Source organism: Mustela nivalis (assembly GCF_964662115.1).
Source record: "Mustela nivalis genome assembly, chromosome: 15".
Taxonomy (NCBI): domain Eukaryota; kingdom Metazoa; phylum Chordata; class Mammalia; order Carnivora; family Mustelidae; genus Mustela; species Mustela nivalis.
The window spans coordinates 61139842-61284020 of record NC_139034.1 but is presented as its reverse complement, the minus strand read 5'-3'; the positions used below and the strand labels follow the sequence as shown (position 1 = coordinate 61284020).

The 144179-nt window shown below is 35.9% G+C and overlaps 1 protein-coding gene, 1 long non-coding RNA gene and 1 pseudogene across 21 annotated transcripts; 2 read left to right on the top strand and 1 right to left on the bottom strand.

Moving 5' to 3' along the window:
• Positions 1-3246: 3246 nt before the first annotated feature.
• On the top strand, positions 3247-3552 carry LOC309849207 (small nuclear ribonucleoprotein G pseudogene; annotated as a pseudogene). Its single transcript has one exon. The product of its transcript is annotated as a small nuclear ribonucleoprotein G pseudogene (transcript).
• A 14514-nt stretch (positions 3553-18066) lies between these two features.
• LOC309848838 lies at positions 18067-26241 on the bottom strand. The gene is made up of 4 exons (XR_014303325.1): positions 26136-26241; positions 23877-23982; positions 23624-23770; positions 18067-18630 (listed from the first exon to the last, which is right to left on the bottom strand). It is a non-coding gene; the product is annotated as an uncharacterized lncRNA (long non-coding RNA).
• Positions 26242-47004: 20763 nt separating this feature from the next.
• RBM26 (RNA binding motif protein 26) lies at positions 47005-133574 on the top strand. 19 transcript variants are annotated; one of them, XM_082700881.1, is made up of 22 exons: positions 47005-47557; positions 77168-77286; positions 77918-78054; positions 81165-81253; positions 81912-82129; positions 83848-84108; positions 84873-85112; positions 85563-85703; positions 86145-86285; positions 92356-92467; positions 93561-93720; positions 95784-95948; positions 96589-96720; positions 97924-97995; positions 104978-105103; positions 105430-105504; positions 106911-107078; positions 108726-108830; positions 112184-112384; positions 115060-115146; positions 123444-123557; positions 130798-133574. In XM_082700881.1, exons 1-22 carry the CDS (start codon positions 47487-47489, stop codon positions 130819-130821), a joined length of 2958 nt encoding a protein of 985 aa, XP_082557007.1. In that variant the 5' UTR covers positions 47005-47486; the 3' UTR covers positions 130822-133574. The 19 variants fall into 19 exon arrangements, with proteins under 19 accessions (XP_082557007.1, XP_082557015.1, XP_082557016.1 ...); XM_082700889.1 differs by lacking the exon at positions 130798-133574 and adding an exon at positions 125197-126438; XM_082700890.1 differs by lacking the exon at positions 130798-133574 and adding an exon at positions 125197-126024 and having other exon boundaries at positions 96598-96720.
• Positions 133575-144179: the final 10605 nt, after the last annotated feature.

Here is a 144179-nt window from a genome sequence, read left to right as displayed (position 1 = left end):
TCAGGGCGCCTGGGTGGCTCAGTGGGTTGAGCCGCTGCCTTCGGCTCAGGTCATGATCTCAGCATCCTGGGATCGAGTCCCACATCGGGCTCTCTGCTCGGCAGGGAGCCTGCTTCCCTTCCTCTCTCTCTACCTGCCTCTCTGTCTGCTTGTGATTTCTCTCTGTCAAATAAATAAATAAAATCTTTAAAAAAAAAACTGAGGCTCAGAGAGGTAAATGCAGCCTTGAAGTGATTATCTGTGAATCTACCACCCCACTTCCAGCTTGGTTTAAATGTGGTAATTCATAAAACAATACAAAATACTCGATTGATGTTCCTACCACATCCAACAGGAAAAAACCCTCTGAAACAGTACTAATAAAACTAAATATAGAACGTAAACATATCATGAACTCAATATGTCAACATTTCTTTTGGAAGAAATATAGTCAAATGTATTGCCACCTAACAGGATAAAAATTCTAAGATCGTTGCTAATTCTCTCAGGGGTTGCTGCTTTTGGAAAAAGTAAAACAACCACTTCTTTTGTTTAATTAATTTTTATTTTATAAACATATATTAGATATTGTTTTCTGTATTATTATTATTATTATTTTTTTTTTTTTTTTAAACCCTAGTGTTGAGGGTTGACTTTCAATAGATCACAGCAAGGGAGCTCCTTTGCTAACTACGAAACCCCGACCCAGAAGCAGGTTGTCTAAAAATTAGTTTAGTAGCAGGTTCCCTATGAATGTCTACTTTTTAAAATGCAGTAAATAAGCCCATCCAAAAGACAATCTTCAAACATACAATAGATACCTAACATTAGTTGTATACATACAAGCTTAAAAGCCAAACAATCCCAACCCCATACATGCATGTCCATTCAGATAAGATGACCTAAACACGTAAAGTGAACAGGATGCTGGCTCTCCGTGCATCCCCAACCCTTCAGCCATGATTCCTGGAAATGATACAGTTGCATATACATACGATAGTTACACATGACCATTTATATTTAAATTAATATTAAAAACTTGGTTGCTGGGTGACACCAGCCAAAAGTGCATAGGGGCTATTGTGTTGAACAGAGCAAATAAAGAATGTTTACATTATCACAGAAAGTTCCATTGGGCATCATTGCTCAAGCAAAGATTCTTACTATTCACCTTAAATTATCCTCCTCTTTTTACTTCCTGAATTATCAACATAATTTTCTTATAGCTTTGGTCCCAGCTCTGCACAACTTAGCAATGCAGCTACTGAGCAAGTCATTTAACCGGCTGAGCTGGTTTGCTCATCTTAAATATCAGAATACAAATTCCTTCCCTAGCTGTCTCACTGGTTGGGAAGCTCAAATGAAATTCAACCAAACAAATATAAAATAATATTAATCCTGGAGGTTCTTTTCCTTTCTAGTGACTGCAGAAAAAAAGCGATGTTTAACACCTTTTACAGTTAAAATGTGTAATAAATACAATTTAGAGATGACAGAGATTATGTCAAAGAACACAGAAGCTGGTTAGGCCTCCTAAGTTAGGCCACATCATATTTTTTCTAGGCTAAGTGTCTTGGCTTATGCTCTGTATGAGTCATCGTAAAATAAATAAAAGACTCCAATGTGTGTAACCATAGAAAACACACCAGTTGTTTATCTAGAAGTAAAACTACTCCACCGTATATCTGTCAATCATTATAATTAAGGTAATGCTAGCTAACATTTATTAAATGCTGGGAGCCATTTTGACAAGTGCATCATATATATTATCTCCCTGTATTTCACAATAATAGGAATAAGTACTATTGTTACTACCATTTTATGTATTAGGAAATTGACACTTAGAGTCTTAAGAAATTTACCAAAGGTCACAAACAATTGAAGGAAAAGGAATTTTTCTTGTTTTTTTTTTTTCCCCACTTTAACAACTTTTTATTGAAATACACATACTTTAGTTAAATATGCAATTCGTAAGTGTACGGGTCAATGATTTTTTATAAACCGAACAAACCCATGCAACCAGGACCCATATTAAGAAATAGAATATTTCCGGGACACCTCAGTGGCTTAGTCAGTTAAGCATCTGCCTTTGGCTCAAATCATGATCCTGGAGTTCTGGGATCCAGGCCAGTGTAGGGTTCCTTGCTCGTCAGGGAGCTTTCTTCTCCCTCTGCCTGCCTCTCCCTCTGTTTGGGCTCCCTCTCTCTTGCAAACAAACAAATAAATAAAAACCTTTAAAATAAAAAATTTTTAAAAAATAGAATATTTCCAGAACCTCAGAAGAAACTTTGGCCCTGGGGCACCTGGGTGACTCAGTGGGTTAAGCCTATGCCTTTGGCTCAGGTCATGATCCCAGGGTCCTGGGATCGAGTCCCACATCGGGCTCTCTGCTCTACAGGGAGCCTGCTTCCTCCTCTCTCTCTGCCTGCCTCTCTGCCTACTTGTGATCTCTGTCAGATAAATAAAGAAAATGTCTTTAAAAAAAAAAAAAAAAAGAAACTTTGGCCCTATTCCTGTCTCTTCTCCCGTACAAAAGTAACTGAAATCCTGACTCAGAACACCACAAATTCTTTTGGGCTAATTTATCATTTTGACTTATATACATGGAGTCATACTATACGTATGCTTTCAAGTCTGATTTTTTTACTTAACTTTATATTCCTAAGATTTATCCATATAGTTGAGTGTAGTTGTAGCTATTTCATTTTTGTTGCTGTATAGTACTCCAATGCAGGAATATACCCTACTTTATTTACCTGTTTTACTGTGACGTTTGGCTTGTTTCTAATTTGGGGCTTGTATTAGTTTCCTAGAGTTGCCCTAACAGAGTATCTCAAATTGAGTGTCATGAGCAACAGAAATTTATTATATCATGTTCTGGAGGATCAAAGTCTGAGACCAAGTGTCAGCAGGGTTGGTTGCTTTGGAGGGATATAAGGGAAAATCTGTCCCATGCCTTTCCCCTAGCTACTGGTGGTTGTCTGGCAGACTTTGGTATTCCTGGTCTTGTAAAAGCATTACCCCACCCTCTGCCTTCATCTTTACATGGCAGTCTCCTTGCTTGTGTGTATGTGTGTCCAAAGTTTCCCCTTCCCCTAAAGGTCACGGGTCAGATCAGGGCTTCACCCTACTATGACCTTACTTTAATAACATCTGCAATGACCTTATTTCCAAATAAGGCCATAGTCTGAGATACTGGGGGTTAGGACTTCAAGACATAAATTGGGGGGAGGGGAAAGGCATCTTTGAGCTTGCCAAATAGACACCATGAGCAAAGCTCACCCTCCTGAGTTGAAAAAAATTATGGACAAGAAATTATAACTGAAATTAAATGGTGGCAGACATGTTCAAGGAATATTGCGGGGATTCGCTCCATTTATGAATCCTGTGATAGATGAATGTGTGGAGATGGCAACTAGTGGGCAACAGAACAATACTGGAATGGTAGTAATATGAGGAAATAGTATCATCATGTTAGAAGCCTTAGAAGGAGTATATACAATGGATGTGTTCATCCGAACAATCAACTGCTTCCACATGTCCCCTCTCCATAGTACCTGTTTTACCACATAATAAACGTCAGGTCGTGTGCATTTTCATATTGAACTTTTTTGTTAAATAAACTTTTATAATAGCCAATAAATAAATAAATAAATTGGGGGGAGGGGTAGGCACAATTTAACCCATAACAAGGCTACTATGACCAGCAGTGCTAAGAATATTCTTATATATGTTTGGGTGAATATATGTAATTATTTCTGATGGGTATATTCTTACAAGTGGATATGCTAGATTTTAGAGTGAATATATATATTTATGTATGTATATTCAACTTGAACAGAAAACTGCCAAACAGTTTTCCAAAATGGTTATGCTAATTTTCCCTTCTCTCATCCTCTCATCAGCATATGAGAACTCCATACGCGTATGAGAATTCCATGGCTCAAACATTCCAAATGTTCAAACATTTGAGAGTGTCTTTTTAAAATTTCAACCATTTGGGGCGCCTGGGTGGCTCAGTGGGTTAAAGCCTCTGCCTTTGGCTCAGGTCATGAACCCAGTGTCCTGGGATCGAGCCCCGCATCGGGCTCTCTGCTCAGCACGGACCCTGCTTCCCTCCCTCTCTCTGCCTGTCTCTCTGCCTACTTGTGATCTCTGTCTGTCAAATAAATAAATAAAATCTTTAAAAAAAAAATTTCAACCATTTTATTTAAACCATTATGATGAAAATATAGTTGTATCTCATTGTGATTTTAATTTGGCTTTCTCTGAGGAGTAATAAATTAATAAATTAATAAAATTAATAAAAAAACTTCTTTTTGATATATCTATTGACCATCTGGAGATCATTTTGCTGATCTGGTCATTTGCTAATTTTTCAATTGAATTAACTGCATTTGTCTTGGATTTGCAATAATTCAATGTTTTTCCAGAAATAATGGGTACTTTGTACCTATACATATATCCCTTTTCACTCCAAATTAGGAACTTGGCTTCAGGCAAGTGGACAGATGGAGGTGATTTGCTTCACTTTCTGCACGCTTCTCTTATGCATGTGTTTAAAATGCTAAAGGTAGAAGGTGGAAACATCATACCCTAAAATAGGGACAGGAGGAAAAAAAATTGATGCCAAAACTATCCATCAGCATCTGGTCTTCTAGAATTTTTTTTCATTTTTTTAAAATTTTATTTATTTATTTGACAGACAGCAATCACAAGTAGGCAGAGAGGCAGGCAGAGAGAGAGGAAGGGAAGCAGGTTCCCTGCTGAGCAGAGACACCCCCTGCCCCATGCGGGGCTCAATCTCAGGACCCTGGGATCATGACCTGAGCCGAAGGCAGAGGCTTTAACCCACTAAGCCACCCAGGTGCCCCTGGTCTTCTAGAATTTTTTTAAAAATCTGACTTTTAGTTTCAGAGTGAGAGTGTGCATGCTCATCTGCGTATCAGACTACCTCTGTGTCCCTTTGTAACATTCCTTTCAAAAGACTTTAGCCACTTGGCTGACTCACCTCTTTTTTACAGCTTTTTCTCTAGGCTTACTTTCCCTGGTGTCAGGCACAGGCTGCAGAGAAAAGATGTATGTGTCAGCTTTCAGGGCTTAATATGGAACCCTGCATACAGTAAGTCCTCATTATTGATTTGATGACTACAAATCAACAGAAGCCTCCACATGATTGCTACACAATAGAGGCATAGTGGTATCCTTTCATAGAATGTTGTCTTGTTTTTTAAGAATTTTTAATATCAACAAAAAACATTCCAAGAGATAACCAAAAATGTCATATTCCACAAATAAGTTTAGTAAATTTCTAATGTTTCTCCCTGACAATTTCCCTGTTTTATTGTAAATATAAGTAGAGCAAGGTCTGATCACTTAAATGACATTTCACTAATGATCACCTTCCCAATTTCATTTATTATTACAAATAGAGTCTCGTGATTTTCAACCTTGTATTGGTCCTATAATGGCCTATAGGTCTACTGAAGAGTTTCCGTAAGTTACTTTTTGTTATGGTAAATATGCCTAACATAGAATTTACTATTTTAACTATTTTTTAAGGTTTTTATTTGTTTATTTGACAGAGACAGATATCACAAGGAGGCAGAGAGGCAGACAGAGAGAGGGAGAAGCAGGCTCCCCGCTGAGCAGAGCCCAATGCAGGGCTCCATCCCAGGACCCTGAGATCATGACCGGAGCTGAAGGCAGAGACTTAACTCACTGAGCCACCCAGGTCTCCTATTTTAACTGTTTCTAAGGGTACAGTTTAGTGGCACTAATACTTTTGCATTGTTGTGCAACCATCACTACTGTTCATCTCCAGAACTTTTCCATCATTCCAAACTGAAGCTCTGTGCTCATGAAATTCTAACTCCCCATTCCTCTCACCTCCTAGCTCCTAGCAACCACTATTCTACTTTCTGTCCCTATGAATGGACTATTGTTGAGTACCTCATATAAGTGGAATCATATAATATTCATCCTTTTGTATCTGGCTTATTTCACTTAGCATAATGACCTCAGGTTTATCTATGTTGTAGAATGTATCAGGAGTTCATTGCTTTTCTAAGACTGAATAATATTTTGTTGAATGTGTATATCATATACTATTTATCCATTTACCCATCAGTGGACATTTGGGTTGTTTCCACTTGGTTTATTTTATTTAACCTTCACAATTAGTAGTCTTGGCAGTCCTGAATTGGAAAATTGACTGTCACTTACCTAGCAACTGACTCTGCCCATTTTGAATTTCCTTTTTGCATATTAATCTTCCCCCTTATAAAATGGAAATGAAATTACGCACTTCACTGGAGGGAAGATTTAATGAGATAACAAAATACCTAGGGTACTGCCTGTCATATAACTGGTATTAAATAAAAAGTAGCTAGTAACATAATGATTCATGTTGACTGTAAACAATTCAAGAGTCTGTTCCATACGTCTCAGAAGTCCAGACCCATGTACTTAATGTATCCCCTGTATCCCCTGCTTTATGAAAATGTCATCTTAGGTCATATACATATGGCATACCCAAAAGGTATTTTTGGCTTCTAAAATATTCAAGTCACCAAAGGAAAACAAGAATCATTTGTGAAACACTTTTTTAAAAATTCTACCCACAGTATATTCACCAACCTCTGCGAGGTTAAAATGTCACTTCAAAGACTTCAGTTTTAAGGAGTATCAGTGATTTGTCTCTTTAGGGGAAAAAAAAAAAGGTTCATTTTGTTTTTATTAATTTTATTATTTTATCAATTGTAGTCATTAAATAACACCCCCCCCCCCAAAAAAAAAAGCCAGTTGCCTTTTCGGACTTTAATACCAAATTTCAAGGTTGGTAAGCATACATGATATTGTCACCAATTCAAGGTGACGAATTATTTGGTCAGTTAAGGACTCAAATTAGAAATGTGGTGAGATAAAATATGAATTTACAGTTAATCTGAGGATGAAGTGCATGTGTATTCAGATTCAGAGGTGCGTGTGTGTATCAGAGGCATGGAGGAAACTGAAAGAGAGCTGTAAGAATCCCAGCAGGAGTCACGTCACCTGGACCAGTGCCTGGACAGTAGGCTCTCAGAGGCAGGAGCAAAACCTGAATACCTCAGAGATATTCAGGAGGCAGAGCTGGCTAGCCATTGTGAGGGTCTCTCCTAGGATTTAGAAGGTCTGTGGAAAGATCTTGAAGCCAGTCATTTAATAAAATTTTCCAGGTATGCTTCTGATTAGTCAGGTATAGGACATAGCGTTACACACTGCTTCTCAGAGAGTTTGAGTTTCCAAAAAGAGAGAGAGAGAGAAGATGGCAATTAGAAGACCCTGGAGAGCCTTTGGTGAAAGATCAAAGAGCCATGACTGTTCCCATGGTGAAGAAAGAGAAGCCACAGGGAGGGAGCAGCATCCCCTACAAGATGGATTCCAAAATCTTGGAATCCATCTTGTAGGGGAAAGACTTTGAACAGAAGGAGGGTCTCAGTTTTGAGTTAGGAACTAAAGAAGAAAGGATAGGAACATGGATCCAAATATTTGGGGAGAGAGGATAGGGACAGGATTTAAGGAATTCTACTTTATATTCTCCTCTAATTCCCCAGTGATTTTTCTCAGTGAAGCAGCCAGGACCTTTTCTGAAAAGGCTAAGGTGAATAAGGAGAATGGTGAGAACCATGGAGAGGATGACAGGGGGCTCACTGGAGAAACAGACGTGTGCTGTGGCCTCTTAGAGAGCACTACCAAGGCAAGAAACTGTGTTTGTACTGGTACCAACAAGCACACTGTGATTTTCTTTTCTTAAGATTTTTTTTTTTAAGATTTTCTTTATTTATTTGTCATAGAGAGAGAAGCGAGAACAAGCACAGGCAGACAGAATGGCAGGCAGAGGCAGAGGGAGAAGCAGGCTCCCTGCTGAGCAAGGTGCCCTATGTGGGACTCGATCCCAGGACGCTGGAATCATGCATGACCTGAGCCAAAGGCAGCCGCTTAACCAACTGAGCCACCCAGGCTTCCCCATTTTTTTAAGATTTTTAATTTATTTATTTGACAGACAGAGATCCCAAGTAGACAGAGAGGCAGGCAGAGAGGAAGGGAAGCAGGCTCCCCGCTGAGCAGAGAGCCCGATGCGGGACTTGATCCCAAGACCCTGGGACCATGACCTGAGCCGAAGGCAGAGGCTTTAACCCACTGAGCCACCCAGGCACCCCACACTGTGATTTTCTTCCCACAGAGTTGTCACGTACAGCAAATAAACATATAAGATCCCTGCCTAAATTTGAATTTTAAATAAAAAATGGATAATTTTTGAGGACAAGTAGGTCTATGTAATTTTCAGGACAAACTTAAAATAAAACTTTTTCATTAGTTATTTGAAGTACACATTTAACTTGACAACCTGTATATTATTTGGGAACCCTGTATGAGAACTAAAAAAATCAGGTGTGAGCATTAATGTCTAATACTTAGAGTTAAGGTTGGAGTTTACTATAAAAATCCTCTTCATTCATTAATATTTATTTCATGTGCAAGCATGACTCACTGTCAGTAGCAGACAGATCCACAGACACATGCTCATAACGAGGCAACAACCACAGACTGATAAGCTGTGACTATTGAGCTGCATCCTTCCTACCTGTGGCATTTCCAGAAACATCCACCTTCACCTCTGACTTCAAGAATCAGTGTTTCTTCACAGTGAACCATCTGTTGGGTTTTTTGCTATCCATATCTGATAAAAACGCAATAATTTCTCTCACACAACTCTAAACCAGCTAACCTGATCATTAGCTAAAAGTAGAGTAACCAATGGTCTCAGTTTGCCCAAAACTGAAGATTTCTCAGGACTTGGTATTTTCAGTTTTAACACTGGGAGCGTCCCAGGCAAACCAGGATCGCTGGTCATCTGCCTTGTCCATGGTAGATCCTTTAAACCAGTAATGTCTTTATGTTGACTATTAAGTTTTAGTTCTCAAAAAATAATTATAATTTCTCTCCTCAAAATTGTTCCTCCTTCACAGCCTCATCTTCACTACTTAAATTATCTTTTATATAAAAGGTAAGAATTACCCTAAAAAGAGTAGATTTTTTTACATTTTATGTCATATCACATCTTAGTTCTTAGAATATTCTCACTGGAAAAGTCTGTCAATTATAAGATCATATGTTTTCTAGGCTAATTTTACCGATACCATTTTTAAATGATTGAGTTAGGGAAAGAGTTGATCCTTCTGTATCAGCTGACTTTATCCCTTTACATACCAGTTTGAAGATATCCTATGATGCACGAACAATAAATACAGAATGACAAAATACACATATATATCTGTATATATTTGTATCCTGAAAGCAAAAGATAAACAACTGGCGACAAAACCTTAGTTTTGGACCTTGCAGTGAATTACCCTTCCACAAATTTTAAGAAAACACCCATTCTAGTGGCTCAAGCATGACTTTACCATTGGGCAGAGACAATTAGGGAGTTGTGTTTAGACCAATTAAAACTTTCATAATGATGGCAACATTCAAGTCTTGATTTACAGTTATGAGAGAGGTTAGCTGCCAAACAAATATTGATTATCTTCTTCTTACTTTGATTTTATTCCAGGTAGCTATGTGATTAGATAAAAGACTCCTTTTTACAGCCTCTACTGCAGCTAGACATGAGATTCAGAAAGGCCCCTTAAGAGAGGAGAACCAGCTTACATGAAGCCTTTTTTACTTTTTCTTCTGTCTTGCTTCTTGCCTGGAACTCAAACATGGTGGCTGGAGCTTCAGCAGTCATCTTGGACCATGAGGAAACTTTGCAGATAGAAGCTATGGTTACAAAAGGCACAGGAGGAATATAGGAACAGGCTGAGTCTCTGATGACTTTGGCACTACCCTATAAAATGTAGACCACCCATCCCCAAACTTCTTTTAACTGAGAAACAAACAGAGATCCCGTTTTGTTGCCTGCTACTACCTGCTAATGTAAATCCCAACAGACACAACTGTTAATTGTGAATATAAGTAAAGGTGAGGTGTGCTTGAATTAGTTCATAATAGTAAAACATATTGTTTATTGTATGCCAATTTCTGAAATACTTTCTCAATATTATCTTATTTAATCCTCATAAAGAATTATGAAGTAGGTATTGCATATACTCTATTCTTCATATAAAGAAACTTAGCTCAGAAATGTTAAGGAACTTGCTCAGGGTCACAAACTAGAAAGTGATAATACTGGAACTCAAATTCAGAAAGGTGGCCATAACACCCTGGTTCTAAACTTCTCAAAGGAAAAAAACAAAAACAAAAACAAAACAAAAGAAAACAAAAACCCACACAATTCCAGTGACAGAAAGCAAAGAAAATTTTATAATTTTAATAGATCAATCTTTCATTTGTGAAATTATGAGTGTTTATTATGAACTTTGCTCTTTTAAAGAAGTGAAACCTAGAAATAAGACACATGTCCCATCTTTACAACTCCTGGTTTAGGGGGACAGAATCTACAAAATATTCCTGTGAACCTGCTCAATAATTCCAAGGAAATTATAAAACAGGTAAGGTCCTCCACCGGAATCTTCACATTGCTTCTCAGTCCTCTCCTCATCTTTAGCTGCAGGCGGTGCTTTTGCCTGATGATGAAATGCCGGATTCCAAAGGACTCTCTTCACATCCATAGTCGTCACTGATTTGTGCATGTGTTCCCATGATTTTCTGAGAGATGACAGTAAAATGTCTCGTGAGTGTGTTCTTTCCTAACTTGCACAAGGGTGCTCCTCTATTCTGGGCACCTTAACTTGCGATCTCCCATCCAAAGCACCCCAACAGCACTCCCACAGCTCCAGGCCCTGTCATATCCTAACCTCAACCTAATGGGCTATGTCCCAGACAACTTGCAATGTCCTAGAATTAAACCTCTCATCTCAATTCAAAGTCTTGATATCATTCAGTGGTCAAGATATTGAAGTCCATAAACTAAGTTATGACAAAAATGGAAATTAGTCTTTCTTGTTTTCTTTCTTAAGACATACTTGAGCACTAAAAAGTCTTAATTCATAGGTGTGTGTGTGTGTGTGTGTGTGTGTGTAAAGGAAGGAAAAAGGAAAGTTTAGTAAAGTAATAACCATTTAAAAATACAGTACTGAAAAAATACAGTACTCTTACTATAATCCCTTTGCTCATCTGCATCTCATTGCCCAGGTGAAACTCTTTGAAAGGTAACACACACTTTTTTCTGGTATTTACCTCCACATTTCTAAATAATCTGTTGATACTGGTATGTCTTATTTAATTAATTTCAAATGTATTTATGACTATCCTATTATGATAAACGAGGATTTCCATCTCTTATACCACCAATCCTATTTTCCTTATATCTGACACTCTCCCAGGTGCCTGGGTGACTCACTGGGTTGAGTGAGTGCCTAACTCTGGATTTTGGCTCAGATCATGATCTCACGGCCATGAGATCCAGCCGTGAGTCAGGCTCTGTGCTCAGCGCAGAGTCTGCTTGTCCCTCTCCCTCCGCTCCTCCTCCCACACACTCTCTCTCTCTCTCCAACAAATAAATAAATAAATAAAATCTTAAAAAATAAAAATCTTCTACTCTCCCAAGATAGTTACACCGCAAGTTTTGGTTAAATCAATATCCAGTGTTTACATTGTTATGGCTGTGTCAATGTGAACACTTCAGACTCATATTCTTTCCTGTAAGACGTTGTTTTTCCTAGCATTCACTGCCTCGTCTTGTCATTTCTTAGTGTTAGTAGCTGCTTCATTTCTCAGTTTTTCATGAGACATTTTTATACATCAAATATCATTATTTTTTGAGTACTTGAACATTACAAATAATCTATGAATTCTGTTTGTCCCCAGAGGAAGACTCCCCACCATCCTCCTGCTCTGATCTTGATTGACTTATTATTGGGCTCGTTATCCAGCTGTCAGTTGGGGTGTCCTTTTGCTATTAATAGTCTGGAAGTTTGCTTTGCCTCCTCCCTGTGTTGGATCCCTTTGTTACTGTCATGTCTACGCCCTCATCTGGAGTACATTCTCTAGTAGTTTCTGCAAATGTAGAAACTATGTTTGAATGCCCACGTGTCTACATTTGCTGTTATACTTGACTCTTAATTTGTCTAGGTGAAAATCATTGTCTCACAAATATTTGATGAACAGTTTCGCTGTCCTTTAGGATCCCAAATTACTGCCAATGAGCAGTAACAGCCCTGATGTTCCAAAATTTCCTGACAACATGCCTTGGTGTGGGTCTCTCCCCTTTTACTCTGCTTGATAATCAATGGAGTCGTTTCAGTCTGAAGACTCACGGCCTCAGCTCCAGGAAATTTTCTTGTTCTCTTTTTCTGGAGCTCCTCTTTCTTCAGATGTTCTCCTAGATCAATCGTTAGGATCTATTACATTTTCTTTACTAAAGTCTTTTTCTTTGTCTTTTTGTCGGATTTTTTCTGAGAGATTTTTTACTTCTATCTTTCACGTCATTTATCAGAGATTTTGTCTGTTGTATTGTTTGTTTCTAAGAGTTCTTCTTTGCCATTTTTCACTTCATCTTATTTTTTGTTTGTTTTTTAGGGATGCAGTATCTTCAGGGAGGTTAGGTATGCACCAGGATATTGGTACTCGGCGATCCATTCAGGAAAAGATGGTAGGAAGCCTTTGGAGAAATATGAGGAAATAATGTATTAACCCATTTTCTAAGATTACCAGGAATGATTTAAGATCAGACTTTTTACTTCTCAAAGTGGCTTCAGGACTGTCCTTGGTTCACTCTATGGAACAACAATTTTTGAATTCAGATACAACTCGAACTGTGCAGCTTAGGTTAGTCGACAATCTAATGGAGGGAGAATGATTTCTAACAAAAGAAGTCTATTTTCTTATGACTGCGCTCTCACCAGGACCAAACAAACGATCCATTTAGATTTCGTTTTGTCTTCTAATTTTTTGACTACAGGCTTCCTTAGGTTCAGAAGCAACTCAGACTGCGTCAGAGAAAGGATAGGTATTTGCTCAGTTTCCTGTTTTGATATTATGCACAATAATGACGAGGTTCACAAACTCAATCGGGCAGAATGATTTCCTGCAGTTCCATTCTTGTTTGTGATCTTTCCTCCTAACTGGGCGACACTCACACTTTGTAGTTCTCTCAGGTTTCTTGGGTCTTTTCTAAAAGGCTGACCAAGTAGCTAAAAATCCTTAAACCTTATCTAGCTGTTGAATTGGCCTCAGATTTGTTCTTTTTCTCTTTCTTTTTTCTTCCTCCCCCCAAATGATCGAACAGCATTGATGTCTCTTTATGGAATACTAGAAAGTTTGGGCAGGGACAAATATCACAGCTTCACCCTTCCCTCCACCTGGTTAGCCAACATCTTTATTTGGATGATATCGCATTTCATGTGAAAGTCAAGGGCACTGGAGTATACAGTTTGGGAAGAATAAGGGAGATGCAGTATATTCCCCCCCTTTTTAAAGAATTTTATTTATTTATTTGTCTGAAAGAAGGAGAGAGAGAAAGCAAGAGAAGGGGGAGGGGCAGGGTGAGAAGCAGGTTCCAGGCTGAGCCTATCTGGGGCTCGATCCCAGAACCCTGGGATCATGACCTGAGCCAAAGGCAGCTGCTTAACCGACTGAGCCACCCAGGTAAGCCCATCCCTTTTTTTTTTTTTTTTTGAAGACAGTGGAGGTCCTCATGTACTGACTCTACAGACACGAGCCCACGCCGCCCTCCAACAGTGGCTGAGCCACTTCCTCTCTCAGAAGAGACTCCCTGCCCTGAGTCACCATCCTGCTGTTGTCAGCCGCCTGTTTGTTCAGTGGTAACACACTCCGCCCCCACTTCCCCACACGGGAGTTCTGGGGAATTGCCCCAATTTTCAGCTCTGCTGAGATGGTTTGTGACTAATCTCCTATCTCTTTAGTGTCATTTTGAAGGGACAAGAATAACTCCTATTTTTATTGACTTATTTATGTATTTTTGGTCATTTCTCTTCTAAGTCTCTCCTTATTTATTTGGACGCAGGCTAAATTAAGTCCAAAATCAGTAACTTAGTTTTGTAGATCATTCATTTAGAATCGGATTTCTCTCCTGCTTCCCTGTTAAGATAGTTTTCTTTCCATGGGGGGAAAAACACCATGCAGGAGGAAGAGCTTATTTCCTGTGGTACAGTTTACTGTATTTTCCATTAAATGCTGTCAGGAATTGTCTGGAATAAGGTACAGAACTGCAATCCTAGGCATTCTATTTAGGATCTGTTTGTTCATGGTTTTACATACCACACTTCTCCTGTAACGAAAAGGATTGCCAATGCAACCAGAAGTTGCTACACCTGATCTTTGCACTATTCTGCAATGTCAAGGGATTAAAAAAAAAAAAATTGTGATTCCACTGTATTTGTTTGTTTTGTTTTACTATCATTTAAAACTGTTATAATTAAATATCCTCCACCTCTTAGAATTGGTGTTTTACGTTAGAGATCTTGGCATGCTTATTAGCGACTTAACCTCCCATAAGGCGGAGACACCCACACCGAGGGGCTGTGGAAGATAAGTCTCTGTGTACGTACTTAACTCCCATCACTAGCTTGGAGCCAAAGGGATTAGAGAATTTTAAGCAGCCCAATTTTGTTTGAACATAAGGTGTGAAGGTGGGAATGGCAGGAGATGATGTAGGAGAGACAGTGTTAAAGAGCTTAAATTTTGTAATTTTAGAGTTTGTCATAGGTCTGGAGAGGAGGCTGGGCATAATCTAATTTTAGGAAGTCTAAAATCTAAATTAGATCAATTTTCCTAAATTTAAGAGACTATATTTCAAAAAAAAAAAAAAAAACCAGAAGAACAGATTATAAAGCTCCTATTTAGCTCAAGAGGGTTTAAAACTCCAGAAATCTGTTTCTCTTTATATAATTCAAATGGCATCAGTAATCACATCAATATTGAGTAGACGCTCTATACTATAAGCTATTGGTTTAGTCTATGGGTGAGTGAGGGAATGGGGCAATGTAAAAAAAAAACCATATAATTCCCATAAATTGTTTGGTAATATTACATTTAAATTATAGTTTTAAAAAAAGATATATATTTTTTTATTCGACAAAGAGAGAGAGCACAAACAGGGGGAGCATCAGACTCTCCGCCAAGGAGAGAGTGTGATAAGGGACTTGATCCCAGGACCCCAGGATCATGCTGAGTCAAAGTTTAACCAACTGAGCCACCCAGGTGCCCCTAAATTATAGTTCTGAATGTGATATTACCTATGTGCACACACACACACACACACACACACACACGTATGTATATGTAGTGGCAATAAAAAGCATATAACTATGGGCAATGTCAGAGAGCAGCCATATGCCTGAAGAATAAAGTGAGAAGATTTCTGTAAATACCATATATCACAACTTGTTTCTTTCTTTCCTGTTCACTTCCCTCCCTCTTCCTTCTCTTCCCTTTTTTCCTTCCTTCTCTGTTATTGTTTCACAAAAAAGGAAGGAAGGAAATTGAGAGAAAAAGAGAGGAAAGGAAAGGGAGGGAAGAAAACCCACATGTTGTGGGTCCCAGCCAGGGCTTCCATGCCTCATGCATATTTGCTGACTGGTCATTATATAAGCTCTAGTCATTTCTATATAACCCATGTACCATGTAGAAATATGGTATCTATGACAATAAAAAATTGCACCTAGACCCTGGCTGAGATACATGTAATGTACTTTGCTTAAGACAGTTACAGAAACTATAAAAGGTAATTATCCTGGAGCTTCAGATGAATGTAGTTTGACTAAGAAGAGCAGCAAATACATTCTGCTGTCTAGAATGTATTTGGTTTGGGAGGAGGGCCCTACTTATGAAATAAAAGCTGACAAATTCAACATTTATATGGTTTCTTCCAAAGCCTGGGGATAGGCTTATGCAAGCAAGGGACCCTCAATCTTAAGCTTAAATCTGCCGTTGCTCCATTGGGACTTTCTTTAGTGTAGCAGGACCTTATCCTGGGCAATCACAAAACCATTGGCAACACTTAAACACATGTCCTCTGCAGAACACAGGAAGTCATAGTCTCTGCCCCTCTCAGCCACAGAAGAGGGAAAAATTATTTGAGTGACAATTCTCTCAGTTCTCCCAAGCTGATTATAAAACTAGTACCATTCTAGATGCATAGGAGAGAAATTAATCTCTGGGATGCAGTGGATGCTTGATTGCAATATGGCCTGATTCTCACTTGGAATTGGTTGAGAAAGACCTCCCTAGCTTCATAGCATCTGTTATTCTTTGCTACAAATATATCACTGTAAGTTACACAATAAAATGTATAAGATATGTATATATATGTCAGAGTGCTTATTTTTGCTACTTTTTGAAGCCAATTTCTATAAAGCAAAGTTACTGCTCTACACTTCGTTTCCAGAAATAGGGCTTACTCAGAGGGGACGCGTATAAGCAGATATGATCTGGTAAGTAGAGCAGAGTAATATCAGTCATTAGGACCAAGAGGCAAAGATCAGATCATATACAGGAAGTGAGGAAAAGCATCAGGAACCACCATAGTAAGGAAAGAGATATCGATTTCTAAATTGGTAGATCTCAAGATTCTATTTGTACTATTAAGGAAAATTTCATGTCCTCCTAGTTCCCAGCATGGATAATTTGAGAAGATCAATACACCCTAACCTTATCTCTCCAAATTCCACACCTACTGTTCATTACAAACAATAGAAGAGTGTGCTTGTGAGCTTCAAGGAGGGGAAGAGGAGGAAAGAAGAGGGACATTGGCTATGGGGCTGCAACGGAATTTAGTATAACATAACACTGCACAATAAAGTAGGCAATGAAAAGGCTATGGCAGTGGGAAGTGTCAAGCCCAGGTGATTGAGGAAAGCCAGAGAAAAAGAACAATGCCAATATCCAAAATGTTAGAAAAAGAGTTCAGGAATTGAAGACAGAATATGGTGCCAAGAATATGGACTCCCAGGTAATAACATCAAGTGCGAACAGTTTCGGATTAAATAGAAGGAAGGGAGAGATGGGGGATAATAGAGGAAGTCATTCCTGAATGGTTGCCCCAAACATTGGTTCTTAAAGTGTAGAGCCCAGATGAATAACACATAAGAATTAGTTAGAAATGCAGATTCTCAGGCCCTTTCCCACATCTACTGAATCAGAAACTCTTAGGTGGGATCCAACAACCCTGGTTTTAACAAGCACAGCCAGGGATTGCAGGACAAGCTCAAGTTTGAGAACCACTTCTCAGAATATCAGCATTTGCTGCTTGTTGTACCGGGAGTAGGAAGTTCAGCCTAACTCCAAGTGCCAGTTTCTGTCTTGACTGTCATATGTTAAAGGTTTTTATTTTAAAAAAGAAAAAAACAGGGACACCTGGATGGCTCAGTTGGTTAAGCCACTGCCTTTGGCTCAGGTCATGATCCCAGGGTCCTGGAATGGAGTCCCACATCAGGCTCCTTGCTCAGCGGGGAGCCTGCTTCTCTCTCTACCTCTGCCTACCACTTTGCCTGCTTGTGCTCTCTCTCTCTGACAAATAAATAAATAAGATCTTTTAGGTTAATTAATTAATTATTTTTAAAAAGAAAAACTCACCCAACATGTTTGCACTGTGTATGCACTGTGTTTAGATTTCAGGAATCAGTCACAAATCCTTTTGTTAAAAAGATCTGCTACCAAAAAAAATGCGCTTTTTTCCCCTAACCACTGAGAGTTACAATGAACATTTTATAGTTCTGAAAATAAAAGACTTCAAAAGAGAAAACAGTGAACTTGCTGCTGACTCATTTGCACCAACGGATTAAATTTATGAACCATCATCAATTTTTGCTCTCGCTGTTGTATCATGACTTTAGGCAATTATTTACGACAACCCTTCACAAAACGTTTACACCTACTCAAGTACAAAGGTTCCTATTGTGTCTTTCACAATAGATAAAATCAGGTTCCACAGTACATCATCTTCTTTTTAGGGACAGGGACTTGAAGAACAGAAAGTACACTATAAAACAAAATGCAATCTGACGCAGGACATTAATTCCTAACTTAGTAAACCGATGAGCAAATGGTAATTTACTTGATTTTAAAAAACCAAACCAAACCAAACCAAAACCACCAGTTTATTTGAACAGGAAAAGCTCAATAATAACGAACTGTTAGAATTCTTTTGTTAGATAATTCTTTCATTAGACAATTCTTTTGTTAGACAGTATTGTTGCTAGACAATAAGTAGAGGGTGGTCATCTACCAAAATGAGTAAAGGGAATCCAAAAGTGTCAGGTGTAAAAAAGCAGCTAGTATCTGGAGGCTGTGAAAACACAGATAGTAAAGGAATTAATTACAGGAGCTGGCTGTCCCCTATCCCAGGCTGAAAGTCTGATATCTTCAGAGATGAAGTGGCTACCATAGTGATAACACAGCCTGCTGGTCGCTGAAGAAGTTGCCACTGGAGTATAGGCACTGGTCTGTAGAGAAGGGCGCGCCATTGCTGGAAGTTGTGAGTGGGCTGTAGCTGGTTTCTAGAAGTGATACACCATTGCCAGAAAGTGTAGGCAGAGAAGACCTACTCAGACTTCTGGTAGGGAGATCATCACCTTAGGGTATGGCTGGAGCTCCTCTGAACATCAGCTCTTTCTGCTCTGGATAATATCTGAAGACAGGAATCTGGAAGGGAAGTGTGTTCCCACTGCTATTGGTATTGTCACACCAGTGTTGAGAATCCAGGTATAATATCACAAAGTAAGCCAAATAGAAGTGAATATGTAGTTGATAGATAATAAATTGATAACTGCACAGCCCATGCTCTGGCTAAATGCACTTTTCTCCATACATGGAGACCTCTACTCAACAGCAAAACAACTCGAGTTTTCTACCCAATGAGATGCAGCTGTCCTTCATACACAAGAGAAAGTTCTCACACTTTTCTCAAAATGGAAAGATTCACCCTTCCAAGGGTTATTGTAATTATTGCACTGTAATTCAATCACAGCCCAACTGAATATTATTATCTAAAGGCTATCTAAATGTAACCTCCAAAAACATGTATATAAAATCATAAATGACAGAGAAGAAAATCACTAATATATGCATTTATGCAAAAAAAATTTAAAAAAGCAAAGCTGCTACAATCCTTGATTTTGTAACTGGCCATGAGGTTGTAGTCGATACTATTCTTCTTTCTTCTACTACCCTTTCCATATTTTGCTTGCTCTCAGGAAAGATATCACCTATGTGGGCTCTTTACCTGGTGGAATGATCCCAAACTTAATTCCTGAGGAGTCTGTATTCTCAATAACTTTGTCATTCATTCATTCATTCATTCATTTATTCATTCATTTGTTCATTTATTTTTGGTTGCTGAGTTTTCCATTAATTTCAAAACATGAAAGTACTTGGACAACTAGGAAACCATTTGGAAAAAGATAAGATTAGCTCCATATCTAAATTCCAAATAGATTAGAAATCTAAATGTAAATTTAAAAATCATATAAATACTACAAGAAAACATGGGTGAATTTCTCTTTCACCTTGCTATAATGAAAGGCTTTCTAGTCATGCTTCAAAATCCAGAGACAATAAGAAAACAATAAATTTGATTACATAAAAATTAAAAAATTTTGCAAGACAAAACTCTAAACAAAGTTTGTCATGAACTGACAAACTGTGAGAAATATCAATGACATAAAATGAACAAAGGACTAATAATCTTAATGTATAATGAATCTTAAAACTGAGCGACAATAGCCAAAGCTGTGCTTACTAGGATATTACGGCATTAAATATTTATATCAGAAAGGAAGAAAAGTCTCAAATCAATAATGTAATTTTCTAATTCAGTAGTTAGCAGAAGAAAAGAAAAATAAACCCAAAGCAGGAAGAACTAAGGAAATAACATGGAGGAGAGCAGAAATCAACCAAACTGAAAGAAAAATAGGGAGAGTCAATGACACAAAAAACAGGTTCTTTAAGGTTCTTTAAAAAGGGTAAATAAAATTGATAAACCTAGAGCAACATTGAGCAGGCAGCACAACAATACTAATATCAGGAATGCAAGAGAGGATATCACTACAGATCCCACAGACAATAAAAGAATAATAATATGAGTGATAATAAGATGAAAAAGACTGGGGCACCTGGGTGGCTCAGTGGGTTAAGCCGCTGCCTTCGGCTCAGGTCATGATCTCAGAGTCCTGGGATCAAGTCCCGCATGGGGCTCTCTGCTCAGCAGGGAGCCTGCTTCCCTCTCTGTCTCTCTCTCTCTGCCTGCCTCTCTGTCTGCTTGTGATCTCTCTCTGTCAAATAAATAAATAAAATCTTTAAAAAAAAAAAAAAAGAAAGATGAAAAAGACCAATCATCGAAAACTACAAAGTATCAAACTTATCCAACCTGAATAATCCTATTACTATTTAATAAATTGAATTCAAGTTTAAAATCTTCTGATAAAGAAATATCCAGCCCAGATTGTTTCACTAGAGAATTCTAGTGAATATTTACAGAAGTAAAAAATAATAAAAAATAATTCTATACATTCTCTTCCAGAAAATAGAAGCAAAAATAGAATAAATGGAAGTTAACAGAAAAATAGAATAGAGGACACTTCCCAACTCATTTAATGAGGCCAGAATTACTCTTGTGCCAAATCCAGACAAAGATTTTAGTAGAAAAGAAAACTCAGACTCATACCCTCAAGAACATAGAAACTGGGCACCTGGGTGGCTCACTGGGTTAAACCTCTGCCTTTGGCTCAGGTCATGGTCTCAGGGTTCTTGGATGGAGCCCTGTATCGGAGTCTCTGCTCAGCAGGGAGCCTGCTTCCCCCCGCCACGCCTCTCTGCCTACTTGTGATCTCTCTTCCTCTCTGTCAAATGAATAAATAAAAACTTTAAAAAAAGAACATAGATACTAAAACCCCAGCAAAATATTAGCAAATAAGATCCAACAACATATAAAAAGAATAATGCATCGCAACCAAGTGGGTTTATCCCAGGAATGCAGGGCTAGTTGGTTCACCATGAGAATTCAATCGTCATCATTCACCATAGTAACAGCCTAAAGAAAAACACCACATGATAACTTCCAATTAAGGCAAAAAAAATTTGACAAAATTCAATACCTGTTTATGATAAAAACTCTCAAAAAACTAGAATAGATAGGAGCCTTCTCAACCTGGTAAGTGGCATCTACGAAATATTCTCTAAGTGAACAGCCTCAAACCAATATCAAATATATATATTTGAAACACATATGGTTTTGTCATAGGCAAGATATAAAGTTGACATAAAGGCCTTCTATAATGAGTGACTTGGGTCACTTATTTGCATAAATAACACATAAAGAAGACAATCTTTCCCTTCTTTTCATTTTCATGGGATACTATATCATTATCTTCAGAAGATCCAAATATTGTTTGGTTTAAAAAAAACAAAACAAAACAAAACAGGTGTGCCTGGGTGGCTCAGTGGGTTAAAGCGTCTGCCTTCGGCTCAAGTCATGATCCCAGGGTCCCGGAATGGAGCCTTGCATTGGGCTCTCTGCTCCACTGGGAGCTTCCTTCCTCCTCTCTCTCTCTGCCTGCGGGCCTACTTGTGATCTCTGTCTGTCAAGTAAATAAATAAAATATTTAAAACAACAGGAACAACAACAGAGGCTGGTCCAAGTGAAGTGGTGTTTACAATTCATTGATCACAGCCAGTTACAGAGTTCTCTGTTCCTTCTCCACTCCCACTGCTTCACTTGACTGGCCTTAAATAGAAAATTAATTAATTACACAAGAAAAGCCAGAATTCCAAAGTGTAGTTTGTTCTCTCTTTACCTTTTCAAGACAGAAGTTTCTCATATGAATGAAATGCCTTTCATTATAATTACTACAACTAAAACAGTAGTTCTGTTGTGAATATCCCCAGGTTTTTCCTTCCTTATGTTATGCTTAAAGTAATTTTATAATTTAGGTTGGATGCTGGAGACGTAATATAATTACTTGTTTATGAAACGCAACACATGATTTACTGTAATTACAAATTTCTGCTCTGGACACCTGGGTGGCTTAGTCAGTTGAGCATCTGCCTTCCGCACAGGTCATGATCTCAGGGTTCTGGGATTGAGCCCAGCATCAGGCTCCTTGCTCAGCAGGAAGCCTGTTTCCCCCCTCCTCCCCTGCTGTGCTCTCTCTCTCTCAAATAAACAAGATCTTTAAAAAACCAAAAGAAAAACAAAAACAAATTCCTACTTCTAATACTGTTAAGAATGTCCTTTATAAAAGGGGTATCAATGAAAAGGCCCAGATTTGTCTTAATCAGAGAATTCTGTACAAGGAGATTTTGGGAAATGGAAGTTCAAATTTTTTCCCTTAGGCTCATTAATATTTGCTTCTGCATGGGTGGAATGTTTATAGAGCTTATAACAACTCTTAAACTGTATTGCATATACATAATTTTCCATACAAATGACTAATAAAAAGGTGATTCTGTAATCTATAACTATTATTTAAAAAATCATTCAAGGGGCACCTGGGTTATTCGATTAGGCTCAGCGGGTTAAGCCTCTGCCTTCAGCTCAGGTCATGATCTCAGGGTCCTGGGATCGAGCCCCACATCGGGCTCTCTGCTCAGCAGGGAGCCTGCTTCCTCCTCCTCTCTCTACCTGCCTCTCTGCCTACTTGTGAACTCTGTCTGACAAATAAATAAATAAAATATTTTTTTTTAAAAATCATTCAAGTACTTATTTTTGTTTTCTTTTAGTATACAAACTTAATAAGAGCTAACATGTTTAAGATCAATTTAAAGGAATGTTATGGGCTGAATGGTGTTCCCCAAAATTCATATGTTGAAGTCTTTTTTTTTTTTAAGTGAAGGAGAGGGTGGGGAGGGGCACAGGGCAGGAGAGAGAGAGCATCCCAAGCATGCTTCATGCCCAGTGCAGAGCCAGATGAGGGGCCCGACCTCATGACCCTGAGATCATGGCCCAAGCAAAAATGAAGAGTCAGATGTTTACCCAACTGAGGCATCCAGGGGCCCCTCTATTAACCTTCAGTACTTTAGATTGTGACTGCATTTGAAGAGAGGGCATTTGAACAGGTAATTAAGATACTGTATGGGTGGGCTCTAATCGAATAACACTGGTATCCTTTATGAGAAGAGGAGACCAGGACATAGACATGCACAAGGGAAAACCCATGTGAGGACACGGCAAGAAGATGAACATCTGTAAGCCCAACAGGCCTCAGAAGAAACCGAACTTGATGACACCTTGGTCAGAAAGGTGAGAAGTACATTTCTGTTGTGTAGGTTACCCAGTTTGTATTATTTGCTTATGATAGTTCTAACAAGCAAGCACGAGGAGTTTAAAAAAAAAATTTCAGGGTGAGCTGTGTGCTAGGCGCTGTGGGGAATACAAACCTTTTAAGAAACAGTTGTTCACTCAAGAAATTTAAAACGTTTAACTGGGCTGAAGACCACCGTGGTAGATCCTATATTCTCTAATAGGCAGAATAATATATGTATATATCCCTTTACATTCTTTAATAAAGAGAAGAGAAAACTGAGTGGTCTGTTCATGATCACTAAAATCTTACAGTGTTTTTTTGGACTGTAATACGTAAATCCCCACAATAATATGTAAATACAGTTTAATTATGAAAAAATTATTAATGAGGGGCACCTGGGTGGCTCAGCCGGTTAAACATCTGCCTTCGGCTCAGGTCGTGGTCTCAGGGTCCTGGGATTGAGCCCCACATTGAACTCCATGCTCACCAGGGAGTCTGCTTCTCCCTCTGCCTCTACCTGCTTGTGCTCTCTCTGTGTCTCTCTGTCAAATAAGCAAATAAACAAATAAAATCTTCAAAAAAATTAATGAAAAACACTTCTTTCAGCTTAACCACGTTACTGCAAGAAGGAAAAATGGTAAAACTTACACCACATTTAATGGAGAATATCTCAAGATTTCCAAACAGGTGTTCATTAATGGCTAAACACCCACTGAAAGATCCTAATTTCAGGCCAGGAGACTGATACCTAGAGCTGAGTAGAGAAAAGCGATCATGCACCAGAAGACCTAGAATTCAAATCATGGTATCCAGGACTCTACTATTCTTACAAAACAGGAGCAGCTCTTGTATTTGTGATTGTTCTGAGGAGAAATTACAGAGAATTTCTCTTTAGTAAAAAGTTAAAAAAATTTATACAACTCTTTTTTCTACTTAAAAAAAAATCTCGATTATTAGTTAAAAGAAGTGTTGATAAGTGAGTTTTGTCTGTTCTCTGTGGTTGGGTACAAGCTGTATAATCTGTTCCAACCTACTCATCTACATTACTCATCTCTATCACTGAATAATTGAAAGTTAGTTTCACATTTGGGCACTTACTGTATTGTCTTCTCATACATTCTTAATATTGTATTGCTGATAAGTTGATAATGCACCCCCTTATATTAGAAATAAATAATTAATTAAAGGTGTTGAACTCTGGGAATATGAGCTATCAGCTTTCATTTCCTCCTTAAATATTGAGTTTATTACTTGGATCACTTGGATCAGTGGTTAAGGTTAGCCCATCCTCTTCTGAACACTGAATAAGCATCTTCAGGAGGCTCCTTCTGCAAATGAGCTAATTAATTTGATCAGAAAAGACAGAAAGAAGCAAGTGTACAGTTCATAGTACTTGCTAGAAAATATTTGCAACACAGGGAACTTGCTGAAAACTGTATGAAACATTCTTAGGCTTTGTCTATAAATTTTAAGATGAACATTGAACAAATTAACTCCATTCATTCATTCCTTCATTTACTTCGTCCACAAAGATTTGCTGAATCTTTGATTATATCTTATGTCAAGTCCTAGAAGTAGAGCCCGAGATGAGGATTCTTGTTAAAATAATTAGTTGAGGAAGCGATCTCAAAAGAAGGTGGGTGAGAGAGGCAAGACGGTACAGGGGAAAACGTTGGGAAGGACGTAATCTCTTTAAGACATTAGCTTCTGTCTAGTTCCCGAGGAAATTCTCATCCCATCTTGAGTGAATGGGGCCAAATTTTGTGCTCCTTGTTGGTCGGTTATCACATGGCAGCTATAGCTCTCAGGGTGTGGCTGTTCCAGTCTCCTGTTCTGCTGAAAGGAAGAGAGCCATTCTCCTGAGGTGGGGACAGCTGTGAATGGCTAACAACAGGAACTCATAACAGCTAGGGGACTGGGGATAGACAAACCAGCCAGATAAAGGGAAGGTGGCCACCCACATAGTCTAGGAGATGACTGTTAGAAACCGTCATTTTTAAAGGTAGAATGTACTTTAGAGATTAGATAGAGGGGTACCTGGTGACTCAGTCCGTTAGACTTCCAACTTTTGATTTTAGCTCAGGTCGTGATCTCAGGGTCGTGAGATCAAGCCTGCATTGGGCTCTGCGATGGGCATGGAACCTGTTTAAGGTTCTGTCTCTCCCTCTCCCTCTGCCCCTCCCTACTGCTTTCTCAAAAAAACCAAACCAAACCCAAAAAACAACAATCATTTTCTACATAAGCAACACTGAGGCTCAGAGACATAGTCTTAAGAGTACCTAATTTGGCACAATGTGGATTACAGCACATATATAGCTTCCACCAGGATAATTTTATTATATCCTAATTCCTAATTCCAGAAATTTTTCTTTTGATTAGTATATATGTTGCAGAAATCTTATCTCCAGTAGTTTTCTTTCAGAGAACTAAAGGACCTGATAACATATTTTGAGACTAAATGAGTTTTGTGAGAGGAAAGAATTAATAGCCCAGAAACAAGTAAATGGACTGCTCCTGCCTACAATGAATTTAAGAAGAATTCAATATCTAAATTTAGATGATAATGAAAAATAAAAAAAGGCAGCCCCAAACTGGAGATAAGAATAAGAAATAAGAGATCAATTTTTTCCTATCACAAGCGATGAGGCAGAAAAATCCCAAGCAGCAATAATGCCTAGTAATGAGAGAGAAGAGGTGTCTTGTCATTGGATTTTTTTTATTAAAAGCACTAAGTATTTTGACCACATTTTATGAGAAAGAACCTGAGAGAAACCGAGTTAGGACTCTCTTTTCAAGTCTTTAGACTTGACATAGACAAAACCCAGGAATGTGACTTTTCTCTTAAAACATTCTTGCTCCGGGGCGCCTGGGTGGCTCAGTGGGTTAAACCCTCTGCCTTCGGCTCACCTCACGATCCCAGGGTCCTGCGATGGAGCCCGCATTGGGAATCTCAGCTCAGCAGGGAGCTTGCTTCTTCCTCTCTCTCTCTGCCTGCTTCTCTGCCTACTGTGATCTCTGTCAAAAAAAAAAAAAAAAAAAAAAAAAAATTTGCTTCAAGATGTATTTACATTGTCTTTAGGACGAATAACCAAAATGTGAGGGTTATGAATTCTGTTTATCTGTTTATATCAGGAGTTCTTAACCGGAAGTCCTGGTGTGCCCGAAAGGTCCATAGATAGAATTCAGCGGGTGTTTGAACTTGAGGGGTAAAAAATTTACATCTTTATTTTCAGTAAGGTTTAACTGAAGTTTAGAAAGTCCTTTAAGTATGAATGTTGGCAAAACCTTGGTCTCTGTGACTTGGTCACCGCTAGAATTCATAGATATTTTTAGACCACAGTGAAGTTATAGATATCTTAAACTAACATTTGTGCTAATCATTTCTCAAAAAGTGCTGCGTACAGGCTCTTAGCCTCCCAGTTTGGAACTGGCCAAGTCCAGTCTTCTGACTGGTGAAGACATATAACCTCATAATAGAAATTTAACTACCACAGCTTCCAAGAATTTTGGCATTCTTTGAGGGAACCTATCCATTTCTTGTGAAGCAAGGCAAGGAAACTTTAATTAAATTTATGATAATATATTTTTTGGCGATCCAAATTGTCAACACTTGTAACCAACAAACCCCCAAACTGGACATCAACAGGATACCTTACATGACAGACACATTCCCTTGTCAAAGGTGATCGTTCTTATTCCTATTCAGTAACAATGACCTTCACACAGATAAGTGTTCTAAAAATAAAACTTAACTTTGACTTGAAATTAACAGATTTGAAATCTATTGTAATTTAGTGTATTTTTAAAAGCTCATATGTTGTTACATTACAAAAATAATATATTTTTTTATTTATTATTTTTTTTAAAGATTTTATTTATTTATTTGACAGAGAGAAATTACAAGTACACTGAGAGGCAGGCAGAGAGAGAGAGAAGGAAGCAGGCTCCCTGCTGAGCAGAGAGCCCGATGCGGGACTCGATCCCAGGACCCTGAGATCATGACCTGAGCCGAAGGCAGCGGCTTAACCCACTGAACCACCCAGGCGCCCACAAAAATAATATTTTATAATGTTTTCAGTTGAATTACTTATTTTTGGTAATCCTATATATTTTATGTATTAAAAACCTTATTCTTGGTAGGAATCCATAGGCTTGACCACACTGCCAAAAGGGCCCATGATATAAAAAAAAGTTAAGAGCCCTGGAATTAGGAGGTATTTATTACTTATGTCAATCATGACACTAAATAGTCACTTTCACTGCCCTTTGTTTCTGTATTCTGACTCAAATTAGTTCATTATTTCCTTAACTCATATTATCTCCTATTTTTCTACCTTTAGTAAGATGTATTTTACATATTATAAAATGCACCCACTTCAGGTATACAATTCAGTGATTCAATTAGTAAACTTATTTTTTTAAAGATGTGTTTACTTATTTGAGGGAGAGAGCAAGAGAGTGCGCGCCCACAAGCAGGAGGGGCAGAGGGAGGAGTGAGAATCTCAAGCAGACTCCACGCTGAGGTTGGAGCCCCACATGGGGCTTCATCTTATGACCCTGAGATCGTGACCTGAGCCAAAACCAAAAGTTGGACACTTAACTAATTGCACCACCAAAGCACTCCTCAATTAGTAACATTACTGAGTGCTGCAATCACCACCATAAGTCCGTTTTAGAACACTTGCAACCCCCAATAAAATCAGTCTTTAATCCATTATTGGGCATATTAAAATTGTATCCTACCCTCATCATTGATTATGTTTTTTAGATTTTAGGAATTCATCTATAATAAAAGTCCTATGATTATGCCCACACTTAGCACAGCATGAGTGGTGTGCATTTTAGAAACAAGTTTAATTTAAAAATACTCATTCTAATTGATTCGGGTAGTAGTCATCAATGGATGCTTAAACTAATGTGTATATGTTTGAGAAGTAACAAGATGGTTACACAATCTCAAAGTATCTTTCCCAAAGTCTTCTACTAATTCTAAGCGGTAACATAACAATGTTACAGTGGAGAACCGTGACAGATGCCATCTTCGCCAAATGATCAAGGTTAAGCACAAATAGTGAGACAAGTCAGCAGCATATGCCTCCTAAGGTGGTACAATGAGAACCCAGGATCCTTTCTGTGATATTCCTGTATAACTTGAATCTAACAAAGGGAAAATATCAGACAAAACCCAATTTGAAGGATCATCTACAAAATAATTGTCCCGCACTCTTCAAAGAGGCCACCTTCATGAAATACAAAGTAAGTCTCGGGGCTTCCATATTGAAGGAAAGTAAAGAGTTATGACAACTGAATGTTATGCATGATCCCAAATTTCTTTTTCTGTAATTGCCTTTACTGGTCTATTAGTAAAATCTGAGTAAAGGCTGTGTAATATATAATAGTGTTGTATCCGGTAATTTCCCCATTTTGAAAATTGTGCTCTTGTTACATACGAAAATGTTCCTGATTTTAGAAAATGCACACTGAAATGTATAGCAGGAAAGAACTTATACTTAAATGATTCAGTGTGTGTGTGTGTGCGTGTGTGTGCGCGCACTCACGTGTAGAGAGGGAAAAAATGAAGAAGATTATGAGACAATAAAAGTTAACATTTGTGGAATTTGGGTAGAGGTTATTCTAGAATTCATTGTACTATTTTTGAAACTTCTCTGTAAGGATGACACTATGTTAAAAACAAAATAAAAGACAGCCCTAAGTGTACTCACTGTCCTACCAAATGCTGAAAGTTCTGACACCTCAATTTACATAACTATTGGTTGTATTTAGCTGCTGGCTAATTTTCTCCATAGATTTTTTTGGCTGTGTCCCATTTGCTTCTTTCATTTGAGTATTTGTGCTCTCTTCTCTTGTTTATTATTTCCTTAGGGCATATGTTGCTGAGTTTCAAACATATGGCCATTTTCATTTTCTGCCATTCACCTCCAAAAAAAAAAAAAAAAAGAAGCGTAAAAGGACCAACCATTGTGATAAACTAAAATAAACTATAGAAATGTGGAGCAGAATGAGTCATATATTTTGGGAATCTGCAACTTTGGTCAGCTACTAACTCAATTTATGACCTTGGAAAAAAGCACATCACTGCTTTGAACCCTATTCTCCCCATAATCTTTTTCAAAACAGCACTGAAAGGATTAACTTATGATTGTGCATCACGTTGACTCTTCTTGGTTTAGCTCTTAAAAGAGTTACCACAAATAAATACCACTATAAATAGCAAACTTATGAAAATCTTTTTCTTGGTATTTTGGTAGTTGTTTTAGAACTCTAAAAGCTTTTCATAATGTTCAAAGTATTATCAGCACTGGCTGGAAGTTGATTTTCTCCCTGTGGACATTGTATTATTGAATAATATTGATGCGAATAGGAATCATGCCAGGGATTCATAGATCACGAGTATTTTGCCATTTTTGTCTTTTCATTTCTAGACTGAAAGTATCTAATTATTTTTTCTTCCAAGTTTTTATCCTCTCTACCAGGCCTGTTATTTTGCCTGCCTGGTGTCCATCCACCCTTCTTCTAGATCAAGTTTAATTTGGAGACAAGGGGCGCCCGGGTGGCTCGGTGGGTAAAGCCTTTGCCTTCGAACAGGTCATGATCTCATGGTCCTGGGATTGAGCCCCGCATCGAGAATCTTTGCTCAGCAGAGAGCCTGCTTCCCCCTCTCTCTCTGCCTGCCTCTCTACTTGTGATCTCTCTCTCTCTGTCAAATTAAAAACAAAAACAGAAACAAAATCTTCAATAAAATGATTTGGAGACCATCCTGCACCAACTCAGTTCATATGGTTTAGCTGGTACTGACCCAGGAGGATAAAGTCCATGGCACAGATGGGACAAATCAGAGCAGCACATACCCTGTCTACAACAATTATAGGAATAGGCACATGATACCAAGAACCATGAGTTCTCTTAATGACTCTTCCTAAAATGAAGAAACAGGTGATCTTTTTCCACTGAGATTGCTAAACTGGGAGAATGTAAGTCCATTATTTCTAGTAGCTCTCTTGCCTCCAGGAGGGGAAAATAGGTCTAAGCCTGTTTCCAATACAGGTAAAAGCACAGGTGAGAGATAAAGGAAATAATTTCCTAATGCTTATTTGAGTGCCTAGATTGGTATGCCTGAGTAGAGTTAACCTAAAGTTCGCTATGGGGGTCAATATATTCCCTGGTTTTTGTTGTTGCTGTTGTTTGGCTTAAGTTGTTGGGAGAGCTCCAACAAAATCACTTGGTACCTGTGGCGGAGACAGCTGGTTGCTTATTCAACATCCATTTTCTCCTTTATCCTTAGCAACATAATCTCAATTTTATTTAAGGTTCCAAATGCCCCAGCTTTAAAAAAACAAAAAGTACTTTCCAACCTCCTTTGTAGACAGATATGACTATGTAACTAAGTACTAGTCAAGATATATAGGTGAAAGTAATAGGTTAGGATTTATTAGAAGGCTCTTATTAACAGAAGGCTTGGATGAGTCCTTTCATTCCTTACCCTTCTATTTATTCCTGCCTAAAATGGACATATCATGGTTTCAATTCCTATTGCCATCTTGTGACCTTGAGGATGGAAGCTATGTGTCAAGAAAAGCACTGTCGAACTATAGGAAGGCCTGGATTCCTATTGTCTTTGTGAAACTCCATGCCACTGCGGAGAGTCAACACTCGAACTTCTTTTATGTAAAACAATAAACTCTTAGGTGTTTAAGCCATAGAAGTCAGGTTTCTATTACTAGCAGCTGATAAAATCCCTATGTAATATGATACATCTGCAGTCAAATACTAGTGGTACTTCATGAAATGCTTAAATTTATTTTTTGTGAATGGAAACTGAAGAGAAACAGAACATTTTTGCTTCAAGCTATCATTAATTTACCTCGTTTATGAACTTCAGGTGACAAGCAGTAATTCTGGTTGCTACTACCTCAGTCCTTTTTCTGATCATCTCTACACACTAAAGAAAATTCTAGATGGGTCAAATGTGGCAGTTCAGAGTCACACGAGCTTGCAGATGTTCCTAATTGTTTGCCTTCTCTATTCTTGGGTTCGTTATTCCATTTTAAGTCATTGTCAGCTTGTTACTTGGATTTCTTACATCCAACCTTTGTTACTAAGCCCAATTCTCTGTACTGGCATTACAGTAATCATTCAAATATATATCATGATCTTAAAAAAATTCCTCACAGAACAACTAAATAAACTGGAGAGTAAGCAAAATTAGGCAGAAGCTGGAGGGAGGTCAATACTTGAAGTAAAAGGCAACAGGTGAAAATATTATATGTGATTTCTATCCTGAGGGCAGGCTCCAGTGAAGGAGCTAAAATTTGAAGAGAAACCCGTGGCCATTCTGGTTTCAAGAAATAGGAAAGCATAGAGTTTGGGGTAACCACTATAGTCAGAAATAAAAAGGGGAAATATACAAGAGAGGTTCAGAGAGGAGAGTTCCAAATACTCTGCTCAAATTTTAGTTAAAGACTAAACTCTAACTTGCTCAGGGCAGATTTAAAGCAACCCAGAGAAGTCAAAAGATCTGAACAGAGATTTCGGCTGCTGCTTCCATAGGTAAGACAGTGTGAATCCAGTGATGTTAATCACCTTTAAACAACAAGAACAAACAAAATACCACTCTTAGTCAAGTAGGAATAGAAAGAGAACTTCTTCAATTTGTTAAAGAACATCTACAAAAGCCCTGCAACTAATGTCATACTTAATACTGAGAAAGTTGAGGTTTTTCAGATAAGATTAGGTACTGGGCAAGGATGTCTCCTGCACCACTGCTTTTTAATATCATGCTGTTAAGTCCAGCTAATGCAATAAGACAAGAAAAGGAAATAAAAGTTATAAAGATTGGGAAAGAAGAAATAAAACTGTCTTTGTCATTGATGACATGATCACCTATGTAGAAAAGCCTCCAAAATTGAAACAAACAAGCAAACCAACCCAACAAAAACCATGGGAGAATTCTTTATAACCTGCGAGTGGGGAAAGATTTTCTATAAATCAAAATCTAAAATGTTGTAAACAAGATTGATAAATTTGATTATGTAGATATGAAAATTTCTGCATGCTAAATATATACCATAAATCAAAAGACAACAAAGTGGCAACACATAGCATAAAGGGCTAGTCACCCTAATAAGGAGAGACAGCAATTTAATAAGGACCAACAACCCAACAGAAAAATGAGCAAATGATTATGAACAGTAAGTTCCTGAAAAAGAAATAAAAATGGCTTTGTCACTGCTGTTCAATTAACTCACTCATAGTAAGAGAAATGTACATGTCACCTACCAGACTGGTAAAATTCATAAGTTGATAACATTCAGTTGACAATATTGTGAAGAAACAGCTACACTGTTCCTGAAGGAATGTAAATTGGTAAAACCTTCATATATGGTAATGTGGCAACATCCATTAATATTATAAATTCATATGTCTTTTTACCTAGCATTCCCACTTTTGGGGACTTCATCCTTTAGATACACTCTTTACATAAACAACATGGTCCATGTATATAAAGTTATTATTAAAAAATTATTTGCGGGGTGCCTGGGTGGCTCAGTGGGTTAAAGCCTCTGCCTTCGGCTTAGGTCATGATCCCAGGGTCCTGGGATTGAGCTCTACATTGGGCTCTCTGCTCAGCGGGAGCCTGCTTCCCCCTCTCTCTCCCTGCCTGCCTCTCTGTCTATATGGGATCTCTGTCAAATAAATAAATCTTAAAAAAAAAAATACTGCTTTAAAAAAATAATTTGCAAGAGAAAAAGATCAGAAACAACTCAGAAGTTCAACAAATGGGAACATGAAAATAAATTATGATATGTTCTTAAAATTCACTTGCTATTCACTATACAAATGTTTATTTTTATAAAAAGATTTTATTTATTTATTAGAGAGATGGAGAGAGAGCACAAGCAGGCAGAGCAGCAGGCAGAGTGAGAGGGAGAAGCAGGCTCCCTGCTGAGCAGGGAACCCGATGCAGGGCTCGATCCCAGGACCCCAGGGATCATGACCTGAGCCAAAGGCAGCTGCTTAACTGACTGAGCCACCCAGGCGTCCCTCCACTATACAGATGTTTAAGAAAAATGAGTAAGTTTTCTATAATAGACTTACTGGAAAGATTTCCAAGATATATTAGTGATGAAACTAAAATACAGAATAGGATATATGATATGCTACTTATTGCATAGGAAAAGGTGGATTAGAACGAGACTTTACATTCATGTATGCCTGTGTATTCATAAGTAAATCCTGGAAAGATACTTAAGAAAATAATGAATGGTGTTTATGTATGTAGAGGGGCTGAGAACTGAGTGAATGGGAATGTGTTTATATTTTATTACATATATAAGAATTAAACTTAAAATGTGTAATATTTTACCTATCACATTAAATGTTTACAACCAGCAAGTTTTCATTATAGTTTGGTCCACTTTACCAGAACCAAAAATCTTGGTAAAAAAACAATTTTGGAAGCACAGGCTATGGAAAAAATAAATGGAAAGAATGACATTTCAATTGTCTACCATTTCTAAATAAAATTAGTGATATTGATATCTTATTTGTGAATATATTTTTAACTGAAGGACTTTTTACTAATACATTCTATTATTTAAATAATAACTACATATTTTTCAGAATCCAGCACCTTTTATTTATTTTTTATTGTTACGTTAGTCGTCATACAGTCCGTCTTATTTTTGATGTAGTGGGCCAAGATTCATTGTTTACATATAAACAAACACCCAGTGCTCCAATAAGTGCCCTCCTTAATACCCTCATGTGGTCAACCCATTCCCCCACCCCACTCCCCTCTAAAACCCTCAGTTTGTAGGGCAAATTGGAGGGGGAGAGAAACTATGAGAGACTGTGGACTCTGAGAAACAAACTGAGAACAAAGCACCTTTTCAAAGAAAATAATTTTTGGTAGTGATTTAAAGAACAAAGCAAAAAATGTTTGAGCTCCCTCTGCCGGCTCTGTAGTAGCACATCAGCATGTAGTTTGGTTTTATTTAGAAACTGGCACACAGTTAACGCCATTAGTTCATTTGCCAATATTAAAGAGAATCGTTTTAAACTGTGTGTTTTCCATACTCTTATACATGTTAAAGTCTGCTAATGTACTACTACTATTAGCAAGTAAGAGGAACATTCAATATTAATGTTGAAGTTTTATATAGTATGTGCCTGTTCCATTTAATACATCCCTTAATATTGGGTTAAGCCTCTGTCTTCGGCTCAGGTCATGATCCCAGGTCCTGGAATGGAGCACGCATCGGGCTTTCCGCTCAACAGGGAGCCTGCTACCCCCTCTCTCTCTGCCTGCCTCTCTGCCTACTTGTGATGTCTCTCTCTCTGTCAAATGAATAAATCTTAAAAAAAAAAAAATTCCTAAATATGGTACCACATTAGTGGGCTGTATAGGAAAAAATTTCTACATGCACAATATGTATAGGGATATTTTAATTTATTATGCCTTTCAAATTTCAGTAATCATAAATGTTCCCATTGTGTTAGTATATTCATATTTAATTAGTTAAAAATATATGCATATTTTGAAGCTAGGGAGGAATGTAAAATATTTGTAGAGTTAAGCAATAATTCACATGACAATTTTGAGTATCTATAGTTTTTTGTCAAACAGCACAATCTATGATGTGCTTTGCAAAATTACAAGTTACCTCTTCCTTTTATGTTTTCTATTTTTATTTTCCGAAACATTTATTAGTGTCTCAGTGGTGACCATCTGATCCTTCTCTTTATCCACTAAATTCTTCAATTTTTTCGTGATGAACTTAATTAAACCTCTTAAAGGATGCCTTTTAAAAAAGCAATTCAGGTTTTCACCTCTCTTTTATTTTTTATCAGTTCCATTTTCCTCTTGCTTGTTCTGACTGCTATTCCTCTCTCAAACTACTGGTGCTTCTCGTTTCATGTGTTGCTGAATTCTGGTTGCTGAAATATTGGGAATTCCCCATGTGGTGGAAGGTCAAAGTGCTTCTAGTCAATGGTGTGCTGGAGCCCTCTGTTAGCAGCCTGTAAGAGCTTATTTACAAGAATTCTGCAAGCTGGTTGTTTGGACAACTTTTATTAAAAACGATCTAAACTTAAAATTACCCAATTGTACCTTAAAAGGCAGTAAGTACTAAAAACTTATTACTTCCTAATTATTCTACCCTATATTATTATTATTTGTGCCTCTCGGGTTATTTACATCTATTGAATCTGCATGGTGGAAATAGTGCGCAAAGATATGTTACTGTGACTCTCTTTCCAACTCTGCATTTGGCGATATGTTGATAACCTGAAATAAGCTAGTTTGGGAGCATTTATACCATGGAAATTGGCAACTGCCACAGAGTTGGACTCGATTTATTGTTTTGTTGATTATCTTTCTAGACATAAAAAAGTAATCCAGAAAATGTTACAGATAAAAGCATTTTGTAAAAATCATCTAAAACATTTTATCAGAATCAATTTGTTGTAGGGAATTTGTAATAAAGAGTATTGTATATTTTATTATTTGTTAAGTTGTGTTTTACATATCCTTTGTATCAGTCAAACTTAGTACATACATATGTATCCATACATTTTACTTTCTAGAAAGGCAGTTGCTAAACATTAACCAGCAGAGCCCCAGTCTCTATCCCTGAAGGTAGGATAGAAAGGCAAGCAGTCAATTCTCTGCTGATGCTCCTGGAGGAATCACTGATGTACTACTCATGCAGCCTCAATGTTAGTGCTGTGGTTTTAAAGTAAGTCCACAAATTCTTTGTAAGTCCACAGCACCTACCCCCCACCCCCACCGGAATGTGAGCTATACTGTAACTCTAAAGAACAGAATGTGAAAGAAGTGATGGTATTAGATTTCCCAGTGATGTATGCAAACATGGTGGGGAAGGGGTCTGATACCAAAAGGGGCAGGGTTGGATGAAGCTCCAAGTTCCCTCCTCTTGGCCCCTCTATCTCCTGACTACTTATTCTCCAGACATTTGACTACCTGCTCTGTTTGGGATGTTCTGCAATTCCACAAGCTAAAAGATCTCAGACTCCTTGAGGGTATGGCACAATGGGCTCTGAAATCAGGTAAATTGGCTTGAAATGTTGGCTCTCCCACCTCCCACTGTGCAATGTGCCCAAATCCCCTGAGTCCTTCCTCTCAGCCTCAATCTCCTCATCTCTACACGGGGACATGAATAGTATTTACCTTATGGGATTCATGTGATGAGTAAATGCATGTCAGCTCTCAGAATTCCATGAACAAAATAGGCTATTCAAGACCTTGGATTGATGGAAAACGATGACATATTTTTTCTTTACTTGACAAGGACATATACCATCAAATGCCCCTTATGCTCCACAAAGCAATTGCCTTAAAAATATCTCTAAGCAGCATTTTTTCCCCTAAAGGTCTCTTTGCTTAACACATTCCTGGAATGTTTCTTTTGAAGTTGCCTCCAGCATGAGTATCTTTAGTAGTGACAAATCTCTTTCCTTTGGGGATACATTAGGACCAGAATGGCCAATCGGAGACAAGTGCAGTATTAAGGGGCGTCCTTTCAGTTAAATGTGAGGGGCAATTGTGAAGTTCTAATCTGGTCCCAATACATGTACCCCGCTTTATCAGCTGGCACAACTCCCCATGCAAGGCACTCAGAATTCCTCAAACCTTACTATTTCCTGAACAAGACTTTCCCTGCTCCCAGGCCTCTGGACGACTACTCCCCCTGAATAGAATGGCACAGCTTTATCTCACTGATCCATCCAGAAATATCCTACTTAACTGGGATGCCCCAGCTCACATTCAACTCCTTTGTAAAGCTTCTTCTCTGTCAATGGTCCAGATCAGCACAGTGAGAACCCAAGAATAGGGCTCAAGGGAAGCAGCAGACAAGGTTGTCGACCACGGGGCCAAGTGGCGAAGGTCTGAATCCTGCCTCTACAATGTGGTCACAAGCTCTGTGATCTTAGATGAGTTATTTTACTTCCCCATGAATCAGTCTCCTCCACAGTGAAATAAGATAGAGTGGTAGCTACGTCAAAAGTCTGTTTTGGAGATTAGATAAAGCACCTAGAATAGTATCCAGCAAATATTTGCCTAATAAAGTCCTAGATCTATCATTTCTTAGCAAGCTGACCCTCTGTGGGTTATTTAACCATTTGCATCTCAATTTCTTGACTTTAAAACAAGAAAAATAATATCAATTTCATAGGATTTTTGAGGATTAAATAATGTATGTAATTTGCCTAGTACTTTATCATATGTAGAGCCTCACATATGGCAGAATATCAACAAAATGGTAGTTTAAAAAAAAGTTTGTTGCTTCTTCTGAACTCATAATGCTTTATTTATATCTTATTATATCAAATTATAATAACCTAGATTGGGAACTCCTTGAGAGGACAGGAGCTTTGTCATTATTCTTTGGATAAAGGGACAACTGGTTCACCTGGCAACTAGGATGTGAAAAGGGAACTGAAAGTTGAAACAGAAACTACCACTAGCAAAACCATATCATCACTCACAAAATAGAAAAACTGTACAAAACCATGACACGCAAGACAAATTGTCTCCAGACTCTGCATAGCAACTCATTGGACCCATTGAGTCCAAGACCACACAGACAGACCAACTGAACAATAACTCCACAAAAAGTCATGTGTCCTAAAGATACAACTACCAATGGTTCCTAGTTTACAAATTCAGAGCAATCTCTGCCAAGGCCATCCTATGACTACTTCCGGCTCTACAAACTCTATATAGGTATTCTTTTGTAAGTGCCACCTGTTGACATGTTGAACTCCCCACAGTGTACATTCTCCCTCGTAGCAGCCAGCTGATAAACCTGATTTGAAGGAAGGAAAGAGAAAAGAACTATCTATTATATGTTAGGCACTGGGAATAAAACAGTGAATGGAAAAAAGCTTTTGCTTTCAAGAAATGTGATCTTTTAATGTGGTGGACAACTATTAACAATACAGGGTATATAATTATAGTAGGGATGCACACTGTGAACACTCAACCTAGTCAGAAAAGACTTCCTAGAGGAAGTGGTTTTTTTTAAGATAAATTCTGAAGTGTGATTAAGAGTGAAGTACAGAATAAGGCTGGGCATGGTAAATGTTCTTAACAGCAGGGTTTTTTTGTGCAAAGACGAGAATAAAGGGCAGTGTGTTTTGGAATAGAATAAAGGACAGTTAGGAATAGACTGAGGATTTTATAGGCCTAAGGCATCAAAAATATTATAATGCTTTTTCATTTTAAAGTCAAATTCCAAATAATGTTAATAACAAAATACATGCAGGAAATTCCTTCTGTCTGGTTTTTATCATGTTTGGTTGGATACTTTAAGAGAAATTCCCAAATTCTCTAAAAAATATATTTATGTTCCTGTTTTGATTTTTCTTTTTTAAGATCTTATTTATTTGTCAGAGAGAGTGCATGAGAGCACAAGCAGGAGGAGTGGCAGGCAGAGGGAGAAGCAGGCTCTCTGCTGAGCAAGGAGCCCAACACGGAATTACCTGAGCGGAAGGCACTTAACCAACTAAGCCACCCAAGCATCCCCTATTTTGATGTTTTCTTCAGCATATACCAGATTGCTTATTGCTCAATACAGTACTGTTTATTTGGGGAACTACACAAATACTTCGGTAGGGTGTGAAAGGTGAGGAAGTGAGATGAATTTGGAGAGCCAGACAGACACCAAATAATGAAAGATTAAGTAAAATGTGGTTAAAGAAGCAGTCACTGTTGTTTAGTGATCTGAGTTCAAGTTCTACCATGCTTGAGTACTCCCTGAATGTACTTAGACGACTCAAGGCTTTAATTTTCTCAGCTATAAAATGGGAATGCTAAATTGTGAGGATTAACATAATATCTATAAAGCACTTAGTATAGTACTTAATACCATAAAACACACTACATTTCAATTAGATGTTATTATGAATAAATTTGTACTTCAGTCTGGTAATCAGGGAGTCAATAAAAGATTTTAAATTGTGACATGATTAGCATGGGCTTTTATGGATTTCTTTGGCTGCAGTGTGTAGCCTGGGCTAAATGATAATGAGTAAATGTAGGTGTACTTATGAGGAAGACTCAGTAAGTATTAATGATTAATTGAATGGTGGTTGAAGAGATTAATGCATATATATATATATATACAAACACACACACATATACACACACATTACATATTCATATTCACATATGCACACACAAAGCCCTTTGTATAAACTGCCATAGATGATGACAGATAGGTATAATTCTCAGTATCCAGAGGAAAAAAATCTGTAATAGTGTTAAAACCATCTGTCAGAAACTGTAAGAGACTCCTAATCTCACAAAACAAACTGAGGGTTGTGGCGGGGGTGGAGGTGGAGTAGGGAGAGGGTGGTTGGGTTATGGGCACTGGGGAGGGTGTGTGTTATGGTGAGTGCTGTGAAGTATGTAAACCTGGCGATTCATAGACCTGTACCCCTGGGGCTATTATATGTTAATAAAAAATAAAAATAAAATTAAAAAAACACCCATCTGTCAGGTAAATGATGTGATGTTTTTGTTGTCAAAATAATTTGAAATGGAGTAAGATGAGAGTCTAGAGTATCAATGAAATAAGACTGATCATGAGTCGATAATTGTTGAAACTAGATGATAGGGAAGATTGTACTCTTCTGTGTTTGTGCATGTTTAAATTTTTCCAAAATAAAAAAACATTTAAGAAATTACTAAGGAAGGAAGCTTGCCTGTCTTGTTTACATCTATATTTTCAGGACCTAGAGAAGTTCATAGCACACAGTAGGCTCTCAGTGTATTATTTGTTGAATGAATGAACACTGGGGAACAAGACTTATAACCTGGGTGAGAGTCTCACAGCTTAGGCTCAGAGTAAAGGGTCTTGGGCTTCTCTTCATCTATCATGATACAAGTAACATTCCATCAACTACTGTAAAGATGAGTGCCTCAAAACAAAAACAAAAACATATCAAAGAGAAAGCAAAGAAGACTGACAAACTTCACTTTGGAATTCCATGAGAAGTAGGTATTTACAGGCTTATATGCATATGATCTCTAGAGAGCCTCTGTGGGGACTCTGCCAAATCATTTCACCTCATTGCTTTTTTCCCCAACACATATTTATTATGGAGCAATCTCTGTCCTTCAAGCCAAGAATCAGAAGAAAACGGGGTATATCCTTTTGTTCCTCCCCCTCTCACTGCCTGGTTAATAAGAAGTGAGGGAGGAATGAACCATCTTTTGAAGAAAGTTCAACTCTACATTTCGTTTTTGTTTCCTTAGTAGCCTCAGGGCAAAAATATCTATTATGAAAGTAATGATGTAGAACCTTAATGAGGGTCTTTGAAATTCAAGCCCAATTTTATTGAAGGCCAGTACCTCAGCAGAGGAAAATAACGAATGACACTGAAACCTCAGACATCAGCCACAATTAAATACCCACATGAGACACTCTCTAGTTTTAAGGCTGTGCTGTCCAAGAGCATAGCCATTAGCAATGTGTAGCTACTGGGCACTTGTGATGTGGCATGCTTAAATTGAGATAGCTACAAGGGTAAGATACACACTAGTATCAAAGACTTAGTAACCAGAAAAAAGTAAAATATCTCAGTAAGTCTTATAGTACACACTGAAAAAACAGTATTTTAGTTATTAAAGTAATTTCACCTTTAACTTTGTTAAAATTATGGCCACTAGAAAATGTAAAATTACATATGTGGCTCCTATTATATTTTTATTGGACAGTGCTTTCCCCAAATGGAAGGACTTTACTCTCCTTATGTAGAATAAAAAGCTCAGTATATTAATAACACAACTCCTAGTCCTCTTGCTCTGTACTGTTCTGCTAGGTTTTAGACCCCTTCCATTAAAGTACTGCTATAGGGAGTCATTATAATCAATTATGGGTATAAATGGAGTGCCCACTAAAGAATTGGTGATTGTCCTTCAAATTCTTTTATTGCAACCAGAAGTACTCTGATCTTATTAAGGGGGAAATCATATGTCCTCTGATCCTAGTTTACACTACTAGCAATTGCTGAAGGGTTTTCTCTCGAATTACCTAAGGACATACCTCACCACAGCAAAGCCTTATTTCTCTTTCCAAGTTATTGGCCTCTAGTCTCAGATGAGAAAACTGTATTCCTTTTATTAACATGATCTTGATTCTACTTCTAGGAGAGACAAAAATCCTAGCATTTTTATGTAAAGGTGATTTGCCTTTTTTTTGTTTTTATTTAAAAACTCCCAAATTTAATTAAGTTTTCTAAGAAGTGTATACGTTCATGTTTTTAATTCAACCTGCCACACTGAAAACCTCTCAATTGATGCACATTGTATTTTATTTTTATTATTTTTAAAAGGTTTTATTTATTTGACAGATATTGCGTGTGAGTGCACAAGCAGGGGGAGTGGCAGAGGGAGAGGGAGAAGCTGGCTCAATCCTAGAACCCCAGGATTATGACCTGAGTCCAAGGCAGATACTTAACCAACCAAGTCATGCAGGCGCCCCTGCACATTAGATTTTAAATAAAATCTTGTTTAAAAATCTTAACATGGCCCTTGTTTACCTAATTTGGCCTATAGCTATGTTTCCTCCTGACTTGACACACTCTCAACTCTCTGACCTTTAAGATCCTGGCCCTTCCTTACCTCAGGAACATCCCACAAGCTATTATGTAGGCCAGAAATGTTCTTGTTTCTATTTTGCTTCACATGGCTAACTTGTACTCATTATTCCATTTTCTTAACCATTTAAATATCATATCCTTAGAGAAACCATGCTTCAGCATTCTAAACTGTTAAAATGGTTCATTTCCCCCTCTTTAGAATACTAATATATTTTGTAAGTTTTTTTCCTATATGATTATTTGTTAGAAGTGTGTCTTCTTTATGAGCCTATAAGCTCCTTAGGGCAGATACAGTGTCTTTGTTTTTATCTACCAATGTATTCTCAACAAGCAGTGGAGAAGTGACCTCTAGGAAACATTTGTTGAACACTGCATTGGAAAGGCCTAGTAGAGTACAAGGGTTGAACACAGGAGATAAAGAAGTAACTGAAGGAAAAAAGTACTCAAGGAGGTCACAGGGAATTCAATTCAATAAGAGGTGCTAAATCAAAGACGGCCAGAAAAAGTCACAGGCTTGCCAGAAGGTATGTGTTGGGATGAGATTATATTAAATTGAATTGGATAGGGATGGTTTCAAAGAAGCAATTGGGCCAGAAGGTATGGCTAGATTTTGTTATTGATTGTGACTTTAATTTATAAAAATAGAATGAATCAGATGACTTGTATCATTAGTTGGATTCTCTGGGGAGATGCTGAGTTAGAAATGCAAAAGGTAAGGAAAAAAAAAAAAAGAAATGCAAAAGGTTTACAACAGACTAGCACTTGTGAAAGTGAAAGAGAGGAAGCAGGACTGGGCAGGAGGAGCTGTCAGACTGCCATGGAAGATCTGACAGAGCCTCTATCATCAACGTTGAGTATGTCCTTATACAATGCCTGACACTGTCTTTGGCTGAGGATGGGCTTGGGGAAAAGGGGCTGCCCTGAAAATAGTGTAACTTCAGCTTGAAAGCTCAGGTGAACCTAGAAGGAGTTAACAGCTGTCAGCTGACTATATGCCTTCAGTTGGGCAGCGAGCCCTTTCTTGAAGGAAGATCTGAGAAGCGCACCTGTGATTACCACACAACCAATTAATTTATACATTCAATAAGGGATTTTTATTTTACAAGCTCAACAATCTTGTTCTAGGAAGTATTTGGAAAAACAAAGGTTTACATTAAGTAAAATTTGAAAAAAAAAAAAAAAAAAGCAAAAAAGGGGGGATTTGCCCTTATCGGTATTAAGATAGACTATAAGATGTTGGTCAATAAAAACAACAGGTTTTATTTATGACTGTTGTAGTCATAAATAGAGAGACCAACTGAAGAGTTCAGATCCAGAGCCATATATAAGTGGAAAGAAGATATATAATAAAAGTGCCATGAAAAACCAATGAGAAAGGGATATACTGCTGTGTAGAATTTCAGAGAAAAATTGGCTTGCCATCTGGAGACAAAATAGGCTAGCTCCCCACCTTACACCAAATAAAGGAATGTATTCCAGGGAGAATAAGGATCTAAATGTGATTCTCTGGAGAGTAATGAACTATAAAGGAAATAGAACATATCGAGTATCTTTGTGATGTAAAAATGCAGGCTGAATTTTTAAACCAGAGCCCCAAAACACCACTGAGAGTAATAAGATTACATCCCTCAGCTAGGAGAGAGAACTGGAAGAACCTCTGAAGGAGTTAACTACACTATGGAGAATCTTCCTAGGATCAGGGCAGCTAAATAAACCACGAGGAAATACAAGTCTATTAGGAAGTATCATTATGGCTTGTTTGTCCAAAATATTTTCCCTTGCCTCTTCTTCTTTCCTATTTAAAATTAAGCACATATCCTTCCGTAAACATTTCTGAGTTCCAGACACTGTGCTAAGCGTGGGAAGTACAATGATGAATAAGCTTGAGTCCTAGTCCTTAAAGAGTTCATAATCTAGTTAAGGAGACAGAGGAGAAAACTAAACAAGATGTTGTAACCGATATCCTACAGGTAGCAACCAAGAGGCAACTATCCTTGCCTAGGGCATCAGTGAGAAGCAGGTTTTTGAGCAATGAGGAAAGTCATTCCTGGCTAAAAGAACATCACTAACAAAGTCAATGGGTTTTCAAAGAGCACTGTGTATTGGAAAACGTTAACTAGGTAACCTAATACTGACAAACATTCTGAAATGTTATTGAATGCAGAAAGTATTCAACAGAAGTTGTTTTAGTCATTTCTTAGCAGCAGTGACAATAACACTAGCTGATTATCGCTTAAAAAGAAAAGATTTTATTTATTTATTTGACAGAGAGAGAGATCACAAGCAGGCAGAAAGGCAGGCAGCAAGAGAGGGGGAAGCAGGCTCCCCATTGAGCAGAGAGCCTGATGCAGGGCTCGATCCCAAGATCCTGAAGCCATGACCTGAGCTGAAGGCAGAGGCTTAACTCACTGAGCTACCCAGGTGCCCCTAATTATCACTTTTGAAGGCAAAGCCAAAGATGAAGCTGAAGTGATAAGGGATAGATGTTAATGGTTAAGAAAGAGAAGCACGCTACAAAGCACTGATGACTAAATATGGAATAATAACAAGCACTGTGCAATGGATTCAGAGGAGGAAGAGGTCACTGCCAGCTTCATTGGTCATGGAAAATTTCATGGAAATGGCAGAGCTTCACTGAATCATTCAAAAAACTGAGAACTGATTGAATATATTGGGGCTCTGCTTGGAGCAGGAGCTTCAAAACTATAGTTACTAAGGGACAGATATTCAGATACTTGGAAAAATAAAGCAAGAGTGCTATAACCGACGCAAGCACAGGAGAAAATCTTGAGTGACTCTTGGTTTAGAGCAGGGAGGTTAGGGATGCCTTTCCAAAGGTGAGGCTGTATACACTGAATTATGATGGATGAGTAGGATTTCATCAAGTGAAAGGGAAGAAAAAACATTCGCAATAGCCCCATTTAGTGTGGGAACACACCTCCTTCCAAGGAACATGGAATAGCTCAAGATGGCTGAAGCAAAGCCTGAAAGTGAAAGAACTTTCTAAGGCAAATAGGTAGGGGTTTGATTATGAAAGCCCTTTTATAGAATGTTGGAAAAATTTGATTTTTATCCTAAAGACAATGTGGGAGCTGAAGATTGTAAGCAGGTAAGTTACATCATTACATGCAAATTTTACAATGATTGCTATTAAAGTCAATGATGATAAAGGCAACTAAAGATGAACTGATAATGGGGGCAGCCAGAGAGGCAGAGATTAAAAGGCTGTTGCTATTGTTTAGGAAAAGTCAAAGGAGACTTCAAACATACAGTACCAGTAGTATTAGGAGAGAGTGGGTAAGATTTGAGCAACCAGAGAAAGAAGTGGAGGTGTTCCTTGGGGAAATGATGTAGATAAGTATTTGGAGAAGTGGAGGGTGAGCAATTCCGTTTACCTAGAGTATACAGTATTGGTAGAACGGTGGTTAGCTTTGGAAGGCAGGAGCAGAGGGACATTTAAGGAGCTGGTGATGAAGTTGAATACCCTCCCGGAGTCAGCCTGAGACAAGTCTATTAAATAAACAAGCTAAACAATTAGGATTTTACTTTTCCCACAGCAACATTAAAATAAAAAAATCAGGGGCACCTGGGTGGCTCAGTGGGTTAAAGCCTCTGCTTTCAGCTCAGGTCATGATCCCAGGGTCCTGGGACTGAGCCGGGCATCAGGCTCTCTGCTCAGTGGTGAGCCTGCTCCCCACCATCCCCCCCATTCCACACGGCCTGCCTCTGCTTACTTGTGATCACTGTCAAATAAATAAATAAAATCTTAAAAAAAATAAAATCACTTTTATTGTCATAAAGTATACATAAAATTTACTGTTTTAATCATTTTAAGTGTACAATTCGATCGCATTAACCATGCAACCATCAACCCTGTTCCTCTCCAGAAACTTTTCAGCATCCCAAGTAAAACTCTTTCCCCATCCTCCCCCTACTCTCCCACCACTGACACCCAACCATTCCACTTTCTGTCTCTGAGTTTGGCTACTCTAGGTACCTCATAAGTAGAATCATATATTTGTCCTCTTGCTTCTAACTTATTTCACTTGGCTAAATCACTTTAACCAACATCCGGGTTATTCGGTGACTGAATTCTAATTTCATTCTACTCTACATGCTGTATTTTAAAACAAATGTCTAGCTTTTCTTATTTGATAATCTTTCCCACTTATTGCTTAAGGACACTTCAATCCAGCAAATTACAAACTCAGAGTTCTTAAGGACAATTTCGTCTACCACCGCCTGCCACGAGAGCTTTTTATTGTTCTACTTATTCTAAATGTCTTTATGTTGCTAATTATTTTCATTTCATTTTAGTTTACAGGCACAAGACCTTTCCCACCTCGTACCTTAACCATAGTCAATAATAGCAAATAAATTAACAGACAGGATTCAAACTTCCCCAGAAGGGAAGTTCATTTATTTAGAAGGCTGATATGAAGGGTCTTTTGACACTTTAATTTCCTATCTGTGGCGGAATCGGCTCTAAAGGAAGAGAATTAAGAACACACTGTTCTTATCTTGAGCTGGGGGAAAAGTCCGAAGTTTCAGATGGTTGGAAAACTATTTCGGAACCGTCGAGGTCATCTCACCTTTCCTTTGGGGCAGCCCTAGATCATTACCTCTCTGCGATCAAGGCGAGTAATTTTGGACAAGACACCAATCCTCTAGAAGTCTCCAAGGGTTAGATTACACCAGCCCGTGCTTCCCCGTCCTGGCCACACCACAGCGCACAGTACGGTACTGCAGGACCCTGAGATCAACGGAGGAGGCAGTAGGGCACACCTGGAGACCACGGGCCGCCCTGCGTCCCCAGCACAGCGTGCAGACGCTCTCCGGGAGCGCTCCGGTCCGGAGGTTCGCTCCACTCCTGCGCCACAGCCATCTATTACATAGGACGAACTGGGACTCCCACGGTTTCTGAAGTCAGCGGCCTCTCCCTTCTCGTAAGAAAGGAAATCTTTACTCCGTACCCGGGCCAAGGCGTAAAAAAAACACAAAGGCCGCAAACCACGTAAATAAGCCAAAAAAAAAAAAAAAAAAAAAAAAAAAATCGAAGTACCGCACTCAACCAGCGCGCTCTCCGCCGATCTTACGTCTCTTCCCAGCAGGCTCCGGGAGTCACCGCGAGACTTCATCAATTCTCGCGAGATTTATCGGCAGCCATCTTCTTGGGGGTGCTGGGAGCCGGGAAGACCCCCCGAATCGTTCCCATTGAGCTGCCCTTCGTCTTCGCTTTCTTCACTTTTGCCTGTTCTGCGTTGCCGACACCACCTGATCCCGAGGCTGAGTGAAAGCCCGGATCTAGGCGCGTGTCGCGCTCCCGGTTCAAGATTTGCTCGGGTGGAGGGAAGGGGGAGGGCCCGGGCAAACCGTTGCTGCCTCAGTCGGGGTCCGGGGACGGGGAGCTCCTGGCACCCCGTGGATTCGCGGCCTGCGACGGTACCCGCAGAGCTGTTCGCTGATCGGGGCTCGCGGGAACCTGCCACCGGCGCCTCCCACCGCGGCCCACGCGGGAGGCGCGCGGAGGAGGGGGCGGGGGCAGCGGCGGCTGTAGCGGCCGCGACCTGGGCGGGCAGAGGAGTGTGACGGGCCTCGGGGCCGCTGTGGATGGTTTCTAAAATGATCATTGAAAACTTCGAGGCACTCAAGTCCTGGCTCAGCAAGACTCTCGAGCCCATGTGAGTATCCGGGGGCTCTCTCCTTGCAGGGTTGAAAGTGGGGAGATAGGCGGACACAGAGATCTGTGCAGTTGCCCGAAGTGCCTGTGATGGAGGCCGAGGCGGGGAACATAGATCCCCGGGTTTTGTGTTTTCCCCATTTCCACCCTGGCTTACAGGTTCAGGATTCCCCAGAGAGCCTGAGCTGACCTTTATCATACCGCTGAGTTGGTCCTCCAACTGATACCTCCTTCCCTTGTTTTCCCGTTATATGTAGACCGATCCCAGTCTACACACACATTTGGTGAGGGCCCCCAAATCGGTTTCTTTTCTTTTAGTGAACCCGAGCATAACCTCTTGCCCACAGACTGTTTTACCTTGTTTCTTTAAATGAAGTGACTGGCCCTAGTTAGGGGTTAGGACAGTTCTAATGTAAGCCATTCACGTTTTACCTAAATATAGTCCCCGAAAGAAAGGCCACGTTTCCCATGTGCTATCTGGCTCACCCGCACCTCCCTTAACTGATTGAAGATGTAACAGGTGCTAAGCTGCCCAGTAAGATTCCCTTTTCCCACTAGCAGATTTGTTAGCTTGGAGAGGAGGAAGAAAATGTTATTTATCCATATGGTATATTTGGCACGTTTAAGTGGGATGCTGTAGATGGACTCAGTTGTTTGTGTGTGTGTGGGGGGGGGTGGTTCAGAATGCTGGAATGTTTTATTTTGGAAAAAATAAGAGTGTTTTAAGGATTTAACTTTTAATACATATAAAATACATCATGGGTCAGGTGCTTTATCAAAATTAGTTGATTTACAATAAACAAAATGAAAGAGGGAAAATCCATTCATTTAATAAGTTTATTAAGTGCCTGCTGTATATTGTGGGAAGCTTTGGTGATAGAGCTTTTAAATTACAAAGTTGAGAAGACAGTAGTAAATGAGTATTAAAGAAATAAGGTAATTCCAGATTGAAATAGCAGTGACGGTTGTAATAATAGAGGGTCATATAAAAGACTGATTAGAAGGCCTTTCGCAGGAGGTAGCTTTTGAGCAACCCTGAGGGAGGAGAAGAAACCATCTGTGTCAAAGTCAGGAGAAAGACTGTTCCTTGTAGAAGGAACAGCAAGTGCAAAGGCCCTGTAGCAGATATGATCACGGTGTGTTCCAGAAGAGAAGGAAGGCAACTCTGGCTGCAAGGAACATTGTGATGGGGGAGAGAATGGAGTAACAGGAGGTTGGAGAATTAGTCAGGAGCACATTATTTAGGTTCTGTGAGGTCATGGTCAAGACCTAGGATCTTATTTAAAATACAGTGAGACCTTAGATAATTTAAAGCAAGCAGGGATTGATTTGATTTTAACACCGCTTGCTTTGCGGAGACTAAGGGGGCAAGAATGAGAAGACTATTCTGAAGGGCACTGTAGGCAGAAATGTAGGTCGTTTGTATTAAAATGGTAATGGAGGCAGAACAAAATATGATTTATAAGAGGATCTGATGAACCTTGCTGTTGGAGTGGATGTGGGAGATAAGGGAAAGGGAAATCAAGGATAATGACTAAGAGGTTAGCCTAAACAGCTGGATGGGTGATGATGGAGAAGGCTGGGGGAGAACAGGTTGAGGGGAGGAGGAAAGGTAATTGGTGTTTGTTACATATTCAAGTTAGATATTTAAGAGGTGGTTGGGTTGAGTCTAGAACTCACGTAGGACTAGAGAAAGAAAAGAGTCATGCAGAGAGTATTTGAAACTATGGAATTGTGGGAGATTTCCTAGTCAGAATGTTGATAGGGAAGAAATGAGGGCCCACATTTGAGGTAGATCTCAAGACTGAGATTTATGGTACTTACGAAACAAATATATGATAAGAGAGGTGGGTTGTCAACTTGATGAGATGCTGCAGAGTGGATAAAAAAGGTGAGGCAGATAAGTGGCCCTTAAGTTGGGAAAGGTAGGAGTCATTGGTGACCTTAGCAAAATAGTTTCTTTGAAGTGAGATGGTCCAGATAGAAGCCTTATTTCAGGATGGAGAGAGAGAGAGTGCAACAGTGGTTGTAGTGGTTTAGAGGATGAACTTCAGAGTCAGAATGGCTGACTTTGAATTTTGCCTCTGCCACCTACCAGCTGTGTAATATTGGGTAAATTACTTAACTCAGTGTGTCTCGTTTCCTCATCTGTATGGGGAAATAATACGTATTAATCTTTAGACACTGCCTGGTTTGTAATTAGCACTCGATGGTATTAGATGAACAGAAAGTGTAAAAAAATTTTTTTGAGTTTAAATAGCATTCCTTTTTAAAGAAATTTTTGAGTTACAGTTGACACACAATGTTATATTAGTTTCAGGTAAGCAACATAGTGATTTAACATCTCTATATGTTATACTGTAACCTAAAAGAAGATTATAGTTACATAGTGTATGCTTGTGACTTTTATTCAGTTTTAATAAAGTATGTTTCAGATATCTTATAGCTTACTTAGATGACTGTAGCACTGCAGTCATTACTGTTAGGATAAATAAGGCTGCTAGTACAGCCTAGACAGTGGTAGGAATTGGGATTGGCCCTTTCATAATGTACATTGCTGTGGTAAAATTGAGCCCTTATCCAAGTTCCTGTCCTTTCATTGCATTTTAGGTGAGTTCTCGATAACTTTTAAAGCTGATTCTATTTGCTTAAGACTTGTGGTTTCTAGCCTTGGTTTTGTGAAACTTTAGGATGTATTATCTAAAGGGATTTTTTTGGCGTTACTTTAAAAGTGTAATTGCCAAATAGCACTTATTTTTTTTTTTTTTAAAGATTTTATTTATTTATTTGACAGAGAGAAATCACAAGTAGATGGAGAGACAGGCAGAGAGAGAGAGAGAGAGAGGGAAGCAGGCTCCCTGCCGAGCAGAGAGTCCGATGCGGGACTCGATCCCAGGACGCTGAGATCATGACCTGAGCCGAAGGCAGCGGTTTAACCCACTGAGCCACCCAGGCGCCCCCCAAATAGCACTTATTTGAAGGAGGATATTTGAAGGCCCAGGGTGAAGATGTAATTCAAAACTTGTATGGAACTTTCTAGCTACCTGTGCTAGTAAAATATCTCATGGTTTTGGACTTCCCCTGCATTTTCAATGTTAATTCAGCAAATATTGAGTACTTAATCTGTACTTTGCGGTGTGTTAGATATTGGAGATATTGGGAAACGACCTGAAATAACTATATTCATATTGTTTACTATTTAGCAGGGAAGACAGATGTTGAGTTTTGTGAAGATCTTTGAGTATTGTGAAGTCCCGAATGCTGTGAAATGTATGTTTGGAAGGTCAAGAAGGGCTTTTGCTGGCATAACATTTGATCTTAGCTTAAAAGGATGAGGATTAGTTTGCTAGGGCAAAACAGTGGGAGAGCTGTGAAGGCATTCTAGGTTTTGAAGAACAGATTTATGAAAGCCTTAAAATGAAAGAAAAAAAGTGTCTTGGGGGAAATGAAAGAAATTGAAAAAAAGAGCAAAGGGAAGACTAGCAGAGGATAGTTCCAGAGAGAGAGGAGCTGGATCATTCAGTACTTTGTTGAGTCATGTTAAGGATTTTGGATGTTAATTGAAAGATAGTGGGAAGCTGGGGAGGGCTTTTAGTGCAGGAGTTTTCAGATTGACATGAAAACAAACAAATCCCCAGCCTGTTTGCAGTGTTTTGGCATGAAATAAAAGTCGGTAAATCTGCTTGTTATTTGATTATAAGGTCTGTAGATGTGTCAGGGCTCTGAGTTTTGTGTTTTTCCCCCCATTGAAAATGTAGGTGTTAAAATTGGCATCTTGAAATACTTTAGATTGATATTTTGTTCTCTCAAGCATTTGCTTAGTCATACTTGCTATAATAAAATGAAATTAGATGTTGGTCTTGTCTTTAACATTTATTTCTTTTTGCTAATGGGAAGTCCTGGAAAAAAATTTTAAGCTCTGTGTGTGTGTGTGTGTGTGCGCAATTTTTCTGTTTTTGTTTTTTAAATAAATAAAGAAGGTTTTCTGCTGTATTTTGAAACTTTTTATGAGTTTATACATCACTAAATGGGTAACTTAATAAAATCATAGACTTTTTTAGCCAGAGAGAAACTTCAAAATCAAATCAAATTAAAAAATACTCCTTAATTTTTCAGACGATGGAGAGGCAGATAGACTTAATGATATGCCCAGATTTTGTGAGGTTAGTAGTAAAGAACAGAATGCATAGTTTTGTGTTCCTGCTGCTATGTAGTGCTGGGGAGTTAATGTTGTGTAGTGGAAAGAAGCCAAGTTTTGTAACCATATAAACTAGTGTTCACATCTAAGTTCTGCCACTTACTGAGTAATCTAGCCAAATGAACCTCCCTTTTCCTTATTGGTATAATAGGGGGAATTATACTTATTTCCTTCTGCAGTTGAACGAAATGAGACACATTTTTTTTTTTCAAGATTTCTAAATTAATTAGAGAGCCACGGCCTGAGATGGTCACAGTGAGGAAAGGGAGAGGGAGAAAAGAGAATCTTAAGCGGACTCCCTACTGAGCTTGGAGCCCTGCCAGCTCATCTCACAACCCTGGGATCATGACCTGAGCCACCAAGAGTTATATGCTTCTCCGATGAGCCACCCAACAACCCTTGAGACACATTTTTAGGAGCCTAGCCCTTCTGTCTTTCCTTAAATACTGCTTGATTAATCATAAATAGGTTATTTTATTACGACCACTGCTGCTGCCACTACACCTGCATTTGTATGCATTGTTGATAGTTTTCTATTATTTCTAAGTTCTGAGAGGTAAGGAGACCTCCATTTTGCAAGTGAAGACACTCTGGCACAAAGTTAAGGTACTTGTCACACAGTAATTTAAACTCACGCTTTTTTGCCTCTGGAGCCATGTACTTAATTTACTGCTACACAGTATAGTGTATTCTGCCCTCTTACTGTATGCACTTTTTATCCTATTACATTTTCGTAATACTAGCTGCCGTTATAAAGGAGTAAAGTTCGAAAGCATTATGGTTATCAGTGCTTTACAGTTTAAGAAAGAAACTTCTTCAGAATTTTTGTAGTCTTTTTCCCCCTCACCCACACTTGTTAGCTATACCTTTCTTACCACATTAAAATGATTTTTGTTCCTGTTTTACAGGAAGAATTTGAAAGGTGATCTTTTCACTGCTGAACTTTTATTCCTCTTTCCCTCCTTTAATCTTTCTCTTTTTACAGACTCCTTTTGGCATAGAAAGACAATTTCCTAGTCCTTAAGGAAGAAAAACTCAGCAACAATTGCAGCAAAAACAAAACAAAAAAATAAAATAATACTTTTCTTCCAGTCATTTTCATGTTAGCTTTTCCTTTCACTAGTAAATCTAGAAATAGTAGTCAGTTTTTAATTTTTCCCTCCTTTGTCCCCAACCATTTAGTTTCCTTTTTCATTTAGTTTCTTCTTCCTTGCACACAAAATTGCTTACCTCAGTATTACCAATGAATTTATTAAATGTAGAGATTTTATATAAATTTTATATTCTTTGTCCTATATATATAACACTAAGCAGTGCTGATGCTGCCTTTTTTTTTTTTTAAACTTCTCCTATCTTAAATCCCTAATACTTCTCTTTCTTCTCAAATCAGCTGTCCTTTTCAGTTCTTTTTCTTGCCTTTTAGTTATATTTTTTCCAAGTTCTTTTTTCATGCTTTTTTTCTTCTCAACTATTTCTACTTCTGTCATCTCATTCATGTTCATTCCCATGGATAGTTTCCATTATAATCTGTTCCAGTGGTTCTTAAAAACTGTGTGTGTGTGTGTGTGTGTGTGTGTGTGTGTGTGTGTTGGAGTCTTTGAAAGTTTGATTAAAGACTTCCTTCCTTAGGATATTGCATATGCTGTATATAAATTTGCTTTGAATTTCAGATCTTTTCCAAGAGAACCTCTAATCTCTACATCATTTTTCACATATGTATGTTTAGGCATAACCTCTCTTCAGAGTCTTATTCCAGTTGCTAGCTGTTTATCCACCTGGTTCTCCCATCTGAACTTCAAACTACATTTCTGAAAATAAATGTTCTCTGAATTTACTAATTTCCATTTCATTTGCTCAAATTTTCTAGGCTTGAAATTTTATTTTTTAGTTTTTCCTCCCTTCATCTTTTCCCCCTTCAGTTAATCATTGGGTTCTATCTCTTTTAATAATTGTTACTAATGACATTGCAATAGGGGGCCTCACACTCCTTATCTAAACTTTTGCAGGTTTTTTTTTTTTTCTTCCCCTTAGTTCCTACCTGGATGCTCAGTCTTGGTTATATGCTTTCATTTGATCAAAATCTTTAGCATTCCTAAATAAATTGCATACATTTTGGCTTAGGATTCAAAATGTATAATCTGCTTATCTTTCCAGTTTTGTCTTCCCATTTTTTTTGGTGGGTCTTAATTTCAGCAAAGCTGATCTTTTTTCTATATCACATTGTTTATACTGTCCCCTTTTCCAGACTTTTAGAGGGTAACATTCATTGAGTGCTTATCATATACTAATCATTGTGTATTCATTGAATGTGATCTAGATTCTGTTATTTCAGTTTTAAATAATGAGGAAATTAAGTCTTAGGCAGATTAAGTAATACGGTTCATTCATAGCTGATAAATAATGGAGAAAGGATTCCAAACAAGATATTTTGATTTCAGAGCTTTGTTGCATGTTATGGTATACTGCCTTTCTCCATTTCCTTTATATATGTTGAAATTAAAGGTGAAGGATGATGCCAGTTCTTCCAGAATGTTAGGATCCATCCATTTGGAAGGAGTGACATGACTCTTTTCTCCTAGCACTAGTTTGCATCAATTATGACATTCATCACTTGCTTACTTGTTTAGTAATTAATTCTTACTACTTTAGCTTCATTATTAGAATCTTAGGTCCTTGAAAGTGGACTCCAAATCATAAGATTTAACTGTCTTCCTGTCGTATACAGCACACAGCATAGTGCCTTGTGTGTCATAAATTAAATGCACTGGTTGAAATTTCTAGTTTGGGTAATCATAACCTAAGGAGAGAGAAATGTAAACTCTAAAATCTACCATACTTCAATGAGAATTTTATTTCCGAGCAGCAGATGTGTGAGCAATTTGAAAAGTTACTAATCTCTCTGTCTGTTTCTCTTTAGTTTTACTTCATAGCACTTTCAGATTATGTAAAGCCTAAGTGATTTTTTTTTTTTTTAAGGGGGAAAGGACACTGAAAAATAATAACCATTTACTCAAAGTATATTTGAATTCTGTTATGTGTAAGCTGTGGGCCTCCGTGGAGCTGCCCAGAAAAGAATGCTGTATGATAATTCTAGACTGAATTTTACAGCTGGTAGAAGAATTTTTCTAGGGGCCCCTGGGTGTCTTAAGTCCTTAAGCATCTGTCCTCAGCTCAGGTGAGCCCAGCATCAGGTGCCCTCCTCAGCGGGAAGCCTGCTTCTCCCTCTCCCCCTGCTTGTGTTCCCTCTCTCGCTATGTCTCTCTAAATGAATAAATAAAATCTTTAAAAAAAAGAACTTTTCTATGCTTAATTATTGGTTAAAATATTTTTCATTATCTTCCTTATCCCTTTAACTTTTGTTGAGTTGACTCATTACCACGTTTTGCTGCTCGACCTTTTTTGGCTTTTTCATCTGAGTGCTGAGTAGTTAAAATGGATTTAGCATTTTCTGTATGTTTTAGCACATCCTTGTCTTTTCTTACAATAGTTCTCAAATAAAATTATTTTATATGCATATAAATCAAAAGACAGAGGTACTATTATGAGCAAAATAGGAAGTCAGATATTCCGGTGTTTGGTGTTTACACATCAGGAATGACTAATTTAAGCTTGAGCTAAAAAGCTTCTAGGAATATTTTTTCCTTCCTCCTGCTTCCTTAGTCCCAGAGAAAAGAGAAGGGGAGAAATGAATGGATGGTATAAGCCCTTCCTACCAAACTTAGTCACTTACTTACTCCCGCTGCCTTATTTCTGTGGAACAGTACTTTTTAGTCTACAAATAGTAACTTCTCAAACAGGTGAAAGTTTATTTTTAACTTGGGGTCATATTTAATATTGTGTGTGTGTGTGTGAAATGGAATTCACTTGAGATCTGTTTACTGAGTGATTCTTCCTGAGATATTTTACCAACACGTAAGCAGGTATGTTTATGTATTCTTCTTTCTCCTTTGTACACAATTGGTATCATACTTGGATATCATTCCATATAATACATAAAAGTGTTTCCTTTTTGTTAAGGTTACGTAGTATTTTAATGTAATAGATCTACTATAATTTAATCATCTGTATTGATGAACTGGACAAAAAGTACTGCAGTGTATATATTTACCACATGACACACCCATGTATACCCATCACTTTGATTCTGCTGTTAATATTTTAGTGTACTTGCCCTGTCAAATATATCATTTGATATATTTTATTTATTTATTTATTTATTTATTTTATTTGACAGAGATCACAAGTAGGCGGAGAGGCAGGCAGAGAGAGAGGAGGAAGCAGGCTCCCCGTGGAGCAGAGAGCCCGATGTGGGGCTTGATCCCAGGACCCTGGGAACATGACCTGAGCCAAAGGCAGAGGCTTTAAACCACTGAACCACCCTGCGTCCTCTTTGACGTATTTTAAAGTAAATTGCAGATGTTAGTGAACTTACTGCTAAGTACTTATGCATATCATTAGAGTTCAGTATTTCTAGTTTTATTTATTTATTTAAAAATTTATTTATTTATTTATTTGATAGAGATCACAAGTAGAGAGGCAGGCAGAGAGAAGGGAGCGGAGGAAGCAGGCTCCCTGCTGAGCAGAGAGCCCCATGTGGGGCTCCATTCCAGGACGCTGGGATCATGACCTGAGCCAAAGGCAGAGGCTTAACCCACTGAGTCACCCAGGTGCCCCAAATACACCACTTTTTTTTTTTTTATTTTAAAGATTTTATTTATTTATTTGATAGGTAGAGGTCACAAGTAGGCAGAGAGGCAGGCAGAGAGGAAAGGAGGAAGCAGACTCCCCGCTGAGCAGAGAGCCTGATGCAGGGCTTGATCCCAGGACTTTGGGATCATGACCTGAGCCGAAGGCAGAGGCTTTAACCAGCTGAGCCACCCAGGCGCGCCCCCCCCCTTTTTTAAGATTTTATTTATTTATTTGATAGAGATCATGGGCAGGCAAAGAGAGGGGAAGAAGCAGGCTCCCTGCTGAGCAGAGAGCCTGATGCAGGGCTGGATCCCAGGGGGCTGGATGACCCTGGGATCATGACCTGAGCCAAAGGCAGAGGCTTTAACCCACTGAGCCCCCCAGGCGCCCCTCATTATTTATAGTTTTAAAAGAAGTTTGATACAGTCTTTATATAATAGTGTACACAGATCTTAAACTGTATCCTTTGATGAGTTTTGCAAATGTATACATCTTTGTAACTCAATTCCCTGTCAAAATAAAGAACATTCCCATCATTCTGGAAAGTTTCCTCATTCCCCATCCCATGCTACCATTTACCCATAGAAATAATCACTGTTCTGATTTTTTCCCACTGTATATTAGTTTTGCTTGTTATGGAACTTCATTTAAATGGAATTTTAGATTAGGTGCTCTTTTAAGCAGGACTTCTTTTTACTTCTCAGAATGTTCATGAGATTTATCCATATTGTTGCATGTATCTTAGTTTTTCCTTTTTACTGCTGAGTAGTAGTCCATTGTCAGGTGCATGCTATATAGTTATAATAATACCCATGCTATTTTTTTTAGTACTGATTAGTTAATTTAACAGAATTTTTCTTTTTTCTTTTTAATTAAAAATAATACATACTTGTTTTAATAAAAACTCATAGAGTATAGGAATATAACCCAAAAGTGAGTCTTCCTAACCCCATCTTGATATCGTATGTAAAAAGATCAACATAATTGTATATTTATAAAAATAAACATACATATACTGTGTTTATGTAGGTATATGCAGTTGACCCTGAATATCACTGGTTTAAATTGTATGAGTCCAGGGTGCCTGGGTGGCTCAGTTGGTTAAGCATCTGCCTTTGATCCCAGAACTTTCCCAGAGTTCTGGGATCAAACCCCAAGTCGGGCTCTGCTGAGCAGGCTTCTCCTTCTGCCCCTCACCCTGCTCATGCTCTCTTTCTCTCTCTCCAAAAAGAAAGAAAGAAAGAAAGAAAGAAACCAATTAAATTGCATGGATCCACTTACACATGAATGTTTTACAGTACTGTGAATGTATTTTTCTAATAACTCAATATTTTCTTTCATCTAGCTTATTTTATTGTAAAAATACAGTATATAATTATATATAACATACGAAATTTGTGTTAATTTATATTGGTAAGGTTTCTGGTAGCAGTAGGTTAGTAGAGTTAAAATTTGGGGGAGTCATAAGTTATACAGATGTTTGGCTGTGTGGGAGTTGTCACCCTTAACCTTTGCGTTGTTCCAGGATCAACTGTAATTTTTAAACATGGGCAGGATCATGTTGTTTATATGCTACTGTAAGTGATATGGGTAGCAGACACTCTGCATATCCTCCCATGTGAGTATGTTCTTTAGTTTCCTGTTCTGCCCAGTGGTTCCATAGTATTACATTATGTGAATATACTATCTCATTTACTTTAATAGTGTTTTACCTAAGACGTGGGCATTACTTTCTAGAAAAAAAAATTAGCTTATTTTCTTAATGTATTAAATACCTGCACATAGTTGCAAGAAAGAAAACTTGCCAGAAGGCTTTGAAATGAAAAGTTAAAGTCCTCTTCACACTTCTCACCCTAGCACTTTTAATATTAATATGTATTCGTTATACCTTTGAAATGGCTGATTCCAGTTTTGAGTAGCTCTGCCATACTTTACTTAGCCATATTTTTACTTGTGATTTAGTTCATTTCCTAGAGGTTTTTTGGTTTGTTTTTTTTACTTTATAAATAACTGCAATGAACATCTTGCCATTTGTAGTTTATTTTTCTCTAACTTTTCCTTCTTTCCTTCCCTCTCCATCTCTCTCCCTTTCCTTTCCTTCTCTTTTTCGTTTCTCCTCCTCTTCCCACCCCCGTCCTGGTTCCCATTAGAGAGGAATTATTTTCCAGATGTCATCGAATACTGCTGTTGGAGGCCTTTTTAACATTAAAAGATGTGTTGAAAGCTCAGCCAGGTGTGCTTTTGGTGGTGATTGTTTAATAAATCCGGTAGTTCAGATTAACTTATTTTTTGAAGTCATGTACTGTGTTGTGGCAAGTACTATATCTAGTGTTCTTGTCTCAGAGAGCCATTTAAAAAGTGACAGAGGGAGAGATAGTGTGTCAGTATAAATTCTGGTCTGTTTTTGACTTTATAACTTTCTACATCCTGCTGTTTTGACACTCCCTGCTGCTTTGCCCATATTCTCCAATTATTAATTTTCCATTGCTTACTGGCAATTTAAAAGTTACTGTGAAAAGGCATTTCTACAAATTTAAGACTTATACAAATCTTAAAAAGTTACCAAAAGTAAAAGATACTTGATTACAATTTCTACATAAAAGCATTAAAATATGCTGTTTAGCAGATCATTTGTTGCTCTTTGTAATACAGTTTTTTTTTTAATTTTTTATAAACATATATTTTTATCCCCAGGGGTACAGGTCTGAATCACCAGGTTTACACACTTCACAGCACTCACCTAAGCACATACCCTCCCCAATGTCCATAACCCCACCTGTAACACAGTTCTTTTAATTGAATAAATTTGCTGAGTAAAATTGTATAATTTTTAAAGTGTAGTGTGTCTCTTTAATACATTTATGTATCTTAATATGACTGTCGATGTAGTGATATTTATTATATAATTATAGTACAGTATTATTGTCTGTGTCTATAATACTGTGGATTAGGTCTCTGTGGCCTATTTATTACTCATTACAAGTTGTGACCTTAAATACCATCATGCCTGGTATGACCCACCCCTGCCTCTCAGACCTGCTCACTCATTGTAGCCACCATTTTACTCTTTTTCACAGGTATAACTTTTTTTAGATTTCACATGTAAGTGATTCATACAGTACTTCTATTTCTCTGTCTGATTTATCTTGCTTAGCATAATGCACTGAAGGTCCATCTTTTTTTTTTTTTTTTTTTTTCACAAAAGTAAAGATATCTTCCTTTCTTGTGGCTGAATAATATTCTGTTGTATTTATGTACCACATCTTTTTTATTCATTTATATATTGATGGGCATTTGGGTTGTTTTTAGATCTTGGCTGTTGTGAATAATGCTGTGATAAAAATAGAAATTCATATATCTCATCAAAATCTTATTCTCATTTCTGTTGGGTACATACCCAGAAGAGGAATTGTTGGACTGAATGCTCTTTTAAAATTTTTTTGAGACCTCTGTGTTATTTTTTTATAGTGGCTGGGCCACTTTTTTTTCCCCCACCAATAGTGTATAAGGGTTCTCTTTTCACTACCTCTTCACGAGCATCTGTTGTTTCTTGTCTTCTTGATGGTAGCTATTCTAACAGGTGTGAGACAGTTTCTCCTTGTTTTGATTTGCATTTCCCATGAAACATCTTCTCTTGTGTGTTGACCATTTTGATGTTCTTTGGGGAGGTGGCTATTTAGTTCTAATTTTTTAATTGGAATGTTTGTTTTTGAGTTGATGGAGTTTTTATATCCTTTGGATATTAACCCTTCCAGTTTATGGTTTACAAAAATCTCCCTTTCTTCAGGTTATCTTTCATTTTGTTGAGGATTTTGTTTGCTCTACAGAAGCCTGTAGTTGGATGTAGTCCCACTTGTTTATACTTTTACTGCTTTTGCTTTTGGTGTCCACTTCAAAAACTCATTGCCAATACATTTGTCAAGGAGTTTACCACCAATTGTCTTTAAGACCTTTGTTTCAGGTCTTAAATTTAAGTCTTTTAATCTATTTTGAGTTAATTTTTGTATATGGTGTAAGCTTTTTGATCTAGTTTTATTTTTTTGCATACAGCTTTCCAAATTTCTCAGCATTTATTGAAGAGACTATTGACTTTCCTTTCCCCAATGTAAATTCTTGGCTTCTTTGTTATAAATTAATTGACCATGTTTGCATGGGTTTATTTTTGGGCTCTGTTCTATTGATCTGTGTGTCTGTTTTTATCCCAATACCACACTTAAAATTACTATACTTTGTAATATAGTTTGAAATCAGAAAGTATGGTGCCCCTAGCTTTGTTCTTCTTTTATTGCTTTGACTATTCAGGGTCTTTTGTGCTTCCATGAAAGTTTTAGAATTGTTTGTTCTATTTATCTGAAAAATACTATTGGAATTTTGGTCAGGATTTCACTGAATCGTTAGATTGTTTTGAGCAGTGATGGACAATTTCACAGTATTAATTCCTCTGCTCCATGAACATGGATTCTCTTCCCATTTGTTTCTTTGATTTCTTTCACAGTCTTGTAGTTTTTGTTGTACAAATCTTTCACTTGTTAAATTTATTCCTAGGCATTTTATTATTTTGGGTGCTATTGTAAAAGGGATATTTTCTTCATTTTTCAGTGTTTCATCATTCGTATAAAGAAATGCAATTGACTTCTGTATTTTGATTTTGTATTCTGGAACTTTACTGAAGTCATTGATTAGTTCAAAAGCTTTTTGGTTGAGTCTTTTCTTTTTTCTTTTTTTCTTTTTATTAAATCATATCATTGGGAAATAGTTTTATTTTTTACTTTCCAATTTAGATGCCACTTACTCTTTTGCCTAGCCTAATTGCTCTAGTAAGGACTTACAGTTCTGTATTGAATAGGAGAAGTGAGAGTGGGCATCATTGCCTTATTCCTGATCTTAGAAGAAAAGCTTTCAGTTTTTCTCCATTGGATATAATGTGAGCTGTGAGTTTGTCCTATATGATAGCCTTTATTGTGTTGAGGTATGGTTCTTTTCTGCTCTGTTAAGGTCTTTTATTATGAAGGGATGTTGTATACTGTCAAATGTTTTTTCTGCATCTGTTGAGATGATTGTGTGATTTTTATCTTTTATTTTATTAAAGTGGTGTCTTCTTACATTTGTTGATTTGCATACATTGAACCATTTTTCCATCCCAGGGATAAAATCCATTTGTTTTGCCATATAATCCTTTAATATGTTCCTGAATTTGGTTTGCAGATACTTTGTTGGGGATATTTGCATATGTATTCATTAGGGATATTGTTGTGTAGTTTTTTTGTGGTGTTCTTATCTAATTTTGGTGTCAGGGTAATGCTAGCCTCATAAAAGGGGTCAGGAAGTGTTCCCTCCTCGTTATTTTGGAAAAGTATGAGTATTATTTTGGAAGAGTTAATTCTTCTTTAAATACATCAGAGACTTCTCCAGTAAAGCCATCCAGTCCTGGCATTTTCTTGTGTTGGGAGTTTTTGATTACTGATTGAACCTCTTCACTAATTATTGGTCTGGTTTAGATTTTCTATTTCTTCCTGATTCATTCTTGGTAGGCTGTGTGTTTTAGGGATATATACATTTTGTCTAGTTTATATAATTTGTTGGCATATAATTATTCATAGTACTTTAAGATTTTATGCATTTCTGTAATATATATTGTGTTGTAATGCCTTCTTTTTTATTTTTTTTTAAGGTTTTATTTATTTATTCAAGAGAGATGGGGTGGGCAAAGGCAGAGGGAGAAGCAGGATCCCTGCAGAGCAGGGAACCCATTGTGGAACTTGATCCCAGGACCCTGAGATCATGACCAGAGCCAAAGGCAGTTTTTTAACAGATTGAGCTACCCAGGCACTTTCTTTTTCATTTCTTACTTTATTATTATTATTATTTTTTTGAGCATTCACTTCTTTTCCTCTTAGTCTAGCTAAAGATTTATCAGTTTTGTTTATCTTTTTAAAGAAGCAGCTCTTAGTTTTGTTAATCCTTTCTGATGTTTATCTGGTCTTTATTTCATGTATTTCTACTGTAGTCATTATTAACTTTGGGCTTAATTTATTCTTTTCTTTTGAGTTGTAAAGTTAAGTTGTTTATATGAGATATTCTAATTTTTTAATATATACATTTACTGCTATAAATTTTCCTCTCAGAACTGCTTTTGCTGCATCCCACAGTATTTGATTTGTTATTATTATTATTTTTAAAGATTTACTTATTTATTTATTTGACAGAGAGAGAGAGAGAGATATCACAAGTAGGCAGAGAGGCAGGCAGAGAGAGAGAGGAAGGGAAGCAGGCTCCCTGCTGAGCAGAAAGCCTGACTTGGGACTCGATCCCAGGACCCCGAGATCATGACCTGAGCCGAAGGCAGAGGTATTAACCCACTGAGCCACCTGTCATTTCACTTTTGAGCCTGTGTATATCCTTAGAGTGGAAATGAGTCTCTTGTAGTTTGATTTTGTTTTTTTATCCATCCAGCCAGTCTGTGTTTTGATTAGTGAGTTAATGTTCATTTATGTTTAGGATGATTATTGATATTTAAGGATTTACTACAGCTGTTTCATCTTTTTTTCTTCTGGTTATTTTGTTCTTTTCATTGTTTTTCCTTTTGTTTCTGTCTGTAAGTTGGTTTTCCGTTGTGATTTGCTCAGTCTTCCATTTTTTTTTTTTTAGTTTCATGTCTCTGCTGTAGGTTTTCGCTTTGTGGTTACCTTGAGGTTACATAAAAAATCTAGACAAGCAGCCATTTTCTGCTAATAAAAATTTATCTTCATTTTCTTATAAAGATTCCATTTTTTTAATCTTCCCTTTTGTATTTTTGATATCATAAATTGTATCTTTTTATATTGTGATTTCATTATCAAGTTGTAGCTATATTTTTAATATGCACTTGTTTTAAAATTTTTATTTACTTATGTTAAGTAGACTCCATGCCTAATGTGAGGCTGAAACTTACAACCCTGAGACTAGAGTTGCATGCTTCACCACCTGAGCCAGTCAGGTGACCCTTTAATATGCTTTTTACTTATTTATTTATTTATTTAAATTTTTATTTATTTGACAGAGATCACTAGTATGCAGAGAGAGAGGCAGGCAGAGAGAGGGGGAAGCAGGCTCCCCGTCAAGTAGAGAGCCCGATGCGGGGCTTGATCCCGGGACCCTGGGATCATGAACTGAGCCGAAGGCAGAGGCTTTAAAAACCATGGAGCCAGGGGCGCCTGGGTGGCTCAGAGGGTTAAGCTTCTGCCTTCGGCTCTGGTCATGATCTCAGGGTCCTGGGATCGAGTCCCACATCGGGCTCTCTGCTCAGCAGGGAGCCTGCTTCCTCCTCTCTCTCCCTCTGCCTGCCTCTCTACCTTGTGATCTCTCTCTGTCAAATAAATAAATAAAATCTTTAAAAAAAAAACAAAAACAAAAACAAAAAAACCACTGAGCCACCCAGGCACCCCTAATATGCTTTTTTAAACCTTTATGCCATAGGGAGGAGTTTAATACACTGTTTTGAAAAAGAGTTACAGTATTCTCATTCTGGATATTCTATTTATTACCTTAATTAGACTTTTCTGTCCTTTGGTCTTTCCATTTTAGCTTGAAGAGCTCTTTTTAGCCTTTTTTTTTTTTTTAAAGATTTATTTATTTATTTTAGAAAGAGAGAGAAAGGGAGCAAGTGGGCATGGGAGAGAAAGTCTTAAGCAGACTCCATGCTGAGCATGGAGCCCAATGCAGGGCTTGATCTCAGGACCCTGAGTTTACCACCTGAGTGGAAACCAAGTCTTGGACGTTTAGCCAGCTGTGCCACCCAGGCACCGCTTGACATTTCTTATGAGCATGTCTAATAATAGTGAACTCCATCAACTTCTGTTTGTCTGGGAAGACCTTTATGTCTCCGTTGTCTCTCAAAAATAAATAAAAACAACCAGCCAAGAGTATTCCACTGGCAGAGTTATTTTTGAGATACAAAGGAGACGTAGAGGTTTTCCCAGTTTCAATGTTTTGAATATGTCATTCCATTCCCTCTTGACCTATAGAGTGTCTGCTGAGAAGTCAGCTGATAGCTTATGGGGGTACCTTTGTAGGTTACTGGCTTTTTTTCCTGGGCTGCTTTAAAATTCTTTATCGTCGACTTTTGACAGTTTTCATATAATGTGTCTTGGAGAAGATCTTTTGTGTTGGTGTAATAAGGTGTTCTGTTAGCTTTGTGGATTTGTGTATCCAATTATTTCCCTAGGTTTAGGAAGTTATCAACTATCATTTAAATATGTTCTGTGCTCCCTTCTCCCACTCTTTTTTTGAGATACCCATTATTATTGTGGGGCTTGAACTGATGACCCTGAGATCAACAATGGTATGCTTTACTGACTGAGCCAGCCAACTCCTGGGGTGTTTTTTTTTTTTTGTTTGTATGTTTTTTGGTTTTTGGTTTTTTAAAAACTTTTTAAATATCTTACTTCTTTCTCCTCTTCCACCTGAATCATTTCCGTATTTCTGTTCTTGAATGTGTTAATTCTCTCTTCCGTAGGATCTGCTGTATTTCTAGTACATTCTAATTCATTCTTCATATATTGAGTTTTTCACCCCAGAATTTTTTTTTTTTTAGTTTTAATCTCTCCTGCAAAATACTCCTTCTGTTTGTTAATTTTATCCCTGAGATCACTGAATTGTTTTTCTGAGTTTTTTCTGGTTACTCATTAAATTTCTTCATAATGGCTGTTCTATATTCCAAGTTAGATCACAATATTTCGTGTCTTTGGGTTCAGTTACTGGAAAATTGTCATTTTTTATTGTGATGCCATATTACTGTGTTTTTTCATGGTGTTTGATGGAAGTGCTTCAATTTCTCCATTTAAAGTAGTAAACACCTTTCTTATTTAGGTAAGGTTTTGTTTATTTTGATTCTTAACAATTCAACAGATTTGTAATTAGGAGCCTTCATCTTGTTTCCCAGAAGGTGGCGCTATAGTACAAGCCTTTGGTTTCTCTTACTGGAGCTGGAGCTGACTTTCCATGGTTAAGGTTGTTGAGCAGGTTCATTTAAAAGAAAAAAAAAAAAAAGGACCAAAGGGTGGCTGCAGAGCTTGGGGAGGACTTCAGGCTTTGGGATGTTAGTGGTCTGCGGGGGATCCTCAAGTTGTTGGGGGGAAGATACCAGAGGTCCTGGGTGGTCCTCTTGTCCCCCAGGGCTTATAGCCAAAGACCCTTTCCTTCTGTTCTCTTTGCCTACTTCCTTTTCCTTCCCCTCTTCCCAGTCACTGTGGTCTCTGCGGAGAGAGCAACTGGTTTTGCAGCTTCAGCATGCGTGGTCGGGCAGACCGCTGTTGTGCCTTTACCCACCACCTCCTCTGCTGGAAAGGTTGTGCTGGCTTCCTGCAGGACCAGCCACCACCTTCTCTGCTGTTGCTACAGCCTCTGTGGTCAAGTCCACTCACTTTCAGGTGTGCAGATGGATAGATCTCTCCGGTGTTTGTGTGTCCTCTGCAGAGGTGCTACCCCCCACCCCCACTTCAGTTGTGGATATCTAGTTAGTTGTAAATCATAGAGGAGAGAAAAAGGTAATGACCCATGCTGTCATGATGCTGATGTCTATAATATAGTTTTAAATGTATTAAGTACTTCAAGACCTTTTGGGGGCATTTTATAAGAAATTGCCAATGTAACTGTATTTGTATGTTTATATTTTCTTTAATGATATCTCTAGTATTTACTTTACGTTTTATAAAGTTTAATTCTTTATAATAGTGAATGAGATAGGTCCCATTTTGAAAACTATTGATAGACTTGCAGTGATCTTCAGTCTCTGAAGTTTTTCATGTACTCTCTCAAGTTGGATTCTGTTAAACTTTGAAGCTTCTGATGACATTAAGTAGCCAAAATTGGAAGAACAGTTCTGTGAGGAATTATGGCTGTTCATTTGGGTTAGGAAGAGGCTTTGTTGGCTTCAGAGTAAGATGAGATTTTACTGCCATGCAGAAGTGTTTGGACATTTTGGGGACCAGGTTGTGGTATACTGGGAAAGATATGTTAAATCTGGGCTGTAACTAACAGATTTTTTTTCTTTTTTTAAAGAATGATGAGTGTATGGAGGTTTGATTAGGTTAAGCACTTTTGCAGGCAGAGAAGATTAGTTAGCTGTTCTTTCTTGTAGCTTTGAGTGAGTTGTGAAATGCCTGAATTTGGACTTTGGCAGGAGGTTAAGAAGAAATGGCAATGTTCTTGGGACTTGGGTATTGATAGAGATGAGAAGGAAAGGCAATGAGGAAAGACCTGTCAGTATGCTAGAGACATTTTATTGACTTTATATGTGCGACAGGTCTTTGAACTTGGTGGTACACCTTAAGTATGTCATAATTGGTTTTGACCTAAAGTGAGAGCTGTTTTTTGTGAGTTTAGTTGATACTCTTGATTTAGTGTGCTCTTAAATAGTGTGACAGTTAGTCGATACTTCTCAGAACTTTGTAGTTGGGTCTGGGGAAAAGGTAGACATAGTTACCTTTCCTGTAGGGGAAACAGACAAGCATAGCATACCACAATAACAATTTAGTAGGACACACATGTGTACAGATCTTAAGGTCTGGCAGTTAAGGAAAAATCTGTAAAATGTTTCTACTTAGTTGAATTTTGTTTTTATCTCTTCCAAAGGGTTAAAATTTACTCATGAGTGTTCAGAAAGGGGGATTCTGTGGCTCCTGAAAAATAGGTAGGCGGAAATTCTTTTAATTTTCAGGTTATATACCGAATTATTTTAAAGTTCAGTTAGCTAGGTTTTTCCCAAACTTCTTGTTTTAGTGCTATTTCTTTTGGATAATTCTGCCTCTTCTTGGTCACAAAAAGAAAATATTTCCTGGCTTCCTTTCTGTTCTAGTAACTGGATGAACTACCTCAGCTCTGGTTTGTAAGTAGGTAGAATGTGATTATGAGTAAGTGAAGCGGTGGCCTTTGGAGGCCAGAGTCCTTTCCCTGAGAACTCAAGTCTTCGATGAATTGGAATATGAAACATGGACTAAATGTGGAGTTTTGTTGTGGACTGCCATATCAGCATTTCACCTCCAGTCCCACTTTTCTTTTAAGAGAGAATTCTGTGACATGATACCATAACCGTACCTGTCTGTGCTCAGTTTGCCGTTTGGGCTACTGTTCTTTTTAGTGAACAGCATAGAGTTTTCCAATCTGAGTTAGTTGGTCTTATCTTTGAGAAGATGAAATCGACTTTGTCTTTGAATCACATACTTAACAGATACTTTCTTTTTATTTTTTTTAAAAGATTTTATTTATTTATTGGACAGAGAGATAGGAGAGAGGGAACACAAGCAGGGGGAGTGGGAGAGGGAGAAGCAGGCTTCCTGTAGAGCAGGGAGCCCAGTGCGGAGCTCCGCCCCAGATCCCTGGCATCATGACCTGAGCTGAAGGCAGACGCTTAACTAACTGAGCCACCCAGGGCGCCCTTAACAGATACTTTTAAAATGAGTTTTAAAACAGTGGTTCTCAAGTGTGATGGGAGGACTCCTGGGCTTTCCTGAGACCTTTCATAAGGTCTGTGAAGTCCTCCCATTTCCAACTATTTATCTGTATGATGTCAGATTTTTTTTTTAAGATTTTATTTATTTATTTGACAGACAGAGATCACAAGTAGTCAGAGAGGCAGGCAGAGAGAGAGGAGGAAGCAGGCTCCCTGCTGAGCAGAGATTGATCCCAGGACCCTGAGATCATGATCTGAGCCAAAGGCAGAGGCTTCAACCCACTGAGCCACCCAGGCGCCCTGAGAGGTCAGATTTTTTTTTTTTATGTATTTCAGCCAAAATATCATATCCCAACAGATTGAATATAAAAAAAGATATTAGAATTGTTCTTTTAAGCCAGACATTTAATGGTATTTGTAAAATTGTGGAACATTGTTTTCTCACCAAATTTTTATTCTCTTGTGGAAGTATTTTTTCATTTAAAAAAAGTAGGGTATTTAGTTTCAGGGCAGGTTGTTAGTCATGGAACTCTGCCTATCCCTGCCCTGCGTAGGGATTTAGCCCCAACTGGGGAGGATGAGTCATTTTCAAGGAGCAGTGTGATGCAGGAGGAGAGAAAGACAGTTCCCTTTCCTTGGATTCACTAGCTGTCAGAATGATGTAAACCTGGAACTGCTCAGGGCCATCTTTGTTGCCATGTGGAGGGGCCTGCTTAAAATAAAATGAATTCAAGGGAAAGCAGAATGGAAAGATGGTCCAGGTGATTATTATTGGAACCTCTGGATCCAGCTATGCCTTTAAGTTAATTCAAAAATTAATTTACTAAATTCCTGCTTTTGATTACCACCCACCCCAACCCAAAGGGCTACTTATGTTAAATTGTAGGTTTGTTATTTAATTTGTTTGAGTTGTTATTTTAAACTATAAATAACTTAAATTTTTTCAGTTTTCCTAATACGATAAATATTGATAGATGTAGTCCTTTTAAATGAAAGCTCTTTAGAGTTCTCTGTAGTTTTTAACATGTAAATCGATCTCGAGACCAAAATGTTTGAGGACTACTGATCTCAGGAAAAGAAGACATTGCTGCTATTTCTTGGGACTAAGAGAGGGAATGAAAGACCTGACTGAATAGTTTTCAGTGTTGTAATTACATGTATTGTGGTTGCAGTGATAAGAAGTGATTTATATGATGCTCATGGATGGATCATGTTAAGATATGCTGATTTTGTGTTCCTGACTTTATTTTGTAGAACGAAGTGGGTGTGATAATTCTTAATGATTAACCTTTGCTGTAGCTAATTACTACATGCAAATAATCTATTGTTGCCTCCTTATTTGAATTGAATATAACTTTATAGTAAACTATGGCAATTGAATTTTTCAGTGTATGTATTATATTTGTTGTAATGGGATTTGGATTTTTAAAAGAATAATCCCAAGTACAGAATAATAGAACTATGACTTTGATGCAGATTAGATATTTTTCTTGAATATAAAGTGAAAATTTGGTAGGAACAGATGTGGGTGTATATCCGTGTTCTAAAGTTACTGAGTTAACATATTCAAATTTAATTTTTAATTTCCACTGCCACCTCCAGCTACACCTTCTCAAGATTACCAAAAATGGAAGCTTGGGTTAAATTCCTTAAGTTATCTTCCACAGAATTTCTAAAGCCTCCAAGAAACTTGAGCAAAACAAAACAAACTTCTTTTTGAAAGAATGTACTGGAAGGCTGGCTTTTTTGTTTTCTTTGTCATTACTATTTTGAAAGTCCTAAATTAAAATTAAAAGCTAATATGAAGAGTGTGTTAGGAAGATTAATTATAATCTTTATACCTAGGAGTGATTTGATTCATGTCAGTGCTTTTGGGAAGTTTTATTTTTATTATAACATTTGATTTTCTGCATTGGTTTGGCTTCTCCAACATTCTTAGTGTATGTACATCCCTCCTCAGATACTTTAGGAAAAGAATGACCTTCCTAGATGGTTACCCCTGCTAATGTGTTTCATTATTATTACTATATCCTTAACACAAATTGAGATTGCTTAAATTTTACTTTTTTTTGCCTTTAAAAGCATTGATTTGAATGATTTCATAGTGATCTGGACATTTAATTTGTTAAAGCTCATTGAGCATTTGATTTTAAATCTTTAGAGGTGAGAGATTAGAAATCCAGCTGTTCATGAAGGCTCTCTCTTCTCTATCCCACTGGATCCTGTGCTTCATGTATAAGTAGGCATCCACTTCAGATCTTTGCTTTTGGGCTCCTTTGGCCTGGGCTGTTCTTTTTCCAGCTAGCCCAGAGCTTGCTTGTACTCCATTTTGATCTCTGTTTTAATTCTGATCCCTGTTTAAATGTTACTTCAAGGTTCTTCCCTGATGATCTTATATATATATATACATTCATTCTTTCTCCTCTTAACTATTCTTTCCTCCTTCCTTCCCTTCATTCCTTTTACTCTGTATTTTAACTTCATGCTTTACATTATTTTTCCTCAGTGCACTTGCACATGACAATATGTTGTATGTATCTATGTACATATTTTGTTTCCTCCACTGGAGTTTCAGCAGCCATAGTGTAAATTCTGTGAGGACAGGAACTTAAATTATTTTTGAAGTTGAATTTTTAGGATTTTGAACAGTGCCTTACATAGTAGGTGCTTGTTAAGTATTTTTGAAAGATGAATGTGATATTTGGAAGATAACCAACTATTTTATTCTCAGTACTTACCTTTAAGAAGATGAAAAAGAAAGGGTCCTTGATAAAAGTGAGCTATTGATCTAGTGGGATAGATTTGTATATATTTTCTCTGTCTTATTATTCTTTTCTTAGGTATTGTGTTAGGCACAGAGGCTACATGTGTGTGTAAGAAGTTCTGTTTTTGGATTTTGGTATAAACACTTATATAGTACATATTTTATCTGTAGTGCCAGGTCACTTAAAATTTTTTATTGCTAATACTTACAAATTAATTGAAAAGAATTATATTTCATATATTTGCAAAATATTCCACAAACAAAATTAAACCTAAGGGTTATACTCTTTCAGGTTTGTGAGGGATTTACTATTCAATCCAGGGCTTATCTGCCAGGGGCCGTTCAGCCTATGCTTGAAACCATTCTAATGATGGAAAATGCACTTTGTTTCAGGCAGTTTATTCTGCCTTTGGGAGGCCTCTGATTATTAAAAAAGTTCATCTCTATTTTAAGCCAAAATCTGTTGCTTCTACTTAGTGGCTCTAATTATATCCCATGGAGGATGTATTGAATAAGTGTAATCTTTCTTATGATAGCCCTTCAATTATTTGAAAATCTACCAAGTTCTCTCTGACATTTCAATTTTCCAGGCTAAGAATCCCTAGTAAGCTCTCTGATAATGATATCCATTTACCATTCTGGTCATTTTCCGGGAATCCGTTTGGGTTTGCTCATGTATTTGTAAAAGTGAAGTGAAAGCTGTGGCTCTCTTTAAGGCTTGGGGAGCTGCACTACTTCCTCTTCAGTGCTGTTCTTTTAAAATTAACATATAATGTATTATTTGCCCCAGGGGTACAGGTCTGTGAATCATCAGTCTTACACAGTGCAGAGTACTCACCATAGCACATGCCCTCCCCAGTGTCCTTTACCCCATCCCTCTCCTCCACCCCAGCAGCCGACAGGTGTTGTCGGGGATGTGGGGAAAGGGGAATCCCCCTCTTACATTGTTGGTGGGAATGCAAGCTGGTGCAGCCACTTTGGAAAACAGTATGGAGGTTCCTTAAAAAGTTGAAAGTAGAGCTACCCTACGACCCAGCAATCACATTACTGGGTATTTACCCTAAAGATAAAAATGTAGGGATCCAAAGGGACATGTACACCTGAATGTTTATAGCAGCATAACAGCAGTGCCCACAATAGCCAAACTATGGAAAGAACCTAGATTTCCATCAACAGATGAATGGATAAAGAAGATGTGGTGTGTGTGTGTGTGTGTATATTATGTAGCCACCAAAAACCCTTATTCAGAAATCTTGACATGTGCAACGAAGTGGATGGGACTAGAGGGTATTTTGCTGAGCGAAATAAGTCACTCAGAGAAAAGCAGTTATCATATGATCTCTCAAAATGAGGAGTTGGAGAGGAAGGGTGGGCTTCTTGAGGGGAAGGGAGGGAAAAATGAAACAAGATGGGATTGGGATGGGAGACAAACCATAGTACTGTTACCTTTTTTAAATTGCATCTTTATGATTTAAGTTTCCCCCCAACCATGTCACTCTTTATCTCATTTGACATACTAAAATACTTAGTTGCTCCTTCTCCAACCCACCTTTCACAAGTGCTGTTGGGAAGTCGTGTCTCACGCCTGCCTTATTCTGTAGTTTGTTTTGTGTTTTGCCCACCCAAACTTCTCAACCCCCCAACACACACAAGACACAAGAGTAATTGGAGTTGGAGCACTCTGTGGTTGGTTTGATGCCTTTTTAGCAGATTATGTACTTGCTGGATTGAGAAGTCCTTATGGAATATAGAATCAGTGGGAATTCAGCCTGTTTGCTAAGATAGGGATGAAACCTGTCACTCAGTGCTCTTTGTACCTAAACATTTTCAAAATCTGTCCCTTCTCTCTGATCTGAAAGATTTCAGTTCCACTTTTCTTTCACTGTTTCTAGAATGCTAGTAACATAGTATAGGGTGGAGTCTAGCTCTGACAAGATCTGTTCATTGAAACTGCAAACTTATCATCAACAATGGCAACTGGTGCCATGATTAGTCTCGCTTGCTGTGGAGACTTTTTTTAAAAATAACCTCTTAGTATCTTAATGTAATTTTCTTTTGATTAGGTAATTTAAACATTTTTACTGCATTAATTTTGCATAGCGTGTTGGGTGTTCAGATGAAGTAGCATTGGCACTTTTAATTAAAACATGGAAAAGAGAACATGTATTTTGCCCTTTCTCCTTGATTTATAATGTGGCATATTATTAAACCTCTGTAGTTCACATAGTCTTTTACTTAGCTGCAATTTACATGTACGTATCTCTTTTTAAAAAAATCCTGAATAGGAAATGACTATAGGATTTAAGAAAAATTGCCTCTCAAATGTAAATCTACCTATTTTGGCATAAAATGTGAAATTATAAACCTTGTTTCTACTATATAATTTGTAATTTAACAAATTTTAAGAAGTAATTTGCCCTTTCAGACTGTTTCAGGGATTTAGAATTTTTGTATATAGTAGCTGATTTGCTGTAGTTGTGATTTTATTGGTTTTTTATTCAGTTCAGTAGCTTCCTATAAAAGATGTTGAGCAGTGATTGTTCAGGAATGATTTTGTCTTACTGTTTTATAAAACTGTGGTTTATAAACCATAATAATTATAGAAATCACAAAAGTCTTTTAATACATTTTTAAAAAAGATTTTATTTATTAGAGAGTTCAAACAGCGGGGAGCGGCAGAGTGGAGAGCGAGAAGCAGACTCTCTGCTGAGCAGGGAACCAACATGGGGCTCAATCCCAGGACCCTGCAGTCATGACATGAGTTGAAGGTGGACACGTAACTGACTGAGCCACCAGGCGTGCCTGTGTGTTTAACTGCTAAAATTTTATTTGGCTCAACCTGTCCTATTTAGAAAAATAATGGAGTGGCAATGGAATAGATTTGGTGTTTAGTTAAGAGAAATGTAAAGTCACAGTTAAGTCACTAGAAAAGTCATTTTTAAGTGGATTTCACCACAACAGTAAGACCAATGTTGAGTTAAACTATAGCATTTGGACTCAATGTGGAGACTGTAAATTTGTTCATTAACAGCAGTTGCAGTAAAACAGTATAAGACAGTGGTAGTATTATGTTTCACATTGATTTTTCAATTAATTGAACATATTTAGCTTGTTGCCTAGTTAAGTGTTTAGTTGACTGTGCTTATTCAGTTATTACCTAACATGAATAGGCATTGTTTCATTATTTCTTGAGTAGTATTACTGAATTGGTGGGTATGAGTATATATCTGTAAATACATCATGAGGTGTATTTACAGATGTCCCATTTCTTTGGGCTTATTTCATCACCGATGTAAGTATTTCTATACTCATTGTGATAAAACATAAAAAGTCTTTTTTTTTTTTTAAGATTTTATTTATTTACTTGAGAGAGAGACAGTGAGAGAGAGCATGGACGAGGAGAAGGTCAGAGAGAGAAGCAGACTCCCCATGGAGCTGGGAGTCCGATGCAGGACTCGATCCCGGGACTCCAGGATCATGACCTGAGCCGAAGGCAGTGGTCCAACCAACTGAGCCACCCAGGCATCCCAAAACATAAAAAGTCTTAAATCATTTTGTCTATTTTTAAAAAATGTTTGTTAAGTATATTGAAAAAAGAATTTCAAAGAAAAAGTCCTTAAAAATCTTTCATGTACCATTAAAATGGAATTTTTTCTTGCTTCTTGTTTAAGTAATAGCCTGTTTCAAGTCGTAAATAAATGTAAATAGATCTATGAGAAAAGTATGATTACTGACAAATTACCCTTCAACTTAATTCATGAACACAGCAGACATTCACCACCTCATGATACTTACCATCCCTTCGTCAGGAATTTGGAAGCAGGTGAGCTAAGTATTTCTGGCTCTGAATCACGAGATTGTGGTTAAGCTGTAGATCAGGTCTGCGGTCTTCTCAAGGTTCTACAGTGACTGTAGAATTCACTTCCAAGCTCATTCACATTTGGCTACTGGAAAGAGACCTCAGTGCTTTTGTTGACTAGAGCCCTCATTTCATTGCCACATTGCTCTCCATAAGGCTCTTAACTGTCCTTGGAACATAGCAGCTGTTTTCTCTAGAAGTGATTCCAGAGTGAGAGCAAGGATGATGCCACAATACTTTGTAGTCCTAGTCTCTGAAGGTAGACACCCTCACTTCTGTTGTTCAGTTTGTTTAGAAGCAAGTCCTTAAATCGAGCCTACTCTCAAAGGGTGGGGAATCAGGCTCTGCCTTCAAAGGGAGGAGTGAAGAATTGGCAGATGTCCTTAATGACCACAGTAATGTAAATTAGGAAGTCTTAGAACATATGATAAATGCTATATTAGTTCCTTAATAGAGTAGTTGTCAGTTCTTCTGCTGTATTAGACTCATCTGTGTAGCCTTTATAAAACAACAAAGCAAAACACAAATGGTTTGAATGTCTGTTGATTTCACTTGCAGTCAGGTTTTTCTATAGGTGTTTTACTGTGCAACCAAAGCTCTTCATTATCTTTTAAAAGATGTACTGTTTGATTCAGTGACATACGTTACTTCTGTTCTTTTGTAGAACTGTTACAGAATAGAGCTGAATACAGTATGTACAGTTCAAGGCACAGACTAAGTGTTCGGTAGATATTAGTGTTTGGCTATTGCTACTATTTTATTCTTACTTAACCTAACTTATAAAGTGATCATTAATTAAATGGGTAACAATTGTAGCTTCATCGAAAAACAATTATTTGGCTTTTTGTCAGGATGGGCGTGGCTCAGGCATCAAAAACTTGATTGCCTCACTCTTTTCCTCCTTCAGTTAGTCCCCCCTGTCTCCCCCCATCACCCCCCAAAAAAACCCAGTAATGTTTGTTTGTACTTCCATATGTTTATTATTCAAACATAAGCCAGTCCAAATACATAGTTTTTTCTCTTTCCCCCCACACAAATGGTAACATGATGACCAGTTTTCTCTACCTTGCTTTTTAAACATAACAAATTGATAAGGAGAATTTCTGTGACAGGAACACGTCCTCATTCTTTTTTTTTTTTTTTTAAGAGAGAATCTTTTTTTTTTTTTTAAAGATTTTTTATTTATTCGACAGAGAGAGATCACAAGTAGGCAGAGAGGCAGGCAGAGAGAGAGGAGGAAGCAGGCTCCCCGCCAAGCAGAGAGCCCGACGTGGGGCTCGATCCCAGGACCCTGGGATCATGACCCGAGCCGAAAGCAGAGGCTTTAACCCACTGAGCCACCCAGGCGCCCCCACGTCCTCATTCTTTTTTGTGTCTTTTTGCTGTATTCATTCTTTAGATTAGTATAATTTCTTTTTCCAGTCCTCTGTAAATGGACATTTTGCACATTTCTTATTTTGCAATGAATGTGCCAATTAATGACTTGTGCATGTGTCACTTTGTATATGTAAGTATGTCTGTAAAGTAACTTCAGAGAAGTAGAATTGCTAGGTCATTTGCACTTGGGATTGTATGCTACCATTCCTTAGGGGCTACCAGTCTCCTCACAGCAGCCACAGTGTTTGAAAACTGCTTGTATCCCCATAGTCTTACCTCCAGAATATATTTTCATACCTTTATATTTGCCAGCTTTATAACTGAAAAATTGTATTTCAGTATAGCTTAAGTTTTAATTTCTCTTATGGATGAGGGTGTATTTTTACTCATTTAGACTTCTTTTTCTGTTTAGTTGTCTATGTATATTATTTGTTTTCTTTCTCTTATGGCTTTGATCTTACTGATAGAAACTACATATTAGGAGAATTCACCTTTTGGAATGGGAAGCTTTTTTTTATTTGTCTTTTGACTCTTTCATTCCAAAGTTTTTGCCTTTTGTGTGTGTGTGTGTGTGTGTGTGTATGTGTGTGTAATCAAATTATTCTTATAGATTTCTGTCATTACTCAGAAAATCTTCATTACTCCAAAGTTATAAAATAACTTTGTTTTTTTCCCTAATACTTTAGTGGTTTCATGTTTTTCAGTTTTAGATTTATTATGCTGTATGGAATCAGTTATGGAACCAACTTAGTTATTAAATAGATAACTATCAACTTGTCTCAATATCATTTATTGTGTAATTCATCCCTTGTTCGTTGACTTGGATGCCACCTTTATAAAATCAAAATTCATACATTTATTTATTTGGGTCTGTTTCTAAACCTGTAGTATGTTTTCAGGTTTTCTCTAGTGCCCTCTCTGTCTGGGTTTTCTAGCTAGTACTTGGGGTGGAGGTAAGGCAAGGGCGCTTTTTGTATTTTTATTCTTTCCATGCTAATAGTTTTTGATGGTACTGTGTTACAACTTCTCTTTTAGTAATAATAAAGCCTACTGAGTTTAATACATATATTAGTACAAATGTGGAAGGATACAGGGTAGTGGCTATGTATGTAATATAAAATATATTACTATAAGGGAGAACTTAACATTTCTTTATTGCCTTCCATGGGTAGCTGCTTTTTACATGTATTAATCCACTTAACTGTTTATCATATCAACTAAGTCTGTAACTGGAATTTTTAGAATGTGCAATTGTTTATGGCTAAATTTCCATCAATATTGCTTTTTTTTCTTCAGTTGTGATGCAGATCCATCAGCCCTAGCGAAATATGTTCTCGCTTTGGTAAAGAAAGACAAAAGTGAGAAAGAGTTAAAGGCATTATGTATTGATCAACTGGATGTATTTCTTCAAAAAGGTAACATCTTTAGTTTAAAAATACTAGTTTATTTTAATAAATCTTTTAAAGCAAGATTTATCATAATATTAAAGGAACTCAATAAGAGAATAGACTCTAATTGTAACAAAGTTGAATAAACAGTATTATTACTGATTATAGCTTATTTATAATGAAATCCTTTTTCATTAATATCTTTATTCTCTTTCTTAAAGCAAGCTGTTATTTTTCCTTAAAAGATTAAGTAAATGAATGCTTGTTTATTTAAAGATTGTGTTGCTTAAGAAGCTACTTGGAATGTTAGCTTGATACTGCTTCTAACTTTTTTCATTTTGCTACTATCTAGATAATAATAATATTTATGTTCAGCACTCTGGGTGCAGGGTCAGAGTCTAGTAATGGCTGGAAGTGACTGGCCCAGAAGCTCTGGCCATCGTAGTTCCACTACTCTGAATTTGAATGGATTAATATTACCGTAAGATTTGTGTCATGACTCACTGGTTGGGAAGCTGTTGGTCTTAGTAGTATATTTGAGAGTTAGGAAAGTCCGTGTATATCTCATCATATTGAACTCTGATGTGTAGAAGAGGAGGATTCAGTCTTAGCAAGTGTCTTTAATCTGCATTTTTTTTGTCTTGGTTTTTGTTTTTAGAGACACAGATATTTGTGGAAAAGCTTTTTGATGCTGTGAATACAAAGAGTTACCTACCTCCTCCAGAGCAGCCATCATCAGGAAGCTTAAAGGTAGAATTTTTTCAGCACCAAGAAAAAGATATTAAAAAAGAAGAGGTAAGGATTTGTGTGTTAAATCTTAGATGTTCTTTAAAAATATAAGGAATCATTAAACTGAGTTTTAATTTCTGTATTTGTGTCAAGGATCCTCAGGATAATCCCTAGGAGCAGTCATAGAACTTAGCACTTAGTCATACTCATGGCTATGACTTCTTACATCAAAATCAGCAAAAGAAAAAGTAGGTGTTGCACAGTCTGGGGGAAAACAGACGTAAGCTTCCAGAGACTTCTCCTAGGAGAATCACAAAGGATGCACGTAACAAGTAGTTTCAACACATTTGAACAAAGAGGAAGCTCATTAGAGACTCAGTGTCCAGGGTTTTTTTTTGAGGCTGGTCACAGATGCACCTTCTGCCTACTATGTACTAAAATTGCGATTTCCCTGGAGGAAAGCATGTGTTCAGCTTAGAGCCATATCAGTGACAAAACAATTCAGGCATATGGTGAGCTATTATTATCAGGGAATGATGGGAACCCTCCAGAAATCAAAGTTCAGATACTAGCCTAGAGCCTACCTTATAAGAAGCAGGCCTTTCTAAAGACAACAGTCTCAGGCTTGCTTTTTAACTGTTTTCTGCATAGTATCTTATATCTGTGGACTTTCATTATCTGTGTTCTGTGAAAATAATTAGATTAACATTAGACCGATTTGCTCTGTCCTGCCTGCATTTTGTAGGGTACTGTTTTTAGGGTAGTCATGTATAAAGGCCTTCACAGGGCAGTGGGCATGACTTCATCCTTTAAGAGATTTTGAAGAGTTTACCTTTTATTTTTATTTTTATATTTTTTTATTTTTTATTTTTTAAAAGATTTTATTTATTTATTTGACAGACAGAGATCACAAGCAGGCAGAGAGGCAGGCAGAGAGAGGGGGAAGCAGGCTCCTCGCTGAGCAGAGAGCCTGATGCGGGGCTCGATCCCAGGATCCCGGGACCACGACCCGAGCCGAAGGCAGAGGCTTTTTCCTCTGAGCCACCCAGGCGCCCCAAGAGTTTACCTTTTATACAAGATTGCCATTCTTGCTGAGTAATCATAAAAATTCAGATCTTCTCAATTTGATGTTTAAAGATTGAAAATTCGAGTATAACTAATTGATAAGCTGATATATTTCTGCAGTTAGTCTTGCTTTAGGCCAAATAAATCTTGGTTAAATTTTTGCTTTATCAGTCAGTGCTTTATGAGTTTGAAAATGTTACTTTTCCAAGCCTTAGTCTGCTTAGCTGTGAAATGGAAATATATAGGGTTTTTTTGAGGAATAATAAAATGTTGTCTCTAAAGCACTTGGTGTAGTGTGTAGCACATAGTATGTTCTCAATAAATGGCAGTTCCTATTATTGTTAAGAGATTGTTGTGTGATGGAAGATGTGATTGGGTTTTTTCCCCTCATACTCTTTTTTCTTTACAGATTATGTAAGTAATGCTTATTATGTAATAGTATAAATATATGTATAACTTTACATAGTAATCTCAAATATATTTTTATTTCTGTATCTGAACATATCTACACACATGTACATGTATATAGTTACACAGACGTGCACATAAAACACCTCTATTACTTCTCTGTGTAAGGGAAAACCAGAAATAATTTTGTGCGTATTTAATACCTAACAGTAGGGGTTCTTTTCTGTTAATAAGGAAGAAAGGAAGAGTGGCTGTCGTACTGGCACACTGCTTATACCACATAGAGATGCACAATAATTTATTTAAGTTTTGCTCACCAATGGAAGTTTGGTGGGTTAGTTCTAGATATTTGCTGTTGCAAATCATATTTTAATTCTTAGATAATCTTAAGCAGTCTTCTTGATTTGAGAAGCAGTAAGAAGTCTATCCCCAAAATGAGTTAGTGGCAAAAACCTTAGTCCTACGTCTATTGACATAATAATATTTCTCCACAGTTTTCTTGACCAATTGTGAAGGATATTTATCCCTGATCTTTCAGAACTGTCAAAATGTCAGATGACAACCTGGATTTAAAATACCGTGGGTATAGTAAAAGTTCCCAGTTGAGCATGTACTGTGGAATATGATGATCTCTCAACATAAATTACTCGCGAGTGTGTGTTGAAGCAAGTAGAAGGGAAAAGGTGCATTGTACCCTGTTTTGTTTGTTTTTTTTGGGTGGGAAAGGGTCGAAATGGGTGGGAAAAGGAGAATGAAAGTATTTATAAGAACAAAAAGACTTAAAAAAAAAGAAGGCTTTTAAGCAGTGCTTCTCAGATTTTGGCCTATTGATAGGATTTCCATTTAATTTATCACCCAACATTGGACACTTCTGACAGTAAGAGACTTTTACCCAGAGGGGTATTGGAACAGCTGGCATGAACTGGGACACTGTTATATTATCCTGCAGACTGCCTGCATCAGATTGTCTTAGAGTTCTTATTAAAAGTGCAAAATCTTGAGTTGTATTTACAGAAGCCACATGTTCAGTATTTCCTGTATTTGTTTATCCTCTAAATTCTTTTTTTTTCTAGTAACACCTGTTAATGTCCTATATAACCAGTGTTCTGGACAGTGTAGCCTGGAAAATTCTGGCCTCAGAAAAGTAGCACTGATAAAGGGAATGTTTTCCAGGGCTGCTTTCTATTAATAATATAATATGAATGGAGGCCCCTTGTAGGAAAGAGGAATATATAGCTGCCATACTGCTGAGAACTGGAGAGCTGTTTGATCTTGTGTATCATTTTCTCTTATATCTCTTTTTCTGACTTGGTTAGTTCTAATGCATTCTGCTATATTTCCTAATGTGTTTGGTGCCAGGCCAAATCTGTGGATCCAAAACAAGAGTGTGTGTTGAAATTTTGAAAGAATTAAAATTGACTTTCTACTAATAATGTTAAAATGAGGACATTGGCCTAAGTGTTTTCTCACCACTATTCTCTAAGATAAACATTTCTGGGTTTCTTTAGCATTCACTTTAAGTTTCAGCAAGCCTTTCTTCTGTGGTTAAATTAAGTGATTGTACTTAGAAGAGAAATTTTTTTTAATGCTTTTAGAAAAGAATAATTTCACGACTGTATTTTAATGTCAATTAAATCATTGAGATAGTAACATGGCAAGGAATAATTTGCTAAACTTAATGCATATTTTTCTTTGTATATCAGATCACAAAGGAGGAAGAGCGAGAGAAGAAGTTTTCCAGAAGGCTAAATCATAGTCCTCCCCAGTCAAGTTCCCGATACAGAGAAAATAGGTGATTGATTGATTGAACCATGTTCAGTGTTTAGAAATTGGATATCTTTTATATGAATGCTTAGATTTGTTTGTCTTTCACCTAGGGGCAAGTAATATCTACTCTGTTGGTCTAGGAAACTGTAACTCAGTTCCTTTCTTACAAAGACTATCTATGTCAGATTCGTAGGTCCTAGAAGTGAGATCTGGAATAGTGCTTAAAAAAATTATTATGGTATTTATTTCTAACTTCAAATTCCAGTGAGATCTTAATGTGAGAACTTTTTTGCATGAAGTTTCCCTTTAGTGTGAATAAGTTATTTTTCCCTTTAAGATTTCAGAAGCATTTAGTGTGGGCAATAGGTGGGCTACATGCTTTTAAGTATGAGGTTATGTGTGTACAGGACACCGTGTGCTAGGAGATGGCATGTACTGATCCTAAATGTATAGATGTCTTTGTGTATAAGGGTGAAGATTGAGACTTTGACAGTTTTTTCCCTTTAAAGGGGTTTTAGAGTTCTTGAGCAGATAATGTTCAGTTTTTCAATTTGAGTTTCCTAAATATGTGGTGGAATAAAGAATCATGATGTTTACAGGAATTAAAAGTGACTTTTGCATTTAATGAGTTTTTTCTGTATCCACTTAATTATTTTCCTAAAAGTGATCATTTATTTCTTTAGAAGTCGTGATGAGAGGAAAAAAGATGATCGTTCTCGCAAAAGAGATTATGATCGAAACCCTCCTCGGAGAGATTCATACAGAGACCGGTACAATAGAAGACGAGGCCGAAGTCGCAGTTACAGCAGGAGTCGGAGTCGAAGCTGGAGTAAAGAGAGGCTTCGTGACCGGGATAGGGATAGAAGCAGGACTAGAAGCAGAAGCAGAACACGAAGCCGGGGTAAATAATCCACATATGTGTGTGTTCCGATTAGCATTCTTCTTTTGTGAATGAGCTATATTTGAGGATTTTAAAAATGGTTTTAATTTTTGTCAGCCTTGTCTTCATTTTTCTATTTTTTTTTATGTATTTTGTGGTCTAAGTGAATGTTTTTTAAAAATTTCCTTTAAAAATTTTATTTAATGCTGATTAAAACCACAGTGAATCACCACTGCATGCCCATTATAATGACTAAAAGTAAAAAGGCTGACTTTATCTAATACTGTTAAGGATGGAGGTAAACTGAAATTCTCTGGAAAACGCTTTCACAGTATCTTAAATTTTAAATCTACACCTACCAAATGACCCAACCATCCCAACTCCAACCTATTTATTTAAGAGAAACAAAAGTGTATTTCCACACAAAAACTGTACGCAAATGATCATGGTACCTTCCTTTGAAATAGACAGAAACTAGAAACAACCCAGATGTCATGTGAGTGGATAAACTGGTGGATCCATACAGTGGAAGAGAAGAATGTAACTTTTGGTATATGTCACAAAAGGATGGATCTCAAAATAATAATGCTGAGTGAAAGAATCCAGAAAAAAAAGAATATACATGCATATAAAGTTTTAGAAAATACAAACTAATCTCTGGTGACAGGAAACAGATCATTGGTTGCCTGGGATGGAGTAAAAGGCGGAGAATTATCAAGAAGGGCAAGGATATTTTGGGGGGTGATGAATATCTATGTATATAATTTTGGTTGTGTTTGCTTTCACATGTATATACATAGATAAAATTCATTAAATTGTATAAATATGTTCAGTTTATTATATAAGAGTTATCTTTTAAAATCAGGAAAACAGTTAAAAGTTTCATTTCAGGTGAATATATTTGCAGGAGCATGTCATTTCCAACATTTTATTTTCCAGTGTGTGTTATTGAAAGGAAGATACTGGAGGCAGTAAAACAACTAAAACACTTTCAAGTAAAACACTTTTACTCAAACTTAGATTTTTGCTACTCTTTTGGCCTTTACTGTGTAGTCACCTTTAGTCTTTGGGAAATAATATTTGTGGCCTTTTATATGCTTTATACTTGCCCTGGCGTTTTCCCTTTCTGTGATCTAGGTATACTAGGTCTTTTCTGCACATGGCTTCACTTCACTAATCTCCTTAATTCCTTTTCTCTCTCCTTGGGACCATACATAGCCCAGTTAATGTTTTTTTTTCATGTTTAGTATGAACTCCTTTTCCTTTCTCTTGGCTCATCTGTTTCCATCTTCAATAAATAGTTTTTCACCACTAATACTATTAATAGTGTATTCTATTTATTTAAAAACCCATGCTGGGATCTTTAGGTGAATTACAACTCAAATGTTCATCACAGAAAAAATAACCGTACTTTACTGTATATTTTGTTTTGCGGGCTGAAGTTACGCATACTAAGATTGCACTGAAGAAAATAAAAAATCTCTTTTCTGTAAACAGCACTCCAAGGAGAAAAAGCTCATTAAGTACAGCAAATTTTGTGTGATTTTATACTTCAGGTCATATTGAAAAAAAAAAAATTAGCTTATCTTGGAACATTGTGTATTCATTTAGTAGTTTTTAAAGAAAAGGAGGCTTGTGTACAATGTGAACATTTTCTCTGTGTTTAGGAAAAATACCACTATTTTGTATATCTGTGACTTTTTTATATAGTTTTATAAGTTATTTATATTTTGTTGCAGAAAGGGATCTAGTAAAACCTAAATATGACCTGGATAGAACAGATCCACTAGAAAACAATTATACTCCTGTCTCTTCGGTACCAAATATTTCGTCTGGTCACTACCCTGTACCTACTTTGAGCAGCACTATTACAGTAATTGCTCCTACTCATCATGGCAATAACACTACCGAAAGTTGGTCTGAATTTCATGAGGACCAAGTGGACCATAACTCCTATGTAAGACCACCAATGCCAAAGAAACGGTGTAGAGACTATGATGGTAAGTTTTTACTGTTTCCTGAAGTACTGAATTAGTATTTCCAGTAAATTCTGTAAGTTTAGGTTGCACAGTTATTCATGGACAGCCCAGTTAATGGTGGTAAGTTAGTCTTAGGCACTTCTTGAATTCTTCAGTATTATTTAAACCTTTGTTAGTCACTACTGACTATTGTATATCAGTCTAAAGACACTGCTTCTTTACACATAAGTCTTAATATATTTTTGGAGTTTATCAAACAAGAGTAGTATTTACTGAGTTGTTATCTGGGAATCTGCTACTGAAACATTCTTGACAAAACTCACTTCTTTAGAAATAAATGGTTATTGGCATGTAATTAGAACCTAGAAATGTGAATATCACCTATAAGAATTTTATAAATGAAGACTCAAAAAGTTTTACTGTAAAAGCTTTGTAAATTGTACTAAAGTTATAGTTGCATTATTCTCAGAGTTTTAAGTGAAATTTAAAGGAAATGAAAAATAAATAAAGGAATTGCTTCTAATGACAGAGAGTACGTAAAAGTTTTATGCCTGCTTGCTAGCTAGGTATACTCATTTTAATTTGTGGATATATTTTTTAATGTGTTTGTTAGCTGTATTTACATCATAAGTATTTTATGTTACTGGAAATTAGCTCTTGTGTTATGGTTAGTTATACTGGCCCAATATTAAAAATATTCTTCTTTTTAAATATCTTACCTTTGTTAACTTACAGACAATTATTTATCTGACACTTTCCATGTTTCTAATTATTCTTGCTTACAGAAAAGGGTTTCTGTATGAGAGGAGACATGTGCCCTTTTGACCATGGAAGTGACCCTGTAGTTGTAGAAGATGTGAATCTTCCTGGCATGCTGCCTTTCCCAGCACAGCCGCCAGTTGTTGAAGGACCACCTCCTCCTGGACTTCCCCCACCTCCACCAATTCTTACACCTCCACCTGTGAATCTGAGACCCCCAGTGCCTCCGCCAGGCCCATTACCACCCAGCCTGCCACCTGTCACAGGTAAGTAAATATATTTGTTTGCCAGTACCCATTATCTGTCCATTCATAGCCTTTTTAGAAGTTAATAGTTTGATGCTTGCTTTTGTTAAAACTACCGGAAGTAATCCTAAAGATTCCTGCTAGAAACCAAGGGCAAGATACTCTTATTTAGAATATACCTGCACTTTGTGGGTGTTGCCAAACCTATGGTTTACTGTGGTTTGGAGGGGCCCTGACTTAGCACATCCCCAACGAGTCCCAGCTCTCAGTAGTACTTTATAGCTTAAGACAAACCTGTTTTGGAATACAGTAAAAGGATATTTTACTCTAGAAAACTAATATAGTTATAAGAATTTGAGTTTATAGATACTATAATTTTGCTGATAAATGAGAATATCATGTTTGGATATACAATAACTTATTTTATTTGTTTGCTTTCAGATGATATTTCTTATTCTTTGGTTTTGACAGGACCACCACCTCCACTTCCTCCTTTGCAGCCATCTGGCATGGATGCTCCCCCAAACTCTGCAACCAGTTCTGTTCCTACTGTAGTAACAACTGGCATTCATCACCAGCCTCCTCCTGCTCCACCCTCTCTTTTTACTGCAGGTGCAGTTTTGCCCCTCTTTCTATTCATAATGTAGTGAGGGTTTAGAGCAGAGTTTTAGATAAGGAATTTAAAAATGTCTAGAGAGTGACTGGCTCTATTAGGTTTATTTTTCTTAGTAAAATCATATAGAATAAAATGTAGGCATGGGGATTGTATATTAAATATAAGTCCCTTGGATTTTTTAAAAGACTAAGTTTTATGTATGTGTGTATATATGTATATATAATTACATATATATATACATATATATAATTTCTTTTACTGTTATATTTTCTATTTAACTTTTTATTTTTAGAAAACTAAATTTTCTTTTCAATGCATGTAGCATGTTAGCTCTGTATTAGTAATGTTATATAATTTACTTTTTCTTTTATCAATATTAAAAAATTACCAAGTGGTGTTTTATAATTGTTTTTTAATTACAGTTTTTGTATTACCAGATACATATGACACAGATGGCTACAATCCTGAAGCCCCAAGCATAACAAACACTTCCAGACCTATGTATAGACACAGAGTGCACGCACAAAGGCCTAACTTGATAGGACTAACATCAGGGGATATGGATTTGCCACCCAGAGGTACTATGATTAATCTTTTCTTCTTATTTTCATATCAAGAGTGGCAAACATTTATAAAGAATATGGTCCTGCATTTATTGGGGTTGAATAAGGGATGGTGATTAAGTTTATTCCTCTTATCCTTTGGTCTTTCGTAAGAGAAAAGGTAATGTGTAGTTTTTTATTTGTGTTACTGGTGACACTTTATTCCATCACTGGAGGGGAAAGGAATTTCCTGAAAGTTCTTTTTTTTTAAAGGAGAATAAATCTTTTAAAAAATTCTTTAAGACTGTATTTATTTGAGAGAGTGAGTGCGCGCCAGTGAGAAAGCACAAGCTGGGAAGAGGATGAGGCAGAGGCAGAGGGAGAAACAGATTCCCCACCGTGCAGGGAGCCTGACTCAGAGCTCAGTCCCAGGGCCCTGTGATCATGACCTGAGCTGAAGGCAGATGCTTAATCGACTGAGCCAACCAGGTGCTCCCAAAATACATATTTTTTAAGGTAGCTTTTTGGGGGGTTATTTTGTATCATTTGCAGTCTTTCTTTTAAAGATTTATTTTATTTATTTAAGGGGGGAGGGGCAGAGAGGGAGAGAGTGAATATTAAGCCGACTCCATGCCTAGCATGGAGCCTTATAGGAAGCTTGATATCACAACCCTGAGATCATGACCTGAGCTTAAATCAAGAGAAATGGAGAGTCAGACATTTAACTGCGCCACTCAGGCACCTCTGTTATTTGTAGTCTTGCGCTCTTGAAAGTAATGATTTAGGGGTGCTGGGTAGCTCAGTCAGTTAAGCATCTGCCTTTGGCTGGGTGGTGATCTCAGGGGCCTTCAGATCGAGAAATGCTTTAGTTCCTGAAGATTTTTTTTGTAGATTGGATAATGAAGTAAGCTTTACAAGCTTCTACAAACTTGTGCTTGATACATATTTTACTTAGAAGATTTGGTTACTGGTTTGATCATAATATTTTAATCAAAAAGAATTATGTTTTAGGAAGTGACTTACCAGCTTTTAAAATTTTCTTAGAGGGGACAGACTTCTTGATAAAATTTCTAAATGAGAAAAGAAGGTAGGAGTTTAGATGAGGAAGTCACAAGCTGGGGCAGCAAAACTGCTCTGCTAGAAGTACAAACTGATAGGTTTAGAGGAAGGGAGAAAGGTCACATTAATTTGAAAGAGGGAGCGTTGGCTACAGATAACAGGAAGTGAGGGGTTGTCTTCCATAACGGAAAATGTATGTAGGCCACTAAAATATATTTTTTCCCTAACTACTTCAACTAACTTTTAAATCCCATTTTCTTTGTAGTCTTGCCTTTTTTTTCTAGTAACAACAACAAAAAAAAAGATCATGATTGATGCCTCATTAATTATGCATAAAACTGCAACTTGTTGAATGGTAGTGCCTAATGTGGTTTAGTAAACTTGTGAATACTTATACTTTGCATTTTTTTATTTGTTCATTGAAATGATCAAATTCTTTGATCATTCTTGAGTGTTCAGGGGACTTTGTCACAGAGGTATGAGGAACATTATAATTTATAACCAATTTAATTTATATCATCTTTGATTTTACAGGAAAGCATTTCACGTGGATATAACTTTTCCCTCACACTTTTTAAATTCTTATTGAGGAATTCTAATAGCTCTCATTAATAACAACAGAAGAAATTTTTTTTTTGAGTTTTTTATAAAGGATAAGATTGTTTATAAATGAAAACTATAAGCCACTTAAGATTGTGGCTTTTCATCTCCCAAGTCTCTCCTGCGTAGTTCAGAGAAAACCCCATTCTTTGGTCATTGCTTTAGCACCTTTCTTTTTATCATACCTATAGTCTTTGCTTTTACTGGAACCTCCTACATGAAGTCATCTCTTTCTTACCTAGCTGCTTAGGTGTGGCAAAAATACATGCTTCTACAGATCAATATTAGACTCATTCCAATGCCAGGCAAATTTTTCTGATGGTGGTCAAGAAAAGGAAGAGGGATCATGTTCCTTACATAAATCTCCTACCATGTAGAAATTGCAGTTATGGTAATTTCAGCTCTACATGTGTAGTTACAAATTATGGGAAGTGACCCCATTGAGAGAGCAATGTCTAATATGTATGGTTAGAAATTTGAATGCCTTTTCCTATAGATTCATTGTATATAGTGATTATTTTTGTACTGTTTCATATATATCACATAGTATATTTGTCATGTGGTTTAGGAATATATTCTCCACTAATAACATTGTTTTTATATACCACAGAACTGATTTAGCACCCCCATTTTAATTGAGTAGTACCTATATTTTTATTTCCTCATCTTTTCTCATTCTTCCTCCTCTCCCCCTATCCCCCCCGCAAAATGTTTTCATCGTTTGCCCATTTGGTTTGAAACTTATTTTCCTGGATGGTGACAGATACATAATTAAAAGTTTTTATATTATTTATTACATAATCAATGTACATTTCTTACTATCTATAGATGATAGGCTTAATTTAAATTAGTTATAGGCTATTATGTGATAATTATATTGTTCCATACTTTAAATTGATGGGGAATCATCATCATTAAACAAAAGAAAAAATTTAGGCCCATTGATACCTTAGAATTACTAATAAAAGTGCCTGAGAGGCTCTGAGAATTGTCCTTTCCAGATTTCTAAGGAGGTAGAGAATTTGATAGATGTTCCTTGACTGGATATAGGTAGGAGTAAGGGCTAGGTGGTTTTCCTTTTGCTGTCAACAAAACCAGGGCTAAAAATTTTAAGCATAAAAACAATTTATTAAAATGATACTGTGGGGGAAAACTCCGTATATATAACTAATAGACTCATTTGCTAATTGAATACCAAGAGGAACTTACTTCCATTTTTAATACTCTTTAAATAAGTAACAATGAAAGGCAGTCTGAGTCAGAGAATATAGATGAATTGGAACAAACACATCACAATGACTAGGGGAGAATATATCACTGCCTTTCTTAGTGAACCTTTGGATAAAGAACATATTAAAGTAAAAAAGGATATTTGATAACTCAAAAACTTCAAGAAAGTCAGTGAACCGGGTGGGAGGTAAGAGTAAGGACACAAATCCTGTTGTAGAACTGGTCTTGCGAAGGTGCCACTGAGCAAAGAAGCTGCCAGCTTGCACTATGAATATCACCAGTGTTAGATAGTGGATGTTTCTACCTGATCTGCTGTGGAAACAAAGGATGGTTTAGCCAGAGAAAGGGGGTAGGTAAAGCAAATACATTCCATAATACTTTTGAGAAACTGAAAACTTGATGACTGGAACAGAGGGAGTGAGATATATGGAGGGAGGTATGAGACCAGTTAAGGGCATTTAAAGAATTCTAGAAAAAGAGATGACAGTAAGTATACTAGCTGGGGTAGGGTACTAATAGTGGAAAATGAAAGATCTAAATTTAGTGGAATTGATGACCTTATTGGATTGCGGGACTTAGAATGGGTGAGATGGAGAGCATGAAATTGAATACATCAGATTTCTGCTCTGGATAATTGGGCAGCTGATAATATCATTGAGAGGAAGAACAGATTTGGTAGGAAAATAAATTTAGTTTTGGAAGTGTTTAATTTGTTGTGTCCTGGGGCGTTTGAAGAGAAATATCCAGTTGGAAGTAAGATCTGGATGCCAGGTCTCTTAAAAGAGAGATGGTTTAGAAAATACAGATTTTTAATCATGAGCATGTAAAGCAGTAGTTCTTAATCTTTTCTTCTGTGCTGTTAGTAATTATGGGAGGTTTAGGGAGATGGAATGAGGCATATCCAAATCTGCAAGCCTGACGGATATGGGTTCTGAAAGCTCTTCTCGTGTGTTTCTGATATACTTTTCTTCCCTTTGAGAATCACTAAAAATGATGAATGAAGCCATGATAATAGATGTCTTAAGGTGATTGTGTAGAGCGAGATTGGAAAGTTCAAGTAAGTAACTTTGGAGAACGCCAGTATTTGAAGCTGTGGGCAAAGAAGGGGGAGCTTAAATAGGTCACTGAGAAAATAAAGTCAGGAAGGCACAAACAAAAGCAGGGAGTGAGGAGTCCTGAAAAATCCAAAGATAGGAAAAGAAGTGATCAACAGCATTTAATGGTGAGAGGTCAAGTAAGAGAAGGACTGGGATATATTTATAAGCTTAAGCAACAGTTAGGACATCAGCAAATTCAGGATGAGAAAGTTAAGTGCAGTAATGAGAATGGCTGCCAGTTTTTGGAGGATTAGTGAATTGGGTGGTAGGGAAGCAGGTTAGCAAGTGTAACATCTCTTAGGAAATAGCTGTGAGGGTGGGGAGCAAAGGAAGGTGGTATCTGCCGGGGAAGTAGTTTTATGAGATTTTATTTAAAAATGGGGTAATTTGAGCTTGCTAAATGTTGATGGGAAGTTCCAGTTTAGAGGAAGAGGTTGAAGATGAAGGAAAACAGCAGAGCTCTGGGGCACTGATTTTGCTGATCTTTATATGGGACGAATTACTGGAAGGAACTCCAGAAGCAGAAATTCAGTTAGTACATTAGACTTGGTGAAAAGTAATGCAAGTTTGGACCAAGGTTGTTTCGGTGAGAAATGAGAGGAAATATATGCAAGGTGAATTGAAGGGATGTGGGCTGACTCAGAAATCAAATAATAGTTTCATTAATAGAAATGCTTAAGATTTAAAAGTACGTTTGATATGAAGATAATTTGTACTTCGTATGTACAAATTTTGAGTTTTGAGAAACCTGTAGGATTTTGAGAACTAGATGGCCAGAGAAAACCAACAAGTTAGGAATTGAGGACTGACTTCTGGACAAGAGTTCAGTGTGTGGTGGAGAAATTGATGCAGGAGATCGAGTTGTAGCGATCCATAAGAGGTTGTGCTGAAACACCTTAAGTTATTTTGGTTAGTTATGTGTTTAGAAATATTAAGAACAGGATGTATGCAATCAATTTATCCATCTTTAAAAAGAATTTTAAAATTATATTTTTCTATGTGGATTAAGGTTTGCATGTTTTAAGCTTTAGTGTTGTTTAGTGAACCTTTGGATAAAGAACATATTAATATTTGGATAAAGAACATAGGTTAAATGTACCTATGTTTGTCACATTCCAACTAAGTAAATGTAAAGTGTTGGAAGTAGCAGATGTGTACAGCTCTTTTACACTGCAGTTCAATCTTGAATATCTTTTTAAATCAAGTGTGCTTTCAATCTTGAATACCTTTCTAAATCAAGTGTGCTTTGTGTTACTGTGTTGATATTTAAATAGGCAACTTCAATCACAACTGTATCAATTCTTTTTCTTTTTTTTTAATTAATTTTTTATTTTTTATAAACATATTTTTAGTCCCCAGGGGTACAGGTCTGTGAATCACCAGGTTTACACACTTCACAGCACTCACCAAAGCACACACCCTCCCCAATGTCCATAATCCCACCCCCTTCTCCCAACCTTCCTCCCCCCAGCAACCCTCAGTTTGTTTTGTGAGATTAAGAGTCACTTATGGTTTGTCTCCCTCCCAATTCCATCTTGTTTCATTGATTCTTCTTCTACCCACTTAAGCCCCCATGTTGCATCACCACTTCCTCATATCAGGGAGATCATAGTATCAATTCTTTTTTTTTAAGTTATCAATTCTTGAAGGTCATTGGGTTAATTTTAAATTTTGAATAAATTTAAATTTGAATAAATGTTAAATTTAGGTCGTGCATTTGATTTCAAAACTATGAACTCAAAGCCTTAAATAAATCAGAAACTTAAATTTCTGATTTATTTGTACATTTATTTACGGGGAGGGTGATGGCCGATGAAAACAGTGGCATTGATTTTACCTTTACCATCCCCCCAACCGCTACCTCGAAAAGAAGTGGCCTATAGAGTCATTTTGTAATTTGACATGTAAGAATTCCTGAGTCGTCTTTAGTTAGATATGAAGTGAATTCAGAATAAGTTAAAATCCTTTAGATTATTCTATTTGAATCTGCATTTATTTCTGTTTCTTCTAAAAGTGTATATTTGGACAAGAAGCCAGAACTTTGTTTTCAGTATGCATTTAAGGAAGTATCTGTGGTAAACAGAAAATATTAATCTGTGCTCTCTTTTCTTTTCAAATAGAAAAACCTCCTAATAAAAGCAGTATGAGGATAGTAGTGGATTCGGAATCAAGGAAAAGAACCATTGGTTCCGGGGAGCCTGGAGCTCCTACAAAGAAGACCTGGTTTGATAAGTAAGCTGGCAGGATTGAGAAGTTTTAATGTATAGTGATTTTTAGGATACTGGAGTATTATTTGGCAGTATAGTATTCTCTTTCAAAATGAGCTTTATATAATTCTGTTTTATAAGCAGTCTCACACTATAGTGTACATTGATTTCTAAATATTTGTAAGTTAATAGGTACTTGGAGGGTATTTTCATACAGAATTGTTGTGGTAGTCAAGGACACAATTTTTCCTCTTCCTTCCTTTCCCCACGTCCAGAAAAAAACACTGCTTAACTTAGAGACGTCAGTGAAAACTACCTATAGAAAGGGTAGTCATGAGACCACTATTCGAGAAGAAAGTTGGGTCAGGTTTGGGAAGAGGCTTTAGCATGTAGGCAAGTCCTATTTAGAGCTGGAAAGTGATCTTTTGGGGAGCTGGGGAGACTGGATAGTCATTAAAGTTGTCAGGGAAGGGCTTCAGAGAAAGAGGATAATTGAAAGAACCAGAATGCTGGCGTGCGTGTGAAGATTCTCTTATAACATTTGTAAGTTAAAGGAGAGAGGATCACACTTTCAGAGCTTTAACATAATTTAGTAATGGGTACTATCTAGTTCTGGCTCTGCTTGTAATTCTGTGATGTAAGAAAAGTGTGTAACCTCTCTGGGCCACAGTTTTGGCCTTTTTTCAAGCGCCAAATGTATGGTTTACAGTTTTGACTTTTTTTTTTTTAAGGTGGAAAGTGGTTGAGACGGTTATACCTTGTTTAATCACTGTTTTAGAATAGGATACATTTCAGTAAGCTAGCTTTTGCAGAAGTGCAACAAAAATTGTATATGCAAATTTACTGAAAGAGCACTGGACTTTTCCTGCTTAAGTGGGTGTGGATTCGAGTGGGACATAATAAATGGCATAGGAGAATTCTTCTCAGTTAGCTTCTGTGAACGATATGTACAGTAGTAATTAAGAAATTTCAGTTTTTGGAAGAAAATTTCTTTATCAACCAGTAATTTCAGTTTGAAAAAACAATAGAACTTAAATTGTAAAACCTTATTAATCTGTGCTTGATAGGGGTTAGGATTTATAAATAAATATATTAATCAACTTGATTTTTTGTTACAGGCCAAATTTTAATAGAACAAACAGCCCAGGCTTCCAGAAGAAGGTTCAGTTTGGAAATGAAAACACCAAACTTGAACTTAGAAAAGTTCCTCCAGAATTAAATAATATCAGCAAACTTAATGAACATTTTAGTCGATTTGGAACCTTGGTTAACTTACAGGTAAGAGCTATGCAGTAATTGTATGGTCTTTGCTTAATTATTTAGGGAGGGATTTTAATGTAGTAAGAAAAATACTTTTATAAAGGAATATGGAAAATTTGGTGACATTCTAAATTTGGAAAATTGGAATGATACAGAACTATATTTTTAAAACGATGTATGATTTTGAGTAAGTTTTTTGCTCTCAGAAGGCAAGGAGTTTTGATTGATCATATTATATACTTTCTACCTAATAGAAGTTATTACAAAATTATAGCAAACTTTAAATAATTAGAGTAGAAAAATCTAATCTTTTTAAAATTATTTTTTAGTTTTTAAAAAGACTTTATTTATTTGACACAGAGTACAAGCAGGGAGAGTGGCAGGGAGAGAGAGAAGCAGGCTCTTACTGAGAGGAGACCCTACCGTGGGGCTCGATCCCAGAAAGCTGGGATCATGACCTGAGCCAAAGGCAGATGCTTAATCGACTGAGCCACCCAGGTGCCCAGGAATATCTAATCTTTAATAGTGTTCCTCAGTTTCTTTGAAGCATTACAACAGAATGCTTTAGTCAGGATGTTTCTGCTGCTCGTATATCAGGAAGCACTTAAACTTTAACTTTTGGGGGACCCAAATATCAGCTAATTAAGGAATACTTAATTAGTTCAAATATTTACTTTTTCCTCTATCACTTTTGAACATCCTTAAGGATTAAGTATCAGTGTAATTTGTATATGACTTCACCTAAAATTAGACCTTGGGTTGGGTATTTTAGATTTAGATGAGATTATTTAGTATGAGTTAACATTATATATGTCAAAAATACTGTAATTATGTTGGGCTTTTTTTCCAGTATGTATGGTGTTCTTTTCAACTATAATAATTACTTCCCATAACCTGATAAAAATAACTTTTTTAGAGAGTACAACTGAAGTCGATTGTTTGGAAAATTTTGCTTTTTTGACATTTAAAAGATAATATAGGGGCACCTGGGTGGCTCAGTGGGTTAAAGCCTCTGCCTTCGGCTCAGGTCATGATCCCAGGGCTTTGGGATCAAGCCCCGCATCGGCCTCCCTGCTCGGCAGAGCCTGCTTTCCCCCGCTGCCGCTTCTACCTGCCTCTCCGCCTACTTGTGGTCTCTGTCAGATAAATAAATAAAATCTTTAAAAATAAATAAATAAATAATACAAAAAGAACATGAAAAAATGCATGCTTGCTTGGTGTGGGCCAATAGAAATTTTTTTTTTCCCCCTCTAGAGATTTTATTTATTTGACAGAGAGAGATCACAAGTAGGTAGAGAGGCAGGTGCAGAGAGAGAGAAGAGAGAGAGAGGAGGAAGCAGGCTCCCTGAGAGAAAGGAGGAAGCAGGCTCCCTGCCTAGCAGAGAGTCCGATATGGGATTCGATCAGGACCTGAGATCGTGACCTGAGCTGAAGGCAGAGGCTTAACCCATTGAGCCACCCAGGCGCCCGGGGGCAATAGCAGTTTATATAGAATTTAAAGGAAATGTTTCCACCTTAACTCTTTGTGTACTTCTCATTCCTTTCCCCATATATCCCCATAATCCTATTGGTGTTAAAAATATATCATATATTATTCTAGGTTTTTTGTGTTTCAGTTAGCATGCGCAAAAGATATATATATTAAAAAATATGCAGACCCATGGTATACATATTACTCCACAGTTATGTAATCTTGAACATCTCTGAGTATCTTTTTACAGCAATTCAATTTTATCTACCACATTTAGATGTAGACACAAAAAAGTTTTCAGAATATTCTTTTCCTCTTGTAATTTAAGTGTCCTGGTAATATTAATTTAGGGAAATTTTCAAAACTGAGGAGCAAATCATGGTATCTGACTACTGTTTCAGTTTGCATTTTTTAATACAGTCCTTAGTTAACATTTCTTTGGGAGTGAAAGTAAACCGTGGTAAATAATCTAGACGTAAGAAAGAAAATAATCTAGATGTAAAGATAGAATGCTTCCTGGAAGGACCTGAATTTCATCTCTTGAGGAATTTTATTGGATGAAACAATGGATTCTTTTGGAATTCACTGGTCTTAATATTTTAAATCTTAGGTTGCTTATAATGGTGATCCTGAAGGTGCCCTTATCCAATTTGCAACATATGAAGAAGCAAAGAAAGCTATATCAAGTACAGAAGCAGTACTAAACAATCGCTTTATTAAGGTTTATTGGCACAGAGAAGGAAGTACCCAGCAGTTGCAAACTACTTCTCCAAAGGTAAGAGAGAGATTTGTGTGAAACTCAATGCTTTTCTCAGAAAGCTCTTAGCATATAGTGTTTTAAGAGCAGGAGTACTGCAGTCAGGTAGACTTAAATTCAGATTCTCCAAAACTGTGAAGACTGAAGGAACTTACTTAATTTCCTTAACCTGTTCTCTTTATTGAGAAGTTAGTCCCTAGTTTAGAGAATCATTGGATGATAAGATAAAAAGCATATAGAAAAGTGCCTAGTAGGTAGGAGCCAATCAGTATTTGGTAGCTAATACATATTTCAGAAACTCATACTGTGTGTTCATTTTGGAAATCCTTCCATCCCCCCCGCCCACCTTCCCTTTCTCTTTTTCAGTCACTGAATCAGTCACTAATGTTAGATCAGTTGCTTACAGGAGGATTTTATAGCAGTTTGTTTCTCAATTGAATTTTCTCCTGTTCATTATTTCCTTTATAAATAAGTTAATTTATGCAAAGAAAAACATCCATATATGTGTGTGTGAAGGAATTTGGAAGACAGGTTTTGATTATAAGCTGCACTTTTAAAACTTTCTGCATGGGCAATGTAATAACAAATAACAGAGGTTACTTGACATGTTCATGAGCTGATCCTCCTCTTGTTTAACATTTTTTTTTTTTATTCTGAGGCAATGCAGCCCTTAGTCCAGCAGCCCATTTTGCCTGTTGTGAAGCAGTCAGTTAAAGAGCGATTGGGTCCGGTACCTTCAAATACTATTGAACCAGCAGAAGCACAGAGTGCCAGTTCAGACCTTCCTCAGGTAAATGAAAAGTCTTATTGTGTGTGTCTCATAACAGGTTCTCAGCAAATTGTCCCTTGTGATTCGAATTATAGTTAATTTTGTGTATCTTATACAGAAATACAGTCTGTACATATATGAATTCCGCCTGTAAATTTTCTTTTTACCATTAGCATAAGATTTTCACATTCTGTTTTTCCTATAGTATTTGAATTTTAAATTCTTCTCTCTAGTTAATACTTGAGTTCCCTTTCACTTTGTGAAGGAATTAATTTTAAGCAAAACTGCCTGAAAAATGAAGTTCAGTATATTAAATCTTATTTTTCCCATCATCTTTTACTTAACTACATTTCTATTCCAGAGAAGATGATACAGTAGACTGCACCAAAAGCTTTTGTGAAGGGAAGGCTTAAGCCATCAGGTTTTAGCATGCTTGATGATACTGTTTCAAGTTACTTACATAGTTCTCAGAACTTTGCATCACTCATTCCTGACTTTCAGATTCTCTTCTCCACATGTCATTCCCTTCCACACTTGAGTGGCAGTTTCTTGTTTCTGCACCCTCTGTCTTTGAAACTTAGCTTTCTTTTTCTCTAGGTATTTTAGCATTTGTTGTTCAGTGTAAGCATTAAGATATAGTTAGGATGCTATTTTATTAAAATAGTCTTCTAGGTAATTCCTGAAGAGTCAGATAATGAGATTGTATGGAAACATGCAGAACGGAAATTGATAAATTTTCAATTACTAAAAAAACCCCAGTGATAATAATTCCCCATCCTGTAATCTCAAATCATCGCCAGATACAGTGTATTTGGCTATAGAAACATACTTTAGGAAAGAATGGCTTTTATTTTTAAGCTCAAGAAGCAGGCAGATATTTTAGTTTCTCAAATCTAATATTTACAGTGTTCACACTTTCTGAACACTTGTCAACATAGGATTCTAAGAATTAATGATTCTGTATCAGTGGAGGGACTTTAATAAATACCTAGTTGAAACCTTACTTTACATCATGATTTTTTATGAGTGCATAATACTGCGTACTGTTTGTTTTTCCACACACATTTTCTTTCTGTCTCTGTCTTTGAAAAAGGCCCAGGTTTGTGTGATTAACATCAGTATACTTAACGAGTTAGTATATATTAGTAGAATCAGAATGTTCAAAATCCCAACAGACCTATATGTTTGGGGAAACACTGAATATGTCCATTTTAATTTTTTTAGAATGTAACTAAGTTATCTGTGAAGGACAGGTTGGGTTTTGTATCAAAGCCATCTGTTTCAGCAACTGAAAAGGTAAGAAGAATAATAGCATGATCTGTTTGTCTTGGCTTCATAAATGTTTTCAGGTGGCATCTTAATTTTTTAATTTTTTTCATAGTTCTAAACTCCTGCTTCTTAATAGTATCTGTATCTCTTATTCCTACCTTTTTGCTTTCCATCTGCTGAAAAAGAAAAAATTTTGCCTTTTTTTTTTAACTTTTGCATCAGCATTTTAATATTTGCCTCTCACTATATGTCTATGTGCTTCCTTCTTTTCATTTTCTCATTACTGTATTTTCTTTAGCGACATTGTGCATTTTAATTTGAAAACTCTCGCAGCCTAATGGAAAAGGCCACAAATTAGAAATTTTACCTGAGTTTGAATTTGGGCTCTTCACTTACTAACTGCATGATACTGGGCAGTGCTCTTAACCTTTCCGATTCTTTTTCCTCGTTGGTGAAATGATGATTGTAAATTTGTGTTGCTCACAGAGTTTTGTGAGGATTAAATAAAATGATTCATTTAAAAGTATTTTTTAATTGGAAAGGATGATGTAAATATAAATTTGTTACCTATTACTAACAGCTGTTGTACATAGCCTGAAAATTGTCATTTGTCATTTCTTTTTTTAAACAATGGGGTAATTACTGATTAAATGGACCTATCTCATAGTTTTGTGTAGGTGTATTATTTATTTTTTCCATTTAGGTATGAGCGAATGCTCTGGTCTTTAGTCTTATTTGATATATGGAATCACAGAATAGGATTAGATCATTTTTCTCATTTCTGTGTCCTCACCTTAGAAGGAAGGTAAGGCTCGGTGGATAAACTAGGAATTAGTGAGTCAGGACTAGAATGTGGGTCTCCTCTATTTTATATCCATGGCTCTTTCCATTTTTAAGATTATGTAGAAAGTTGACTCTTATATGTTACATAGAGCGTCCCATGAAAGGGCTAACCTCTCCTCACTGGTTTTTCAGTATATCCTCTTCCTTATTTGCCATGTTAAACTAAGGCAATTCTAGAAATTTGAATTTGAATCTCATTCTGTATTTCAGATTTTCGTCTTGGGCACCTCTACATTACTTCAGGCATAATGTGCTTAAAAAATGATGATTTGCCACCTAAATTAACCTCTCTTCCTCACTCCGACTCTGGAAGTTCTACCACCATTTTCCAAGTTGTGCAGTCTAAAAACCCGAGAGTCATTCACTTGTGTTTGTCATCCACTTCTTTTTCTTCCCCAACTTCAGTTTCTTGGCCTCTGGATGTGGTGTCCTAGCCGTATGCTCCTCCTGAGATTTATACTACCACCACTGTACTTTGACTTATTTTAATGTTAACTTCTTACAGAAGTTAAGAACTTCATTTCCCCAGCTACATACCTGCTTTATTCGTAGCGTATTATATCTCAGTTATTTGGGGCTTATGTCTCTGTGTTGGATCTTCTTTTTACCTTAGCAAGCCTTTTTCTGCTCATTATTTCTCACTCTTTCCTGCCTTTTTTCTTTTTCTTTTTTTGGTGGTGATTTTCCTGGAGTCCATTTTCCTCTAAGTGAATTCTAGTCATTCTTTTAAAGATTTGAAAAAATCTCTTTACCCTAGTCTATAAAATCTTTAATTTTTTTCCCCATATGATGCCTCCCTTTTCCCCCCCTGTATTTGTCTATATCTTAGTCCATGCTACTGACTTTAGCAGTATCTAAGTATTAACTTTGATTAGGTTTATCCACCTTGATAGTAAGTAACTAAGGAATAAAGAAAATAAGTCTGTTACACTTTGTTTAGTAATGACCAATTCTGGAGAGGTCTAAAAACTTTATACTTAGCATCTGTTTATGTCAAGATTTAGAATCTGAAATTTATAGCTTTTACAGAACTCTTCTGGTATGTTTGCTTCTTTTTTCTTTTTTAATGTGTTTTATATAGCTTTAGGATAAAAGAGATTTGGAATTGATAGTGTACATTTAGTAATAGAGTTACCATTAACTGAAAAATCACTAATGGTAGTATTTTTATGAAGAAATACTGTAAATACTATAAAGAATCTTTTAAGGAAAGCAGTTATTTAGAAGTGTGTAACTTTCAGTCATCTTCAGTGAACTTCTTTATAGAATAGCATTTTGTTTTTGCTTATTCTTGGTTGTTCCCATTCCCCAAGTCTGTAGGGGTTTTTGATGAAGAATCCTTAGAGCTTAGTGATTCAGAGAAGTCTTAGGAAGGATAGAAGAATGTTTCCCATCATCAAATTGAAGGCTGGGAAATACTCAAAACTAGTATCTATACAGTGTCTTCTGTCGTTATGAAAGCAAGTAAGTATACAAATATAAAAAATTTCCCCTTCCTCTGAACAACACTGAGTAAACCCTTCAGTGATTCTTTATTCTAAAAGTCCATTTTTATGTTGAAAGAGAAAACTTAAAACTTAATTTATACACCGAAATCTTAAAAGACATTGCAGTAGCTATTAAATGATATGATTTGGAAAGACTGATTAGTGAAATGATGTTTGAGTACTTCTCAAGATACAGTGATTTATTAAGAATAAAAGTGGCATCTGTGTGTACCACCTTGATTAGTCTACAGAAAGACTTAAGACTGTCCAAATTATCTCCCTAAGACCCTTCTTAACTAAGAAAGTAAAATGATTAATTACATGAATATTTAAGGTTTGTGTATCATTATCAGTTTCAGGTATAGGATGTTATTGTTCCTTAGCAGCTTAGCAATAGTTTCTTTCTTTCCCTCCTCCCCCTGACCTTTTTTAAAATCTAAAAATATGTATCTTTGTCTCTTTGCAATATGATATGTTAACATAAGCACCATGGGACTTTTAAAAGGGAAATTATGTGGTATACTGAAGGAACATTGCGAGTCATTTGGAGACTTCAGCTGTTGAGTTAACAGCTGACATTAGGTATGATCCTGAACAAAGCTTACTCTGTTTCCTTAACTGAAAAACGCAGCCATCTAAGTAACCCTCTGATTTTTTAATTTTCATTTGTTGTGTAATTTTTAAATATAACAGTTAAGGAATTTATGAGTTTCTTTTCGTAACTGTTACTGAATACTTTTGTTTTTTTTTAAGATTTTATTTTTTTTTTTGACAGAAAGATAGTAAGAGAGGGAACACAAACAGGGGGAGTGGGAGAGAGAGAAGCAGGCTTCCTGCTGAGCAGGGAGCCTGATGCAGGGTTCGATCCCATAACTCTGGGATCATGACCTGAGCCAAAGGCCGATGCTCAATGGCTGAGCCACCCAGGTGCCCCTGATTTTTTTTTAAATGCATTGATCTTTCTCAGGATTATTACCTGGATTATTTAGTCAGAATTATTACCAAGATTGTTTTTTTTTTTTTTTTAAGATTTTATTTATTTATTTGACAGTTCACAAGTAGAGAGGTAGGCAGAGAGAGAGAGAGGAGGAAGCAGGCTCCCTGCCTAGCAGAGAGCCCAATGAGGGGCTCGATCCCAGGACCCTGAGATCATGACCTGAGCTAAAGGCAGCGGCTTAACCCACTGAGCCACCCAGGCGCCCCTGTTTTTTTTTTTTATTTACAAGAATTAATAGTAGTTTACGTCTGATAATATTTCACATAGGAAATAAGGTAAAGAGGTGTTAATGGATTGTAACTTGTTAAGAAATTGACTTTTGTCTTGGAAAGTGAGAGGTAGTAGTGATGTACATTTTAATAACAAAGCATATATGATACTTTTCAGCTCACTTTTTGAATTCAACAAACCTTTGACACCAAACCTAACAAGTATATTACAATAAAGGAAAATTATAAGCAATAGCTCATGAATGTATACCTAAAAATCCTAAGCTAAATATTAGCAGGTTCTCAGTGATAATAAGAAAGAAAATACATGCTGGCCAGGTAGAATTTATTCCAGAAATGCAAGATTGAGTTAACATTTGAAAATCCACTTAATTTACCACATTAACAGAATAAGGGGGAGAAGAGTAGGAAGAACCTCCTATGATTATTTCAGTAGAAAAAGCATATGATGAAATTTATTACTTAGTCACAATAAACAGCATACAAAATAAGAATAGAAACTTCCTTAATTTGATAAACTTTATCTTCATAAAACCTCTATAGCTAAAATACCGAATAGTGGAATATTGAATGATTTTCTTCTTGAGATCAGGAAGAAGATCTCTTCTAGAAATCATCACTTTTTTAAGTGTAGAGCCTAATCAGTGTAGTAAGGCAAGAAAGTGAAATAAATGGTGAAAAGATGGCAAAAGAAGAAACAAAACTGTATTTACTTGCAGATGACATCATATATGTGAAAAATCCAAAGGAATTCACCAACCTTTGGAATTAATAGGTGAATGCAGTAAGGTCAATATATAAAAAAAATACAGCGCAGGCAGAAACCCATTTGGAAAATAGAGAAGGTGTGATTGTTTGAAAAGCCACCACCTGTGCTTTGACTTTGTTCTTAGAAGTTGTAGCACCTTCTGTTCTTTTGGATTTGTCATGTCCTTCCACTGGTTTCATTCTTAACAGATTTTCTTCTCTTTTATCACAACTCCATCTTTGTCTTTTGAAAATACAGATATCCCTTGCTATTCATACTCTTACTGTCTATAAACTCTAGAACCAAATAGATTCAAATAGTGAGCAGTTTTTGTGATCATATAGTTCATTGTTTATAAGACATTTTATTTTCACCTTTCAACACCTCTGAATTAAGCTACATCTTATCTGTTTGTGGTTATAATTGGCAACATATTTGTCTTTAGTAGGGGTACATTGTGATAATGTGTTTTGTAGTGATGTCTTGAACTCAGTGAAATATGCCAGCTAATCTTCTGTAGAGAGAATAGAAGGCGGTTCCTGGATAAAACAAGGAGGTGGGATGCTTTTAGGAGTAAAGGAGTCTTCTCATTTTTGTCATACAGTTTTATTCACTTCGAACTAGTATTTCTTAGTCTGATATCAGATGTTAACAAGTATACTTTGAAAAGGAGTGTTCCCTTCTCACTGAAATTGGAGAAATGCCAAATTAAACAAGTTACATGGGTTTCTTTAGTTCAGGCCTTCTCACAGCTTTTATGGTAAAATGCATCTTGAAACTAGAAAGTAGGTTTGTATTATTTCCAACTTATTTGAGTATAAAAATCTTTTTGGTCACAACTTTTCAACTCTTTATGGCACGCTCATGAAGGAAACAGTTTATGAGACACTCAGACTGTCTTTAGCACATTATCTTGTGTTTCTCTATAAAGTTATAATGTCATCCTTGTATGATCGTGTAGTTTAGCATCATATGGTATGGTAAGGTAGCATAGAAGAAATTTTTTTTCTGATATTACAGAGAATGGTGACTGAAGTTAGACTGCAAAGTAAATCTGTATTTACTCCATATATTACCGAAGGCAACCATTTCATTATTTTTAGTGATATCTGAGTATTATTTTTCGTTATTGAAGAAAATTATCAGTCAGATTTGATACACCTCAAGTATTATAAAGAACCTTTATTTTTAAACGTCAGTTTTATTGTGTGGAACCAGTATAATTAATAGTATTCTTGGTTTTTATGTTACTTGGAGGCTAAAACATTCTTGAATACTTAGACTAGTGATGAGTTGTCTAATCTTTGTGATGTTTACTAATCTAACTTCATGAAAGCACACTAGAAAATAGTGTCTGGTACTTCTCTGATAGACCCAGATGTTTATATTTTAGTAGCTAAAAGGTCAGGCTTTTTCTCACTGATAATCTGTTTTTGTAATTCTTTTAACCTAATTTTAAGAAGGGAACTCCCTTAACACTTTGGAAACTGTGTTTTTTTTCCTCTGGAAAGTTACATCGTTCACACATATGGTTCCATGTTTAGTTTTTATAACATTCATAGATTACTCTTAAGGGATCTCTAGACTCCTTTCTTAAAAACTGGTAACTGACCACACTCTGGAACCTACAGCTTCCTGCTTTTGAAGAATGAAAAAGGTAGCCTATACACTTTTATTTTCATGAATAGATTGTACACTTCAGTTTATCATCATTTCAGTTTAATTTAGGTGCAAAACTATTCGTTGAGTGTTTACTACATGCCCTGGCACTGTTATAGGCACTGAAGATAGAGTGGTGAATGAAGCAAAAAAAAAAGCTGTACCCTCATGGAATGAATTTTTGAGTTTGTAAGGACATTAGATGCCATTAATTTAAACATTTTCATTTTATAGATGAACAAAGTGAGGCCCAAAGAAGGTGCTTGAAGGTGCTTGAAGTTACCCAGAGTGTCATAATTAGTTGGTAACAAGGTTTAGGTACTAGAAGAAGCGCAAAGAGGAGAAAGACGTGGTTTTGGTGGTTTTACTGAATAGACAGACACATAAATTAATATATCATTCGGTCATTTTAGTTAGGTGTTTAAATAGGAATAGGAATAAAATTTCATGGAAGGATCTGGGTAGAAGAAATAAATAATTAGGGGTTTGTGGAGGTCTTGACCATTTGGTGCCGAACTTGAGCTAGGTTTAAGGGAATAAGGTCACTTAAAACAGAGGGATCGATGCATCAAAAGGAATGGAGAAAGAAAGCAGTTTCTTAAGTTCTTAACAAAGGTTAATTTCAGAACTATAAATCGTGAACGATCATGTTAAATTGAGGGACAGTATCCAGTTTCCTCCTGTGTCATGCTCTTGTGTACAGTGTTTGTTCTAGTCACTAGGGATACTAAGTAAATGTTTTTAGCAACTAATATTTTCTCAGTGATGAAGTAATTGCAGTGTCTTTTTCTTGATTTCCAGTTTTTGTATGTTTTTTTCTATAGATATATACTGTTTAGTTTTTTTATTTTATAGTTTATGCCTCAGTCATACCCTTTCAAATCACAAAATGTGGTTTAATTAATAATGTTACAATTATTTAAATAATACATTTATTTCAGTGTACTGATTTTTGACAAAAGTGTTTTAAAATTGGGTTTTATAGAAAAGACAGGTATCATGAATGCTTAATACATTTTTTAATAAATTGAATTTGTATTGGTAGGTGTTGTCTACATCTACTGGCCTAACTAAAACAGTATATAATCCAGCTGCTTTGAAGGCTGCGCAGAAAACCTTACTTGTTTCCACCTCTGCAGTTGATAATAATGAAGCACAGAAAAAAAAACAGGTAAGTACAGATAATAGTGTCCAAAATGTGCATGTGGGAAAGCTTTTCTGCATGTATGTGTTTTTTCAAGACTTATCACAAAACAGAACTAAAAGAAAAGTGTATGTTGGCTGCCACTGAACTTCTGTTTTTCATAGTGTAATAATAGGTATTAATTTGGGGTTGAAGGATTCTCTTGAAACTTACATATGTATTTAACTTGTAAACTTTACATTTATTTGTTGCCAAACTGTTGCATCTACAACCATTTCTTTCCTCTGGAATATCTGTTTATCAGAAAAATATACAGTAAATATTCTAATGATATTCTTGGTCTCTTTCACTAGGAGGCACTGAAACTTCAGCAAGATGTAAGGAAAAGGAAACAAGAAATTTTAGAAAAGCACATTGAAACACAGAAGGTAAAATATTAGATTTGGCAAAATATATTTATGTTCTTTTAATTTTAAGTAAATTTAATTTGACACTATATAGCTAATCCTAAGAAATATATTTTATGTAATTGGAAAGGGTAAAACTGAAATATTTGTCTGATAAGGTATATATCAGTTGACTTAATGTATTGAGGATGAAGAGCATTAAATGGTGAACTGGTGTTTGGAGTGATTTCACGGAACTCAGGTCGTCAACTTGAAGTGAAAATGAGTGTTTATCAAGATATGTTGCTGCATAGTAATTTGTCAACTGATAGTGAATTGGAATCTTTTTCTCAGGTTTTTTTTCTGTTGAAATATGTACCTTTCTTTAATTGGCTTGGAATCCTCTAGTTTTGTGGTGTCCAGTATGGTAGATAGTAGCTTCATCCAACTTTTGAGTACTAGAGAAAAGTCTTGTCTAAATTGTTATGTGCTCTGTGGATATAAGATGCATACTAGATTTCAAAGATGTAATATGAAGGAAAAAAGTAAAACATTTCAGTAATTTTTTTGAAATATAGCATTTTGGATATATTGAGTTAAACACAGTATTAACTTTACTGGTTTGGGTTTTTAAAAATCTTTCTAATGTAGCTGCTAGAAAAATGTAAAATTGCATGGTTTACAGTATTTTGTACGGGGTTGCTCTGTGACATTTAATTAGTGTCAGTTTTTTATTATGTCTTGCAATAAGTTATGACATTTCAAAATATTGAAAAGGCAGAAACTTCTTACATTTTCACTTAAAATTTATAATTTAAATTTAGATATACTTGGTAAAGAGAAATTATAGTACTTTACACCACAAACTGAAACCAGCTTGACTGAGAAAACCTGTAGTATGTGGTATCTTCTCCCCCATATTGCCTTGTTTATCTTTTGATTCCTGTCCATCAGGAATCAGTTGGGGATATCAGTCTTAGGCTAGCCAGTTATTGTTCCCTGTGACAAAGAATGTAAGTAATTTTTTAAGATTTCATTATGTGAAGGGAGCCATAAAACTTCCTCTGGTTCTTTCTGGGCTGCAGACTACATTTGGAGTGGGAATACTTAGGGCCAGTAATAATCACAAGGATTGGAAAGTAAAATTATTGATATTACTTTAAATTGACAACTTTTCGGTGGTCAGATTGAATTTCTTATGTTTGTGATTTGAACTTATATTCTGAGAGACCAGTGATAACGTGAAATTCTTGACAAAGTGTGCCAAGATTAAGACTTGAGATAGCACCACCAAAATCTGTTATTCTGCTTAGAAGTTGTAAGCCTTGCCATAAATATATAAATTAAAACTAGTAGTTATTTATTTTTATGTTTATTTTGCTGTGTTTGCTTTGTTAATAGTATGAGGAATAAGTATCTTAATTTTTTCTTTTTAAAAAATTTGGCAGATGTTAATTTCAAAACTGGAGAAAAACAAATCAATGAAGTCTGAAGATAAAGCAGAAATAATGAAAACTTTAGAGGTTTTGACCAAAAATATTACCAAATTGAAAGATGAAGTCAAAGCTGTTTCTCCTGGACGCTGTCTTCCAAAAAGTATAAAAACCAAGACTCAGGTATTTTACTTCGTGTTGTTCTTCATTATACCACTTACTAAAAAACATTTAACATTTAAATGCTTTAAGATTATTTTCCTTTTAGGTAATATCTTTTGCTTAAAATCCGACTATTATATGCTAACATTTTTTCCCTCCTTCATTAATTAATAGTAAATATATATAGATAAGCAAACTCTATTATTCTTTTAAATCCTGTCTCTATTAATTTTTTAAATTCTTTAGATTACAGTTGGAAAGTCAGTAATTAGGAGAATAGTTATGGATAATCTTTAAAAGATAACTTGAGTGATACAGGTACTTGAGGGAAGAATTTGAACTTCATTTTATAAGAAGTTCATAGTACAAAAGGTTAAAAACAGAGGTAACATTCCAGAGGCACCTGGGTATCGCAGTTGGTTAAGCATCTGCCTTTGGCTCAGGTTGTGATCTCTGGGTCCTGGAATCAAGTTCCATGTCCGGCTCCCTACTCAGTGGGGAGTCTGCTTCTCTTTCTCCCTCAACCCCTCTGCTTGTTCGTTCTCTCTCTCTCTCTCTTTCTGAAATGAATAAGTAAAATCTTAAAAAAACAATAGCATTCCAGCAGCCTTATATTGAATTGATTAAAAGGGGGGATATTCTAGTACATCAGTCTGTTGGATGTGAATAAGTGAGGAAGATAATTTCATGTGATAGTAAGTGATTTTTAAAAATCTCCAGTTACACAACATTTATACTTGGTGTTGTGTGTATGTACGTATATGTGTAAATTCATGAACTCATACTGATATTTCTGATTCTCTCCAGTACCACCGGATGCTGCTTTTCCTCCTCTTATTCCGTATTTTATCTCCTGTTGCCATAAATAACAGCTTGCTTCCCACTAACATCAGTACAGTACTCATTTTCACAGTCATTTAATACATTCCACATAGTTCCTGAATTGCTCTAACAATAGCACTTCTGACCATTAAGTAAAAGATTCAAAATGTATTTGTATTTTTTACAAGCTCACAGTATATTCAACTAAGAGTATAGGGTCAGAACTGTGGCCTGTGCTTACTTTTTTTCCCCTTTTATGTGATTATGCCATCAAGTTAATGAAGTTAAATGTGTCTATTCGTAGTCAATTTTGGATCTCCCTCCATTTCATTCTTGCTGCCTTTATTTTTTGAATAAAACATAAACATGTTTTGAAAGTTAAATTACATTAAAAAAGTATATATAGAATACCTTTTCCCTTTGATCCCTGCCACTCTATCCCCATTTTTCTCTCCCTCTTGGTATGTGTGTATGTATTCTTTCCTATGTAAAAGCATACTATATATTGCTCATTAACATCTTGTTTTTTGTTTTTGTTTTTTTCTTTTCACAGTTATTTCCTGAAAATTACTTCATATCAGCCCATAGAAATCTCACTCTGGCTTCTGTATGGAAAATGAACTATAGGGAAATGAATGGAAGTAGGAACAAGTTAGGAAGCTATTGTAGTAGTGTAGACCAGAAGTGATTGATGGCTTGGACTAGGGTGGTAGGACTGGAAATACAGAAGGAATGTACGGATTAAATGGGAATGTATAAAAAGCTCTTTGTAAAAAAAAAAAAAGTTTTTTTGTAAATGCAGGATATTAATTTTTGTCACTTAAATTATTAATTACCATTTTCTAGATGCAGAAAGAATTGCTTGATACAGAATTGGATTTATATAAGAAGATGCAAGCTGGAGAAGAAGTCACTGAACTTAGGAGAAAGTATACAGAATTACAGCTGGAAGTATGTTTCACCACAACTACATAGTATGCCAAAGAGAAGCAGATGTAGTCATGGTGGTCAATTTGAAAATATATCCCCCTCATTGTAGTCTGTAATTGTTGGTAGTCTATGACATACATACTGGGATTTGGTACAGGAAAGAGAGAAGAAATTAGCAAATTTTTCAGAACTGGTAGAGAAAATCTGTTATTTAGTGAGGGGTGGCGGCAGTTCTACCTGTACACCTAAGTCCTTCCACTTCTAGTGAATTCGGTTCTTTTCCTAATTTTAGTCTCTCCTTCTCCCTGGGACCAAGATCTGTTAAAGCCTTTTCAGATATTACAAAGATATTCTGTGTGTATACAGACATATTATATTGAGTTGCTGTAAGGATTAGACTTTAGTGGAGAACTGTATTAAAAGCATGCTTACTTAAGTTTTGCCTATAGATGGTGCTGTGGATGTTTATAAAAGAAAATAAACTTCTTCTAATTTAGCTATATGATTGTATAAGAAAAATTTAATGAAATTGATCATTATAATGAGCATTTGTAACATTTAGCAAAAAAGTGTTTAAAAATCAGAATTACATTTTGAAGTACAGAGACATTAATGTCATTAATGCAGTTGGTCCTTGGGTACATTTATGATTGATGCCACAATTAAAATTTTTTATATTTTAAATTATTTTGCCCTCATCTGAGAATTATGCTTTTTTTGCCCAAATTTGTTAGCACCTTGATTTTTTTTTTCTAATAGGACATATTCTGAATTTAGTACTGGCATCCGGGTATTAAAGACTTAACATTTAGTAGCCAAACCACTGTGCTGTCTTAAGGCTCCGTCTTGCCTGTCATAGAAACATAGGATGGTCTCACAACCTGCATACATTTTGCATTCTCTGGAAACTTCATAGGGTTGCTTTTGTATTCTGGCCAAGGAAACAGGTTTTGAAAAAGATAGATTTCTTTCAGTTAAGATAGAAATTGTGTTTTCTTTATTATAGAGATTACTTGCCTGTGTTGGTGGCACTTTATTTTATTTTTAATTTTTATTTATTTTTTTTAATTTCAGTGTTCCAGAATTCATTGTTTGTTGGTGATACTTTAAAAAACAGGTTATTTTTAAAATTTTGGCTCAGAAATTTTAGTAAATAGTGGTTCTACCAGTAATCTTTATTAGTCCATGCTTTGTTTCTCTATCATAATAAAACTAAATGCTGAATGGCATTTTCTGGTTTCCTTGTATGATGGCTAGACTTCAGTTTGTAGTTACCGTTGGAATATGCAATAATGTATTATTTCCCAGAGTGTGTCACTGACCATACCAATTCCATTTTTTTGTTAACATATTAGTGCAAAAAGCTTTTGAGGCCAAATAAATTTGGAAAAGTTTATATTAAACATGCTTGTTACCATAGGGTTTCTTTAGAGGTTTTTGGTTTGTGAATCCCTAAATATACGTATTCAGTATTCAGTATTGCTCAGATTTGTTCATGAATCCTCTTTCAGGGAATATTTTGAGATAGTGTGGCTCAAAGCGTATGTCTGTATATGCTGCTCTATTATGAACATTAATCCTTGACCTGTGAAATTTATTATTTGGGTTTTAGATTATTATTTTAACAAATGTTAAGATGAACTGTCTTGAGATGAACAAACAAATATTTATACTTAAAGAGATTTGTCAGTGGTGCCTACTTGACATTTCTGCTTGGATACTTCACATCCTCAGACTCAACCTGTTCAAAATTGAATTTGTTTTGCCCCTAAATTCCATCTACACAGTTACCCAAACCAGAAATCTGGGAATCTTCATTGATTCCTCCCTTTCCTTCATTGTCCATATCAATTAATTACCAAGTTTTATACATATTACCTCCAAATATATCTTAAAATATGTTTACTTCTCTCTGATGCCACCACTGTAGACGAAGCTTCCATCTTGTTGTTGGAGCTATTTTAGTAGCCTGCTGACTGGTTTCCCAGCTTGTTCTTACTTTTTTCTACTCTTTTCTTAAAACTAGCCAGAATAACATGTTAAATACTGATTTGATGGTATCACTCTGCTTTTGTGTTTAAAATGTTTTAACTGATTTTCTTGGCTCTTGGGATAAAATTAAAAATCCTTAATTGTGGTCCTTAAAATTTTTCGTGATATGGTTCTGCCTGTCTCTCTAGCTTTGTTTTTTCCATCGCATGTAGTCCAGTTGAACTGCATTTCCTGTATTCTTGGATGTACCATGTTTCTCCTTCAAATTCGATTGCTTTGTTCATGCTGCAGCCCACTCCATACCCTTACGTTTTTTGTTCTTTGTGTCTTCTTTGATTCACTGAACACATATTAAATATCTGCTCTCTCAGCTGCTATTGTAAGTGCTAGGGATCAAGTAGAAAATAAAACAAGTATGTATCCTCATGGAGCTTTCGTTCTAGTATCTTACTCATTGCCAGTCTTTAATGTTCTGTTCACGTCTTTAAAGCATTTTCTTAACTCTTCGCTTTACTTCTCATTAGTACTATTAAGTAACTTGGTTGCTAAAGGTCTCTTACCCCTCTAGGATTTGAGTTTCAGGAAGGAAAGGACTTGCATAGAGGAAGTACTGTTAAATATTTGTGCAGTGAAGGAATGGTATACTATCCATATAGAAAAATGTGGTGGAATATAAGTTATTGTGCTACATTGGTTATAAAGTGATGTTAGTATAAGTGACTAAAATGATGAATTCGAGATAATTATACCTACTGAAGTTCAACAGGCAAACAAATACACTACTTAGAAGTTTTAAGTGGAAAAATAAATTTATTGTATATTTTGTATGTATTAAAGTGCTGAAGTAACATTTTAACATTGTGTATTATTTGGAAATCAAGAATTGTTGGTGTTTTTAAGATACAGTCTGATTTCTTGGAAAGTAGGAACTTAGTAGAAAAAGGCACATTTAAACAAAACGTTGTTTAAATTAATGTTATTTTGTTTTCTAATTGCATCGGCTACCTAAAATGCTTTCACTTTAAAAACTAAAACCCTCAGGGGTGCCTGGGTGGCTCAGTGGGCTAATAAGGCCTTTGCCTTCGGCTTGGGTCATGATCCCACGGTCCTGGGATCGAGCCCCATGTTGGGCTCTCTGCTCAGGGGAGCCTACCCCCGCCCCTCCACCTGCCTCTCTGCCTCTCTGTCAAATAAATAAATAAAATCTTTTTTTAAAAAAAACAAAAACTAAAGCCCTACCTTAAATTATGAGATCCTTTCATAGGCCAGTATTTGAATATGATGTCAAATTGTATAAAAGATTGACTATTCTCACAGAATATATGTAACACGGCCTGTGTTAGAAATTGTGATGTTTAACTTGTGTGTCTGATCTCTTCAAGGCTGCAAAACGAGGGATCCTTTCATCTGGTCGGGGTAGAGGAATTCACTCAAGAGGTCGAGGTGCAGCTCATGGCCGAGGCAGGGGTCGAGGTCGAGGTCGAGGTGTGCCTGGTCATGCCGTGGTGGATCATCGTCCCAGGGCATTGGAGATTTCTGCGTTTACAGAGAGTGATAGAGAAGATCTTCTTCCTCATTTTGCGGTACTTTCTTACTGTCCAACAGAACACGTACTAATAATCATTGTTGGGGATAATGGATATTGAAGGGCAAATTATGAAAATATGAGTAATTTAAACCCTTTAATCTGACCAAAGGGTTTGATTAATCCATAATAGTCTTTTGCTAATTATTTAAAAAATAAACTGAGGGATTTTTTTTGTTTGTTTAATTACTGTCTGGAAGACAGGTTGCTATTCTTAACAGTAGGCCTTCAGATATTGTGAAATGAATGATTTAAATTTTGCTGTTTCAGAGGGGAATGTCCTATAGTTTAGTTTCATTTGATATATACATGGAATAGAAAACTTAACACATCGCAAAGGCCACCCAGATACTTTAAAATTAAGATGGAATTTTATGTCTTAATACCATATTCTTGATCTTGCTGACCTTAGAAATGAAACAAGACAAAATTTTGATATATGACCTGGAAGTTGCCTGTATTCACTGGCAGGATATAATTAAAGGGAGTAAGTCTAATGTAGACCTATGAGAAAGGAGAACGAGATTCTAGTCCTGGCTAACCCATTATTTTACTTGGACTTCCTGGGATCCATTGGGCTTGTGTGTAGAATAGAAATTATATTTGCCTAAAGGCCTTTTCAACTTAAATATTGTGATTCTTAGTGGTATCTCAAAGATTAGTTACTAAGCATCGGCCTTGCCTTCAGGACTATAGTAATTGCTCTGGAGATACAAAAGAAATAACCAGTTCTTCACCTTCAAAGGCTTTATATATATTGTTTTAACACAAGGCAGTTAAAGTAAGCTGCAAACATAATTTACCACATCATCAAGCTAAATTTATTAAAAACTGTAAGTACTTGAGTAACTCAGAAAAGTATCTTTCACATAGGCATATGATGGAAAAAGAATAGTATAGGAGAATTTCATAAGGTAGGAAAACTGGAGCTTAGATCTTGAAGGATTAGTAAGCTTATAGATAGGTACAGAAAAGATTGAATCTTTTGGAAATTCTGATTTAGATGTTTGACAGTTATATTCTAGGCTGTTAATAGAAGTTACAAAGGTGAAACTATATTTTGTCAGGACATAGGGAATTATTGAAAGAAATGGAAAATATTAAAGAAGTAACAAAAATGATTAATATTTAAGGATGAGGAGTCTGTAAAGTCTTGTGCTTGATGGTTTCAAAGGGAGAAAGAAAGGGATCAGAGAACTAGAAAGGATCTTAGAGATAATTTAACCCAATTTTTGTCTGTTACTCACCCCAGCTTCTCCCATCCCTTTCACAAAGGAAAGGAGATTCAGATAATTGTTTTGCCTGCAGTTATATAGCTAATCAACAAACTAGCAAAGAATATGCTAAAATAATCCAGATACACCAGTGAGTTTGTTATGTATTTTAGTGACAGCTAGGATGGGTTTTGGTTTTATAAATATTCAGAGTCTCTAAATGGAGATGCTTGTGTGTATTTAGAGATTTGAACTCCTTTCAAAGTTAGTAGTGGTAATGCACATTTAAAAATAGTCTTTAAGAATAGTGCATGTTTAAAATTTAGTTCTCTGTCTCAACCTGGGATTTGAACATGTGACAAGTAACAGAAGAAAACTGCGTTATTATAGGACCATTAACTGTTACAGATTGTGATTAACAACATGCTTTCATTAATTTATCCACCTAAACCAGTAGTAGTATTAGTAATAAAAATAATAGCTAAAAGTTTTGAGCATTTATTTTGTGGCAGGTATTATTCTGAGTGTCTTATATAATTCATTATATTTTGCGTTATCTCAACATCTCTGAGGTACGTACCCACTTTAGAGATGAAGATGAACCATGAAGAGATTAAGTAACTTGTTCAAGTTCAAACAGCTAGTAACTGACAGAGCTGAAAGGAGCTGATTGATGCTAGAATATTGTTATTTTTACAGAAATTTTCAATATGGGGAGTGTGTGTGTGTGTGTGTATGTGTGTATTTAATGAGATTATAGTTATTTTGTTTTGGGGTAGGAAAGAAGGCAGGTATTAGTAATGATAAAGGACTAGAATTTTATATGATAAAGGTTGCTGTTTAAAGGAAATATGATAAAAAAAATCTTTCTACATAGAGAAAAAATAAAATCCAACAAAACAAAAGCAAGCATAATTTATTTAGTTTTTTTTTTTAGAGTGTGCTATGTAGAGGAGTATGTAATAGGAGTGAAAGCAAGGTCAGTTCGGATGTTAAATCAAAAGACCTAGACTCTCCTGCTATTTAATTTAAATTACTTTGGGAAAATTATTTAAATTCTCTGAATCTTCTTTTTGGCACCTTCTTTAAATTGGGAATGACACAAAAAACTCATAGAATATCCTGAGGATTAAATATTCTGTTTCAGAAAGAATTTAACATATTCTAGGATTATGAAGGTCAGTAAGGAAGCCCAATTGTGACTGTTATTTCATTTTTTTAAGGAATATTTGATTCAAATATAAGTTTCCCTAATTCTAAAAAGTATAGAATTGTAAATAGGACCATTCTTTATCTTATAATATCAAGTACTAAAATGAATTATTCATCATTTTTTTCTGTTAATCACCATGAATTGTTATATATTCTGGGTTACATTTATTGGTAATTTTAAAAGCCATTAGGATTTTGGATGTTTCAAAATATTTATTTGGAGGAAATACTTCTTTTTAATTTAAAGCAATATGGTGAAATTGAAGATTGTCAGATTGATGACTCTTCACTTCATGCAGTAATTACATTCAAGACAAGAGCAGAAGCTGAAGCAGTAAGTATTAGAAATAATCTGATTTGTTGAAAATTCAGATTTAAATGTTTTATAAATATTGCTTTTAAGTCTTAATATAAAGAAATTTTTTTTTACTTACTAAATAACTACAGTTTGACAGTAGATAGATTATAAGAAGTAATTCATGGCCACAAAGAATGTCCTAAAGCAGTTAGGCAATTCTGTTTATCACATGATATAATTAGAATAGTCACCAAGATGAATAGTAAGTTGTATTGTCTTGAGACACTAGCAGTTCTCCTTCCTTTCTCTTTCACAGGGGATAAGGCCACCCAACTTTCCATTATCCTTTTTCTCAGCTGGCCCAGAACATAGTCTGCTTTGGTAGAAAGAGTGATGAGAGATAAGGTAGAAGCTAAGATAAATCATGATGTCGGATCTTCTAAAGCATCCCTTATCTGCTGCTTTCTAGTCCCAGTAGGCTGAACTTTAACATGTCCCTAGCTCAGCATATCCCCAACTAAGCTTCTATAACTTCCTGCCCAGGCATGATACATTGCATTAGTTTTTAGGGTCCTTTTATTATGGTTGCTTTAAACCATGCATCTTGAATTGTCTTTATAAAGGATGAATATATGCAACCCTGTCTTCCATCGGGGTTTAAAAGATTTTTAAAATAAAGGAAAATGGGTATAAAGTATAGGAGTTTGATAGGAATGTTTTTAGCCCTGTGTGTGCTTTCTTCAGGATTGTAGAGAAATAGATGTACCATCTTATCCTTGGAAAAAGTAAGAGTTCCAAACAGTTAACCTAATGTGAATGAAAGAGTAGTATGCTTTTCAGAAGTTTTTAAGTGGATTGTGGTCTAAATTAAAGTTTTTAAAAACTTTCTAAATTGATTTGTCTTCTTTGTAGTGAATATTCCCTGACAACACAATGGTACCTTACTGGGGACCTAGCCTGGTAGGAGTTGGGCTTGGAGCATTGTCACCAATAAAAGACTGTGGGTCTGAAAAGTCTCAGTGAAGTGCTCAGCTGGGGCCTTGTAATAACTAGTGTCAAGATTAGTGGTGTAGGAGATGGATAGTTTTATGGAATAGGAGTTCCTGATCCTAGAGTTTGTTTTTTTAAAATCTACTTTTGGGTAATGTTTCACTTAAAGATCTTTTTTCAGAGTAAAATTTGTTATTGATGAGAGTTTAAAACTTTTATAAACTTGTATGTGTACATGTTATATTAGAAAATAGATCTTTGATCAAGTTTTCTCTCAAAGGTATTATTGAGTATAAGTTGAAAAATAAGCTTCTTTTTGTTAGGTAGCTTGAGTAAGTCTCTTTATGTTCTATTTTCTAGGCAGTAGTCCTAAAACAGTGGTAGTTGTCATTGTATAAATGATTATAAGTTTGTTAAAACTTCTTGTTTATGTGGCTAAGGGAAAAAAACTTTTTACCTTTGAAATAATTTTTGAAAGTTTGGCTCTTGGAAAATTTATTGACATACAGCCTCTTTCTTGGGTATTGCTTTTTCCACCTCAGATATGTATATTTATATGTACATACTATATATATGTGTGTACATATTTATATATAAAATATATTTTTATATGTACATATATATATATATATATAAATACATGTATATTTATACAATGCATATGTTTTCCAAATGAATAGCAATCAATTCGGAAGACTAGGGATTGATGTATATCAAACACTGAATTTTATGGGGGTTAAAGAAGTGACAGAGTAAGTTAGATCCAATTAGAATTATCTTTTCAGAGTAAATACCATTTTAGTTGGAATTACTTAATAGCCTAAAAGGAAGAACTACCATTGCTATGATAAACATTTGAATTAAGTTATAGAAGTTGTTGATCCAAAGCCAAATAAGCCAAAACAGTTCTTGAAATTTTGTGACTTTCTGTTGTAGAATAGAAAATTAAGTTGAAGCTTATCTTCTCCAAACTATATAGGCTAAGGCAGCGGTTTTCCAAACGTTAGATTTGGGCGACCATTGAAGTTTGGGAATTTAAAAAAATTAGTGTGTTTGACATAGAGGCGCCAGTTTTTAATTTTGTTAAGGATGAACACTTACAAAATACAAACAAATTTCATGTACCATCATCATCATTTTGTAAAATAAAGGAAATTTTGACACCAAAAATGTAAGAGGTTATAGACTCAAGGTAAATGATAGGTCTTCCCAGGAAAAGAAAATTACCTACCTTTTTAAATGTTTATTTCCAAATATTTCTTTGTTTTTATTTTCTGAACCGTTGTCCTAGATGAGTGAATGAATGTCTTTGTATTTTCTGTAATCAATAGATGGCATAGTATTTCATAGTGAAAGTACAAAATAAGGTACTTCAGACATTCATATATGACTGAAAAGTGAGAAATTTTCCCCATATAGATGTACCAAATTTAATCAACCATGCTGATGGCCTTTAAATTGTTTTTGTTCTCTTACAGTGCAGCAGTGAATGTTCTTGGAGCATATTTCTCTGTGTACATATGTGAATATGAATATAAGATACATTCTTGATACAATATAGCTGGATGAAATGATATGTGCGCTTAAATTTTTGCTGGATAGTTCTAAGATTGCTTCCTTCATTCCCCCTCATATAGGTTGTACCACATTTCCTTGCCCACCAAGGATGTATGAGAGTGCCTTTTCCCCACACACTTGCCGTAGTGTATACTTTGTGTAGTGGTTTGCTCATATAAAATACATGGGTACATGAGCCACAGAATAGTATCAGTTTTATTTTGGTAAAATAGCAACTCATTTCAGTTTTAATACACTTTTATGATTAAAATTGAACATTTTCATACTTGTTTAAATGCTCTTTATTTCTGTTTCTGTCAACTGTTAATGTCATTTGTTTACTCTCTTGCTGAGTTCTATTATGATTTTTTTCTTTCTGATTTTTTTTCAATTTTTTTCCTAGAAAATTAGCTCATAATTTCTAAACATTTCATTGAAAATTCATGTGACTTTTATTTGGCATAAGGTGTGAAATAGGGAGCCTACTTGATTTTACTGAATAAAAGCTAGTTTCCCAAACTTAGGTGAACTACCCTTAGTGTGTAAAAATTTTCCATGTTTATTGGATCATGTTCGGGATTCATTCTCTTCTGTTGATCAGTTTTCTTTTCATGTGCCTCTTCTGCACTGCTTTAATTAAGCTAAACTTTATATTTTAATAGTTTGTCAGGGTTGTTGTTTGGATTCCCTCTTATTGTACTCACCTATTAACTCATTTTAAACATCTTCCTCATAGATTTTATATGTTTATTTGTTATATAAGCTTACCAGGTTCTAATAAGATAGAATAATTTATGAGATTTAACATCTTTGTGATACAAATATTCCTCTATAACATCATTATATTTCAATCTTTTATTCTCTAACAGCATTTAGAGGTTTTTTTAAATATAGATTTTATTTATATATGTAAAATCGATATAGGTAATACTCATATGCTGCAGATTACATAATATATAACATATAAGTATATAATATAGTAACATATAGTATTTCATGTGAAATATATATAACATTTGTATAATTTTTTACATAAATAAATACATTAGTTTTCCCCCAGTCATTTAACTTCTAGTTATTTTAAATGAGGTCTTCTTTATGTAGAAAAATCATTTGTCTGTTCTTATTAAATATGTAGCTGCCATCTTACCAAATTATCTTGATAGTTTTTTAGTTTTGTTGTCCTTTGTTTTTTAGGTAACCATATCTGTCTTTAATGTTTATAACTTCTTACTTTCTGTTACTTATTGGTACCTTTAGAAAAATATTAAAAATAGGAATAGTAATTGTGTCTCCACTCATGACATTCCATTCATTGTCTTGCTCATGAAATGAATGAAAACTTTTCTAATAATTTTAGTATCATATATGATACTAGCTTTTTAGATTAGGATAGAATACAAATGATTTCTGTTTTTTGGAAGCTGTAGTGATTTTGGGTTTTGATCAGAGAGAGATTTTATCATAATTTTTGTGTATTTATAGAAATATGAGGGTCCCCCCATCTATTTATATTGTTTCCTGAGATTGACTAACCATTTGCTTCTGGTACAGATCCCCATGGTACTGTATTTTTCTCTGATAAATCACTGAAGTCCGAAGTCTTCCTTTTTTTAAAAAATTTTTATTTATTTTTACTTCTAAAAGACTTTATTGAAGTATAGTTGATAGGCATGTTATATTAGTTTCAGTTGTACAGCATAGTGATTTGGCAATTCTCTTACTCATTTCTCACCATGATAGGTGTAGTCACCATCTGTCACCATATAACATTATTACAATATTACTGATTATATTTCCTATATTATACTCTTGATCCATGTGACTTACTTATTTTTTAACCAAAATTTGTACCTTTAATTCTCTGTAGATAATTTTGCCCATTCCCCTATCCATCTCCCCTCTGGCAACCACCAGTCTGTTCTCTGTATTTAAGAGTGTTTGCTTTGTTTTTTATATTCTGCATATAAGTGAAATCATATGGTATTTGTCTTTTTCTGAGTTACTTCACTTAGCATAATAACCCTCCAGATTCATCATGTTGTCGATGATAAGGTTTTATTCTTGTATTTATTTGTAGTTTTAATTTAGTCTTCGGAAGTAAGATTTGTTTGTTGACTGGAGGGTTGTTATTTACATCAGGTATCAATACTACTTGGCTTTATAAAAAGTCACTGAAAAGTTTTCCATCTTTCTTTGTACTGAGTTAATTTTAAGTAGCATTGGAGATGCATTTTCTTAAATGTTAAATAGAGTTTATCTGTGAATATATCAGCTTCTACTGATTTTAGACTCTCGTATCTTTTTAAAACATATTTCTTTTCTGTGCAAAAGATTTGTTTATTTATTGCTTTTTTTAAAAGATTTAATTTATTTGTCAGAAGGGGAGAGGGAGAGTGAGCACAAGCAGTGGGAGAAGTAGGCTCCGTGCTGAGTAAGGAGCCCAGTGGATGCGGGACTTGGTCTCAGGACCCTGGGATCATGACCTGAGCTGAAGGCAGATACTCAACCAACTGAGACACACCCAGGAGTCCCGATATATATATTTTTTCTTTTTTGGCTTTATTTTGGTACTTTGGTGTTTTGTTTTGTTTTTAAAGATTTTTTAAAAAATTCATTTATTTGACAGACAGAGATCACAAGTAGGCAGAGAGGCAGGCAGAGAGAGAGGAAGGGAAGCAGGCTTCCTGCTGAAGCAGAGAGCCTGATATGGGGCTTGATCCCAGGACCCCAGAATCATGACCTGAGGTGAAGGCAGAGGCACTAACCCACTGAGCCACCCAGGCACCCCTACGTTGGTGGTTTTTCATTGAAATTATCAACTATTTTCATTAAGATGAGCAAATTTAATTTTATCTTCTTCTGGAGTTATTTTCCCCACTTCTCCTTATTTTGTTTATTTTTACAGTTAGCCCCACTTCCACCTTTATAATCACTACCACCTTGCTCAAATAAGCATCCTGTAGAATACATTTAAACATAATGTTTTTGTTAACATTTTATAAGTAGTTAGTTACAAAGTTCATTTTTAAATGTACATTTTAATAAAATGGTTGCAGAACTCTTGAAGTGACTGCCACAGTATTGAAAAGCATTGACCTAGTTGATATTATACTATTAAGCAATAGTAAGACAGTGTGATACTGGACTTGGGCAAAATATTCCAGAGAGCATAAGGATAAAATAATGTCAGAATAACTAAGAATATTCTGAAAAAGATGAAGAGTGATACCAAATTCATTGTGAAATAATTAATATAGTAATGGTATGGATAGACAGACAATAAAATAGTCCAGAAAAAGACCTGAATGTATGAAAGAATTATAGAGGATTAAGGTATTTTATTTAAATCAGGAAATTTAAATTTACTGAGTAATCTGAAAATAATGTTACGACATTTGACTATTAGGAAAACATTTTACATTATGCCTTTATTTTTGGTATCAAAATAAAGCTGCATAAAAGTTTTTTCTTTTTTCTGTACATATGACTAGTAAAAAGCTGGGAATTCCTAAAAGTAATTTTAGTGTGGAGGGGGCTTTTTAAAGGACTGGCACAATCTGGAAGCCATAAAGGTAAACACTGATAAATTACAGTACATGAAAATTTAAACTTATTTAAATTTATGACAAAAAGATCAGTAGCAGCCCTTTTCCCTTTAGTAAAACATCCATTGTAATTGTAAAATCAAGGTCTAGTTGAGAAAAGAATATTCTGCCAAACAAATAGGACAAAGTTCCATTCAAGAAATTAGTTTAAATATGGTGTAGGTGTGTGTGTATGTAAGTGGCCATTCAAAAAAAGTGAAAAATCTATTGGTATGGCTATGGAAAGGGTCTGTGACATAATTGAATTAATAATTTAAGAAAGAGGTGTAAGACCAGTAAAGTATGTTCCCGTGTACATATTCTATATATCTATATACATGAACACTCTTCATAAGTGCATAGGACTTTTTTTAGTGGGTTACAGGACTTTTTTCCAAACTCTTCATAGAATAGTGGTTATCTCTTCAGGATAGGACAGTCATGGATTATGATACTTTATATTATGTAACCAGAAATTTTGGAATGTTTAAAAAAATAAAATGGGTAGATTATATAATGAATTTTTTAAACATTAAAGATTTTATGTTGCAAATGACTTAAAATAAATTTGTATATTTAAAAAGGAAGAACTCAGTTATCTCAGATTTATATAGCCAAATCAAAAATTTCTAATGGCGAGGGGCGCCTGGGTGGCTCAGTGGGTTAAAGCCTCTGCTTTGGGCTCAGGTCATGATCCCAGGGTCCTGGGATCGAGCCCCGCATCAGGCTCTCTGCTCCGCGAGAAGCCTGCTTCCTTCTCTCTCTGTCTGCCTCTCTGCTTACCTGTGATTTCTCTGTGTCAAATAAATAAATAAAATCTTTAAAAAAAAAAATTTCTAATGGCGAATGTTGATAAAATGTTAATATACCTAGCTTTGAAATCATCCTATAAAATGTTAAAAACTTTAGAGGGTTGTAGACTCACCTTATAAATTTGAAAAGATATGTGCTAAATACAGAGATTTACAGTATTGGGTCATCAGAACTGTTAAGAACTTAAGAACTTAGAGAAAATTTTTGGCCCTTTTTAACTGGATGAAAAGATGAGCTTTATGAGTAGACATTTTGCATGACACTATTGGAATTTCTTATAGTAATGTATTTTTATGTAATAGTTTTAGCTTTAAAAAATTACAAGTCATTTCTAAACTTAAATATCATATATAAGTACTTAAAAATTTTTTTAGTTATATGACATTGTGGTGAGGCCATGGACTAAAAACTCCTGAGCTGCATTTTGTAATAGGTATGAAATCTCTTAAATTTATAATAGATTTACATGTGCAGATTTAAAATTTATACCTGGAGACTTAAATATCACACAACTCATGATTAGGTGTTGTTGAACATGTAATTGTTTCTGGATTTCACATTATACTATGAAGTTGTGCTATAAATCATGACTATGAGTTATTCTGGTATGTTGCTAACATTCATTTATATTCCTTCATGTTATTTTAATTTGAATGCACGATTTCCTAATCACTTAATTTAGCAAATACTAAGTTTGACTTTTACCTTACATAGTTCTGAAAGCTTTGTAGGAAGTACTTTAGTTTCAGTAGAAACATTCAGGGTTTTTTTTTCTTCATGGAGATACTTAGGTTTCGTAAGAGTGATACATGTTGAGCATCATATATTTAAAGATAATGTGATACCTTATTGATGTAATTTTAAAATAATGTGGTATTTACGCATGCAGAAGTATTCTTAGATCTGTTAAAGGTTTCTAGTTTGTAGTTACTACATATGTCATTCTTAAATTAACAAGAATTAAAATACAATAAAGTACATTTAGCCTGTGGATCCTAATTTAGACTTCAGTTCAGAACCTACAGCCAGAATCTTGAAATGTCTTGAGATTGTTGCCTTTAATAGCCATTATCATTGTATTGTAAACATGTAGACATAGTAATAGTCACATACTGGCCATTTGTAGAATAGCTCTGCTCAATCATGAGAAAGTGTTCTCATTTTCTTTTTAAACTTATTTCCAAACACAAAGCTGATTTTAGAAGTAAATAACCATAAAAAGTAAGTTATAAATTATAATAATAAATAGTAAATAGAGAAATAACCACAAAGTAAATGGATAGGTATCTTCACTTTTGTTTTACTAATTTAAATATTAGATACTATAACATTTCATTGTTTAGAAATTATTAATATTCTGCATTCTAATGTTCTTAATTATTTTAGGCTGCAGTTCATGGAGCTCGTTTCAAAGGGCAGGATCTAAAACTGGCATGGAATAAACCAATAACTAATATTTCAGCTGTTGAAACAGAAGAAGTTGAACCTGATGAAGAGGAAGTATGTTTTTTTTTTTTTTAATTTGTGTTGGATCTTAAATGTTCACATTTTTATATGAAATATTTTATGGCTGTGATTTTAACATAAAACCTTTATTCCTGAGCCATATTCCAGGCAGGGGATGTCAGATAAATGCAGACCAACTTTAAATTTTCTGGATTAATGAGAACTATGGATTACTAATCCAAAAAAAGAAAGAAAGAAAATCATATATATACTCAGTTTTCATTTACTCATAGAAAACAATAATTATTCTTTAGATTTTTATCCACAGGATATCTTGTAATATTTTAAGTTTTAGAGTATATCTCCTACTTATTTGCTTTATTAACATTTCAGGTTTCCTTTAATTTATACCTTTTTAGTTCATTAGCGTGAATGCCTTCTATATGGTAGATACTGTGATAGGCACAAAAATGAATAAGACACGGTCCCTATCATCAAGGAGCTTTAATCGGGAAAGGGGGGTGGTGACAGACACATAAGAAACTAATTATAATGAAAGGCAGAGTGATATGCTCAATAAGAGATCTGAACAATACGCTGTGGGAACCCTGGGGAAGGAGTGGTTATTTCTGACCAAAAGAGTCTTGAAGAAGGTGGTGACAGTGGAGCTGAACCCTAAGTGATAAAAAAAGCTTTCCATAACCAAGAGCTGGGACTGGGAATAGAGTTGAGAGAGGCATTGTAGGTGTGAAAGGGGACTAGGTGTTGAACAGTCCATTTTTCTTGGGAACAACAATTAGTATGCTGGCTGAAAGGTGTGAACATAAAGAACAATGCAGTGGGAGGGCCCTTTGCAATCATAAACATAAACACAGCTCTGTTTGTTTGATCATGAAATAAGCTGTAGGAAAAAGTTGAGGTTAATAAAGGTAAGGTGGGGAAATAATGATTCCATGTTTTGCCTTTGTTAGATTTTCTTAATGGCACTTCATTTTGTTTGAAGAGCATTTGAGGCTGTTATACATATCCATAGTCAAATGCAAGAATAAAATGTGTATTTTGAAACTCATATACATGATTTGTCATTTTATATTTTAGATTATACCTTTGTCCTTCCATGAGTTTGAATTGAATGGGGAGAAAAGCAGGAGAGCTCCTGGTATTAGGTATTTTGAAAAGTTTGAAAAGCAGTCTGAGAAGCTTTTATGAAGGGAATGGGGAAAAGCAAGGAATGCTATAAAAGAAATGTTTGTTTCATATAGCAGAAAAAAATATAAATCTATAAATCTTGATAGATGTTTCTACAAGTTATTGGTTGATTTAGTGTCCAGGGTTAGACAGGGTAAGTCAGAGAACACTTATTGATGTTTTCTTTTTTTAAAAACTAAAGGTATTGAGCACTGTTTTGTAGGTGTAGAAGATGGCATAATTTGATCAAGTTGAGGCAGGAGAAATGGCATGTAAAAGGCTTACTTGGATATTATTTTAGTATCTGTGCAATATAAACCATAGACTAGATATTGTAGAGAAACCATTGAGTGGATAAAGGTTGCTTTTCTTTGTTCTTGAATATTGTAGCTATAGAAATACCGTTTGTATTCGCCTCTTTTGAGAGAAATCAGTATTTAAAAGTGTCACCTTTTTTCTTTTCTTTTTTTTTTGGGTAAATTCCTAAATGCATTTTAACCTAAAGTTTCAGGAAGAGTCTTTGGTGGATGACTCATTACTTCAAGATGATGATGAAGAAGAAGAGGACAATGAATCTCGTTCTTGGAGAAGATGATTTGACTGATCATTGATCTGCATATGCTAGAACTCTACCTGTGTTTCATTAGTATTATCTAATGTACTTTTACATATTTGTAAAAACAATTTTTTTGGTAAAATGTGATGAAGATGGATTTCACAAATAGAAGAGAAGCAAACTACCTTCTGATCCTGTATTTTGAAAGATTGATGTTTGCATTTTATTTCAGTAAACAATTGCTAAAGACATCACACTAGAAACATATGCAATGTTTTTATTACATACTTCTACTGAACATTACGGAATTCTTTGGGTTCTTTGTAATTTAATGAATAGGTCTAAAACCTTACGACCAATACTTGTTATAACTTAGAGGATTTTGTTTTACTCCAAATAAGGAATGAATTTGCATTTAAAATCTTAATGAATGTTTTCAAAAATGAATAGATAACATAGTACTCTAACTAAAGTCTCCAAGTTATGTATTCATAATATTACATAGTAGTATGCTTAGGCTTTACTATGTATTAGCCTTTTGTTGGACTTGTGTATGTATTTTACCATATGGGTTTTAATGATAACGGTGTATGACTGCTTTGCATATGAGTCCTTATGCATTCAGATGTTAAAAATAAAGTGGAATGGTCTCTTGAAAAGAAAAGAAAAGAAAAAAAAAAGCAATGACAAAAAAACCCCACAAAGACCAAGACAATGTTCCTTGATTTAAAAAAAAAAAAAAAAAAAAAAAAAGAAAAGAAAAAAAATTAAAATAAATAGACCATTCCAGATGGTGATCTACCCTTCCCCCCAATTATCACAAAAGGAGCTATAATCACTAATTTATTAATAATGGTTACTGGTACCTTTACAATAATGTACAATCCAATGTAAAAAATTTATACCACTTTAGTTTGGTTTGATCCTATAAATTTTCAACAGATGTCTTAAAATTTAAAAGCAGGCTGATTAGTTTGGAACCAGACTTCAAGTAGAGCTAACATTTGGTGAATAAGAAAACATCACATTACATTTTGGATGTATGAAAGAAAACTTGACCATTTGAAGATGTATGAATAAAGAAATGTACTATAGATACTACTTTAGGAAAACACTGTTTGGTAAGTGTTCCAGTCTGATATTTTAAGTGTGCATTTCCTATTCTTGTATAAAAATCTTTGACATTTGCAACAGTATTGTGATTTTTAAGTGGATTTCTCTGGCAAATGAACATGATCGTTGAAAGTTGATACAGCAGTTTCAGGAAATAAATGCATTCTTTGTAGAATGAGGGGGTGGGAGATTACATATTTACCTTTCAAAATTTATCATTTCATTTGCAAGTGTTTCTTCCCCTCCTGAGATTATAGTGATTATATTCAGTGTCACATTAAAAAAAATCACATTCTTCCCATACTGGGGTCCTCACAGTCACAAACCGTAATTCCAACACCATAATCCGCTGTCAGTGGGATAACTAATGGATGCTGTTCCTCTTTTATTTTTTTCCTCCCACACTTAGGGTTAAAGTTGTATATATGTTCTTGATGGTAATACTATTTCATAGGAATGTTTTGGCTTATATTTGGTACATGTCTTAATATTTAAAATTTCAAAATCGATTTCTTTTGTCAAAATAGTGACTTTACTCAAAAACTTCTTTACTTAGATCTGTGATATATTTTTATGTAGTCTCTTGTATGTTGACTATGTGCTATTCTGATTCATTAGGTAAGTTTGTTTTCTTTTCTTTTTAGTAGTCGTGAAAGGTGCCAAATTGGCAGAGGCTCACGTTTCTTCTCTTTACACCAAACAGGTATTATAAAGAAAGAAAATCTTTCAAAGCCAGTTAAATCTCCATGCTGATTTTTGGCTTTATAATTTGACTAGTAAATTTTAGCCTGATTTTTAGAAATTATTATAAAATTCCCTTATAATGTAACTGAAATTACCTACTTATTTAAATCCATAAATAGCTTATCAGTTTCCCTAGTCTTAAATTTTCTCGTAACCCAAAATTAAAATGTTTTAAGCCATGTTGCTTTGAATGAATCAGAAAACAAGTGTGTTTCAGTTTCGTTCCAAAGAATGCAGAGTAAATATTACATTCATTAGGTTCAGAGTTACATTTTCATTATCATTAAGATGATTTTAACTATAAATATTAGTACTTAATTGCTACTGGATTTTTGAAATTAATGAATATGCTTATAAATACTGTGCATGTACTTTCAAATGTTCTGATTTTAAACTCAAGGTATCCCTTTGAAGTAGTTGCTAATTCCCATTTTACAGATAAGGAAACTTAGGCTAATAGAGATGGAGTGACTTCCGAAAGTCACAGCTAGTGAATGAAAGGACTAGATTTGAATGCAGGTGTTCTGATTTGGGTGCCAATTTTTTGTTTTTTTTTTAAACTCTACATTGCTACTCCTTCCTAAATATTGATTGAGCATGAGATTGTGTTTGCAGTAAATACGGTAGTTCTTGCACAAAATTGGTAGACGACTTGGTCATTAGCCAGTTCATACCTTTACCCTCCCTTCTAATGCAGCACTTTGTTCATATCTCTGTTATAGTACTTATGTTGTAATATAATTTATCTGGTTTATATGTCTGTCTTCCCCACTAAATTACAAGCTCCTCTAGGAAGGGGACCATGTCTTATTCATCTTTTTATCTCTAGTGATTATCACAAAGCCTGGCTTATAATGGGCACTCAGATGTTTGTTGGGTGAATTAATGAATGAATGCATATTTAGATCTCCAATAATGGAGTGACAATTACCTCCCTTGTTAATTCTTATCAATTTTTCAAATCTCTCCTGAAGGTCTTCTCAGTTATTGAGACCATTTTGCTAAACAGTTGAACAGTTACGTATTGCAACAGTGGGGTTAAAAATACTGATGGAGGAATATACATATAGTCTTAATGGAATTTCTACAACAGTTAAGACTTTAATAATTTGGAGTATTAAATGTTGTAGTCCGTTTCAGGAGTAAGCTAGCCTTTGGTTTCTGTCTGTGTGTGAGAATAGAAATGCCAATCTAGTCCATCCCACTAACTTTTTTATATCCAAAGATGACCTAGCATGGAGGTACCAGATAAGAGTTAAGCGATTTAACTTTTGGTCCCAGCTCTGCAACTGACTCTTTGGCCTTAGACAAATCTCTCAACTTATCCAGGGGTGTTTCCTTGTCTGTAAAATGAAAGGGCTTGGACTAGATGATCTTAAGGTCCCTTTCACACTGTAATTTCCTTGGTAGTATATTTAATATAAAACACTTTAATGTATCTGTGCCAGTTCCCCCTACCTGTTGATGGTATTGTTGTTTCTGTCATCAATGGAAACAACTTAGATTTGGTTATGATAGTCTGAATAAATGTGTCTCAGTACAGTTTTGTATATAGTGTTCCCAAATGCTTGCTTTTGCTGGCACAAAATTAATTTAACTTCTAAAGTATAGCTCAGCTTCCCTATTCACTAAACTTGGTAGACGTCTGCTTACAACTTTCCTTTTGCTTCTAAACTCAAAGTCTAAAACTCTTTCTGTTAATGATATGCTACCTAAAACTTGAAACATATATTTAATTCTACAATTCTCCCAACAAGTTCTTTGCTTTAGTACAGATCTGGGCTGAGTTTGAAGTGAAAAAAAGATTCAGAACAGTGTAGGTAGCTGCTTCTTAACCAAAAAAAAAAAAAAAAAAAAAAAAAGAGAGAGAGAAATTCTGTATTACTGGTTAAAAGATTGATTAGGATTACCTCAAGGGATGGTTGTCATTTTATATATTTCACTCAATATTTTATGTCTTAAGCAGTGTTGTTTAAATGTTATTGAATAATTGTGAGATTTTAAAAAATTAATTTTAGTATTTAATTGATGCCCAACTATTTAATGAAATCATGTTGCAGGAATGGAAGAGTATTCCATAGCTCTTGTTTTATTGTAATACAGTTAAGTGTATCAACCAATAGTTTACCATAAAAACAAAACTTCAGTGGTTTAGGCTGATTACCTGCAGAAAAGTATGGCTGAGCTTAATTGTAGGAAATTTCCTGTGACTAGAACTGTTTTATGGGGACTGTATTTCCAATCTTCAACTTGGGACACTAATCATTGGCTCTAAGGGTTACATAAGAAAGCAAAACATTTGCTTGTTTGGTATGTTGAAATATCAATGTTATTTTAGAGTGTTATACAAACTTTACCGATCTATATTATCTTTTTTTCTTCCCCTTACACATAAAGTGAACCAATTGTAGAAAATTAGTTTTAGTCATCCTAGAATTTGTAGAAATATTTACAAGCTTTTTTTTCTTACCTTACACAAAAATCTTTTAATCTTTTAAAACAAAAATATCCTGCGTGGAATTCTAGTTAATTAGTTCACTTTTTGGTCTTTTCTCTCAGGGCTTTTATTCTTCTAAAGCCCTATAAAAAAAAAACAAAAATTTAGGATTAAGTCATCAATGAATGATGTTTGTAAGGCAGAGAGAAAATTTCATTTTCCCAGATCTCAGGAACTACCCTTTTCTTGTTAACTTCTTGAACTGGCTAGTTGCTCTCAGGTATGTATACAGGCTTTTAGAGGAGAGTAGCATTTTTTGTTGTTGTTGTTATTTTCTGTCTCTCTCTCTCTCTGATCATTATATACTTATCAGATGACAAGAGATTATCTTCCAAATTAGCTACCTAAAAGTTCTGAGAAAAAAAGAAATCTTGGTGAAATGACTGCCATTCTCACTATTTTCTAATGAAAACATCATACTTGGTTAGTAGAAAAATTCTGAGTTTGGTAAATAACTTTTGCAGTTTATCAGTAATATGTATTCATTACATAGTGTATTAAAAGCACTTATTTGTTTTACTTTTTTTGGTATCAATTTATTATTGTTCCTGATTCCTCCCTCCCTCTTACTTGATTTCATCCATCCAGTAACTTCCCATCATCCAGTTAGTCTCCCCTTTGTATATGAAGCACTGTCTCATTCTGATGTGTTCCTTTTTATTTTTGGTTGTTTAATCATTGTGCTCAGTATAGAATTTTATGTCCTGTAGTGTAATTAAAGAATGAAATGGTTATCATACAGAGTTTAAGGAAATTAGATATACCTCACAATTACTTTGAAATCATTGGGAAATTTAAGAAAATTGTTCTTGCTTTTATTTTTATGTACTCTATCTTGGAATTTGTTTGTGATTTCTTAAAGTTACTTTGCCTACCCACACTTCTTTAACATTTGACTATCTTGTCAGTTACTGCACTTCCTGAGCAGAAGTTATAGATCATGGCTGTGTTGTAGCGCTGTGATCTTTGGCTTAATGTTTTAAGGAGGAAGCATGATGCAGAGAGGTTTTGTTAAAATCATTTAACCCAAAGCTGATTTTTTGTGCAATTTGTCTGCAACTTTGATTTGGATTCCTTTCTCCAATAGATTTTTTCTTAATGTTTAGAAAAGTTGGAGATCAATTTATGGTGTGATTCAGTTTTTAGATTTATTTACAATTTTCAAAGTGTTTTTTAATAGTCTTCTCTTTTTCCAGCAGAGAGAGATCATCATTGCCTGAATTTAGCTTTGTGACTACAACAGCAAGACCTGTTCCTGTCTGGAGACGACTGTTATAATATCATCCTATCATTTAATGTTTGCTCTTTATCAATTTGAATAGATGTTTACATGTACTATAATTCGCATTTTGTCTTTTCACAGTTCTCTAATTGCTACACCTGAGTCCAGAAGTATGTCTGAGTGTGTGCTTTGTCTGACCTTGCTCTTAAACGTCTTCTCCCCTTACTTTATAGCCATTTAGTTTTTAAACACTAAGAAGGAAAAAGACCTCTTGGCTTCCTAATACGAGATAAGTTCAGTCTCAGCCAAGTTGAAAATTGTGTCTAGGAAATCTATAAAGCCATGATATTGTGTTCATTAGCATGAACAATTTAGAATGAAGAAAATGATTAAACAGTTAAGCATCAGTCTGTTTTTAATTTTTCTGGGTTTTAGGATACATTTCTGGGGTTAGGATAGTCACTTAAATAATTTTGAACAGATGCTAAAATACTTTTTTATACACTGTAATAACTTGCCTATTTCTTCTAAATATACTTAACTGAAATTGTTGCCAAGGCCACTTATCCAAATAATTTTTTTAAAAAGTTTCTTAGCTCTTCAAAGCCAACAAGGAGAACAATTTTCTTTTCAAGTCATACAGGATGATCTGTGGATTATAAATATTGAGAAATATCTATTAAATGTCTAATTTACACAGTTTTTCCATATTTTCCTCACTTGCAATCAAGACATCAAAGACAATCTTAAAAGCAAGGGGAAATTGTGTTGTATGTCTAACGTTGTTTAAAAGGTGTATGTTCATAATATTTATTTATAAGCAATATGGGTTAGAATTATTTATAAAGAGTGTGATTAAATCTGATCCTAAATATTCACCCCAAATACCTTTTTTATAATGAGCATCATATGAAGCTTTCAGAAAATTAATTTGAGTATTCCTTCATAGATTCTCATGAGGCATTTGAGAAGTTGGAAAGTTACACTTTATTAGAAAAGCCCAATTATACTTGATTCTATTCATCCTTGTTTTTTTAGTTTCTTTAAGCCATGCTCATATTTTCACTTTTTTTGTGTGCAGTTGACTGTTCTGCAAACACTTTTTTCTTGAGTGTGCAGTGCATTTGTCTTCATGAAAAATAAAAAGAATGAACACATCAATCATAATGTAAATTATTTTGATCCACATTAGTTGATAATTGCTTTGGTAATATTAGGTTTGTGTTTAAAGGCAAAGTACATATATTTCGGAAGGTCTTCTAATATAATTATGACCTAGTAGCATACAGGACATTTTTAAAATTAGACTTTTGTTTTAGTTCATATTCGCAAACTAGCATATAGCCACAAGGAGTTCAAAGATACTTTCCCTCGTTAGTTCAGTATTTTTTCTTTTCAAGGAAAGAAAATTCTCTTCCCTGATGGTAGTAACTTACTTGCTAGGTTAGAAACCCAAAGAACATAGACTGAAGAGAGACCGTACTTGTTAACAGTTTTGATTGGTTCTTGGATGCGGACTACATACCAGCACCCTCAAATTACTTTGTCATCTTTCTTTTTCTTTCCCTTGCTTTTAAATTAAAAAACAAAATAAAGCAAAGCAAAATTAAACATGCCATTGGGAATCAGAAGTCGAGATGATTTGACTCTCAGCAAGATCATTGTACTTTTTGAAAATTTCTATGAGAGCCAATAGGTCAGTTACATATTTAAATTCCTATGTGTTTATTAATTAAAGATAAGGATTTTCATTATTTTGTTTTCCTGAATAGAATTCTCATGGAGCTATGTGTAGATAACTGTACAGAATCACTTTTGTGTAATTGAATGAAGTGGTTTACCTCTGCATGATTGCATTATGGAAGCCTTTTATATATCTTTATATTTTTCAATATACTTAGATTTTACACTATTAGCAGCTCTAGTCATGCTATATTTGTTTTTTTTAAATAGAGTTTATAAATATTTATGCTCAAAATACAGATCAACTGAATATTTTTGGTCTTGTTTACAAGATAAATAATACTTTAAAGTGATGCAGCCCCTCAAGTGTCTTAGGAAAAAGTTATTGGTGCTAAAAAACCTTTCAATATCATTTTTGAACCTGTTATCTAGACTTCGCTAGGCTTTAATGTATGATCACTTGTGACTTACTCTAATCTAGCAGCATAAAGTGGTCTGCGGTAAGTCAGGTAAAGAGCCCAACCTGTTAGAATTTAAAAATATGATACAGAATTACAGTACACTTATTTGTGCCCAGCTTCCAAAAAAGAAAGTAGTTTCTTCAGTTTGTCATTAGCTCTTTTGATAAGAGGAATTTGAATTTGGCTAGAATTTAAAAAAAAAAAGATACATTCAGCATGGCTCAGTTATTCCAAATTTCAAGTGGAAAACTTCTAGTCCTAAAGATATGCTGTAATCCTACTCTGCTTCAAATTCCCATCTGTCTTTAACTGAACAGGAGGCGGCAGGGTAATTCTTACATAATAATAGAACATTTGATGAGTTGTAAAGGGATGTATTATTTACGTTCTACAAGTGTTGCGTTGATGTGTAGATTGTTTTCTACATCTAGAAGACTTCATTCCAGCACCTTAGTGAATGTTCTTAAGATACAGTTTTTAAGTATCAACAAAGCATTCATAGATGTTTACTTTTGATTCTCAGAATCCTGAATCTGTTTTGGATGTGATATTACTTCAGAACATGTTATCTGGCACAAGATTTCCTTTAATAAATGGTTTAGTTCTACTCAATTTCTGTGGATTGTTGAACCTAAAAACACCAAAGGAGTCTTTTCTTGTCTGGAGACTGGATTGTTCCAGTTTTTAATACCTGTGCCCATAAGTATCCCATTTCACGAATGTGTGTTGGCATGGGGAAAAAGTTCCCTGCTCTTTGAGTGGAGCGAAAGTAATTGGTTAAGCTGTAGCAGCTTTTTTTTGGTTTATTTTTCAAAGTGATAATAAAACTTGAAAAAGGTAAAACTTGAACTAGAAAACTACTCTTGTATGCTTAGAATGTTTATAGTATTACATGTTTATGTGGGGTTGTCAACATTTTTATTATTTATAGTTGAATTATGTTGTTTTGTTTGTTGAATATCCATAATGTTTATTATTTTTATATTTTGAAAAATTTTTAAATAAAATAGTCTTACTAAAAACAGTTGTTAACTTTTTAAAATTGTCCTGCATCTTGCATTAGTTATATTAATATGGAATAGAAAGAAGAATTTGCAACCCTCAGGTATTTCACAGTTGAGAATTTTGAAAATATTTATATATGTGTGTGTGTACATATATACACACACACACTCACACACACATATATATACACATATACGTACAAGTGGCTCCACTTTGCCTCTTCTCCTCTACCCTCCATTCCCACTTTAAATTGTTCTAAGTCACCTTTGGTACCAATTTGTTACTGGCCTAGTGACTCCTTTTCTAACACACATACAGATCCTCCATACCCTTCTCCTTAATACCTGCCTCTCTACTGCTAGAATTTGTCTCTTCATTCTATTCGGGGGCCAGAAAGTTTTCCCTTATCATGAGTAATAAACATAACTACTGTGTGTCAAAGAAAGACTGACATATATTCTGAAATGAAATTCTGTAAAGTGCTTATGCTGTCAACCTCCAAAGCCATTGAAAGTTTCTAGAACTTCCCTCTAATTTTCAGTTTTCATCTCAGTGTTTTCCTGATTTGACCTGCTTTCTCAGCATTCATCATGCTCATTTCATATTCAGTTTCACTGATTGATAAATACTGCAATTTTTTTTTGTTTTGTTTTCATTGCAGATACACCTGTCATCTATAATGTGGGTTAAATAAGCTTGGTAATAACGTGTCTTCCACTTGTGACACTGCTTCTACAAGAAAATACATTATCATCTCAAAAGTGCACAAGTCTTGGTACAAATCTAGTTAAAGCTGCTTATGAAATAGTGGAGGTTTTTGGTTAATAATGATGTACTGGGTAAAATTATTTTTAAAACACACTTTACATATCCAGCCCTGTGGATATTTGCACATTGAGCATATTATCAACCTTCACTTAACTTGAAAAAATATTTCTGCATGAAGTATGAATGACTTTGGTCTTTAAAAAAAATTTTTTTTTAAATCACATGTAGTATCTTACTATATAGAAAGCTAGAAGTTAAAAAGCATGATAGCCTGTTATTTATAAATTATCACAGAACATTTAAAAATGGGGTTATATAATATATACCGTTTAGTGGTCTTTTTTTTCAGTTATGATAGTAGATTCATACCATTTTTTAAAGCCCCTCTAGTTGTAGATGAATCATAATGTATTGAATCCTTACTTTGGGTGTGTAGGGCCTGTCTGTCCGTTTTTTATTTTAATATACATGATGCTGTACTCTTGAATATCTTTGATTATTCCTGCAAGATACATTCTCAAAACTACTGGGTTAAAGTATACTTGTTTTTAAAACACGTTATGTTTTCAGTTTGATCTTTTACAAAGCAGAGATGTATAAATGTGTTGGTACTTCCACAGTTTAGCTTTGGAGAGCAGCATAAATTCAGTTTTTTGTGTGTGTTAAAACCGAATTTATATTCATATTTTAACAGGAACTAAATTATGCTTGATAGAGTAGTTCAACTCTGATGCAGTGGTGACATTATTAGTATTTTTCACAGTATGTTGTTGCCAGGATTTTGTATACCATACCAAAATTTTTTTATAGTCTCCTATCTAGTCTGTATTGAAAGGACAAATAATCTTTACATTTATTAAGTAAGATAAATGGCAGAATCAGGACTGGAATTTCCATTTCTCAATCTCACAAGCACTAGAAATACACAAAGACCACATAATTTATAGCAAGGACAAACTCCCCATATTTTTTTAAATTTCAACTCCAAACTGCTCTTCTTCAAGAAAACAATTTGTTTTCCCCATGAAGTTCATGAACATTTGTTTCTGAAACACAAAGCATGAAATGGAATAAAAGAAGGAAATTATATAGAAATGGGAAGACAATGGGTTCCATAGATTTTCCTTCTATGTCCTAAGCAAAAAAAATAAAAAAAAAAATTGAAAAGATAATCCATTTTCTTGGGAAGAATAAAATCCCTTGCAAAGCATGAACATTCTCCTGAGCTATTTATGTAATGGTAATGTTTTATCTAATTAATCTACTACATTATATGACATTAATTCCAGTATCTGAGGGTTTGCCTTGTGGTGTTTTCTTGCCAGTCTTTGATTCACCTTTTTAAAACCTAGAATGTGTTACTGAAGTATGGAACAATACACTTTGTGTTCCGTGCTCTGAGAATCACGATTCTGATGATATAAAATGAGTATGCAATGTGTTTGTTTTGAGGATTTTGAATTTAGGAAATGGAGTGAATGAAAAGACTTCTGACTTCAAGGAGGATAGAGTGCAAGTTAAACGCAAAGTAAGCTTTTAAAATCTCCCACATTTTTGAAACACTTAATGTTAAAACGTTACTTATTCCAAAGATCTTATTTAAATAAAAAAATTTCAGGGTTGTTACCATACCATTTTTAAAAGAGTAATATCTATGACTTAAGACTTAATGATCATCACTTTTTATTAGAAGTTGATGTTAGGAAGAAATACTTAGAGATGTCTGCAATTTTGGAGTTAGAAATGGATAGCAGTCAAATTTGTACTAAGTTTAATGCAGCATTTTAGTTTTTGTGTGGTAAGTCTAGTAGGTAATATGCCAATTTCACATTTTTTTTTTTTATCAAGTTAATATTCAGAGTTAACAGAAATTAAAGAATGATAGAAGATCTCTGGCACTTAGCATTTGTCATGTCTGAATGAGGTAAGAATTTAAACATCAAACAGGTAACTCTTAAAATATTCTTTGAGTATTGATTTGATTGTTAGCCACGATAGCCCTCACATGTGCCATATTTGTAATAATAAATGGATGAAAATCACATATATTGAGAACAAAATAGCATCCTAACCAATGATTCTATGATTAACCTAGAGGAGTTTTTAAATTTCGTTTTATCAAGATATCCAGTGAAAAAGAGGAGAGAATCCTCAAATTGGGAATACTCACGGAATAGAGCCTTCTAAGGTGCTGGAGATGGGGAGACTAGATTTAGTCCTGCATTTGTGGAAGTTCTAATTGAAAGAAAGCAGCCTACAAGCAAGAATGCATTTGAATTTTAGGTTTTTTCCCAAGCTGATGAGCCTTATTGAGATATATATATATACTCTATATTTATATTTTATATTTATATACTTTATATTTATTTTTTATTTTTATTATAATTACAATATATTATAATTATATTTATAATATATTATATTTATAATATAATATTTATAATTTATATATTTTTAAATATAATTATATTATAATTATATATTATATATTTATATATAATTTATAATTTATATTTATATTTTGACTTATATTTATAAACTGAGCTATATAGCTCAGTTTATAAAATTTATTACAAGTACACATCCAGGGCACTTGAGTGGCTCAGTCAGTTAAGTGTCTGACTCTTGATCTTAGCTCAGGTCTTGATTGCAGGGGTGTGAGTTATATAAAATACAAAAATGTGTATTATAAAACATGTACCCAAGAATACATTTATACAATGACCCTCCTCTGTTCCTCATGGGGAAACAATATAGGGGTGATTGCAGCCTGAGTTCTAAGGTATCCCTCCAAAAAAAGACCCACCCTTTTTCTCTGCCTCAAGAGCACCTCAGCATAACTTACGTTACCACATAAAGCATAAGCCACACCATTTAGACCTAATGTTCAACCAAGTTCAATTTCCTAAGATTTTCACTGTGCTACATACTTACATAACCTATGTGTGACTGCTCTTGCCCAGTTGGACCTGAGAATTTTCCAAAAGATGAACAGTTAGGGCCTTTCTGTGTGCAATTCTAGCTATTGCTTACTACGAATCATAAACATAAAAGAATATTTTTTTTTCTATATACTAGCATCAAACAGGTGGGAGACTGAAATTTAAAGTGCAATGCTAGTTACAACCAAACTGGGGGAAAAAAAATGATATACCTAAAAGAAAATCTAACCATGTACAGGACTTGTATGCTAAAAACTACAAAATGCCAATAACCAAGGAAGACATAAATAAATGGAAAGCTGGAGTTCATGGATTGGAAAACCCAACATAATATGTTCATTCTCCGAATTCACACACAGGTTTAATATAATACCAAAATCCCAATAAGTTTTTTATAGGTAAGATTATCTTAAAGTTTATATGGAAAGGCAAAAGAGAATACAATTTTAAGAGAAATGGAATGAAAGGAATCAGTCTACCCGTTTCAAGACTTAAAGCTATAGTAATTGAGATTGTTTTTATAATGGAGGGGTCTTCATGGGAGGATAAGCACATGGATCAGTGAAACAGAATAGAGACCTCCTAAAGATGCACATAAATACGCCCAACTGATTTTTGACAGGGTACAAAAACAATGGAATGTAGGAAATAAAATCTTCAAATGATCCTGGAACAAATGACATTTATTGGCAAAAACGAATTCTCCTGTCATTCAACAATTAAAATGAATCAAGGATTTAAATATAAAACTATAAAATTTTTAGGGAAAAGAAAAATCTATGTGATCCAGGACTAAGCAAAAGTTCTTAGACTTGACACTAAAAGTATGGTCCTGTACAACATGACAAATGGGACTTTATCAAAACTTAAAACTTGCTGTGTGAAAGAATTTGTTGTAATAACATAAGCTAGAAATGGAAGAAATTTTGCAAACCACATGTAGTATGCGTCAGCACTGGTATCTAGAATATATAATTCCTTAAAAGCTCAACAATAAAATGCAAACAATCCAGCTAGTACATGGGCTAAAGACATTTCACCCAAGAGACTATTCAGGTGGCAGATAAACACATGAAAATATACTCGACATCCTCTGCCATTAGGGAAGTGGAAATTAAAACCACTCTAAGATGTTCTTACGTGCTATCAGAATAGCCAAAGAAAAAGTGACAAAATCAAATGCTGACAAGGATACACAGAAACCGGATCACTCACTGAGGAACTTGGGTGGCTCAGTAGCTTAAGTGTCCACTCTTGTTTTCAGCTCAAGTCATGATTTAGGGTCCAGAGATCAATCCTTACACAGGGCTCAGTTCTGGGCATGCAGCCTGCTTAAAATTCTCTCCTGCTTTTGTCCCCTTACCTCTTAAAAAAAAAAAATTTTTTTTTAAAAGAAACTGGATCACTCATAGATAGCTAGTGGGAATGTTAAATTGTATAGTCAGTCTGGGAAACTGTGGCAGTTTATTAAAATAGCTAAACCAACCATCATATCAACCAAAGTTATACGCCTGGGCATTTAACTTATTTTCACACAAATACTTATATATAAATGTTCATAATAATAAACCACTGGAAGTAATCTAACATGTTTCTGAATATGTGAATGATTGATCTGATACATTCATTCCATGAAGTACTACTCAGCATTAAAAACAACAACAAACAAACAGAAACCACATTATTGGTATGTGCCACACCTTGTATGAATTTCCAGACTATGCTAAGTGGAAATTAAAAAAAAAAAAAAAAAGCCAATCGCAAAAGGCTACTTACTGTGTGATTCCATTTGTATAATATTCTTGAAGTGATAAAGTTGCTAGGTGTTATGGAAGTGGTGGGTGTGAATGTAAATGGACAACATGAGAAATGTTAAGGTAATGGGAATGTTCTGTGTCTTGACTAGATGGTTGTTAACATTGTACTACATTTTTTGCAAGATATTACCATTGGAGGGAACTTGGTAAAGGATACACGAGAACTTTATTTCTTACAACTGCTTGTGAATTTAAGTTATCTCAAAAAGCTTAATATGGGAAAAAAGTAAAGGCATACTAACACCCAGTTCCATCTTAGGGCACAATCTGGAGAAATGCCTTGGAAGGATGCATGCTACTCATAACGAATGAAATCCTTGAGGTATATAAAAGGAATCAATTGAGTTCACATGCTTGGGAATTTCTGGAAGTACTGCACACTTACTTCTCCCACTGGTTACATACCCAGTGCCAGTAAACGAAGTAGTCCTGCATACATGGTGGCTCATTTATTCTTCCCATCAGTACTGCTGCCTGAAAGAGACTTCATACTGAGAAATGGCAGAGCTCACCTATGAAAAGGTGGGTGATGATTAAAACAGCTGATGCTTACTTATTTTTCCCTGCCCTTTTTACCATAGTTCAGGGGAGGGTGGGTGGTGTGTGTGAAATCATCCAAAAGAGAAAACATAGAACAAAAGCAAAAGTATAAATTAATTAAATGCTCTAAAGGAAACAAACAAACAAACAAAAAACCTGACCTGACCTATGATGTCAGGAAAGTCTTCCCACGAAAAGTGATTTTTTTAGTTGAGGTCTGAAAGCTGAGCAGGATCTTACTAGAGGGAGAGCATATTCTTGAGGAATAAGCAGTTTTGTGTGAAAATACCATACAAGGACCAAATATGGTCTATTTCAGGGCAGAAGGAAGCCCAGTGCGACTGCAATGCAGTGATAAACAATTTGAGAATGATTTAGTACAGAAATACTAATCTATGGGTGAGAATGAGATTCCTAGAGATTGCATATAGATTGAGGAAGTCTACATTTAATCCAGATAATGTAGGCAGATTCTGTAAAGGAGAATTAGAAAGGACAGCCAAAGGGTAGGAACAAAACTAGGAATGGTAGTTACAAATAGCAGCCCTCCCCCGCCCACCCCCTGCCAAAAAAAATGTTAGGAAGGAGGTGGTGATAAAGTGTCAAGTGTTAAAAGGCAAAGTAAGATGAAATGTGAAAAATGTCCATTGGATTTTGGGATAACGAAATCATTGACTCCGGAATATGCTTTTGTCTTTTTGTTGTTGTTTTGTTTTGCTTATTTTTTAATGATGGATATGGGAGACAAAATGGATAGGCTAAAGAGCAAAAGGAAGGTGAGGATGAAAAACAGTACAGGCAGGTTCCTTGAGATTTTTTAAGGGTAGGAGTGAGAGATCAGTAGTTTGCAAGGCAAGTAGGATAAAGGGAGGCCAGAAAATCATGTTTAATCTTCACAGAAAAGTCCTAATAAGAAGGTAAAACGATTAACAATGATAGTTTAAGGTGCCAAAACACAGGGAATGAGAAAAACTCCAAAGCACATTTAGGACCGCCTTTAGAAGGTAATAGAGAAAAGTAAGGACAGGAGGAAAATGTCATGTTTTTAGAAAGCTTGGTGGTAGGATTCAAAGGGTTCCCGTGAGATGACTTCAGTTTTCTTTGCAGGTACTTAGGAATATCATTTGCTTCATGGCCTCCACCCTATAATGGTAAATAGCATTCCCACCCCACTTTTATCATTTTTCCCAGTTACCCCTGAGCATTCCCTAAATAGTCTCAACTAATCCCCTGTCATTTTTCTGTCATCCAGACTCAACTGGACCTTTCCCCACAGCCTCTACCGCCAATCTCTGTGGCCTCTGTTACAACACTGCTTCACTGGATATACCCACACTTCACAGTGCCCCTCTCCCTTACCAGTACCACACCTTCAGGGCAGCAAAGCTGCACTGCAGTCTGAGGAAGTCCATGATCCTTCTTCAAATCTATCAATCTTTGCTCCTGGGACCCAATGCATAACATCTTTTAACACAGCTCCTTTTATTTCTTGCCCTCTCGAGCCAGTGAGTAAACAAATATCTTGCCATCCCTTTTATAATCTTTTTCTGATCTATCTACTCTTTTTTTTTTTTTTTTTTTAAGATTTTATTTCTTTGTTTGACAGACACAGCAAACAGCGAGAGAAGGAACACAAGCAGGGGGAGTGGGAGAGGGAGAAGCAGGCTTTCCGCTGAGCAAGGAGCCCGATGCAGGGCTCAATCCCAGCACCCTGGGATCATGACATGAGCTGAAGGCAGCTGCTTAATGGCCGAGCCACCCAGGTGCCCCTCTATCTACTCTCCTGATATTTAGTGGGAAGAAATTCTCGTAAACATCAATTTATGAAAATAGTAGGAGTGGCCAGGAGCATGAAGCCCTTGGGATGTAAAGGGTTTTAAAAGAAATAGAAACTAAGAAGGAGTCTGGAAAGAAACAAGGTTCAGAGCATGGTAAGATCTTTGAACTTCATCCTGAGGTGTTGGAGTGGGAGGCACTGAACAGTTTGAAAGTTTAGAAGAAAGAAGGGGATGGAGTAGAAGGAAGAGATGAGGGCAGGGAAATGTGAAGTGGTTATTTTGGCAATAATGAGGCAGATATGCTGGAGGCAGGGATGACATTGAGTATAACAAAGGCCGAGACTCCAGGCTTCTAAGCTGAGCAACAAAGGTGATGGTCTTGTCGTACCCTGAGTTGCACCAATGGGATTGGGAGCAAGTTTGTAGGACAAGAAGGGGAGTTGAACTCATGTGTGACATGTTGAGCTTCAGGGCCTTGAGGGATATAAAAATGGAAATAACCCTCTAGGCAGATGTCTGCTATCTAAGGTGTAGGAGAGGAGTCTGGGATGCAGATACATGCCGAAGAACCATATACACTACCTGAGTGAGATTCTTCAGTGAGGACTTGTAGCATGCAGAGTGGTAAAACTAAGGATGGTAAACCCCAATATTTGTAAAAGATAGAGGAGAGGGTACCCCTGAAGTAGACGAAAAAGAGTAGCTAGTTGAAAAAAAGACCTAACTGAAAGGATGTCCCAAAAGCCAGTGAAGGAGAGAACATCACCAAAGGGGGCTTGATAAAGCAAGAAGTCAGTACGATGAAGACGGAAGGAACCCGTGGAATGGCAAATTCGAAAGTGCATAGGCAGTTTCATGGAAGGAGAAGTCAGACTGGTGTTTGGTGGAGACTGAATGTGGGAAATTCCAAGCAGAAGGCAAAATGTAGCATGGTAGCTTGAAGACTTTGCTGGGTAAAGGAAAGGAAAGGTCTGTATTTTATAAGCTGAAGGAAAAGAATCAATGGGGAAGGAGGAGACTAAGAATGTAAGAGAAGTCGTTTATAACCGATAGATATTTCAGGGTACACCGCGGAAAGGGAGGACAGAATGAGTTGTGAGCACAGTGATAGAGTACACTAGAACACGGCCACCACAGCCTGATCATTTGAGGACTGCCCAAATGTGATATGGCCAACAGAAATGCATGGAACTCATGGACTTTTAAGTCAGTTTTAATAGAAAGTTCTTTTGCTCAGAACTCAGGGCAGCTGGGCCATGCCAGGGTATGAGGATAGCTGTTTTCATCCAATCCCTACAAATCTGAACACACCTGAAGTATAGTAGTTTCTATTTACAAAACCTAAGTAACTTGCTCATAATAAGCACCCAAATGTTTGTAAAATACGTGGATTAGGTTGCCCTGGATTTTTTCTGGGGGGAAGGGAGAAAAAACTGATAAAAAAGGGTGTAGGAAGGGGAGAATCCCAGGGAAGAAAGGTGTAATAACAAAACCTAGTACTAGAGTAAAAACACCCTGTATAAGGAAAAACATGTTTGTTTATGCTTGCTGCAAGTAAAACAAAAATGTTCTGTTTTCCTCTGAGGTATTTGTTTCTTTCAGTGACCTCTATCTTGGAGTCAGGGTAAAGAAAATGAGAGTTGGTACTTTGGTTCTTGCTTCTACTTCCTAAAGACAACCAGCATAAGACGGCTGGAGTAGGGAGGTGAGCACTTGGGTTTAAAGAAACTGTGTGACCTCAAGCAAACGATTTCCAGGGTCAGTCTTCGTCCTCTCGTATGTATAATGGAGGTAAAAATAGCACCATCTCACTATTGAGAAAATCTGATTAAATTGTGTGGATTAAGGATTTTCTCGGGCTACGGTAATGGCTCAATGGATTCATAATTACTTGAATGTCTCAGGAAATGGAAACTATTTCCTGTGGGTTACATATCTTAGGAAAAAGGAAAGGCCCAGATAGTGTTAAGGAAAATGGATGCAGTGTAGTTCCATCATCCACTCCCAGTGCCGCATTCAGAAATCTGAATTGGATTTACCCTCAGATCTGATCTGCTTTAGATACAGAGAATCCTGGGGAAGGCTCATCATTTCCTCTTCTCTACTCGACCTGCTTCTAATATACTCTGAAACCCTAATCTAAGGAGGTATGACAGCTGTGGAATAGTCAGAGTTGAGCTCTCTGTGTTGCAGAGAACTCTGGCTACTTCCTATGATTTCAATGTCTTGGGGAAAACTGGTTTCAGAGGCGTATATGGCCTGGAATTCCAGAATTATTCAGTTATCACTCTGTGCTTCTTTTCCATAATCTCTCAGCCTTCTCTGTGTTTCTACTCCATTCTGCTCTCTCTACTAGGTAGAA

Excerpts from the sequence above, each read along its gene's own strand:
- RBM26 (XM_082700884.1), top strand. The coding sequence starts at position 47,487 with ATGGTTTCTAAAATGATCATTGAAAACTTCGAGGCACTCAAGTCCTGG. Across the intron at positions 78,055-81,164 it reads AAGATATTAAAAAAGAAGAG|ATCACAAAGGAGGAAGAGCG; the intron begins GTAAGGATTTGT and ends TTTGTATATCAG. Across the intron at positions 112,385-115,059 it reads ATCTTCTTCCTCATTTTGCG|CAATATGGTGAAATTGAAGA; the intron begins GTACTTTCTTAC and ends TTTAATTTAAAG.